Genomic DNA, 144,179 nt, shown 5'->3' with positions numbered 1-144,179 from the left:
AAACGAACGAAAATTTTTTTGGCCGATTTTCGGAAATTCCGCTGTTTTAATTTCCATTTCTATTTCATGCTAGAAGCGTTAACTCAACTCGTACACTCATTTTTCAAGCTTTTCAAGCTGTAGAGCCCACAGACAATTGATTTTATTAAAAAAAAATAACCTCATATCCTACAAATTATTTTTTTGCCCCCCGATTTTTCAAGCCAATTTCCAAGGGGGGGTGACAAAAACTTTTAATATGATTTGCAATGGCCTGATTTGACTAAACTAAGCAAAGCATTTTGCTGTCCGGGATTGGGGGACGGCTCGGTGTCCGGTACTGGGTGTCGGGAATCACTGAGTGCAATCTATATTTTTTACTGAATTGAATAGCTTTGTGGAAAAATGAACTATGGAGCTTTAATGAAAGCTTTAATATTTATACATGAAAAACGAAATTTTATTCGACCGAATAATGCTGTAAAGTTGATCGGAAAATCAGGCGAAACATAACAATTCGATCGGCGATAGATAAAAACAAAAATATCTCTGTTTTCATCAATGTTGCTGACCTATAAAATCACACATGATTTATTGATTTAATCATAATCATTTGAACTAGGAAAGTCAGAAGTGTCCGGTATTGGGAGCTGTTCGGCGCTAGAAGACTTCCCCTTAAGCGTGTAGAAATTGTTAATGAAATTTAAAGTTAGATATTTCAAATCGGTGCAAAACTTTATCTTAATTTATCTTTGTTAATCTTTGTTTACCCATGTAGACATGATGATGATGATAGCCCACCACTTACCCCCGTACATGGGAATATAGTTGGACTGATTTATCTTAAGATAATTGTGTATATTTAATCCTGAAATGTCGTTCATCCTTGCATTGCGTTTTGATTCTCGTGTACGTCCATCAAATCCTTTTTATTTTTCCTTTTTTATGCTATTACTTGCCATTTTAGAACAGGGACCAATCTGGGTACTGGGATCATTTCGGGAAAAACTCTCAGCCCCACACATAAGAGTCCATTCTTGGAATCTACCGCGCCCAGGATCGTGTTGCTTTGGAAACTGTGTCTTATGCGCCCCAGAAACGTTTGTTCGTTTTTGGCTTCATCATCATCTAACATGACTAAAACTGTTCACAACAAATAATATTCACAGACAACCACTAATTCACAGTCACATGAGTTTTAACGAGGTCTACACATTTTCGTTTAAAGTCATTTACTTTCTTATAAAATAGGATCAATATAGGTAATAGGACTAATAGTGGCGCCACTAATAGTGGAATCCAACGTTGAATAGAAGTGTGTAATAGAAGAATATATTATAGAATAGAAGATATTGCCCTCAATAAATCTAAAATGAATCTGAGTGATCCTGAAAACATATATTTCATAGTATACGCAAATAAGTTTAAGGGGGAACCCTACTCTGGAAAGTCGGAAAAATCAAATTTTATTTTTTTGAACATATAAATTATTACGTAGCTGTTTTATAATATCTCAATTTTTCAATTTTTTATGAGCTCTCAATTGGCGATTTTTGCTTAAAAAATGCGTTTCTTTTGAAGAAACGACCGCCATTTTGCTAATTTTTCTACCGCTTCGTAACAATTTAGGTATTGATCTAAAGCTTGAAATCCGTTCTGCGATACTCCGTTGATTCCCGGCACATATTGCCAGCAAGGGACTATTTTCTAAGGAGCATCCACGCGCCCAGCTGCCACCAGTATAATAATCACTATTTTGGCATCCAAAACATGCAAAATACATCTTCAAATTTACCTTAACCAATAACAAGAATATCTCAAATTTTGGATTTGAACACTTCAATAGTGTAGAATCACAGTAAAAATATAACGGAGAGTCGAAATGAGCATTCATTTTTTGGCTGATTGCTAATGATTCCCCACTGTGCGATAAGGTGCAGTAACTGTAGTATACGCCTAAGTTAATTAGCATTTCCTCTTACCAACGCTAATATGCAGAGATATAGTGCCGTACACGCTTCCATGTGATTTTGATTACTTTCCTTTTAGAAAAAAAAATGACAAAGTCTCGTCGTCCAAACCGCAGATTTGTTACGTTCGAGCTAGTGATGTTCGATTACTTCTCGATTAATCGAACTAATCGATTATCCGCTAAAATAATCGATTAATTTTTAATCGATTGCTTTATGTTCCAATTATTAGATAATCGATTAACTGGCCGATCGATTATGCCGGCTTATTTAAAATTTTATTGTTTGACAATTTCTAACCAATTTAATTATTACAGTGGCAGGCGCTTACCTTCTAAATTAACCACACGCAATCAGCCAGTTCGTTGGTTTCGAGGTACGATGCTGATCTAAGAAACTAGTAGTCGTATGTTCAAATCTCAGCTAGGCGGTGCTCCTAGATAGAGTCAGTAGGATTGTTGCAATAGCCCCGTAACTGTCTTGTACTTTAATAGCTGTGAAGTCTGTCGATAAAGATGGGTCAAATCTTAGGATGTTTAACCCCAAGGCTTTGCTTTTAATCATCCAGTTTGCACGCAGTAGGCCGGTTTAAATACCACGCTGAAGCCTAAAAACCAAACTAAACTTTATCTAGATATTAACCGTGCCAACGTCAAAAGATAATTCGAAATTTGTCAGTCTGTCAGACACGGAATTTTGAGAAAACTGGGTAATACCCTTCGTCTTTTTCTATACAAAAACCAAAAACTGCGGTCTCCTCGATTTCTACGTAACTAGCCTAAGTCGGACTGCACATTCCAAAACACTCGTGGACAGTACTACGGGACGCAAAGCTATTTTTTGGTGTCGGGGACTGTAATGAGGTTACAAAATAAATAAGGTAACAAACCCTACGGTCCAATCCCACACACAACCTTCACTAAAAGCCTGTTCGCGTTACCTGCCGTTATCCCCGAAAAAAGGTTAGGGTACCGCGACAGTAAACAAACCCTGCTAATGCCCATCGGATGGAACCTGGCGAAACTAGCCGAAGCTGAATCGTCGTTCCCGTCGTAAAGTCCTGTGCTTGAAAGGCAAATCAGTCTGGGGAATGAGCGATTTTAAAGACAACCACCTAAGAGACGACACGCAAGATTGGAAAGAGCTAGAAGTTAGTAGACGCAAAGTGATACATGAGAAGACGAAAAGTGAAGTAAACTAGTATTCGGATAGATATACAATACAATAAGTAGAAGTAAAATGGAAAAAACACGGGTTGAAAATATAGGCGCTAAAGCAAAGTTAGGAACGAAGCAAAAGCCACCAGTACCCTCCTTCAAACGGAGGTCTTCCCTTAGGGCTTGAGAGCGCGGCCGTCGTCAGTCGGCCTCAACACGTGTCGACCATGAGTGCGTGATCCGATTCTCCGAGCAAGCAGCCAGTTGCTACCATCCGTGGCCCTATACACCATCGATCGTAGGAACCGATCGCCGAAGAGCCAGCCGTATGCTATACCCCCCACATAAGCAATCGTTACTAAAACATTCGATTCACCATTTGTCACCCACCCCGTATCTAGCACGGGCTATCTGTAAGCGGTCTACGAAACCGCTAGTCTATCACAGTCACCTGTTCATTGGAACATCAGAGACCTTTCGTCGATAAGAAGCAGCAAGCCGTAAGAAAAACTGAAGAAAACTAACCACTAGATTAAACCAAACGTGTAAATGAAGATCTGTTAACCCTCGAAATGGTGTTTGCTACGGTATGTGTCCTCGGAAAGTGTTAGTCCCCGAATGTTCTCCCCCCCCCCCCCAGATCGGTTCGCGAGTTAACCCCCGGTAGGTTAGTGTAGGACGTCTAGGGGACACTGCACTAGCCGATGGTTGCTCTTGCCCCCTGTTGAGTCGGGCGAACGGATTCAACCGATGTTAGGTTCGTCGGCATTTCGTTCGTTAGTTGAGCGTTTGCTGGACCTGCCTTGAGTTATTCTAGCCGGACCGGGATTGTATTGTTAAACACGCTCATTCACGGCAAGTTAATCCTTGCCTGGCGCTTAAGTGAAGGTTGTCACTGCTCCCTGCCCCAAAACCCATCCCGCCTCGTTACAGGACGTAAAGGTTATAATTAATCGATTATTTCGATTAATCGATTATGCAGCGCCGACTAATCGATGACGATTATTGGCCGCTTAAAAAGTAATCGATTATTAACTAATGGATTAACTGAAAAAATCGGACAACACGGTTCGACTATTGAACCTAAATCAATTTGATATCTGTGTTTGGGAAGTGTGCCATAAAGAGTGCCAAAATCGCCTTATCCCAACAGGTTGCAGATTCTTTACGATTATGATGATTAAATCTAGACCAATTTGATATCTGTGTTGGGGAAATGTGCTATAGCTGTATAATTGGGCTTAATATGATTCTATATATTCATATCTATGTATGCATGCGCTTGTTTGCCATTTCATTGGAGAAGTTGTAAAAAAACAGGATGTATTGTGTTACGGCAAGGATGTGCTATTGAGGAAGAGGGGTCAAATTGGTGAGATATCTTCAACGTGGGGGAGATGGGAATAAAACGTAATCTGTAAGGTAATAGGCCAGCAATAGTTTTGTTCTTGATTTTGTTAAATTGTTTCTAAATGGATCACTGAAAAACCCGATTTAATAGATAGAATAAACCTATGGTGAACCTTTGTTATACCAGTTAATTTATTATTTGAACTGGCAATCGACACGTCTTCGTAACGTAATTTACCTGTTAGTTAACGCTATGCTGTTTGGCTGTTATCTCTTTTACTGACAGATAATAAATATAAAGTAATATTTTTCACTTGGTATCAAAATCGTGAAAATCAGTTCAGTCGTTCAAAAGTTATGATTAAAACCCGTTTGGCAAGACGATTTTCGGGCCCACCTTATATCAGAAACAGGCACCCAAAACACCATATATAAATATGCAGGGCTAAAATTTTCTGAAAGTGGATAGGATTAAAAAATTTGAGCAAAATCGGGGCATTTTTCACTTTTGATGAATACTTCATAAAATCACCGATAAAGATACTGAGATACTTGCCGTGGTTGTTAACTTTCTAACGGGCAACATCGTGAAAATGATGCGTTCTAGCCAATGACTATTTTTTCGCGAAAGTACACTCAAAAGAAGCCCCTAGTTTTGATTTTCATGCAAAAACAATTATCCAGAGGATCGCCTGGTAAGAAATAGTTCAATTTCCCTTTTTCGTTTTTCATGTCTAATTAAAGCGTTAGACATTTTAATAGATAGATATTTTTTCAATTCAGATATTCTTAATATGTTACAGGATTGAAATAAAGCGTGTAAATTATTGACAAAAAACGTTTTGGGTCAATCATTTTATTTTATGTCCTTTTTCTTCAAAAGTAAAAAAAGGAATATTCGCGCGATCATTTTTTTTTATTTTCCAGAATTCTTGATTTTGAAAGATGATAACTTTTGAACGCATGGTCAGAATGTTGTGATATTAATATCAAAATGTCATGCAATTTGTTTTGAACACATTTTTCATATTGTCAATTCTAAACAATTTCATATGCGACTCGGAAGCTTCAGAAGCGAAAGCCGTCTACAGACGATCTTACCCGTTGGAGGGTTAATAACAACTAAGTAAGTTGTTATTGATTTCAGTAAATACAAGTAAGTTGTTAGAAGAAATATTAACTCTTACCATATTTACACACAAGCTTTGCGGTCTAGTTTAAAAGTCTATTTTATTCATAACAATAAAGTTTTCTTGGATAAATTTTGTCAATTATTTTCAAATATCTTTTCCTAAGAAATTTCAACGATACATTCTCAATATTGAAAACTGAAGTGTCAGTTTATGAAATAGAGAAACTGGTGCTTGCATACTGAGTATCGTTTCGTATGACAATTTAGCATTGTTTGCTTTCGTGCCACGCTCGCGCGCGCTTTCGAACGGATCAAATAGGTTAATTTTTTGTGTAAAATTGCCATATTTTTAGTTTTCAAATAAATAATTTGAATATTTAAGTACGCTCTCAACTATATGTATATAACAACTCTAAACGTTTAAACGTTTTAAATACGAGGTTTGAAAGTCCAATCATCAGAAAACTTGAGATTTTTCACTTTTTACATAAAACGTACAATCTGCCCAAATTTAGTTCAAACTTTTTCTCGGTTGTTTCGCGTTTCGACAGCCTGTATATTTTTATACTTTTTCCGATTTTTTTTATTGCCATTACTTGGATTTACTACTTAATTGCAAAATATTGAAAATTGAGTGAATGGCAGTGAATCTATATACAGCTGTACCGAAAATTTTTCGGAACTTATGTTCGTGCTAGAACCATTAACTCGGTATACTTATTTTTCGAGTTCATCAGACTATATTGAGCCTACAGACTATTGATTTTAAACAAAAGAATATTGACTCATATCCCATAATTTTTTTGCCCCCCGATTTTTCAAGCCAATTTCAAACAAAAACTTTAAAAATAATTTGCAATGGCCTTATTTTTTATTTTTCAACTAGGGTAGACACTCCATTAGCCGCACAGCTAAGCACAATGTTATTTCTTTTTTCTTGTTCATTGCCGTATTTGCTTCAATTAATGTTTGTGGGATAATAATTTATATAATAATAATGTCACAAGGCAAGACAATTGCATTCGTCGTAAGAGGAGCTTTATGAAGAAAAACATGATTTATCTGATTCTACTAGATTGCATCAATAGTTGCGCTAATGTTCCTTTAATTGTTGCACTTTAATGCACCATTTCACTATTTTTATATACCATTGCTATTAGGAACAGTGAGTCAAACAGAAATGGGTGACCCTGAGCCAATGCTCAGGCCGTGCATTTTTTAAAAAAAAATTTTTGTGTTAAATTGTAAATCATTCTATATGTAATGACTGTAAATGAATTCTGAAGTGTAAGTTAAAAGTCAGATGACCAGGATTAGTACTTTATATGAATATTTATGTAGATGTAAAAATAATGGGAATCGTACCCAACAGTAATGTATCCTTTATTCATACAATAAACAGCACGGCCTCTAAACCATTCTTTATAACCAAGAAATATGGTTTAAATTGAATTTAAATAGGTGTCACAGTATTCAATACTCGTTGTTTCACTCTTCCCACCTATTGGGGAACAGTGAGACAAAAAGACACCGTCACATTTGAGGTTGTAATGAATTTTGTTTATAACCAAAACGACTGATCATTTTTTTCAGACAACTAAAAGACGCTATCATTAAATTTCATTTTAAATTTTTGGAAAAAAAAGTATCTCAATGTAGTCGTTTCTCCCCTACATGTAAAGATTAAGGGAACAGGTTTCTCGTATCGTGATCAAGATATTTTATAGGTACACATTCTTAAAATATTCGCGTAACTTCTATTAGGAAGCGTAGACTAATGATTAGTACAGGTAGGTACTGAATTTCATTTGTCCAACTTAAATAAGATTTAAATCACTGTTATTATGAAATATTTAACAACTCAATCAAATCTTTGATAGTAACTCGTCCGGTTTTACACTGAAAGTTTGATAGAGTACTTTCAAATATTTCAATTTGACAAAGGAATTACGACATAAAATTTTTATTCTACTGCTCACGTGAATACAGTGAGTACGGTTAGTGCAAATGTTGTTCGAATTTGAAAAGGCCTTGTTAGTAGGGCATTAATTAGCAATTAGATAGAATAACATGTTTTAGGGACGATATACTTCTGGACAACCGTTTTACGGGGGAAAATAACTACGAAATAAAAAGATAATTGGTCTAGCAGCAGTAAGCGAATATATAAAGTTTACTAAAATTAGATTTTGTGGTGTTTTAGCTAGAATTATACATCATCTAATGTAATAAAATGCTCGTGGATCGTCTGGAATTGCGGTATTTGAAGGAATTCGCATGAAATTGGCAGCCGTAATATGAATAGCAATATGCATTCATTGATGTGTGTTGTCACAGGTCACTTTCCTGTGTTAAATTCTTATCTTTAGTTTTATAAATTGATGCAGAAAACTCCTACAACAAGACTCGTGTTTCAAATTCTTTCAATCATTGCAATGGACCTGTTTTTGCGAACAATAAAACGATCAAATGAAACTAACATGTTTATACAAAATTATATTTTGAATTAGGATGGTCCCAAAACTTATAATTTTTGCTGATTTTCGACTTGAGACTTTTTTTTAATATTTCGTAACTTTTGAAACACTGAACCGATTGTAATGATTTTGATATTAAATGAAGGACACTTTAATTAGGAGATGTCAGGAGAAAGTTGATTTTTCATAGTAGCAAAAACGTTAAAATATTTGTTTTTATTCGTTTTCGTGGTTGGAGAACTAATTTTATACGTGTATAAAGATAGTTTTTTTCAAATAAACGAAGGAAATGGTAGTCTGTTAGAAAAGACTATTAGTTAGAATGTTAAATCACCGCAATATTATGATTTGAGATTGCTTGATTCTTTTCGGTGAAATGATACTTACTATTTTTGTTTTATGCGTGACGCGTTTCAGCCTACTGCATTCTTTCGGCCGAATTGGAAAATCGTCATTGGATTTGTCCATCCATCCTTAACATCTCAAGCAGCAATGTGAGTTTTATTTTACTCTCATGGCGGTTTTCATGACCAATTTTCACCTTAAATGCCATCATAAGAGCGCAATAAAATCCAAATTGTTACTTGGGATGTCAGCCACTGTTTTGAGTATATAATATCTTATTGAAATATAGCGAACATTTGTTATAGTTTCTCCCTAGCTAACATTTTCTTATGTTAAAAATCAACACTACGTACAGATATACATGCTAATAAATCGCATTTGATGCGGCAAAGCGGCATATCCGCATGTCGTGATATACGTGATGAGGAATATGTAATTATACGCGTTTCATCGATACAAGTAATTATAGACGATGATATCCGATTAAGCGCGACTTGTTCCGTACTGCTATACAATTCTGTGCTGAAAATCGCATGTGTGTCAGTTATTATCATTATATACGATTGAAAATCAACTTGGGCGCACTTTATTTCACTTTAGTTACGATTCTGCATTCGTTAAGCATTATTTATGATAGTTTTCGTACATTGATGTACGATTTGGTGCTAGCTGGGTCATAAGCCAAAGCACTACCAAAAGAAGTCATCAGTGTGAAATAAAATGATGCATACGAAAGTATTTCTTTCCGAATAATTTGCTGTAATAACTTCACCTCACCGGTCAGCATGATTCCACGAATGCACTCTTCATACAAAAATATTTCCATCGCAAAGAGGTTTGCAGTTCACAGTTTTTTTTCTGTCAAATTAAAATACCCGTATCGTTCAGTACTCATTACGGTCATCAGATCAGACGGTCAAAATCGAGCCTTTCCGGTATTCGCCGGGGAATCCTCGCGGGGCTGCAGAGCTGCGTGTGTTTAATTTCAAGCAATACCTGAATCAACAGCGAACCGTGGAGTGGAACTTTCTGCTCCCCTGATGGTTTGCAGACGCAGAGTAAGAAGTAAATTCAATTAGAACATATTTCTGATATGTCACATTTTTAATTCTCGGTGGCGCGCCGAGAGAGCATCTTTATTCCTCGGGCCGTGGTGATGGCTTGCGGATGAACAGGCCTGACTTCACATCCATTTCGCATGGCTCATTTCGTCTTAAATTATAATTAATTAATGAGATTTTTTGTTTCTCGCCTCTGCTGCTGGTCTTCTTACGCCGCGGTGGTCGCAAGCGGAAGAGGCAGGCCAGAATGGGCGACGACACATTTGAAATGGTACGCATTACCGTCTGTTCTACGTGTTATGTCCCGCGAATCCATACCTAACCATACGCTGCACAGAAGGAATGGCAACATATGACACACAATGACGATGATGTTGTGCTTGCTCGTCGTCCGCGGAACTTTCCTGGATGCTGATGATGATGTTACGCGCCAAGATTCTTTAATGTCGAAGCTGTTATGGTTGTCATCATTGCCTGAGTAAGTCAGAAATTGGGTGCAAAGATGTGTGATGCGAATAATTTCACAGTTTGTGGAAAGGCTGATTTTTTGTTGCCCGCTGCTGCTGCTGCTGTTGTATGTTGTTACCTTCTAAGGATATAGAATACGGAATGGAAAGAAGTGATGAAGTTGCAGAACGAAAGGTGAACGGAAGCGCCTGTGAGAATTAGTCAAACAAGCTGCCGAATTGGAACATGCGAGCAATACTCGACGGAACACGACGGCATATCGTAATAACGGATCGAATGGAGTAAAAATTCCCTGGGGAAATGTTTAACGTTTGTGATTGTGATTGAAACTTGAATGGATATGGACTATGAATGAGCAACCAATACCAGGAACACTGAAGTGATAATGTGCTTCAACGGATGCATGCAAACTTAGTCAAGATGTTAACTGAGATTAGAGATATTTTCTTCTAAGTGATTTGCTTCTCGTTTCATCGCACAAAGTATAATATCAACCGTCAGTTCAACCGTATGCTTTATAAATCATTGCAACATGAGTTTGGAAACTGTCATAAAAAGTGCCAGACCACTCGAAGTGCCGTATTACTTTTTAAATCAGCTGCACCAAATTTTGTTTTAGAATCTCAATAAATTCATCAGTCTCTCAATGCTTGACCAGCTCAAAAGAATAAAAACCTCTTAAACTTCACTTTTCACTCAAATGAAATTCTCCCCTGAAATCATAATTCCCGTGAGTAAGTATTTGAAATTTCCGAAATGATTTATTATGTTTCTGTTTGCACTTCTTCTTGGCTGCTCTTCTGCACGTTCCGCGTTGGTGCGAGCCCATGACACTGTGAGCTCGCAGCCTCCGACAACACGACGCACAGGGATGAACTTTTCAACCTTCCAATGTGCGCAGAGTGCAAAACGACGCTTGTCCTAACTGCCGCCTGTCCTCTCGTTATCACAAATTCATATTTTTCGGGACTCGTCATCAATATTATCGCCGTGAGGCCCGCTCCCAAGGCGCACTGGCTGTTTTCAATGGAAATACACCAACTATTTCTTCCTGTCCGCACATTATTCGCCCTTGTAAATATTTCGGGGAGCTCCCCGAATGCATTATTGAATAAGTGGCAGCCAGTTGTCTCAAACGCTTTTCAAGAAGTACATAAATTTCATATCCAGGCAGGCAGTCCGGTCCTTGAAATGCAAGCAATGCCAAGGTTTTTTTGCGTTCTTCTCCGCTGAAGAAGAGTGTGCTTGAGACAAGATAGATGGCACTGCGACGCATCACAGCAGCAGTCTATGCAGCAAGATTCAGAATAGGACCAAACATCATGCCTTCCTGGAACGTCTCAAAAAAGTAGCGAAGAAATTTGTGAAACCATTTAGGTATGTTCCTCGGAAACTGAACAGAAATTATAAATTCATAATTTCAAATCGTGACGCGTTGCTGGTAATTTTTACAACCCTATTAAGGCTGCATACTGTTAGAGCGACAATTCCGAGGAGTCCGCAGTAAGATAAACGGTAAGAAAGTCGCATTCAGAAGAGACTGGAAGTGACGTGCAGAAGGATCCTTATGAATCTTTGGACAAAATCGATGGCTATTGAACATAAGCGTGACTGGTGTCTGACCATGGCAAAAAAACGTAAAAGATGATAACAAACTACGAGAACGAGACGAGCTGGAAAATATGAATAAAACAAATATGAATTCGCTTCATGAATTAATAATTCATAACGTTATAAAAATGTTGAAGTGGATGTCAATAATTTATAAAGTAACATTTTTTTCTTTATTGCGTGATGTTCAGATCTGCTTGTAGGAGAACTTTTATTGTTGGACTTAATGATTTTATATCCTTACCATGTTTGGATTTGCTGTGCCAGTACCTTACAGTGAGGGAAAAAAGTGGTATCATTCTCATAGGAATGTCGTGATTATGCTTAGTACAAACAGAGTTCAGCGCCACGCCAGAAGCGCCAAAAGTGTTGTTCGCTGCTCACGTATCACGTGAGAATTGAATTTTCCTACATCTATAGACGAGTCTAAGAAAACATAGTTCAAGATGGACTTTTCGCAACGTAAATGTGTCAATTAATCTTTTTTAGACTATCACTATAATCACAGTGTATTATCAATGGTTTCGTAGGCAAGCTTTGTGACCTGGATTTTTCGTCGGGTCATCGTTCTAAATCACACTTTCCAGCGATACACGTGTAAGGAGGAAATAAATGTATTGTTTATTTATATTCCTTTTTTCGGTTATTCATCGGTCTCCGGAGAACACCGACCGACGCGCCGCAATTGACGTGAAAGCAGAGCAGCAAATGGTGCTCAAAATGTCATTACGTGCGGATGAGATATCGGTCTCGTCAGATTGGAAATTGATTTTGCACAGAGATTTTACGCTTTCCCTTGTGACCACTCACAAGGTGGTGCATATGTGATTGTCGGTTTTGCGAAGGCTAAGCAAACAGCGAAACAGAAAGAAGGAAACTTTTCTGGCAAGAACGGGACCAGCAGTGATTTAAGCATTTGAATCGTAATAAAGACGTGAATTGACTCAGTGGGAAATAATGCTATTTATGTCGAAATTTCTCAAAATAAATTCAATTGTGGCTGTCTCGTTTACTTAATATTAATTTTAAATAAATACAGGTGTTGTGGAAATTGACTTTCCGGCTATTTAGTCCGTCCGCTGTAACTCCAGCACAATGTGCAATTTTAGCGCACCGTGTAGAGCGGCTACACATTCGCCCTAAAGGGCTGTTCGTTTCGAAAAGGTGCTACTCATCTTGCTAGCAATGATTCTTAGCAGGCCGGTTCTCTTTCATTCAAAGGATCAAAAGCCGAGGCGCCTTTGATTTAGCTTGTAATATACCACACGCATACTCTTAAAGGAGGAAATCCATTCATACCAAGGGAGATCGAGCGAGCAGTGCCTGCAAAATGATGAATTATCCATTTGTCGATAGTAATATTTATATCTCAATTAATGTAATTTATTATTTATTATGATTTATCCACGACACCGATGGAGAGTGCCAGGCAGGCGATGAGAAGAGGCTAAGGTGAGAAAACAACTGACAAGACTGGGCCTGAACGAGGATACTGGACTGGAAAGAGGCCCAGCAAGCGTTGGCTACTTTGCTTCTAGTCGAAAGGGTTTCGCGAACAGATTGATCGAAACTAGCCTCAGGACCGAGAAGCTTTCTGATCGGTGCCCATAAATTCAGTCGCAGTTAGCAAGATTCGCTTACTGTAATGGCCCACTCGCTTGAGAAAACGTCGACGGCGAGCGAAAATCGCCGCCGGGTGCGATGGTGGTAATAATAATATTCGCCGAAATTTATTGTTGTTATTATGTACGGTTTCAGTCAAAAATATTATTATGGACGACGACGGCAGCGAAAAATTATGTAAATATTTATGGAAATATTATTTAAATTTTTTAGTTGCAGAGGCACATGTTATTCAGGTGCCAGTCATTCTTTTAAAGTCCAAAACGATTTTGAGCTTTAATCGATCAAATCTGATCTGAAGTATATGTGCCCTAAATAAGGTATGAATAGGATAAATTTAGCAGGAACCGATTAGAGGTAAATTTTTTGACCCTTATTAATTAAATTTGACGACTAAAAATGAAGGTGTAGAGCGGTTGATAGACGGCCGAAAAATAGACGTCTTGCGAAGTTTATCGCTCCAAGAATTCATGAAACTGAAGCGGACCCTCGAAACGGTAACGATTCAACCGGTGTGTGGACAGAGTTAATATGTATAGTTCAGCGATAATGTGGAGTTTGGCAGCAAAAACGGTCTGTTTTCGAAAACTGAGAAGGACCTAAAGAGAAAAATAAGAAGAGACCGCAAGGGGGCTACACGGCAGATGATGATAAATCATTCCCTTGTCCTCCGGAACCTGTCTGCGAATCCCGGGCATAAAGTCGCAGTGCGTTCATGAACGCAAACCTAAAGATGAAGAAAAACATTAATATATCGCTCGAATGTGAGATGAAAAATATTTATAAAACTTTCATCACATCAAAAAATGATATCATTATCGTTGAATGTTATCAAAATATTTCAATAAATTGTCAATAAATCGATTTATCTCAACAAATTTATCTTACATTTATAATGTATGACAGTAAGTTGGAGTCGTTCTGATTTATTTCCTCCTGTCCGCGGTCCGTCCGTGCCGGGTGCCGGGCGGAGAGGGTTTCTTCTTTCCTACGTACGTTCATTTTAGGCTAACTCGATGCGTGAAGTTGACGATCCGATGTATCCGCAGCGATCGTCACACGCACCGTGCGCCGTCAATGGCCGGTCACCCGATGGACCGGAGTGATATGCTGTCGCATCGATCACGGTGAGCCAGTGAGAGAGAAAAAAAAACATTGCAAAACTGGACCAGAAAATGATATGTGTTCTAGACATCTTTGGTCGGAGTATATAATAGCCGTACTTCCACATCTCATGGAGATATGAACTGATAACATAGCCGTACCGTGCTTCGCAGAAAGTGCATTTTTATTCATAAAAGTGATTTCTTGCTTGATGGCTATGCTATGGCGTGGAATCCTACTACTGGTTTGTTACTGAATCATTTCTGATCCTGATCGAAAAAAGGGCGGTAAAGGCCTAGAGCGCGCTTTGAAGGTTCAATGAGAGTTTTTCTTGGCTTCCAATCAAACGATTACTTCGCGTACACTTTTGCACCCAACTGGTACATTATTCGATTAAATCAACCCATATAAATTATTTAAAAAATATATTTTTCCAAGTTCTTTAAAAGTTACAGCCAATCTACATCATTTCAATTAATTGCAATTTTTGGCTTACCATATTTTAATAAAAAATAATGTCGATAATATCGATGCACATCCAAATTGTGTTTGAACGAATTTTTCCGTAGCTACTTGAATTGAGATGCAGTTGTTGTTTTTTTGGCAGGTTTCAGACCAACACAAAGTTGATACTTTTTGCTTTTTTGGAGATGAACGATTTCACGTTTCCAGCAAAGTATGAAATACGCAAAGGACTGCGGAAAGTAGCCTCGGGGCGCAAATACATATGCGATAGGTATTATCATCATCGTTATGTTTATGATGATATTATGAAACTCTTTAGCTGTGAACGATTACTGTTATTCTTGCGATTTTATTGCCAAGTTGGAAAGAGCAGTGCGAGGTGAAAATTTGCGATGCAAATTACCGTCAATTTTGGATGCCGAGGATTATGTTCTTTAAAAAATATGTGGTTTTAAAATTTGGTTGGTTAGTGATGGCCGGTAAAATTTTGTAAATGTTCAAAATTAAGCACCGATTCGCTTCTGGAAGTGATTCCGGTTAAAATGTTTTCGCCCTAAATTCCGACCACATTTCATCCTGGGGGTGAAGTTGGACGCAGTCTGCCAACGGCAATGATTGATTGTGGCACAACTCTGAAGAAACATAAGAGCACGGACTTCCCACGAAAGGGCAGACGTGATGCTTCGAAGCCAAAAGAACAAAAAAAAAAAAAGAAATATCAAGGGGTGTTTTTGACATGTTGTCACCATACCGTGTGGCATTTAGCGCTTATTTCCAGCTTTCTTCGCTCGCACTCAAAGCTAATTACTAGCCGAATTGTGAAGCGCGGAAACAAACTCCGCCTGCTGGCAGGAATGACTACGACAGCGAAAACGAAGTTTCGTGGGCGACTATCTAAATTATTTATGATGGAAGGTGCCTTCGAGAGTGCGGAGGAATGCCCCGACAAACACCGTTCGCTTTGATTTAGCGCATTAGTTTGCTCCCGAACTCACAGAAGGCGGAAAAGTGACTCGGGTTATAAAGATAAAACCTATAATTGTGCGGTAATTTTGTCCATGCATTACAAGAACGAATAAACGGTAGAAGCAATTAAAGAGTACGTCAATATGTGTACCGATGAAGGGACATATTTACTGAGTGGCTCATTAGGAGACAGTAATGATCATTACTCTAGTTTCAATAATAGCCATTTCACATGCCTACGACAAAGTGAATGTGGATCGGAACTAGTACTTGAGACTAGCTCAATGATGATGAGCTATTAAACGTACTAAACAGTTTCAAAGTGGATATGACCGATCTTTCTGTTTGTTTTGGCCTTGTCGGCAATAAATCATAAAACGCAATCATATAAATGCAGTAAAAGCTGAGGTTCATTAAACATAACTATAACAATAGCCGTCGTCGTTAAGGGTGATGAGGGAAAAGTAAATATTTAGAATTCGTTTATTTAATTAAACCAAACAAAGATATTAAATGCAAATAGCAGCTGGCAACTCCATTGAAAGCAAACAATGGAATAATTTTCGGGTGATAATTTATAGTGTGCCGTCGCTCTCGTCGCCCGATCGGTACCAAAACAGACCATTTAATAGTGTTGAATTTCCTTTGCCTTGCGGTACGCTTCACCGAGACCGAATAGTACCTACCGAATTATGGTGACCGTTATGGTTTTATGATATTCAATCTGCTGCGGTAAAAACCGCATTTGGGCCATATTAACCATCTGAGGATGGAGATAATGATTACCCTAGTTGAGATATCTTTAGATGACTTTTGATTACATATTTATAAATGAAGTGCCATTGCAAGGTTATAGTATTGAACACCTAATAGTGTGACCACCCTCAACAGGTGAAAATATTTCTATATATATCAGCAATTTTAAGTAATATACAATCAACATCGAAAATTGCTCTGATTTTGTTAAAGTAATGTGCACTTGTTATATTTTGAAAATTTTAAACCCGTATTATTCATTACCCCTTAGCTCCTTTCTGAGTTGAGGTGTTCCGAAATATTATCGTTTTTTCCAACCTTTCTTTCTTTAAAAGTACATAACTTTTGAACCACTTATCCAAGTTTAATAATCTGCGTACTAAATGAAACGTTTTTCAACGAGCTTTTTAAAAGTATAAGAAACTGAAACTCAAAGTATCTCATGATTGACAAACCCTTGAAATTACTTGCTTTTTCGTGCTTCCAAGGCGTGCAGACCGAAGGGATCAATATTCTTTATATTTATTTTGCAAAGCCAAACATTTTCTGCATTACATTTCAGAAATTGAGAAATGTGTAACCTTTGTTGTATCAATTATATGATCTAAAGAAATAAAGTTACGAGAATGTAATGGAGACGCATGTTGTTTTGTTTTCAGCTACAATGAAGCGGATACTTCTGGTAATAAAACGTGTAATGGGTTGTCTTTGGTAGAAATATTCGTTTCATTGAAGGTAATAACAAATCACTATGCGTCTCCGTTGTATTCGCGTTTTTTTAATTATATCCGGAAATTTTAAAATTTTTGTTACATTTGTACAAGCTTATCAGTATTCCAAAAAATACAAAATGTGAATGTTTTCTTTATTTAATTTTTTTTCATTCGATATATAGACCAAAACTATATCGGGTTGTTCAATGGTAGGTGAGAACCGAACCCACGTCTCTCGATTGTCGGTCGTCGTGTGATACCTCTACAACACCGCCGCACCCTTCTACTAGATAGTCTAACATCTAGTTTTGTTGCGCGCTTCCAATTTTACCATTCCGCACACACACCACCCATTTGCTCAACGACCGGTAATCGAGAGACGTGAGACGCGGTCCGATTCCCACCTGCCATAGAACAACCCGATAAATTTTTGATCTATATCGAAGTTTTCCAGTTGATCCATTCAATCATTTAATCGTATGTTTGAAGTTAGCTGATTAGAGAATCACACCAATTTACAATCCTTCAACATCAAGCGAACTAGGGCGTAATACAGTAGGCATCCTCAAAATTTCGTTTAAAGATAGGAGTAAATCCCGGTTTAGTGGTTAGCATTCACGCCCAGGACCTGGGTTGAAATCCCAAACCAAACTGTTCAAGTGACTATAATAAAAAAAACACTAATAATTAATCTAAGCTGCCGAGATGCTTTGAGATAATTAACTCGCGACGTAGTTAAGATAATTAACTCGCGACCACAAAACGTCGGTTTTGTGTCCAGCAAAGACACCAAGGTCACCAACTTGGGCCACTCTGCGTAACTCATTTCCATCGATAGTGTAGCAGGCGTAAATCGTGTTTTTAATGCTATGTCAACTCATCGCACACTCTAGTTCAGTGAGCACCAAATAAAGTTTGCAGATCAAATAAAGCTTGCAAGTGACGGCAGTCATCTATATATCCTGTTGGAGCAAACCATTGTTGTCAGGTTGCCAGTGTACGTACATTAACGTTGCTTTAGCTGCAAGTTCAAGAACAACTAGAAAAGAACAGGTTCCACGTTACTGCCTTGGGGAACTTATCGGTAAACACTGGTTCCGAATATAAACACGAAGTACTCTATCACTGAGATGTAAATACAGCCATTCGACTACTTTTGTTCATTTTCAGTACCTGCCATAATTTTTGAATGGTGACCGAACGATAGCCATAAATACGATTACTTTACGAACGTTTGCTATATGTACGAATGCCATAATGTATGCTTGCCATAATGACAAAACCGATTTCTGCTTTTTTAACTAAGTCTATTAGGCCTATTGTAAGCCAGCTGAAAGGTCATGCTAGTTCTTCAATCTTTGAATTGGTCGAAGTGTTGTTCTGGGTCATCATGCCAAAAAATCGAACTATGGCAAACATACATTATGGGTTTCGTCTATTATGACTATCGTATTTTATAGCTCTCATCGATTATGGCAAACATACACTGAGAAAAAAAATTGTCCGTACAGTATGGCTACCAAAAAACAAGCCATACTGTACGGAGAATTTTTTTATTCAGTGTACATTATGATATTCATCTTTATAACATGCGTACGCATGGCAACCCGGACAAGTTGATCACCTGCTTGTATCTATTGATTGTCAAGATTTGGAAGGAGTGGAAAGACGGTGTATTTGCCATATCTACAAGAAGGGCGATAAGCTGCATTGTGAGAACTACTGAACGATCACTATCCTGAATGTCGCTATACAAAGTGCTGTCCCAAGTCATCTTCCATCGACTATCGCCAATAGCCAATAGATTCGTCGGAAGTTATCAGGCCGACTTCATGGAGGGTCGATCTACAACGAACCACCCGGCGGCAGATCCTTTAGAAGTGCCGCGAATTCCGAGTCCCCCGTGTGCCGCATATGATAGTGTAAACCGACAAGAGCTATGAAAAATTCTGGACGAAAACGGCTTTCTGGGTAAGCTTACTAGACTTATCATGGTTATGATGGAGAAGATTCAGTGCTGTGTGAGAATCTCGGGTGGATTGTCGGACCCATTCGAACCTCGTAGGGGACTCCGACAAGGAGGTGGTGTTTTTTGCCTGCTATTCAACATTGCGCATTAAGGTGTTATAAGACGAGCGGCGATCGAAATGCGGGGCACGATTTTCAAAAAATCTAGTCAATTTATCTGCTTTATTGACGGTGTCGACGCTATGCCGGCAGTACATTTGAGGTGGTGGAAGATCAGTACACCAGACTAAAACGCGAAGCAGAGAAGATTGGGTTGAAGATAAATAAGTCTGGCGAATTATAAGCTGGCAGGCGAGACCGAGCGCGATAGGATCCTCTATGGGCATGAAACGTGGACATTGCTAGAAAATGACCTACGAGAACTTTCGAACGGCGTATGCAGGCGAAAAATGAATCACGAGCTCGCGCGTCTCTACGGTGAATCTAGTATTCAGAAAGTGGTTAAATCTGGACGGATACATTGGGCAGGACATGGTGCAAGATGCCGCATCGAATCCGGTAGGAACAAGACGAAGAGGGGTACAGTGAGCGAGGTGGCAAGACCAGGCGGAGCGAGATCTGTCAAGCACTGGGTGCTCGCGGAACTGGAGACCAGCTGCCATGAACCGAATTAGATGGAGGAGTTATGTTACGCAGGTCTTGTCATTAGACGTAAGGCCAACTAAGTAAGTAAGTAACTGCAGCCAAAGTAACACAGTTAAAGAACAGCAAGAAAAGCAAAGGTTCCATGTTGCTGCCTTAAGGAACTCTAAACTTATTAGTGAACACCGTTGAAATACTGGATCCGAGTTTTAAATTAAGTACTCTACCACTGAGATATGAGTTCAGCCATTCGACCATTTGTTGAGAAGTACCAAGCTGAGATAGAATACTCCGTAGGAGTATTGTATGGTCAATTCGATCGTAAGCTGCTTTCAAGTCAGTATAGACAAAATCAACTTGTTTGTTACCTTTCATTTACCTTCATTTACCTTACCGGTATGAAACCTTATCGAGTCGTTGAAATGTAGGTAGTTCTTAATGCATATCACACCATTAAGCAAAGCAAAGCCTAGGACATGCTTCGAAGGAGTTGAAAACCCTGATACAAACAAGCACGCATAAAAATATAAAATAATAAGCTTATCACTTACTCAAAAACGATACAGCACAGAAATGCAATGCAGAATACAGCATTTATCAGGGTAATATCACAAAAGTACTGGTCGCGTTGATGAGCCATCACAAGAAAAAAATGTTGGCCGTTCGCTTGGGGTTTTTTTTTGTGGTTGTTTCTGTTTTTTACAATCTTTCTTTGTCACGATTGTCATTGGACTTCATTTTTTCCAGATTTTTCTCTTCATCACGACCTGAGATCCATCGTTATTAGCAACGCGGGTTTTATTGCAGACTTATAGTGGTTGCTTTGACCAAAATTGGTTGTAAAAACCTCCATAAACTGGAATAAATCTGTTTTGGGATTTCTTTCTAGAAGAGGTTTGCTTAATTTTGTTGTCCGCAGTTGGATTCATTCAAATTTTCCTCGTACTTTTTGATGATGGAAATCCTTTCTATGTCTGTCTAAATGTCTAATAATGAAAATCTGATCGAACGAAAATATGTGTCAACTAATCAAATCTTCTTTTAACAACATGAAATTACTCTTCCTTTTAGAATAAATACAGAAAAAATATTCAATTAGAGTTCCAGTTGATGGAATCCCCATTTTCGGACTTTTCGTTCAGCTCGGATTCTGTACAGCATTGAATTGTTTCTTGTTTCCAATGGTTTTTAGGTCTGCTCTCGAGTTTTACTATTTTTCGATTGGGTGAGACTCTGGTGTGTAGCAAGGGTACTTATCCTGGGGTACCACATGCACATTGTTGCAGTCCTACCACTTTATGACCTTTGCCAAATTCGGCCAAAATAGTAAGGAACAAACATATTAGTTCTGGAAATGCAGAGGACATTTTCCAGGCAGTCGTGCACGTAAATTTCCTAGTTGATTGTTTCGTTTTTGCAAGAAATATATCCCTTTTCAAGCCAAAGAAGCCTACCAAATCAGAATCTTCTTAGCGTAATTTGATAGCATCATATGCTTGAAAATCCGCCTGGCAGTTGGCGTATAAAACTCTTGCCAGGAAGCTGTTTGAAGTAGATTTCGTCGTTCACCACCACGCAATAAAACTTTACCAGCAGCATTGTGTACAGCTTCCGGGATTGTGTTTATTCTGGCATGTTATTTAGTGATATACGGTTGTGGATATCTTGTGGGTTGTGGGTTTGAAACAGCGTTTCCCAGTTCCACTTGAAAGCATTGTCCAATCTCCATTTGTCGTCGTCGATTCGATGTCGTTCGATTTTCGTCTGAACCAGCCTTCCTGGTTATGCACGTTCCCTGAACACTGATGTTTTGTCGGTGACAATTGATGTCGGGAGTAATTCGGATTTTCGTGATGCACGGCCAACATTTTGTTAACAAGAGAGTAAAACTGAAATTTTTTAGTCTCGTTTTAAGACTGACAAAACAAATAAAAAAATGAATTTTATTGATCATTATTGTGGCTTGATTGCTTGCAGAGTAGAATGAAATTCATTAAATGAAATGGGAAAGCTCGAAACTATTTTTTTATTAACCATGAAATGCTGTGAAATATTCACTAAAAAAACCTTCAGAGCAGCGTTTCCCAAATGGGGGTTCGCCAAACCTTTAATTCCGCCAGTGGGTCAAAGAGGCCGCGAATCAAAAAAATTTGGGTGCCACTACATTAGAGATTATATAGGTATCTATAGCTCGATTAAAATCAAAAGGTGTTTCTCTTTTTTCACTAATTTGACCACCAGCCAAATGAAATTGGCCCTATATTATACCTCACAAACAAACCTCACAGAAAATCATTGGAAGTTAAACAGTAGTTACACAATGAAAACGCGGCTCCTTACAAAAAGTCCCTGAAGATGCTGAATCGAAAAACACAGCACCATCTTGGGAGGGTTTCTTCTAAACGGTTTGCTTCGGTCGTTTTACTTTTGTTTGTTTGTTTGTTGTTCGGTAAAATTCTAATTACAAATTTTAACTAATTGTCCCGCGCCGCAGCAGTGGTCATGCTTGGTGTGTGTTCCGCCGCACCAAATTGATTTGCATTTTAATTAGCACTTTTTTCGCCTACTTCATGAAGCGTGAGGATTTGGCGACGGTCCTGCTGCTTTGTTGGTTCGTTCCGCGTGATTTACCGGCGTGTCTTTCATCCGAATCGGTACAACCGTGGACCGTGGTTTGGCGCGAGAGGAAAACTGTTTCGTAGTACAGAAGCTTTACGTTTTACGGCCAGAACAACAGCCACCCGTGCAATCTTCTGATATTCGACTGCTGCTATTCGAATGATTTGCCCAGTCGGAACAAATACTTTAATGTGCGGTGAAATAACATTCCGTTTGCTATTTTCATGGTGGCAGCGGATTGTATACTGATGCAAGAATATTTTATTGTAACAAGAGAAGCGAGGAACGAGCGAGGCCCAAGGTTGCAAATGTGGGCTAACATAACTATTCCATTTTCAATAATCGCGCACAGGAATCATGCTCCTCTCACTTTCGACCGTTTTCTAGTTTCAGCTTTGCTACTCTCGGTGTGAGGTTTAAGTGGAAACGAATCCAAGCTTAATTAGCACTAAAATAAGTAACAATAATTTGCCGTTCTATTGGCGTTAATTTATTGCATAATGTGGCAAATGGCGAGAGCTTCTCTATCTCCTCGAATCGCATAGCAGAAACAGGTGTGGATTTAGGTCGAATCCTTCTGGGACCGTTACTTTATGTTCGTCTCAACTCTGTCGATTGCCGCTGTTTTCTTCTCGACCGTATATCGTATAGAATAAAACAAATAAGCTGAAGAGGTGTGGTGCAATTACGATCCTTTTTTGCGCGATCGATTTCCTGACACGAGCAAAATTGGAATGAATTTATACACTTCTATAAGTGGGTTTCTATGTAGCGGTATGCTACGATGTTGAATCTATAGCAGGGCTATAGGATGCAATTATGCACTCGAAACTAACTCGCTGTACGTTCTGCTGGGTACAATGCTTAGAAGATTATTTTGTCTAGGCCCCAAAAACTCGCCGAACATTTATTGAGTAATACAGAAGGACAGTTTTGGTAATTCTCAACTTTAATCCTCTTGTTTGCCCCTTTGTGGCAGTGGTCATATTGTGAATCATTTGTTCATATTTTCATCCTCAAATCATAATCTTCTATACCCTACGATCATGGCTGTATTTTTTACCAGCGCGCTGACGGTTGTCTTTATACCTACATATTTTTTGTTAGTGCGGATAATATGTTTGCTTATTAAAGACGACATTTTTGAACATAATTAAAAGCTATAGAGCATCCGAGTTGACACATACAAGAATAGAATTAAATGTTAATCTCATCATTTGTGCTTCCTCTTATGTTCACTAAATGGATCTTGAGAGAAAGAATTATAGAGCGTAATAAGGAGCTTGTTGTTGGTCGTGATTTTCATATTATGCGATACATAAGTAGCTTTATCAGCTGCTTAAAAATTAGGTAGGAGGCATATATCAATGCTTGCCCCTCGGAGCTTGTGTGGCTGTTATGACAGAGAGTTACGGCATTTTTCAGTCACAGTGCCCGTACGCTCATCTTACTAATCGTCAAATCGAAAATCCTTTAATCTCATTTAACTGTAAATTAACATATTATATGACAAATATTAAAATCAAATTGACTATACGTTCTATCATCGGGTAATTTGATACCTTTGTACATTGTCATCTCTGCCGAGAACCGAGAAGGGGGAACGTTCTGCTTCGGTTGTCCCATGGCTGTCGGTTTGCTGTCATTGCCTTTCAAGTCTCTGTCCCACTCACTCGTTCTTGCCCATTTTTTCGGGTTTGTCGATTGTATCCATCGACCGCTTTTTCCGGGGGATAGAAGAAGAAACGTAAATAATGAACACCGAGTCTCTTCGGTGCGCGCAGTGTTTGTATCTGAGATTACGGGGAAGGTGGCGGACAGGCACGGGAGTCCAAGAAGGTCAAACCCCGGAGATGCCGGTTGACTCTTCAAAAAATCGACCATTAGATTCATTATTTATTTAGCCTGTTGCGGCGGTTGTCAGTTGCTTTTTTTTCTTTCTTTTGTTTTTTCCTCGTTTATTCGGTGTTTTGGGGGAATAGAGAAGGTTCGATAGTAATTTGGATGAGTGGAGCCAACTTGTCAATGCTTGGGATGATGATGACGATGACGACTATTATGGTGGTGTTGAAAGATGAAAAGACAATATTTGAGGATATATTAACACTTGAAATGATTGTTACGGCTCAATGAGCAGAGTAGTGAAGAAATGGCAAGCGCGGGATCACGAAGGCGGGCTTAACAAGTGGCATAATGTGATTCGTGGACATGAAGACGATAAATTATTTAATTTGAAACTGTGGGTTCGCTCGTGAACGGGCTACAATCGTGATGCTAAACTGTTTATTAAAACACTTTCTCTCTTCTTTTCAGTTGTTGGTTGGTGGTGGACAGACGACAACAGCCAGTTCACAATCGCCTATCTCGGCCACAAACGCTCCGTCACTGAGCCCGGGAGGGTCGGCAACAGGCGCGCCATCAGGTGCCTTAAGCCCCGGGGCTGTCTCACAAACCTCAAACAATGCGCCACCGGCAACTTCCTGCTGTGAAAATGGCAGACCCATTATGACCGATCCTGTATCAGGACAAACCGTATGCTCCTGCCAATATGATTCAGCGAGGCTAGCGCTGTCCAGTTACTCCCGAATACCGACTGGCAGTGTTGGGGTCTACGGTACACCTTATCCCTCAACCGAGCAAAACCCGTACCCAAGCATCGGCGTAGATAGTTCAGCATTTTATTCACCTCTTGTAAGTATTATTTCGACTCTGTTGTTAAACTGTAAAAAAATATTCGCTGCGGATGCATAAATACAACAATTTCTGCCTGGAATACAAATTACGCATGTGGAAAATTCCGCATATAACATCTGCCCAATGCACAATTCAAAACTAGCATCTATTCAATAGTACAGCACGTAAATGTGAAGGCCATGTATGATGGTGTGTACTTAATTAATTAATGCCACTATACTGATCGTACTTTTCCTTTGTCATCCCGTGTGAAAAAATCCGTTATATATGAAGAAATGTGCAGTATGGCAATCCACATTTGACAGATGAGAAATGTGGGAAGCGAAGATACGCTGAAAGCGTATTCTTGGATCATTGGAACAATTGACGTGGTGTCAAACCAAAAGCATTTAGATGTAATTTTTTCATAAGTAAAAGGCAAATGATTCCTATTTCGTCCAGCGGTAGTGGTTCAAGAGCTATAAACGCATTACGTCGCGCTTTTTAGCGAAAGAAAGATCTTAAAGATTGAACGCTTTTTGAAATATTGTTTGGTTTAGTTTAGTTTGTTAATGTATTGAAATAAATGAAAGTGGCTACACTCAGCGCTAATAATACACCGTGAGCTGAGTGTGAAAATCAAGTCCGAGTTTTCTAACGCGTTCAGCAACATCTATGGTGTACCACAGGGGAGCAACCTTGGACCACTGATTTTTTTCTCTTTTTATGAGTGAACTGTTAGCTCTCTTGCCACCTGATTGTCGGTCTTTTTATGCTGACGACGAAAAAATCTTCAAGGTAATTGAAACGCACTCCGACTATACATATTGAACTGCACCGCTTTGCGGACAAATCTGAAAATTGATGCTCGAGTAACATGCTTACCGTCAGCATCTCAAAGTGCTTCGCCGTCTCCTTTCACCGTAAAAATAAGCATATAGCTTGTAGCTACAACATAGCAGGACATGGTTCTGGCCACTAACGGAGTAGATCGAAATGCATATATGTATTTGATACAGATTCTCAAATTGTATAACCATTTTTCGTGTGTAATTAATTACGTTTACGTACTATCAGAAAAATATGTACTTTTACTAATGCCTGCGATCAAAACGTCCAACTTACAACGCAAATTGAAAATTACGTTAATTTTCAATGTTCGTTTATAGCCTATAATTTAAATGTATGCGTTGTAGTTGTAGGTTTTATTACTAGAAAGCTTCAGTTGAAGAAATTGAGATTGAAGCGAGTTACGTGCTCTCGTGCTCTGTGTATTCCCACTTGCCCCTGGATACCATATAAATGACAAGTAGGTTCACCATTTCATTATATTGTTTGGCAAAATAAATAATTTTCTAATGGTTTTTTCAAGAGTGAAAGTCATGAAAAAATCATTGGCAAGGTATAAAGATTCAATTTGTAACGCATTTTACCTGCCAAATGGTTCCCAAATTTTACTACGCCTTAAAACCAAATTTCTTTACCAAAATGGTTTCTGAAATGATCCAACATCTAAACTCAATTCAACTTTTTGCAAACACCGCAAGTGATAGTTACACAACTGCAAAGCGTAACTCGGTCGCCATTATTATCCTGTTGAACGACGCACAACGTGTTGAATTCTTCGCGTCTTTACGGTCATCGGAAAAAAGTGCTCATAGAATTTCGATTTTGTATGCAGTGCACGGATTCGCGCTGCGAACACGAATGCCGGAGGGAAATGGCCTGATCCGTTTTCCTTTAATCAAAGTGGTTGAGGAACGATACTGATGATGGGAATTAAAGTGACTGGGCAAGTTAATTCCGGCTTCTACACACACAGCCTCTTCTCTCTTCAGTTTCATGATGTCTTTCCGAACGTCGTTCTACAGCTTTCATTAGGCCGCACAAGATAAAACGTGTTGCAAAATAGAAGAAACTGTATTAAACCACTCACTGCCCGCTCTACCGTTCCATTAATTTATCACACACAGCATCATCATCATGATTCATTTGGGATACGCACTCTCCTTACGGTGTATTGCGGTTATTTTCGCCGCAAATCCGGTTCAACACCGGCGGATGGGTGGATAAAAATCGATACTGGCTTCGGTGAGTGGATGCAAGTTGAAATGGCCGACGAATTTGTTGAACATGAATGGTGCGAATACATATTGCTCAAGAAGAAGGCATTAGTATTTGACAAATATTATCCATTTTCCTCTAGCAGAGTGTCACCGCCTTATGGGAGCGGGAACGGGATTGCGGCGGGAGTACACTTATGTAAATAATTTTCTGCCGTTTTGAGATTGGTATTATCGTACCCATCACAAACATGTTTTGAAGTCAAATGAATGATAAAGTTCAACTTGGTTACCATTTTATGCGGATCATTCGCTAGAGAATTTTATGTAAAAATAGGATTTTCTCATTTAGATTGTTTCTAGGTATTAGAGAATAATTTGAGATGTTAAATTTTTTTTGGCTTGGTTGGAAAAGTTCTAAAGACGTTGTTAATGGTTATGAGTTTTACCCAATTAATGTCTCGATGCGTATTCTGTTTGGTAATCTGATTTTATTCTCTGTTATGCATTTAATATCAATATTTCAATACTTCCGAACCGGACGAATATCGAATTTTACGCATCAAAGATTGGTTGTTAGATGGTACGTTGCGTCAACTTATTTAAACACTTGTTTATTATTTTTATTTGATTTGCCTGTAATATAAATAAAGCGCTCTGACCTCCACTATTTGGTGATGTCCGATAGGATTCCACTTGCATCACCTGTGTTAATGTGATGTACTCAGTCCATGACTGTCTGCCTATCAGTGCCTTGAATATTCCGCACTTTCTAGATCTTCTTCCGCATGGTTAACTACAAAATGCAGTTCAAAGAAGGACAGTACTTGCAAGCCCTCGTTAAGTTTTTTCGTCTCGTTCCCGTAGGATCTGTTGCGGTACTCTTCTGGTGTACAGATATAGGATGTTATGCTTGAAATAGGTACTTGGTATGGTCATATTTTTGGAGGTGACGGAGTCGTAAGTCGGTGTGCGTAGAACTTTTCAATAACCGGTTCGAATTTCTTGTCCTGATAAATTTGGGCGCTATGATTCAAGAAGTGAGCAACTTATTTCGAAAGGTTGGAAATAAGTCTTCAATATTTTCCAACCCTATTTATGAGGACACCTTTGTCATATATCATTTGCATCAAATAAACTTAATCATTTCTTATAGACTTGTTTGTCATTGTGCCAAACATGTAATCATTAGGCGTGGTTGATTCGTTTGGGCAGCAACTCTGAATTTCAAGCAATTTCCTCTCGCAGGCGATGCTTTCCATTTATAAGCCATTTTTATCATCTCAAAACAATAACGGTATGATCTATCGACCAACTTTCGATGTATCCCGGACTAACTAACTAATTAATCGCACCAATTCAGATCATAAACATGCTCTATGCGAAACGCAACTTAACCGTGACACTTGATTGCTTTGAACATCTGTTAAAGCGGATAGTTTCTGCTAAAAATTGAAAACCATTGTATAATTAGCGGGTTTAGTAAAACGGATTGTTTCTGCTGAAAATTGAAAAACATTGTACAATCGGATAATCTGGAACATGATCTGCGGATCGCATGCGTAATACACGCATCTGTAAATTTGTTTCACCATCCACTGCCGTAGGACTATTTTCCATCTCTATACTCTGATTTGTTTACGATCGACGATAGCCAACTCTTTCCTCCGCCGTAAGGAGGGGCTGGAATTATCTTTTAAGATTGCGTTAGCAGTGCAAAATGTATATAACTGTTGCATTATATAGATCACATTAGAGCACCCGGCTTGATTCGTTACTGCGTAACATTAACTCAAACTGAGCGAAATAGATTATTTCGTTTTAGTAGGTACTTACAGTTCGTCAAAAAAAGTATTTGGACAGCATTGAATAAATTTTCCTTTTAATAATATTGCTCAAAACTTTCGCAAGGAACACTTATGAGACTTATTTTTTAGAACAGTTTAACTAAAGGATATTTGTATGTATGGCAATAATTACGGATAAAGTATTCCGTTGTGACTTGTGAAGAAGGAGTCCATATGGTTTGAATTTCCCAAAAACGCAGTCAAAAAAGTGTTTGAATAGGTTACTGTTAGTTAAATTAATTGTACTTTTTGGAATAAAGTTAATCAAGCTCATGGTTCATACGCCTGCGCCACTCTCCGCTTTCGTTTGAACTGCGATAAAACAGTCTGCAACACCTGGAATGTAAGGTACGGCAAATGCACGAATGTCTTCCGCAGACAAAGTTACACTCTCAAGCCCGTAGAGGACTACCTGCAAAATTAGTATATTGTACATCGTCAGCTTCGTGTGGTGGCGTATGCTCCTTGATTGAAGCGTCTTGAGGAGAGGACAAGTAGGCACGATTTTCTGGTTAAATGCGTCAGAGCCGGCGTTTAACCCGGCAAACCCGTGCGGTCGCACGGAGCCTCGCGCTTCAGGGCAGCCTCGCGCTTGGCGATGACTAGAGAAAAATTTTAAAAATTCTAGTGGACAATCCCTGACTATATGAAACGCAATTGTCTGTTCAGAAAAATTTGTATGATTTCCATTGTATCCTTTCCTATTTTATTTAAATTCAAAGTGTAAAGTGTTAAGAATAAATCGATGGAATTAGGCTTCGCTGTTTTAGAAAGTGTCGTTAGATAATGTGTCAAACGACTCGACTCTGCTTGCAGTCGACTTTTTACGGAGCCTTCAATCAAATGGGTACTTGGCTCTTTTGAACCAATGAAATCTTCAGATCAGAATGGTATTCTACGCTTTTTCTTTATTTCACTTTGGGACACATTTCGGAGAATTGTGGGAAAGTAGGCAGATACCTAAAGGCATACCTAAGGCAGATAAGAAAAAGAAAATCATGCATAAGTCTTTCAGACCAATAAGTCTGACATCAACGCCTCTCAAGTTGATGGAGAAAATCACGGATAACTATATCCGCAATGAGTTTTTAAAACTCTCCGTTGCGTTGAAATCAACATGCATACCAACACGTAGTGACGTATGCGTAGTGACGTTAATTGAGAAACCGCTCAAATATCCTTGTCTTCCTTGATATTGAAGGCGCTTTTGATAACACGCCCTTCGCTTTAAGTATTACGGCTGTAGTGTGGCTCTCTTTCAAAATGGAAGTGAGCACGCTATAATGAGCTAAATTAAAGCAATGCTTTCTAGCAGAGAAATCACAGCATCATCGGCAGAGACGCCGGTCAATATTTTGGCGATGAAAAGAAGTCCACATGCAGTCCACATTCTCTGTTCCTTGCTTTGGTCACAACGCATTCCTTCACAAGTTATCGTAGCTTGGTTATGAGATTATTGCTTTTGCCGCCAACATAGTACTTATCGTCAAAGGAAAGTCTAACGCAGTGAAACTGGGAGCTATAAACATCACCATGTTATGATGTTTATAAGAATGGCTTAATATAAACCCCACAAAAATAGTCGTTATACCATTCACTAGGCGAAGAAAACATATTGTTACTATGTTACTATGTACCCCCTATACTGATGTCTTACTGTCAGGCTGAGCTTCAGTAATGTAGTCAAGCTCCTCGCAATAATTCTGGATATAAATTTAACTGGGCTCCACACCTAGATTACGCTGTTAAGAATGCATCTGGTTGGAATCAAATACAGGGTTGTTAAACAGTTAAACAGTGAACTGCGCACAATCAGAGAACTTCTAACTGGACACAGTCCCGCTTTTTATCATTTAAAGGCTATTGGATGACACCGACACCTGCCGCTTGTGTAACTCTGAACTTGAAAGGTCAGGGCATCTACTCTGCAATGGCGGGGCTCTTGTTCTATCTAGGCATAACTTCTTCGGAAGTTTCCTTCTCACTTCATATAGTTTTGTCCCTACCAGTCCAAGCAGTGTATGTGTGCGAAAGATGGAATGCTTGGACTAGTAGGGACAAAACTAGATCTGAGACTAATTAATACATGGGTGTGGTATAGTTTAAATGCATAAAGCACTCGAGTACTAATCGTACAAACTAAACCCAATATATTTTTTGCCGCAGATCGAAACTTGCCCAGTATTCAGTCTAACATTTTTCGCACCAAACGCTCCTCTGCTTCAATCAAAATATACAAAAAAGCCTCACTCCTTAATCTGCACAGGGCCTCGTGCGCTGTAACGCCGACTCTGACGTCGTTTAATTCCTTACTCATTCTTTGAAATCATTACCGAATTATTGTCGGTGGAGAAACTACCTACGGATTGGTTGGATGGTCTCATATGCCCTATTTACAAAACAGTCCATCGACTCGCATGCAGCAATTTTCGAGGCATAACTTTCATCAATTCTGCATACACAATTCTCTCTCGTAGCCTGTTTCTCAGACTGAGGCCATTGCAGGAAACCTATGGTGGCGAATACAAGTGGGGTTTTTGAGAGGGACGCTCCACGACGGACCAAATGTTCACTTTGCGACAATTCCGTGATATATTTCACTTGCAGACGCACCATTTGTTTATAGATTTCAAAGCGGCGTACGATTCAGTGACGAATGTAACGATTCAGTAACGAAATGAGCTGTGGTAGATTATGCTTGAACATGGTTTTCCAACAAAACTGGTTAGGCTGATACGTATTACTCTTGATGGTTCAAAATCAAGCGTCAGAATAGCGGGTGAGACATCGGATTCGTTTGTGACGTTAGGTGGTTTGAATTTGCTGTTCAGCGTTGCATTGGAAGGTGCTATTCGAAGGGCAGGCGTGCAGAGAAGCAGCATCTTCATCATCATGAAATCTCATATATTTCCAAGGGCTTGCGGATGACATCGATATCATCGGTGTTAACCGTAGCGCTGTGGAAAAAGTGTACACGCTCCTTAAGGTGAAAGCTGCGAGGATACGCTTATCGTAAATTCTACCTAAAAAGGATATGGTGGCTGCTAGAGAGCGTGCTAGTCTGTTGGAAGTGCGGTGGTGATAGCTGGATATACTTTTGAAGTGGTCGATGAATTTGTTCACCTTGGTACGTTAGCGACATGTGGCAACGACGTGAGTTGTGAGATAAATTGGCGGACAGCTGCTGCCAACAGGGCTTTCTACGGATTACGTAGCCAGCTGAGGTCTTGTAGCCTGCAACTCCGTACAAAACTCGCGCTCTATAAGACGCTAATTCTTCCGGTGGTACTCTACGGCCACGTAGCGTGGACGTTGGAAGAGAGCGACCGACGAGCTCTTGGCGTTTTTTAGCGTGAGATCCTGCGATCAATTCTTGGCTCCATATTAGACGAAGGAGTGTGACGCTGTCGCATGAATCATGAAATATACCAAGTATACAAACATGCGGATATTGTGAGGCGACTAAAACACGGCAAACTGCAATGGGCTGGCCACGTAGCAAGGATGCTGGATGAGAGATCAGCGAAAACAATATTTAGCGACGATTTTGAGGTAAACCCCGTACCAGTTGGATGAGCGCTGTTGAGGTGGGTACTAGAGCAGCGGGTGTTAGGGACGACTGGAGAGCGACAGCCCAAGACCGAGAAGCGTGGAGACGTCTCCCGAATTCGGTACGGATTTGATGAGCGGATTGTCGTCGAAAAAGCAAAGTAAATATTATTGTCGGCGGTGACTAGAGATCCCAAATGTATGGCCTTCCAGTTCATTGCCATCAATAGTCACTGTCCGTGGGAGGCGAACGTTTTGTCTGGAGCCTCTTTCTACCACATAGTTAGTTTCCGACGGATTGATTTGTAATCAGGGATGCCACATATAATTCTGTGTTTTTTGTTGGAAAAATCTGACAATCTGTACGGCGAGGAAAAATATCTGCGCAAAAATCTGTCCAATGCAAAACAATGAGAGTGAAAGAGATAGAGAGTCATTTTGCTGACTATTTCCGTCTCTCATGTAAAAGCTCAAAAATCTGTTTAATCTGTGTAATTTGGCGAAAATCTGTATTCTATGCATACAGATTCTGTACAGGCGATTTCTTTCAAATATCTGTTAAACACAGAATAATCTGCGCATATGGCAACCCTGTTTGTAATCCAATCCTCCTAGCCTCCGTGTTTCGTCTGGCAGAGTATGCCCCCGCCGTTCGGTCCCAAGGTTTCTAGTACCGATGTCGGTGTCGCTTGCGAAGGCAAGCAGTCGCGAAGGCGAGAGTGAGAGTAGCACATCACTTACTTCAGAGCAGTTTTGATCGGCCGCGTAAGTTTGTCTGGAAAACCGTTCTCGTGCATTATCTGCCGTAGCTGTTCTCGCTCGATTGTATCGTCCACGCACTGAAATCCACGAAAATAAGACCTTACTAGCACGCTTGTTGGAAAACAGTTAATTAGTTGATATCACAAAAAGTATTATAAGTGTGTAAGTAAAGGATGCGTAGGCACGTTGTACTCCCGACATTTCTGGAGGAATTGTCGGAGAGGGAAGATTTGATCCGTTGTAGAACGGGCCCCCATTAGGCTTACTTGATAAAGCCCTTCAAATTCTTTTACTATTGGGGATAGATGACGTAATTAAATCTAGGAGAGCCCTTAAGCGGTGTTTGTCAAATTAATGCCTCGGTAATTACAGCAATCAACCCGATCACCCTTTTTACAGGTGGGACAAACCACCTTCCATTCGCTCCTCCGGTAGTTTCTCCTCCCCCCAAATTTTTTAAATTATCTAATGAAGTACCGTTCCTAGCGATTCTTGGTTATTTTTGTAGAGTTCTTCTGGGAGTCGGCCCTTTCTGGCGGCACTATTATTCTTCAGCTGTTATCGTTTGTAGGCATTCCCAGGTTAACTTCTTTTCCATCTCCTTCTATGCATAACGTGTGAATCAAATCATTTTTGTTTTTCTCAATCAACGGTGCCAACTTTCTTTTAGGACCGGAGCACATGAATCAATTTTGAATATTTTTTCCAACCACATTCCGTCTTGTAGGTACTCGATTTGGTGTCAGTGATAGCAAATGTAAAACCGGAAAAAGTAACATTTTTGTGGGCATTTTCCTTCTAGAACAGGCTACGCTCGCTGTTTAGCAGTCGTCGACGTTAAACTGCATTTGATCCCCGGTGTCTAACTTGATTGTACTCCGTACGTGTAGGAGTTTTGTACGGTTCCGAAAAAAAGTAAACACTGAAGGATTACACGTGTAAGTTGAAATGCTGAAAATGTATTTGTAGAATGCTCGACGGCAAATTTAACTGTGCTTTCTCATTTGCTGTGGCAGTTACTATTCTTTGCTTTGCGGCAGCAGGAAGGACATTATTCTGTACAACACTTTGTCGTGAGTTTCGAGTTTCTTGTTAGATTGCTTATCAGCATGAAATTTCTCCATGGCCATCAATGTCCTTTATTGTCCTTAACACAACGTCCGGCCTTTTTTTCAGCATGCTCTATTATACTATCGGCTAAATCAATTCGTTAGCGAACGATTGGGGAGTGTAGCTAAAATAAATGAATAACAAGATGTAAATTAAACCCTTCCTAACGAACAAAATTATCCATTACTCAAACGACTAGTGCTTTGATGAGGGGGGTGCTTGGAAGTCCCGGCCCGGTTGCCGGTGTCGTGTGTGATTGGCCGGCTGCACGTACGTACACCGAATCTGATCGATGTAATCTATGTTATAATGTTCCTTGTAGCTATGTTTTGACTTGTTTCGGTCGCATCGATTTTATTTTCCTACTAAGTATCCCTTTGGCCGTTTTTGAGCTCAGAAGAAAGTCGCCATAAGCTGATTACTAGTATCGGGTTTCAGTTCGCTTTTTGCATTAACTATTACTGAAACTGAAATCCACTTTAAATTCCACCAAAAATCCATAATAACAAAGGTTAGTGATGGTGGTGTGAAGGTGTGAAACAACAGCTATTGTAGAAATTAATCCCCACAGGAATATTAGTTCGATGTATGTATTGTTTTTGTCTTGGAGTCATAAAACAATTAGAAAAGTTACCACAGAACAACGCTTCTCATGCTGTGGGTTGAAAATACTTTTAGGGTTTATGCCGTAAATCGGCTTTGTATGCAACCCCCTGAACTCTGGCTAAGAACAGTAATAAGCTAGAATTTCCTCGTCACATGCGTTCAGGCTGCTGTCAACCGCGCGTATAATTGCCCCGATTTACGGCTATGCGCGTTTTTAGTTTTTGTTTTCGTGGACAATTTCATAACATCTATGACTGTTAGAGACTATTCACGTTATCATAGGATTACATCACGCTGCGTGGGTGTTTTTTTCATTTTTCTTTGAAAAGTCAACGTTTGTTGACAGATGCTCCAAATTGCTTTTGTTGAGGGAAAGTGGCATGATTGATCAACCGAAAGTACGTGATGTCAGATAAGCCATTAACTTATTATTTTGATATATTTAGGGCTGTCACCAGCGGCAAGCGAAAATGTCAATCCGGCCAAAACTACCCACACGATACCGATCTATCCAAGTGTGTTCCGTTGAAATCCAATTACCGTTTATTATAATAATATTAGGACATGCTTCACCGAGATAGCATCGGTTCGTTGTTGAGGTGACTTCTTATCACCTATTGACAATCGTCGCGAGACCTCGTCTTGATGTGCGTTATACTTCCGTCATAGGGCGGTAAATCGGTCGGTTCGGTTCAAACAAACCCTACGTCAGGACAGAGGAAAGCAATCAATTTCTCAACCCGTTCGCCGTGATTTGCTTTATATTGTGCCGGTTCGGTTTTTTTTCGGGGAGGCTATGCTGTTATCTATAATAAATATAGGCGAACAGTGTCAGCAGGCAAAACAAACGATAGTGGGCTCAATTTTCGTCAGGTGACAAGCACTAGTAATGGGAAATAGATCAAAGTAGCTGTTTAGTTTGCTCAATTTTATGCTTTAGGGCAGATGTTATACGTCAATTTGGTTTATGCGATGAAAATATACAAACAGATCAAATTTATTTTTTTTTGTAAATTTTCGCGCACATTCACAATAATTTATGATAACTTAAACAAACTTTGAGATAGAAAATTTGGTGTTTAACACAATATAGCAAAATTTTACCGGTAAAAAGAAGTAAAATTACTTCGAAAAGTAGTTAACACAACCTCTAGTTTTTTTTACAATTTTTCGTAAATGATAGTTTTATACTAGAAGTGCATAGCATTCCGGTGCGATGCGGGTTCACGTGCGGTAAACTATCGGCTATCTATTATTTATTCGCTTTAACTGTCTGATGTCAGCTTAAGATCCCAAATCGGACAGTTTCAGTGGTATAAATTCCCAAGACGATTGCCATATAGCGCCCAAACATGACCGGTTCTCCGATCGGAGTGAGCTAACTGGCCACGGAATAGTAATTTATTGCCGCATGATTTCACGCATCTTCAGTAGATAAAAAATCGCGCGAGGAAAAGGAAGCTTCCCGAAGCACCTGGTAACACACCGCACCACCTTCGGCCAGGTGCTCCACAGCCGCTGACGACGACGGAGACGACGACGACGACGACGACGCCTTTAGCGACGGATGACGGCCGTCTCGTCGTTTCATCATCATTTTGCTGTTGGTTTGTTGAGGCAAACGACGACCCGAACTTCGAAGAGCCTTTATCATTGCAGGAAAATCATCAACGTAATTTTTCTCTTCGTTTCTGCAGTGATGTTCTGCTAACAAGCACACTCCCGCTGTTGGCTGTTGGAATTCGCTGACTGCAGTTACGGATGGAAATGCTGCAGAACATGAAGAAAATCAATGACCAGTCCATTCATAAATAAAAATCGACGCTGATTCCGATAGTACAGCTACAACTGTGTACGGGTTGAATGGAGCGCCCAGCTCACATTTCACGAGTTCAGCACCACCCTAGTTATCATATTAAATCTTGGGACAACCTTGGTTAGTACAATGAAAACCGTCCAGAATGTCTTATTCTTGATCCCGGTGGTAATCCGCGGGATCAACTCGTTTTCCGGAGCGCAGACCAATTGCCATAGGCTGTAAAACGAAAAGTGCAAAAAGGAGAAGCTTCATCCCACGTATTTTTTCCTTCGTTCGTTTGTTTGTTCGTTTGCCTATGATCCCTGCTCGGAAAAAAATTTCGCTTCTTTGTTTTTTCAAGTTCCAACACTTCAACTGTTCTGGGAGACCCGATTTAGGTGGTACGATTGTTTTTCATAAAATATTCAAATTTAATTTCTTCTCACTTTTTCCTTTAGATTCGGATGCTGGCATTTTGCGATCCCTTTTCACAGCTGGTTACATAGCTGGTCGTTTTGGTGTTTAAGGTTCACAAGGTAGTTTTTTGCGATTTTAATATTGATACGGTATTGGATTTGGACTCCTCATTCAGTGGCTAGTGGCTAAACGGAAAGAAGCTTTTGGTCTGGTTTGCCCTATGCATGCATGCGAGCTCGTCAGTTCCTGTTGTCGAGATTACAAATGCGATTTATACATATTATTGCCGGTTTCACACAATCGGTGTGAACTATCTGGATTGGCGCGGGTCGATTGGCGCGTCGAAAGGTGCTGGGCTGGGGCTGGCGAAGTTTGTGGACATTGAAACAAGGAAAGGGCATTTGCGGATGGTCGGACTGGTCGTGAGCACGAAACAATGGCATTGTCTAGGAATTTTCGGTCGAATTCTGGGAAGCGAAATCGAGTGGAATAATTTCTTATTTTCGTGGCTCCCGTTTCGAAGCGTTGTGTTATTTACCTTTTATTGTCAGGTTTTCTTGTTTTGCTGGGATGCCGATTTCACGGGTTGAATACGAAATGAAGTAATCTAATTTCAAAATTTGTTAGATGCCACGATAACTTTACAGCAGCGCCGTGACTGCAGCGGGCTAATTTGATTTTTGATTTTGCACTTTGCAGTTCCTATAGTTCTGCTGTTATAAAAGAATATGCTAAATTGAAAAACGGTTTTCCCCAAAAGAATTAATTTATTTAGATCAGGTTCATCAAGAAACACTTTCAAATTTTTATGCTAGTATATTATGTTGTGCAGTTCCGTTTAATGGAATAAAATATGACTTTACGGTTTTAAAACTCATTTTGTATCAAAAGATTGAAAAGAAAACTTGTTTAAAACAAGGAAGCAGACGATTTTTTATGCTTCTCCCAAACTGCTAACGGTTCACGTGGGTGGCCCCGGATTTAAGCACATTTGTAACCGCAGAAATAAGTGTGCGGCCTTTCAGTACGGGTGATAAAAGTGGTCTTCTCGAGAGTCGTTCGGCACGTTGCACATTTAATTGGTTATCCCATGGGTGAGCTAATCGGGGGGAGACAAAACCGCCGAAGAAGAAAAGCGCAGTTCGGAAGCGTTGGGTGGCATATTCAAATTTGGAAATTAAATTTTTCAAACCATTATTACACCTTTTTAGTATCTTTTCTTCCGTTTGCTTGGCGTACGTGTGTCAGTATCTTTCTCTTTCGTACACGGCTTTTTTGGCTGTTTCCTTTCGATGACATTCCACAAAAAAAAAATCTTTAATGATTTCTTTTCCATTGATTCCACTCGTTCATTCGTCCGGGTGTTTCGTGCGGTGTTGTTCGATTGTTTCAAAGAGATCGTTTCAACACTTTAAAAAAGGGATCCACCAACTGTTTGACTCTATAAATATCCGGAAATACTCTGCCCTATGACAGCGCTGTGGTGCAACGGTCGGAAGAAAAGCAAACACCGCGGTCGCAGAATGAACGACTGAATTTAAATGAGGCGTACCTTGAGGTCTCAGCTAAGTTGGCGGTGCCTCCGCAAGGCCTTAAGTAAACTCGAAATTAGATAAAATGAAACTGTCAATTAATTTTATTCTCAGCAAATAAATTTCGCTTCGAAGCTCGGAGGTTTGAATTCCTTACCTTCTGCTGTTGGTTGTATTTTGAACCGAATAATGCTAAGAAGATTCTTTGCTGACCTTTTCTCGGCCCTGGCAAGCCTTATAATTCTTCCTCCCTTCAAGCGAACACGATTTGGTGGTCCAAGGATAATTAAGAGAATGTGTTCCGAACTTCTTTTTTTCTCACTTGGCTGCTCGCATAACCTCACGAGTGGCTGTTGGAACGCCGCGAACGGTCTTGAGTGCATAACAGGCGACAACGACAGATGCGTGGTGGCTGTGGCTACATAGTCCTGCTCCTGCAGCAGGTGTGCGGGTGGCTTGGCGCGGGGCACGACTCTACGAAAACATACTCTCCAGCACAGCTCAAAGGACTGATGAGATTAGATCGCTGCAATCAGTGCAAATTGTGGTTTTCTTTAAGGGCTCTGCGGGAACAATGAATGAGATGTCTTTCGTGACTCGTAAATTGCGCAATAAAAATTAAACGATAATAAAATGCCAATGATCAACGCTATCAGTTCGCTGCTGATGAGATAAATGTGCGATGGAATCGTTTTAGGGTTGTTCTCGATACGATGCAGTGTCATATTCTGTCTGCTATAGGTCAGTCAACCTTTACACGCTACACGCTTAATAATGATTATTATTAGTGTTTCAAGCTATACGGTTTACTGCAACGATCCCTTTAGATAAGATCGCTAACAGCAGCAACAGTAACAGCAAACAAAGGATAACAAAGCAACCGTTCGGAAACAAAAAGATGTTGATTGAAACTTCCGATAATTTGTAATACTAGGCTGGAGGGACTCGGCAGAGACGAGTGAACAATTAACTCAACATTGTACGAATGAAGCATAATGGAAAATTTGTATTTTAATTTAGCGAAATTGTTTCGGTGACGTGAGTATGCGCCGAGCATAATGCTGTCGACCGGTGTGGGCCATCACGGTGGGGCAGCGGTGCTGCAGTACCAGCGTGCATTCTGAAAATACTGCCGCAGAGTGCAAAACCGTTACTATTTCGGTCATGCAAATTTTTATTTTCATATAAGTAGCATGCTTTTCAATTACATCCTATACTTCCTTTTCGTGATTTGCGCATTTAATACTTTTAATGTTCGATCATCGAAATATGTTAACGCCACCACATATGATGGCGATGTCATTATCCCAAATAATTTCTCTAAAAGGAACCATTTCATTTTAAGAAAAATAATCGATAAAATTTCCCGGTGCTTTGCGATCTATGATTATCTATTATTGCTAATTAAAAGATGTGGCTTTTCGGTCTCGAGTTTCTTACGAAAACTTTATTTTACGTTCAGCTGACGTTTCGAAGAACTATGCCTTCGTTGTATGATAATTATAATAGACCGTTGAATTTTTATTAAAAGATGTGGCTTTTCGGTCTCGAGTTTCTTACGAAAACTTTATTTTACGTTCTCACGTCTCGTAAGAAACTCGAGACCGAAAAGCCACATCTTTTAATAAAAATTCAACGGTCTATTATAATTATCATTATTGCTAATGTTGCGAGAAAAAAACTCACCGAAACGAAACACTCCGCTACGGAACAACGGGTCCGATTATGTCCTTGCGCACTCGATCGGTTATGGACTCTACCAGAAAGCTTCCCGAGGCCAGGAAAAGCGCTCACGTATGATTTGCGCAAGTGCACATGTTTCTTTTGGTACAGCCCATTTCTCATCCTAGTCACCTGCGCGTCGCCGTCGTCACCAACAATTCATTCGAAAACGGCTGGCTACGGCGCGGCGGCAGCGCGGTGCGATCATCAGCGTGTATTTATTTGCCCTGTCTGGCCCAGCAATGGCAGGCAGGTATAGGTATAGGTAGGTCTGGCTTAACAGTAGTGCTCTTCATTCGCTTGATTATGCGCACTGCGTCCAAGGCAGCAAAATACAGCGGAATTTGCGCCACGCAGAATATGCGAAAAAGGGTGAATTTAATTTGCTCAAAGTATTCATTATGTAACTTTCGTTTGAGCTACTGGTATTTTCCGTTTGGTTAGCAAAACTTGCTGCAAACCGCAAACATTGCGACAGGTTTGACAGCTCTTATAGAAAGTTATTAAGACTTTGAAGGTTGCAATTATGGAAGGACATCCCAATAATAAGTTGATCTGCATATTGCCTAGTAAATGTAATATCAAAATCGGCACTTTTTATGTCTGCTGTGTCTGCTTCATAATGTAATTATGCAGTTTAATTTGTTTAAATGTATTCCCATGGGTAATTTTGGCCGTGGCGGATATTTTCAAGAAATGTTCTTATGCAACTTAATTTAAACTCCGTTGGCGCCCGGAAAACCTTGAACATTATATTGAATTTTCCTTTGAGTAATAACGTTGCTACAGACAAATTAATGACATGCCTTACTTAAAAGTCTGTTTTCCTATCGATTTACTGAATTGTATTTGCGTCTATACTTTAACTCGAATGCATAGGATAATGAGAGAAACCAATAAAGCTGTTGTTCAAAAGTATTTACTTTTTTGCTTGTATTATTTTTTACGACCTCCTCTATATAGAACTAATAAATTATCGGCGTGTTGACATGTAAATCTTTTTTTTAGTTCTATGCGAAATGGTCCTTTTTGACATTTTTTACTATGTTTTGCTTTGAACAGTGATGCATAGTTATTACTTCACTGTTCAATGGCTGAAGCTTTAACTGTCATTTCACTTTTCACTTGTCCACTGCCGCTGATGTCATTTTTCGATACTTTAGCTTTTTGTGTAGTGGAACTACTTTTATCGTACACGATGGTGGCTCACGATTGCAATTTGGCTTCCTGTCGGGGTCGCTCTGTGGCCACAGTAAAGCACGACGTGGGCTGGCTGGCACTTGGCGTTATTTTATGAAATATGCAACGCAATGAATGTAGAGTAGGATTATAATGGTAATATTAAAAGGATTAAGCGCAAAATTTACAATTCTGTTTCACTAGCTGATTTATGCATAAAGTTCAGTTTAATGAAAAATATTCGGTTCTGCCGCTGCTGTGGGCGGTTTGGGTGGTGCCGCTTTTTGGGATTTTGGCCCGTGTACTATAGTTTTCTGAGTCAGAGAGTGTACCAAACAGTGTTATATTGCATAAAGCATTGGAACTTACCTAAGCTATTAACTAATATTAACATCTTCTTAGCTTACATTGTATCGTACAGGTTTTACTAACATTATTCGCAACTCTCGTTTTCGCATGCAATCGATATAGAGATTATGTTAGCATAATAGTTTTAAATTGTTGCTATCATAGTTAAGCGATAATTTTCTAATTGATAAAAAAATTCACCGTCAGTGTTACCGCTTGTGGCTGGAGCTTACTTAAAAAATATCTTTTTGAAGGTGCGACATACTCAGATAGTATTCTTGGTAGGAATTTGCTAGTCTGGAATTAATCTAAACTGAATGAAGTTAGGGTTTTTTTTTAATTCCCGTCGTAATAGGTAAAGCCATTCTAATTTTCATCATTTGTTGGATGGATTTAATGAATACTCCAAAAGTTCTTGTGCTGATTTGACTAAAACACACTTACCTTCCGATCCGTGAACTTTGAAATCACTGATAAGCGACTATTAAAGCATATTAGGCCATTACAAATATTTTATAATGTTTTTGTCCTTCCGGTGTTCGGCCACTGAAGGGGGGCAAAAAAAAACAAAGTGAATTTTTTAATCAAGCAAAAAGAACATGGATTTCAAGAATTTTTATTTAAGGTTTAAACGTGAAAACCGAATCTATTCTTGCTTATAATATATACGTTATTATTTTCTATGCAAAAATATACAAAAAGAGACAAAAACGAAGGAAATTTTTTTTGGACGATTTTCGGAAATTCCATTGTTTGAATTTTCATTTCTGTTTCGTGCTAGGGTTTTTTTCTAATTCCCGTCGTAGTAAGGAAAGCCACTCTAATTTTCATCATTTGTTGGATGAATTTAAGGAATACTCCAAAAGTTCTTGTGCTGATTTGACTAAAACACATTTATCTTCCGATTCGTGAACATTGAAATCACTGAAAAGCGACTATTAAAGCATATTATTGAAATTACGCAACTGACTTTATTTCTAAAATACGTCGTACCGTTTTAAAATCCGTCCATCAAAATTTTTCATCGTCCGAACTAAAAATCACAACAATGTTTACGAATCTAACGCGCATGTATTTGTGTAGGACGGCATGACAAATGTTATTCTACAAAATTTCTGCAGGTCAGGGAAGTCTGTAGAATAACGGCAATGCCTTGCGTGAGTTATTTTCATTTATGAATGACGGAAATTAAAACGATTTGTCGACATTGTCTTCTTCGTCGCACGAAAAACGTAGGAAATTTGGCTGGTAGGACTTATTTAATGATAAAAAGCATTTAAATAGATCTCAGCTCACTTTGATTGATCGCATGTGATAGACAACAAACTAAAATATTAGGGAATAACTAGTTTGGCATTGTGCGTCATAAAAATGCTGATATTTTTTAATAATTTGTGTTGGATAGGACGGGAATAGGCAATTACGACGATGTAGCAACATACCCTACAAGCGTTAATTCAACTCGGAGACTCATTTTTCGAGTTTTTCAGACTGTAGGGACCACAGACAATTGTTTTTTTTTTTTAAATTGACTCATATCCTACAAATTATTTTTTTGCCCCCCGATTTTTCAATCCAATTTCCAAGCGGGGGGTGGCAAAAACTTTAAATATGATTTGCAATGGCCTTATTGAAATTACGCAACTGACTTTATTTCTAAAATTCGTCGTACCGTTTCAAAATCCATCCATCATCATTTTTCATCGTCCGAATTAAAAATAACAACAATGTTTACGAAGCTAGCACGCATGTATTTGTGTAGCACGGCATGACAAGTGTTATTCTACAAAATTTCTGCAGGTCAGGCAAGTTTTCCTGGTTGTAGAATAACGACAATGCCTTGCGTGGGTTATTTCCATTTATGAATGACGGAAATTAAAACGATTAGTCGACATTGTAGGAAAATTGGCTGGTGGGACTTCTTTAATGATAAAAAGCATTTAAATAGATCTCAGCTTACTTTGATTGATCGCGTATGATAGACAACAAACAAAAATATTAGCGAATAACTAGTTTTGCATTGTGTGTCATAAAAATGCTGATATTGTTAATAATTTATGTTGGATAGGACGGGAATAGGCAATTACGACGATGTAGCAACATACTCTAAATAAAAATTGTTTGTGCAGTTACACTGAGAACATATTTTCGTATTTTTTTAGAAAAAACTATGTCTGTTGCTGATAAAAGAATAGTACCATTTAAAAACATTCGTAGCCTAATCTTCTACCGCAAAAGTTGTTATTACGAATTGGTCGTATTTGGTATGAAAGTACATTCGTAGAACATTTCGCGTTAGAACGTATTTGATGCACGATTATTGGTTGGCATCGTTATAGATGACATCGGGCTGCGAAGATCGTCTCTAAGGGAAAATAGACAAGGACAATAGGTGCAATTGTTTAACTAAACTTGTTTAACAAGCAGTCGTCGTTGTTCTGTGGTTTGCGGTATCATCGGCTTTTCTTACGGTAATATGAATGACAAACTAACTTCGATTCCCGAACATGTCAGCCTTTTTTTTCACTATTTTCCGATAGGTGTCGGTATTATTCAATTTATATCATGCGCTTTTATAACATTCGTGACATAAGAATTCATAAAACAAAAGTGCGTTTTCGTGCTATAAATCGTGTTTTATTCTTAGTGTTATACATTTACAACTAACACTGTGACACTTGGGTTTTCATTACAGATGTTGGACTCTCATCCAACATTTTTGCTACGTGGCTAGCCTGTCGCAGCCTACCTTGTTTTAGTCCCCTCATCCGCATCTTCAGTTGGCCTCGAAGTATGATTTTGGCCTAATAAGCCAGTCGTTCAATGTTCAAATCTCGGCTGGGTGAGGTTGTTAGAGTCAATAGGACCGTAGCAACTGGTCCTGCAATTGTCCTGTGCTCTAACAACTGGACGAAATGCAGCACCTAGGCTTTGCTTTGCTTGTATACTTGGTATATTTCTTGGTTCGAGCACCTGCGCCACACTCCTTCTTCTAATATGCCGTTAAGAATTGATCGCAGGATCTTACGGTCAAAAACACCAAGAGCTCGTCAGTTGTTCTCTTTCAACGTCCACGCTTTGCGAACGTAGAGTACCGCCGGGAGAATTAGCATCTTATAGAGCATGAGTTTTGTGCGGGGTGGCAGGCTATGGAACTTCAGCTGGCTAAGTAATCCGTACAAAGCCCTGTTGGCAGCCGCTATCTGACTTTTTACTTCACGGCTGACATCGTTGTCACGTGTCATTAACGTGCTCCAAACCCCTTAACGCCAGCTGAACGTGTACCGTTCTCTACAGTGGACATCCATCGGTTGCGGGGTCTGCCCTGGAGTCATGATCTGTTCCTGGTTCTCTACTGAAGATAGTTAAGGCTACTCTTTCATTCTCACTCGCTATTCTGACGTATGATTCTAACTTATCCAGCTTCGCACGTATCAGTCTAACTACTTTCGTTGAAAACCCATGTTCTAGCATTGTCTGCCACAGCTCATATCGTTTGACTGAATCGTACGGCGCTTTAAAGTTCACAAATGGATTATGAGTCTGCCAGTTGTACTCCTGAATTTTGTCTAGTAACTGACGGGTGAACTTTTGATCCAGGTGGTGTTGGCCAACGAAGGACTCAAGTAATTGTCTCGGTCCGCAGAACAGGGTATTGGAGAATACCTTATAAGCGGAATTGAGCAATGTTATACCACAGAGAACAGCCTACCAAGTAATTGACGAGAAGTGTGTAAAAAGTTGTTATGTAATCAACGAGTAATCCTACGATGAAGCACCCCTCGAGCTGTAAGTAGCAAACTAAAACTTGTTGTCGCTGCCTTCACTACTATGTAACTCCAGCACAAAGTAATATTGGTAAAGGTGCATGCAAATTTTTTTATGCGTTTGGCAAACTATTTCTGGAGGGCGCCACCGGCAGATTTTACACACAAAAAATCGATTACTTTAATCTGTTCTCTGTGGTTAAACCTCGATAATTTTTATACTTGAGTCGATGTCCTACTTTAAAAATAGAACGGATGAGGCCGTCCAACCACTCCTCCGGCATTTGTTCTTCCGTTCATATCCTGCTGGCGAATGCTTCTTTACCCCTGTGAGCACTACTACTCGTACTCGCATTGTTTTAGATGATGAGTTTTGTTTTAGATTATGAGTTAGTTCCGCATCTCTAATCTCTCTATACCTTTCTCTGTTATGACTGCGGCTACCTGCGAGCATGTCACTCGCGGCCTAGTTCTTGTGAATTTAAGTGAACAACGTACCTTTTACTATAGTAAACATTAACATATACAAAAAAATTTTTCCGGTATGGACTCATCACTGCGACCAATTTCGTTGATCTATTGTGATATCAATCGGATGTTTGCTGTATAACCTGCACTGCCTTTGTTTTGCTATAATCGCTATTGAATGAGCGACTATACTTCATGCGTGCTTGTGTGCAGTGGGGTTTACCATTCCTTCAATGCTAGTTCTACTTTACCAACCTTGCTCATCAATGCCAGTACTGTCTCCAATTACAGCCATCCCTGCCGAGGCTTACCAGTACATTTCGCTATAAGAGTGACTTTTTGCCCTGTCAAGAGTGCTGTATGGGGATCATATAAAACTCCGCATAAAGGAAGGGTAATGAGCGGCCTGAGGGTACACCCATGCTAAAGTTGCTTGACATCGAATTGCCTGATACTACTAAGATTTGAACCCCCGACCACTCGCTTGTCAAAACAGACTCGGTAACCTTGCGGCTACGGAGCCCCCCGATATGTACAAGCTAGTTCGATTTCATTCAAGTATTTTACTGAACCGAACTTGAACACAACATTGAGTTACACCTGGCGGCGGATCGTTGAAACTATAGTTCAATTGATAGTTGCCCCTGTTGCGTTGGGGTTTTCGTTACTGACCAATTAAGGTTCTTATATATTAAGAAATGTCACACTGTTCTGAATGCTATCCTGTTGACTTTGTTGACGTTGTTGTCGTCTTGACTTTATGTTACTAATCAACAAGAGGGTCGTGCTTTATGCTCTATGGAATAAGAATGCTAGTATTTTAAAAGGCAGTATTTTAACGTGAGGTGACCGAAAGGTGGAAGCAGAGGTGCCAGCCCCAACGATAGGCGAATTAAAAGAGGCTATCATGCATCTTCCAAATAGGCCGTGAGTACAGAATTCCCACTTCGAAGCTGCGTGTGATAACATGGGGGAACTCAGAGCCAAACGCCGCCTGGGCAGCAGTCTGAGTAACAATCGACGGGGTTCGGAGACATATTATCTGCGGAAGACGTGCTTACTATGGGTTTCACAAGTAATTGCGGTCGAGCTCTGTCCCCGTATAAACTGTACCCTGTGCAAGACGCTAATTAGACCGCTTGTTCTGAACGAGCATGAAACGTGGACAATGTTCGAGGAGGACTTACGAGTGCCTGGAGTTATCGAGGGATGAGTGCAAAGAACGGAATACAGGAGAATGGAGTATGGAGGCAAAGTATGAACCATGAACTCGCACAGCTCTTTGGCGAATTATTCAGAAGGTGGCTTAATGGATACTAAACGGATACGATGGGTAGGACTTTCTAGTAAAATGTCGAATAACGAACCCGGATAACTTCAAATCCGGTAGGAACAAGACGACCAGGAAAGCAACGAGGAAGATGATCAGACCAGGAGAAGCTAGATCTGACGGAGAGTACACGGAGTCCAAGGAATTGAAGACCAGTAGTCCAAAACAGAATGAATTGTAGAATTTTTGTTTCATCGGGTTATCTTAGGCATGCCAAGTTAGAGACGGTAAGCCTACCACATAAGTAAGTAAGTAAACCTTGTCGGTTACTGCTCAGAAAACAGTACAAAACATGTTCCGAAGAAACAGAAGAACGTTAGATAGTCGGAATGGAGTTTTCTGTTTTTGCTCTTTGTAAGTGCCTGCAGCTGAACTCACCTTTCTAGTTTTTGGAATTCTAGTTGAAACCTTTGGCGCGATTTTCTCAACGAGTTCTTAACCTTTCATGCACAGACGATACAACTTTTATTTTAGAGATTAGAATTTTCTAGAAATACCATTTATTATGCAATGGAACAAATTTTAAATTAAAAATTAAAACTAATGCTACCTGTGTTAGGTTGATTTCAATCGCTAAACAACAACAAAATTGTGTGTATTTAGTTGAAAATATAACAATAATTGACTTGAAGCGATGTCGACCTAACTTATTGCCATCATAAAAGTGAATTTAACAGCAAACCTAGAAATGTAATGTAATTTTATCAGTTACTCTTTTCTTCTATTTATTCTTACTGAGATTCGCTGTTTGAAATAGCGGCACGGCCAGGTGAGATCATTAAACATAGAAGCAATTTTTACTAAACTAGATGCAATTTACGTTCAAGTTCAACATTGCTGGTAATGTTTTTAAATGAATTAGTTTATCAACATGAGAGTAATATTATAGTTTCGATGAGGAAACCTTCTAGATGTATAATCAAACTAGGGTTGAATATATAGGTCATACAGGTAAAAACCAAATGAAACTTAGCAGCTGCTACTAATTAATCTTTATTTTTCAATTGTAGCAAATAACAAGCTGAACCCGGTTTGTCCGGTTTTTTCCGAGATCCGTTTATGAATAAAAGCCTACAAAGAGCAAAAAATTGTTTGGTGAATGGAACAAAAGTTTCTCATTAATTAATCTTGATGAAATATCATAAGAATTTCGAAATAATTTAGCTTATCAACATAGGCAACTGTGAATTTTGAATTGCAAAATCTAACGTGTGTGTCCTGTTCCCGTTAAAGTTCGAAATTTTTCGATCAATTTTTAGAATTCAAAATGCTATTTACACCGAAAGTAAACCACCATGACCACTAAATACGTAGAGGAAACAACCAAATGTAAGGAAATTATTTCCACATATCTATTTTTATTGTTACTTCAACTTCACATGTTGTCATTCATTAATATACATAAGATATTACCGCGCTGTCTAAACGAATGTCAAGCATCGCTTGTGATTCACTGTACTCATTACAATTTTTCATTCCTCCCTGATAGCGCCTTAAGAGTTGTGTGTATATTTTTGCGTCTTCCGCTCAAGGAGCAATTTGCCCAAAACAAATGGTCACTAAATGCGGTTCAGTTTATTTTCCCCTCGTAAACCCTAGAAGTCCGCGGCAACATGCGATGCGGACAGCTTAGACGGGGCAGTTTCTGTTCTCGATGTTTGACCGAAGATAAATAAAACGTCACCAATGCGGGTAGCACACAATTGGTAGCCTACTCGGAAAGGAACAAGGCCTTGAACTCATTAACGTTGTCAGGAATGGGCCCGCAGACTGGTGGAATTCCTTTTGGCCTGCCTGATGCCGTTGTTGTTGTTGTTTCTGTTCCCATGGGGTTTCCGATCGCCTTGGTTCACTTTACACTGGGCTATTAACACCTGCGCGCTCTCGGGCACTTGTTAGTGCCTTAACAAAGTCGAAGGAAATAGTTCAACGCCAGGCTAGCATGCCGTAAATGCACTTAAAACATATTTTTTTTCTCTTCTTACGAATTTTCACATTTTTTTTTCTACTTTTGGATTCCACAAGACCAGTTCAGACCCCAGCCGGTTGAACAGCTAACATATTCAGGAAAATAATAACTTAATTCTTATCGATGAAATTCCTCACGCTACTCTACCGTCTCTTTATAACTTATTCGATTATTAAATTTCATAAATGATAAACTTATTAAAATGGAAGCATCTTTGGTGGAATATGAACCGGTACTTTTCTGGTTTTCGTGGTGTTGAGAATTTCGTTAATTATTGCCCCTCAGTCGCAGTTAAGGCCTTTGTGAATCAATAAAGAACATTTAGTAGCGACGCAGGTTCGTCGCTTGATTCCTTGACTCTGTTTGCCGAATTATTCTAGCTGATTGTGTAATGTTTGAGCAACGGAATGGCCCTATCATACCTATCATTATACCGTGTGCTTTTCGGATCGCTGCGACTTTCCGCAACACCATGCCACAATCATAACGAAACATGATATGAAACGAAACATTAACATTGACCGCGGACCTGCTGCAGGCGATGGCAGCGAAAAGTGGAGACACGCAGATGTACGCGATGTTCTCATCAGAGCTAAAGAATGGTAATTTATATCTCTCACGTTTTGCTACTCTCCAGAGATAAATGGATTGCTTTCTGCTACCGACCACTTCCAAGGCGAAAAAGTAGATGTATTGTCAGTAATCATAATAATGTGTGATATAGATAATAAAAAGAAAATAAATAAATGCAGAACTTCCACAAATGCTGAAACTCGTTTTTAGCTTTGCGCCTGGTTGGATTGACACTATAAATGCAACTGTGCAGTTACCGTAGGTCCTCGGCCTAGCGCAAGCTGGATCGAGTATATCTGTATGACAAAGTGTTGCCTTTATCTGAATTGTTCCGAACTCTTATTCCAGAAAAGCGTGTTTGAGTGACGAGTTTTTCGCTCTATGACGCCATTCTTTTTAGTGCCATTTTATTACAAATCGCTTTTATGGCTTGTTACAGGATACCTGTATCACCTCGTTACCGGGCAGGCTATAATTGAATCGTAAAACGGTGAACCGAACCGCAACCGTACGCGTCGATGGACTCCACCCTATTCAGCGGAGACGACAAATTGCATGTTGATTAGAAATTTGTAAACAAACCTAAACGGTGTGAAGCATGGTGAGTGTCATCTGGTCGGCAGAATTAGCATAGAACTGCCTGACAAGATAATAGAATCATGTCGGTGGCTGCTGGGATGTTACACTCGCTAGACCAACATAATTCTTTTCGGAAACACCGACATTGTTAATTCCAATAACGGTTTGTCTTGTTACGTGGTAAAGGTAACAAAGCTGTTGGTGTTATTCAAAAAGAGCGTGTAGCACGCTATTGCTCACGCTAGCTTAATATCGAAAAGCGATAATGTAAAAGTTTCCATTAAATTTAAATTTACAAAAAGAACAAGTATATTTAACCCATTTCTTCCCTTCTTTCGATTCGGTCGGCTACATTTGCAAGGGTCTTCCGCATCCATTCGAGTCAGGCTAGTTTAATCCGAGTTATAATTTCATGTACGAAGCAAATTTCGTTGAATAGAATGCTATAATTAAGTGCTGTATTTTTATCTTTATGTGCACACTAAAATACATTTTGTTAAAAGTTTCTTCTGCCTCGTTCGGCCTTTTTCATCGCGACTACCACCATGGTCATCATCATTATCAGTATTATCATCACTGATACGCCGCTTACCTCGATGGTTAACTTCTATATGCTGTTTCGCTACAACGCTGCTCATTTTTACATACATAATTAGTAAACTGACTTGATTAGAGCTAGAAAATGTTTTTCATTTTCTGTTGTTTCGCAAATGTGACTACAGAGACAAATGTGACTAAGGTTTTCAACATACAATGCTTCTCTAATAATGTTAGTAAACAAATTGTTCCACAATAGTTTAGCTCTATAAAGCAAGTTAGCAAGTAATGAATGATTATTTGTTTTAAATATTGTCTGCAAATACTGGGCGTGTTTTTACTACCGGCTATCAAGAGACGGAGTAACGTTTCAATTTTAATAATTAATTATATGCGTTAACGTTTTTAGAATTTGACGAACCAATGCGACCATTTATTTCGCAAAGCTCCAGATAGTCAAACAAGCTTCCATCATTTGGAAATTTCAAAAGAGTTACTGCAAATGGTGAAAAAATGAAATCAATGTTAAAATTTAACCATTAGGACAATTTCTTACTGATTTTTGTTAATCAGTGTGTACCGTGAACGCTGGTAATTACGATCAGCTCCTAATTTCAGCTCCTAATCCTAATTCGGAGCAAGCCACGATAATAAGCACTCTCATTGTCTGCAGTTTTTTACAGTTGAGTGATCGTAACTCGGAGCTGATCGGAGTTACCTGCGTTCACGGTGTGGGACGTCCCATTTGGATGCGCAGATCAACTCCCCAAGGTGTTTAAAAAGCAAACAATCCAGAAAATCCCCGAGACCTGTCCAGAGAGCGATTAACCAGTCAGTGCAGCAAATTGAACCTACCCGTCTGCAGTAATGATACTTTGTAGTTTGGTGTGAGATGCCAACCACAGCCAGTGCCGCAGTAAAGAGGCGGTACGAAATGGAAAAGTAAACACCGAAAGTATTTGTTAATCATAAAAAGGTTGAATATTGCTGAAGTGCGCTGAGAGAAAATGAGTGGAAGAAAAACAACTGTTTGTAGCGAATTGCAAGTAGACGTAATAGACGGACAGCGCCGGCTCGGGAAAATCACTCAGGTCAGACAGGTTTCACCGGTAGCAGCGGGTGTGGGGGAGAGAAGACAGGTACAATGCCATCGGGCGTGCTGGAGCAGTGGCAATCGGCAAAGCAAGTTGCGTATGATGGCAGACAAAACAATAAAAAATAAAGTGTTAATTGTTTTGTTTTGTTCAACTTAGCTCGTGAACACAATGGTACACACCATTGCTATCAAGATGAGAACGTTCCGTTCTGTGGTTTCAGTTTCAATTAAATCGTTATTTCTTTTCTCCCATTCAATATTTACAGAGCAACCCATATGCTTTAAAAGAAAGTGGACCAACTAGTGATATGACGGCGTGGACATCGGCGGGCCTGCAGCCAACGACCGGATATTACCCGTACGATCCTACCCTGGCCGCCTATGGGTAAGCAATACCTTTCCTCACACCCTTTCTTTCAGTATTCCAGCATGACCAGAATCATTCCTACCGGATGTGATTCCACCTCGAAACTGCGGAAAGTCACGACGCCGTTCCGGATCTGCTGAAATCCTCCTACATCCGTGTCCGTCTCTTAAATTGAATAACCCTCGAAAATTGACTTCGAAACACGCTACGAAGTAGTTACTTCCTTCCTATTCTTTATTGCTCTCTCTCTCTGCTTTTGTATTTTTATCGCGTTTCATTGCGAAAGCCGTTTCTACGCTGCCATTGTCGTCTATACGCACTGCATGGACGAGGCACTAGAAAAGAGGGAAATCTGTGGCCTATAATTCATAAAAAAGTAAGTGATTGCGGTGCTTGGACTGCTTCCGTTCACATTCCTCAGTTTGGCATGTAGCGAGGCGCGGTTATTTGCAGTCCTGTGCCGTTGTCGGTTGGCAGGCAATGTGCAGGAAACGTTTGGCCCTAGCGTGACCTAGAACAATTGATCGAATATTGACGCCTTTCGGTGGTTATCAACAATTCGAGCATTTGATGTTTTGGATACAGTAATATTATATGAGAGTTTTTATGAAGGTTAATTCAAATTAAAAACCCTAGTATTGATCGACTTTTATTTGCCAGAACGTTTACGTGAATACTGTGGCTCGTTAGATCAGCACTAAAAATTGAAGCCAATTAGGAGGATAATAAATAAGGTAAACAATCTCTTGGGATAGTCGTTGAATATATCATTTAAGTTAGTTAATTTTTAAGCAAAGTTTCTAATTTGTAAATGCTTTACAAAAGAAAAGGAAATACACACTGTTATATTCTTGCGCGACTAACTTACCCTCTATTTTTGTGGAAAGCGGTCAGCCAAACTTCTGTCACTTTCTCTGTTCCAGGTACACACTACCGGCAACTACCCATGTAATGGGTAAACCCCACACATTAAACATTCCAGGCCAATCTTCTAATATGGTATAAGTACCAGGATGCCACATCTTCCCCCTGCGTAAAATTAAGAATTCAAGAACGCTTTGCAGCCATGGGTATAAACGTCCTTCAAAACTTGATCTTCTTTATCGACAGACTTCGCAGCTGGTACAGGAACCGTACACACCATGGGTGGCTGATATAGTTAATTTACAGTGTTGGTGCAATCGTCAAATTATTCTTGTTTGTTATATTGAAATTCATTAATCCTCATACGTAACCTGTAGAGAAATCGCTCTCCGTTTTGTAATGTGACGACCTAAAAATTATTACTTATCATCATCATCATTATTTTGTTAGGTCACGCGTATTTACCCAAGCTACATCTTCACCTTTAGAGACGTCCGTTGATCGCTCAAATAACGCTATAACCCATTGAATAACATATGGAATAACGAAATGACTCTTACACACTAAAAAAAGCACCGAATCCGGTTACATTTTATCGAAATCTAAACATCTGAACGTTCGGTTAGAACTTCAGAAGAGGAAGAAGTCCTCCAAAAGCGACTCCAAAAGACACTCTTTCAAACGCACCTGTTTTTTCATGATATCTGTGATCACGAAAGCTGTACCCCAATGAACAAATTACTTGTCAAGTCAAGAACTTATTGGCAAACATCGACATCTTCTAGTTTCGGAGGTTCTCTGGAACATCAATCTTATTCTTAGCAGTGAAATACTGGTTCCCCGGACTCTGGGTTGAAGTCCGCTTCAACTCGTCGTCCATAACGCAGCAGTGTGGTTTCGTCTGCTTTTGACCGTATAATTCCCGGGCCCGGTTTTTCGTGACCGTATTCTGTTGGGTTTTTGCCACATCTCGAACGAAGGAGTTTGGTTTCCCGTCGAAGACCTCAACTAAATGTGATCCTTATCCATATATGGACGCCATTTTTCTCCGCATCTTGTAGAATCATTAGCTAACGTGAAAACTATGACATTTGTCTTTGAAATAAATTATTTTAAAAAAAAATGTTTTTTTTTTCACCCGGATAATCGAGTCTAAAAACCCGGATAATCGAGCCCTTGGTTAATCGAATTCCCGGATAATCGAGTCCGAACTATAATGGTCACCTGGTTAACCCAGTTAATCGTATGCTCGTACACGTCGAATGACGGACAGTGCCATCATGCTGTCAACCGATATTGACCTGCGTGAAATGTCAAACTGGCATGAATTCCACCTGCATAAAATGTCAAAGTGGACTGACTGCATACTGACAGTGTCCGCATTCTCGTTCATGGAAAGCTCAATACGTTCTCACCTCAGGTCATGTCTAAATGGCCGAATTGTAGAATAAAATCCACCCAACGGATGATGTTATGGCAGCCAGTTTCGTATGGTTCTTCATACCTCTGTTCCAACTAAATATCTTCTAGTGTTCAAAGCTATTCTTACGGGCAATAATCAATTGTCATTCAATCAATGTGAGACGGAAAATGGCGATAAAGTAAAATACGAAACTGATTTGAAACCGTAAAAAATCGGAAACGTGTACTTGCTCATTTCTCCAAAAAGCGCCGGGATTTTTTTGTGTGACGCAGATCGTTCAATGGAAGCAACCGGTGAAGTTTACCGTACGAATGGTGTCGGAAGCAGATTCCAATATAAACCGGAATAGATGCTATCAATATAGCTTTTCTGAAAATGCCTTTTTCCTGGACTGAATCAATCCGCCATTCAAGAGTGAGTGATACTCAGCAACGATGTCATCGCGGATGCACGCTTCGTGCAAAAAAAAATCAAACAGTACCTAAGGAAAATGATAGGGTTTTTTTTCTCGTCAAAGGGTGTTGTCGTTACCGGGAAATGGGGTTTCAGTCAAGTGCAACTAGACCTGCTGCTTGCTGAATCAAGTGCGCTCAGAAAAGGAGCGCTTATATGGAAATCTTTTCGAATAAATGTCGGAAAATCTCACTGCAAGAACGTTCCCATTTAACAAATTGGTACTGTCAAAAATATAGATGGAATGGTGGTTACATGGTTATAGAAAAATGAATGTGAATCGTTTCATTGTTGACACACAAATGAAATTTGTCAAATTTTTGGTTTCTCCGTAACTCCATACAGTATTGCATACTATTCACGCTAATATACATTTGTCACGGTAGAAATAAGAAGTAGGGGAAATAGAATCGCTTTATTACCTTTGCTCCAGCCGTCTGATCAATATTCTTTTGCTAACTTTACACACTCACTAGATTTTTCCGAAAACGTTATTTTTATATGCGTATTTATTCACGTAGAAAAAGTATCCAGCTTTTCACCTTTCGACGAACGAGCATGGCGAACAGTGCCAGCATGCTGTCAGCTGATTTTGACATTTCGCGCAGGTGAAATTGGCCAATGAGTTGAAGGTTTGCTAATCGCTAACAAAGAGTGATGTAGTGATGATAAATTTATCATTTTTCTATTAAAAACCGGATAAGTTTCACTATACCTTCCGGTAATATCTACGTTTATTTTGCTGCTGAATGTTTAAGTAATACGTTTTTCCTTACCATCTTTTTCACACTTTTTATATTTTCCACCGGTTTGAAATTGCAAAGTCAGCCTGATGGCACTGTCTTTCATGCCCGTTTATAGAAAGCTTTTGTGAAAAGATTTGCTGGCTCAACGATTGCCTTCGATATAGTAAATGTATATCTTTCTAACAAGTAACACTACATTGTTTGATTTTTATATAGCATATATAAAACTTTTATAAGTTAAAAGAGTCAAACAGTACAGCGTTTTGATGATTAATTTTGTAAAGGAAGCGGAAAGGGATACAATTAATGGAAAAATAATTGTAGAAAGTTGGTAACTAGACATATAATTACAAGAAAGAAAATAAGGTGCAACAATGCTATCACTGTAATCAAAGTGCCGTTCGTAACTACGTCAGTTTTCATTCCACTGCCAACAGCAACTCGTGTGGCATTTTTATTCCTGCATACATATGAAAAATCAAACCAATCGACATTGACGTTTCAATTGATTTTCCATTAAGCCTTCGAGCCTTCTGCGTTAAAACGTTTTCCCCGTCCGAAACTGACAGCATTTCACATGACGTGCACATATATCTACTGCTTCGTATTTTTTATTCATGGGTAGAAGGCCACTGATCGCAGATCGTTTACTGTTTCACTGCAAATGAAAAGCGGATTTTGGGTCATTATCACTACATAGCAAAGTGAGCCCACATTGTACTCGCATTTAACACTTCTAATGCAAGATTGCAAGATTACGATGGCTAATAATTGTAATTAAAAATGGAACGCTGCCCAATTTATAACAGTGTAGTGCTGCCTGATGGATGATAGAAAGTTTCTGCCGATAGCAGAGGTAATAGGCCGTATGAATAAAAGCGTTTGCTTTACTTCTCCTCTAAGATTTATACGGGAAAAGCAAAGCAAACTGTTTTATTCATACGGCCTAATGTCTCTTCTTATTACATAAACATAAACTCCTTTCAAACTAGCCTTCGACTCATTCCAGCGTTACGGGACACAATTAGAACCCATTGTTACCCTAGGAATCGCTTCCTGTTTCACCAATTTTTTGGCAAATACCTTGTAAAATAGTTGTTTAAAGAGTAGGGGAATTGTGTATAACGTGCCCCCCTGGCGAATGTGCCCTCTCTTCGTTTTTTCCTAATCAAGCGAAATTAAAATGCAAAACCACCCAGAAACCATAGTATTTGACGGAACTAGCCTACTATGCAAGTATGACAGTTGCCACATACTGTAAAAACAAAACAAAAATAAATTTGTTTTTGAGCAGCTTCCGATGTAACTTTTGGCGTCGTTTCCATAAGCTATTTTTTGTCAAAATCTGTAAATAACCGGTTGTTGCGATTTGGTTGCGTAAAGTGAACTTCAAAAAGACATCCCTGCCAAAAATAACGGTTTGAAACGCTTAATTTGCTTTAGTATTTATTATTTTTTCAAATAAGTAAAAGCAGGCCAATATGCCCCACTTGCGGTGGTACAATTTGCCCCCTTTGCAAATGTGGTAATAAACATAGGTAAACAGATCTCAGTTGAAGTCAATTGCCATTATTTACTCAAAAAATAAATACTCAAATTACCGCATTGGGCATATTATACCGCAGGTGGGGCATTTTACCCCGCGCAGACGAGAAACACAAGATTTAGGTGCTTTTATTAAATAATTCCTAGCATATTTATTCCACAACCCTAAATGAAATAAACCATTGCAATTGGTTGTCAGCTTAAATACCAACATATACTCGTAGTTGTCACGTTAATTTGGGGAAGCATAACAGAGATATATCCATTTATTCTTTGGGGGGGCACATTATACACAATTCCCCTATACTTCATTTTCCACTAGAATGCCAGGGATTTGATGAAACAGGAACCAATCTGCATAGTAGGGATAGTGTCCCGTAACGCTAGAATGTGTCCTTTACTTATTACTAAGTGCAGATAAAATTACCAAACAAAATTCACATTTTCATTTACGCGCAAATACATATTTGCGCATACTGGTTAGTGATCAATTTAGTCGAACCTGTACGTTTAATGAAATGTTAAAACATTTAAGTATAAGACGCTATCGTTTAGCAGCATAATTACTTGCACATTAATCAGTCACTGGAGTAGAAAAATATTAAACAAAGTCAACAATATTTACTGCATGTTCATCGAAGTGCGAAAGATGAAAAGCCCCCTGCGCCTTACTTCTGACAACTTCTAACGGATTAATTGGCATACGCTGCTGTACAGCAACAACAATGCACTTAAAAGCAAGAGAGTGTAAAACAGTGTGAAAGTGAAATGCCTTTTTGTTTGATAAGCGGCATCAGGAGGCAGAGGTGAACCGTAGTAGCAAAAATTTCGCACCTGCTCACAATTCATTAGACGAGCGGTAGGTTGGTAGGTACTTCGTCGAAAAATGGGACTCCTGCTTGCTTGAGTAAGCAACCAACTGACGCTTCGTAGAAAGTGCGCAGACCATTTACATGTACTTTGCAAATATTTGATTAACGTGTTCTCCAATGCGTTAATTAATTGCATTTTATTTACAAGTGGCGGTAAGACGCAGCAGTTGATCCGATTATAATTTGAACCGAGTGAGACAGCTATACCGCACTATGATTATTGCACTTGATACTGACCTGCGCTGATTTTCTCTCTGCACCGTGAAATGGCGCAACATTGAACATTTTTGTTTTGTTTTTATTTTTATTTATGCTACAAAATATTTAACATTTTCGAAACAAGTTTTGATATTTTGTAGATAAATTTGCTTCCTAGATGACTTACACAACAGAATAATTGTCTAATTTGCTTTTCAATAATATGTCAACAAAAAATAGTGATTTGAATTGATTAGTAGAAGTTAAATGAGCAGTGTTGCTCCGGTGATGAATGGTGTCCCGTTTACGGTACTTCTTCTTTTTCTATTGATACAAGAAATAGGTATAAAAAAATCAACAAAATGTTCAAACATTGCATTGAGAAAAAAAACAATGGCAGTGATGAAAAGAGCATATAATTAAAGATTACTATTAATTGCATTGCGTGAACATGAATATCTCATGTTTCGATTATTAGCATATAAATACAAACATTCTGCTTATTGTGCTTGGGGTCGCTGCGTCGCCGTAAGCAGTTGCGGGCAGCAGTTTGCTTTTCATGACTGGTATGAATATTGACAGGCATGTGGAGCCATTTGAGTATGGTACAGTGAAGACAGGGAACCATAATCAGTAAAATTATGTATAAAACACAGGACACCGAACGATCTGCGACACGATAAACAAAGCATAGAGCTAGCGGGGGAGGTTAGAGCAATAAAGAGCTGATTGTATGCACTTTCAGTATTTAATTATAGGATGAAAATGATCTGTGCATTTTGCACTCTATCCAATGGCAAAATGGAACCGAACGTATGTATGTTACTTTGTGTAAATAGTAAACGAATCAATTATAGGGATGAAGCTGAAATAGGGAGTCTTCATACTCCAGCTCCAGTTTAAAATTGGTTAGCTAACGAAGGCTAGCGTTAAGTTCACTAAATTTTGACATCATTATCTAGATAGAATTAACAAAAGGGCGAATGTCGCAAATGTAAACGTTTGAGAGTTATTTTTTGCAAACGGGTGAGAGTTATTTTTTGCTGGACCAGCATAAGAAAATCAACCCTCACTCGGTTTGTTTACGCTTACGATATTCACCCTTTTGTTAATTCTATCTTCATATGTGCATCACATGAAAATTTATATATTTGAAAAATAAATTTTGTCGATACAATTTAAAAAATGTAATTTTTCGACACCGCAAACTTTATAACATATTTAACATAACTTTTTAAACATATTTAATCCAAAGAGTGTTCCAATCAAAATTTGGTCAAACAAAAATGCACACAAACTGACTACTCTTCTTTTTAAAAATAAATTTTTTAGTGGCGACGGTCTGTTATTGATCCTGCATCGAAGGAGTTATGGTCCTGAAAAGAGTTTTCGTAACCTTTTCGTCGGGCATTTTGGTTACGTTCCCACCCGAAAAAAAATTACATTAAATTTTGTAGCAGAAACAATGCATCTACAACAGTTTTTGTTGTGAACACTGAAACTGATGGTAAATTTATTGTAAAAGTGCCTCAAATTCAAATTTTTTTCATATTTTTGTTTCTTATTTTATGCAATAGAATTGGCTTTTTTCATCACAAATTTACTGCCTTTTTTAATTATACTTTGTTTTTTCGCCTCAAAAAATTTCCATAAAAGAACGATAACTTTTACTGTTAATGAAAACTTTTGTTCGTGAAAAACTAATTTTTTTTATTGTTGAGATACTTAAGGCCAAAGCAGTGCAAGCATCAACAGCATTGGGGCGATCGAGAAAGATAGCATTTTGAAAATCTTAAATATTTCTTAAATAACGTTACAACATAGTTTTTCGAATACACCATTGTATGTAAACCCCGTACCTGATATGATATGTCACTACAGTTGACTATTCAACGCCATTTAATAAAAGCGCACTCTCATTGAAAAATTGACTTCGTCTTTTTTCTCTCTCTAGTGCGCTGGCTTGGCCTTAACAACCCGTCATTTCTATGGTAGAATCACTCAAAAGCTTGAAAGTTATGGTAAACAACAATAAGTTTGATGGTTTGGTTATCTTTTGTCACGTAAATTTTATTGTTTTTACTGTATTGTATCCCAGCGTTACTATAATTTTTATCTTCGTTATGGCTATTTTTGCCTGGCAGCCCCCCGCAGCCTGCCACATTGTACTACCTTCATTGTATCACCTTCAGGGCCACCAGGAAGAGTAGAGCCACAGAGAACAGACATCCATTCTGGAACAAATTTTTCGGGAATTCTTGGATAAAATTTCAAATTAAAATCACCTAATATGCTAGCGTCACCACCACTATAGTTTCCCAACTAAATGATTCTTTTGATTTGCACACTGACAACCTTTGGCTCCTCTGGCGCTAGTATATATGGACTGTAAGCGTTATGCTAGCGCCAGAAGCTAGCTGTTGTGAGTTTAGTGTAGAATGTTATGCGCCTTTAGCGACATCATCACTATAGTTTCCCAACTAATTTGACATAAGTTTTATCCAAGTGGGGACCTTTCGCTTGGATGTCTGTTCTCTGTGGTAGAGCTGCGAATTTGCAAACTACGAGACTTCAACTGGCTACGTAATCGGTAGAAAGCGTACAATTCATCGTTTTACTTCTCGCCTTCCATCGTTGTCACATATCATGATCGTACCAAGCTGTATGAATTCCTCCACTACTTTATATTATTCCCTATCCAGCTTCACCTCGGTACCAATACCATTTGGACTCTCACGTTTCTTGCCAGTAACCATGTACTTCATTTTGGCGGCGCTAATGGGAAGTTCCAATTTCGCTGTACTACATTTAAAAGGCCTAACGGCCTTTTTCATTGCTTTACGATTCATTCCGATGATCCGCCAAACACTTAGTCTCGTTCCTTTTCACGTTGCTCTTCCTATTGTTCTTTCCAAGGCAATGTTGAATTGTAGGTTACAGGGTGCATCCCCTTGCTTCAGTCCATCTAACGTCATAAAAGTGGCTGAGATCTTACTCACTATTCTGACGCATTATTTTGACCCATCCGACGTCGCACAAATCAACGTAACTAGTTTCGCCAGAATACCATGATCTAACATTATCTGCAACGACTCATTTCGTTTGACTGAATCGTACACGGTCTACAGAGTCTACAAACAAATGATAAGTCTACAAGTTGCACTCCCGGAACTTGTCTAGTAACTGACGCAGGGAGCGACCATCACGAAAACCAGCTTAATAGTCGCCGACGAAGGACCCCGTTAACGGTCCCAGTCAAGATACGGGAGAGCACCTTATGGGCAGAATTGAGCAATGCTGCCTCGCTAGCCACTCGACTTGTTGTTCTTTTGAAAGAAAAGGGCAATTGAGGCCATCCAATCATTCCTTCGGCATTTGTTGTTTCTCGCAGATTCTAACAATGATCCGGTGGATTACTTCACACAGCCGCTTGCACATCCCGCTTTTACAAATTTAGCCGGAATACCGTCCTTCCCAGTAGCTTTAGCTTTTTCAGTTCACTGATTGCCTTCCCAGCTAGCACCAACTCGTATATCAATGTACGTAACTTATCGCAAATATCTCTACGAAATCGTAATTAAAGCTTGATAAAGTGGGCCCAAGTTGATCATATTTAATGATAATAAAACTGACATACATACGGTTTTCAACGCAAAATCGTATAGCATGATGAAGCGAGTCGCGCTTAATCGGATATTACTGTATATAATTACTTATATAGTCGTAACGCTTATAATTATTCCTGATCACGTATATCGCCAATTTTGCGCATCAAATACGATTTATCAGCATGTATATCTGTACGTAATGCTGTTTTATATCTTTTATGTGTATATAAAAGTGCTAGCTGGGTTCTTAACCTCCTTTGGTGTTGGTGGTTCACCGCTTGACCATCACTCACAATTCTTATCCATTCTCTGTGTTCAACAGCGTGATAGTGCTCCCCCCCACATGGCTGCTAGCGCCGTTTTGTCAATAAACAGATTGCCAGCACTATCATTGCACATCACAGGCATGGCAAAATTCCTACATCTCACCGTTTTATAGAAACTCCGTGTGTCGTAGCTGGCGAATCCCTTTTCTCCGTCGGCGAGCAAGTGTTCCTCGTACTCGCGTTTTTTTAGACGGTGGGTTCTTTTTTTCTAGTCTCTCTATATCTTTCTCTGCATGCAACTCCTGGCCTAGTTCTTCTCATTTGTCACTCTCTGGCATTCGGCATCAAACCAGTTGTTGCGCTCTCTTCCACGCGTCGTTCCTACCACTTCTCTCGCATTTGTTTCAATGACACCAATGACTCCATAGCCTACTTATATATTCTGCTTGAATATGTGGCTCTAGCTTTTTCATCAGTTTTCTGTTTTGAATACAAGTAGTATAAGATACAGGAAAATAATTCAAGTAAGCTACTGGTTGACCGAATCTAAATTGCCGGGCCTCTCATTTCATTCGTACCATCTAATTCGGTACATCCACCTCGTCCACATCGGCCGGGCGGAACGCCAGTTTGTGGTTGAATGCTTAACGCTTCGAACTGTTATTTAAATCTACTTTAGCTTCCGCTTGACGATGGCCCAAAACTTCTCGATTGGGCAGAGAGCTGGAGTGTTGGAAGGATTCTTGTTCTTGAGCACTTGATTCTAGTTTACGGCATACCACTTCTTGGCTATCCGCAATCCGTAATGGCACGATACAAAATCCGGCCAAAGCAGCACGGAACGATCATGTTGCTCGGTCATGTACTGCTCCTAGGTACAAATAGCCTGCCACATCTTGTTCGCGCGGTTGGGTTGGGGTTCCGTTTGACAGCGCTGGTCACTCTTTTTGCCATGGCTGCGACTTCGACTCTCGCTGGTGACAAATGTTCCCTGAACACTTTTATTCCATAGATGACAGTTGATTTGGCCGCTTCTAACGCTATTTTCGCTAACTCAACATGCTTGGATTTTCGTGATGCGCGAATATTTAAAATTTTCATTCAACCTCTTGCTTCGGCGTAATTTTCATACCTGAAGAGAAATCATAAAATGTACTATTGGGCTGTCAGTTATCAATTTTTCTTGTAGCAATCAGTTTATACAAACTATAATCTCTTTCTGTTTTGACTTATAACTGCTTATTTAATAGTTTTTAACTGTTGCTAGGTACTAATCTGAAAATATTTTCAATTCTGCTTTAACACAACCGGCAACAGAAAAAAAGCAAAAAGCTTATCTGTTCACGAAAATCAATTTATCTCCAGCGTTACATCTCGACTTTCCGCCACTAACAGCGGCTCGGGTGAAAAACTGTTATTTACCAGTCACCATGCCGAACCCTGTAAGCAGGGCCCATTTCTATTATTCGATGCGACTGGACTAAACAATATGACGCGATAACATGGAACAACCTGCCGTACCACTGCGCTGCAGTGGGCAGGCTAGCTACTCAGAGGTGCTAATTAGTCAAGTGAAGCAACTCTATGATTAGTAGTATATCATTCGCGAATCACAGCAACCGCGCTCGTACCATGGTTTCTATGCCTAATTGCGACGATTACTTTGATACGATGTGTGGGCTAGCGCATTCGGCGGCGCCGGAAGTCACCCACCGCAAACTAGAATTTTAAGCTGTCAGCGGTTGATGGCGTAAATTTAAACCCCCCACTGTGACCGCCACGAAGGAGTGGTTGAGTCATAAAATAAACTATGATAAATCAGTGACATCGCAGCCTACTGGTGTTTAGTTTTAACGAACCGACGATCAGCCGCCAGTAGTGGCTGACAAAGATTTTTTTCACGCATCTCATTCCAGTTGCTTTGGCTGGCATGCAACCGCTCGTGATGCGTTGCTATCAATTATTATGGCTCTACAGTATTCGTAGGGACTACGCGATGGAAATTGCCACCACAAATCATACAGTAGTAAAGTTTTATTGGTGGAAAACAGTTGTTCATCGTTGGGTACATGATATGAATATTTTAGCACTAACAATTCAATAAATCAAGAAACAGAAATCCGATTTTCCACGATTTTACCACCGGATAGTTTGAATTTTACCGTTATCGCCATGGAAGATCGATTTTCTTCGAACGAAGGCATAACGACGAGTGGGAATAACGACCAATCAATGCAAATGGCCTCCCAGGTGCATGTTCGGTACGCATGGAGCGATTCAAAACGGCCATTAATCCCTACAACCGGCAGGATAATGGAAGGACGCAGGAAAGAAAAACCATAACCATAGCACAAGGTCGTTTCAAATCTTGCTTTACGCAAATCAAAGAAATAAAAAAAAAATGCAAAACACTTGCGAGGTGTACCAAAAAGCCGCTTAGCGCCACCATCCATTTAGATTTATTACATTACCCAGATCGTCAATTTATTTCTCGTTTTTCTTCATCACAAGCGAGAGGTGAAGCATTGCTGCACCACTTGCCTCGCTGCGCATGTGTTTGACTTCTTCGGAACGCGCAAAAACGCAACTCTTAAACAAGATTAATTGATTTTTGATTTGTGCTTAACTCTGCCAGGTAGAAACAAATTTATGTAAAAAAACTTTTCGTTTTTTTTACTTCTGTCAAGCCTAGGGTCGTGTTCATAGATTAATCTGGTGCGATTACATTTTCACCTCACCCTCCACTAGCGAACCATTCAGTCACTGCCGTACCCAGGGAAACCAGTTTTTGTTCATTCTTGAACGACTCCTCGGAATAAGCAGTACTGGAAAATCAACTGTGATGGTATTGCATGAGTCAATGCGGTATGTAGTTACGATTATTCGATAAGTTTGCGTTTCACTCGTGCTGCTCCTTACTTTCATGTTCTCTCCGACGACATTTAAATTGTATCCTTTCTTTCGATCCCGCGCGCCGCTGGTAATTTATTCCTGATGGGACGATTCGCCGACCGTCGGAAATGGCCAGTTTGGCGCGCCAGCGATATCGATAACGACATCGATGGCGACACTGTTGCTCCGTTACGATGTGGCCGAAACTAGGACCGCGCACACGGCTTTGCATTTCTGTGTGTTACTGAATTTTCCCGCGCTTCTCTTTTGCGCCAAACTCCCAGACGAGCGACGCATTTATCATTTTCCTTCCAGCATGAGTGAATATAATGTTATTCAGTATTATCATTAAATTTAATCGATTAGGCGCCGCCATTTTGTTTCACGTGCATAAATTGAATAAATTTAAAGTGATGCCTGGCGAAACGACAACAACGGTGATGGTTTTAGTGAGCAGCATGAATGCAGAGGGCAGCAGGCAGGCAAAGGTTGCATAGACAAGCATGTAATGAAGCAAACGAGAGGAAACAGCATAGGCCATAGAGATGAAATTGTGCTGATGAAAATACTCCATGTGTGCTTCAATATGTGTTGTGTTCGGTGAATGTATCATTCCCCTAATATTGAAGCAATAGCACTATACGAGCAGAGCAGGAGACATGCAAAACCCAAACACACACACATACACTGTTTTAGGTGCAATGCATTACCCAAGAAAGCTGGCTGTAGAGTGAAAATTCCATCGTCGCACTCCGTCGCACGAGAGGGGAGCCGAGATTGAGTGGCTGAAACCGCGCGGAGTGAGGACGCCGGGTGAAAATTCTGTTAAGCAGAAATTTAAATTTTTTTATGTTTTATCACGTCTTACGATATGCTTTTCGGTTTTGTACTACACCCATTCCCTTCTATTGTCCTCAATTTTTCCTCTGGAATCGCCCGTTTAGACTTCACTGGTTAGTATGGAGAGGATAAGATAGTACGAAAATTGCCGCTTGACTCGAATAGCTCGTTCGGAATTCCGAATCATGCAATACATAAATGCGCATGACTATTTCATAACAAGTTTCCCGAAGCCTCCGTTTCACTCACTCGCATGGCCCAGTTCGCTCCCCGGTGGCCAATTTGGCAGAAAGTAGCATAGGTACGGTGTCACTCACTCCTTCGTCCTGGTCATTCACCGTCGCCACACTTTTCACCTTCCAATTTCGGGGTTCGACAATAAGCTGTTGGACAGTGAGGTTTGCACCACTTCACCACTATGAACGGCCTGTTTTGGTCTGTAAACAGAGGCTCGAACGACAACACCGACGTTTTATCGTGTGTGCATGAACCCGTTGTTGGGTGGCTGGAAGCCCCGGTAGTAAAGTGTATGCTGAAAAATACATATTTTCAGACTCGCAAAAAAGACGCTTCGCACACACAAAAAAAAGAACTGCACTGGAAAAGAATAAGCAGAGTGTAAACGAGATAAACATCATTGTTAGCAACGTAAAATGGCACAGATAAAACTATATTGCTCGGAAACAGTGATATCATTTGTCCCGGGGTGTTGTCACCGGGTGATTCGTGAATGCTTTTTTTCAGTACAATAGCGAAGGATTAGGAATGTACTTTTTAGGTTGGTTTAGTAGTTTGTCTCGTCTATTTGTGAGGTGTTTTAGTGTGCAAGGAGCATGCTATCGAAGATTGCAAGCTTTCGCGACGAACTCCACGGCTTTTGCGCGTCAATTCAAATAGCTAACTTTAAGGTTCTAGCGCAAATCATTGATTTCTGAGATTTCAAAAGCAGTTTATATGCTCAAAACAATAGTAATGTTCATAAAATTGTTCTCACTTCATTCTTTCCCTTTATCAGAACACATGAAATATATTTTTGTGAATATTTTTGAGCTTAAATCAATGATTCGTGCTTGACCCTATAAATTCATTGATATTAACTGTATTAGTAACTAACTATACTCTGATCTTGTTTATTTCGAATTTCGGTGAATATTTGTCTATATCTACTTGTATAAAATATTGAGTGATGCAAACAACTTCAGGTAATTTGAAGTTTTGCTACACTCTGAGAACTTTTTTGAATGCTAAAAATGCAGAAAGTATGTTCCGCTAGTCAGATTTTTCGATGCATTTTTGCATTCTGTTTACAGAAACTAATTACCGATGCTTCATTTTTATATTCATTTAAGCTGCGGAAATTATAAAGTTTATTGCTATAGAAAACATAAAAACTGAAATGGAAAAATTTTCAATTAAAGCTACTCTAGATTGAATTCGTGTTTATATGTGTCGCACTGCAGAAAACAACTTTACTGTCCTTGTAACTACAGAATTGTGATTTTCTGTGCCGCCATTGCGAATACTAAAAAGAATCGAGAAACGAAGAGTGTCTGCAAAATTTTGTGTACCTTAAGAAAACAATCTTGTATCCTAGTTATTACTACTGATCTGTGACGATGTGTACTGCTCTCACCACAGACTATAGACGGACAGGCGTAACTATTGCAAGAGAAATCAGCCAAAATTATTGTCATGCACATATTAGCACCATCTATGATCGACTTTCCCAAATATTAGATTACAACCGGAGTATCCCTCGGACAAGCAAGCAATTTTTATGGGCCTTTCGTTTAAAAGCGCCACTTTGACGAATACAGACATTCCCAACTAACAATAAAGTTGATATGCATGTTACAGCGTGCGAAGAATGGGAGAGTGTCTGCTAAGTCTGTTTGTCTGTGCTTAAACTCTGCAGTATATTGCTCAAACTTTATTTTCAATTTATAGATTTCATACAGACATCAAATTGTCTTCACACCAAACTTGTGTAGCTTTCGTCTGGTGAGACGGTGCAGAATCTTGCTGGAAGCAGTATGGTGCATTCTTGTAGTGTTTTCCAACGATGGGAAGCAAATGGTTCTTCAAAACATTATCGATGTAATATTTAGTGTTGATTTCAACATCAGATTCAATGAACAGCAATAGAACCTTCAAATTTTTGTAGAAACATTCCTATACCATCAGCCTGGAAACATTCTGGAACCTGATCCAAAATGTGATCCTGTAGCAGGAAAACTTTTTCGTCCGAAACAGAATTTTTCAATCACTGTGCCGCTTGAGCAGCTGCCCACATCTTTCAACTTTCGTTGTTCAATAAATTTACCAAAAATCTAGTGATGGAAATGATGGAAATAAAAAATAAATTTAAAAAATCAGGCAAAACCAATCACGTGACAACCCTACCGTTGTTTTTTTGTATGAAATCAATCGAAGATCATCTTTCAAAATATTCTTCATGGTTGACTGTGAAATTCCCAGTTCCTTGGTCATCTTACGTCCAGACTGATCTGGTTTCCGTCGAATTCGCTGTTTTATTCGTTTGTTAGCTTCCGGTGTCCTTACTGTTCGTTTACGGCCAGCTTTAGGGAGTATTTTCCAAGAGTCGATTTCCTTATATTGCTTGATGGTACGAAAGATGAATCTTTCGTTTAGTCCGAATGGCTGCAGCTTCTTTAAAATCTCACACGGTCGAAACTTTTCGAAAACAGACTTATCACAAGTTTCTTTTTTGCGTTCATGATTATCACGACTCAAACGAATGAAAATTTCAAACAAACTTACAAGTTGTGTTGAAATTTGAATACACTCTAAACGAAAAGTATGCAAATACATCTGTGATTAACTCAATTTTAATTTAACACGTTCAAAAGTACTGACAGTTATTACTACTCACTCTGTAGACCTGTCGAATATTTGCAGTTTAGCCGTTTTTAACTATATTTGGTAACTTCAATTACGTAATCGTGCTAACGTAAGAACTAGAATGAATCTTCAACACCCGAAACCAGTCGGCACGAAGGTAATTTTATACTATAATTGTAAGAACTGTAAGAATTGTAAGTAAAGTGTCCAAAGGTATTTAAGATATATTTGGTAACGCAAAAAAAAGATCCTTTTACAAGCAAAAAACATTAAGCAATTTCAGCTTTACTTAAATTTTAATCGTGAAAACTAAATCGATTGTTGCTTTTCATAAACACGTTAGCCCATTACAAAAATTTTAAAAAGTTTTTGTCCCTCCGGTGTTGGGCCACTAAAAGTGGGGGGGCGAAAAAAACAAAGAAAAAGACTGTAGAGCCTACAGATAATTGATAATTGAAAAAATTAACTCAGATCCTTTAAATTATTAACCCCCACCCCCCCGATTTTTCAAACCAATTTCCGAGGGAAGGGGGGGGGGGGGTTTAAAAGACTTTAAAAATAATGTATTGCAGATTTCCGGCTTTCCAGTCGTTTTATATTGAAAACGGCTTTTTTATACTGCCTGACGGCATGACGGCAATCAACGATTAGATTTGAAAAGGGCCAAAACCAAAGGCCGAAACGTCAGGCAGTATAAAAAAACCGTTTTCAATATAAAACTGACTGGAAAGCCGAAAATCCGCAATAGAATATATGTACCTCAGTCGATCTTAACAGTTTAAAAATAATTTGCTATGGCCTTATTATTTTTCATGCAAAAACCAAACCAACCAAAAAAGAGACAAAATCGAAAGAAAATTTTTTCACCGCTTTTTGGTCAGTAAATTGTTGAATCTCCCTCTTTTGGTTAGTGTCGGAAGCGTTGACACTCATTTTTCGAGTTTTTTGTGCTGTAAAGCCCCAAAACCAATTGTTTTTATACAAATACAAATGTTTTACTCATATCCAACAAATTTTTTTTTTGCCGCCCGATTTTTAAAGCCAATTTAAAAGGGAAGGATGACAAAAACTTTAAAAACAATTTGCAATGGCCTAAACATAATTTTTAATAAACTTTAATGAACAAGTAAATCTGGAAGCGACTGCATTAAGTGTGCAATAATTGGTGAATAATCATTACAAGTGATGCTTGACAAAATTCGCAAAATTCTTAATAACTTGTGGAAAAATGCCAGAAAAATCCCCTATCGCATGGCTAAAACGTGCTAATAATATAGAAACATTTTAAATTCCTTTTGAGTATGATTGCACATTTCGTGCATTGCAAACACCCGATGACATGTTCTACTGCAGTAAAACTCTAATCATGAATTGCTTTATAAGGACAAGTTTATCTTGACCTAGCAAGTTAATCATAGCATTCCATTGTATTGCAATCCATAAAACTTAACTACTTGCTTTTCTGCTTATGTTTACAATTAGTAGCTGGAAAATGCAATTATATTCTGGAAGAAAGTACATAGTTTTACGGAATACATACGGAACATGTTCTGTAACTATCACATAAAACCATTTTGTAATTATAGGCATTCATGCATGCCATTATAGAACTACAAAAAGTAACCATAAATTCTTTAAACATTCTGATTGTTATCCAGGTTGTTAGTGGAACTCATCTAATTTATGGCCGCAGTTTGTCATCAATGTTGATGTCATTTGAGTATTGCTCTAGTAAAACTCAACTTAAATGAGGTCTCAGTCGTCGCTACTCAGACCGTTTACGTTAGGGCACACGGGCCAGAATTGTTTACTCAGTTGTTTTCATAACGAAATTTGCAATTTTACGTGATTCTGTGCTACTCGAAAAGATCATAAGATTGCTTAATGTAATAATGCTTGATGATTTTATTCCTTATACTTTATCGTATCTTTATTGCATGATGGCTGCTATATCGGTATCTGCGATGAGTATTTAGACTACTGTGATAATCATTTAATGCAACATACTGCATTTTTGCACTGTTAATTTGACACTAGAGTGGCTTTTAGTTTATTCAACTTATGAGTTTGACTTCTTTTTCCTTTTTGCCCTTCTTTTTTACTTCATTTTCCTTGAGCGAGATCGTGTGCGAGATTCGACTGTGAAAATCGTGTAAATCGGGGTATTCTAAATAGAGGCAAATGTCGCAATATCAAACACATGCTAATGTTCATATGTTGGGTCTGTTGCTGTTTCGTCGTAATTGCCTATTCTCGTTCTGTCCAATAGATATTATCACAGATATATAAAATTAGTTATTTCTTAATATTTTAGGTAGTTGTCTGTTTTGCGCGACTAATAAAAATAAGCCGATATCTATTTAAATGCTTTTTTTCATCAAAGAATTCCGAGCAGCCAATTTCCTACCGTTTTTAGTGCGACGAAGAAGAAAAATGTCGATTGTCTTCACAGCAGAGGCAAAAATTTCACTTGAGCAACATTACAAAAAAAACACCTGAAATCACCATTTGGTAACCACCTTCTGACCTGATGAAACACAAGTTTTTCCGTAATCTCACATCACTGTTTAGCCCAAAATAGTGGACCCGCTCTCTATAGTGGACCCTCGGGTACAATTTCAGCGTTTATTAGTTTGTACTTCTTATTTCTGAGGATAAATTACAAGGAACAGGAAGAATTAAACATAGTACACATTTTAGTTAATAACATTTAGTTGCATTCGTTTACTTAAGCCATAGTTTTGACATTTTTAATAAGCAAGTGTCCATTATAAGGCTACCAACGCAAAAAATCTCACCATTAGTGGACCATCTCTACAAAAAACACAGATGAATTCTTATAATGGACCCGGTAGTTATCTTGTTGTAAACCCCAAAGGGTCCATTAAAGGAAAATGGACATTCCAATCTGTTTTTGGAAAATATGGAAAATATAGTGATTTGCAACGTAAGTTAATATTTTTGTTAGCTTAATCGAATGCTACTGATATTGTAAGTACTATTGCTATTGGTATTCTGTAATGTCAGTTTAAAATAATTCATAGAAGAAGTCAACTTGAGCACTAAAAGTGTCTACTACTGGTAGTTATACTCTAATTATCCTTCGTTCTCACTTGTTTCTTCGATCAAAACTGTTATGTCGTCACCCTTGCTGCTAGTTTGGCTATCAGCAAATTATGCGAAATAAATTTTCCACTTGATTTACAGAATTATTGGCGATTTGAAAATCAAAACAGAATTATTTTGCTGCAATTAATTGTTTGTATCATGTTTATACATAAATGCACGTTTATACCTAAAAATAGAAGATATTATTTAACAGAAATTATTTCAAGGGTGTAATAGCCCAAGTAACAATTAGGGTTTTATTGCATTTCTATGATGGCATTTAAGACCAAAATTGGTCTTGAAGATCAACAGAAGAGTTGCTTGGGAGGTAACCATGAGGTTATCTATTTGGTATCTGGCATCACTTTCCGTGTGTCACATGCCAAGGGGCTTCCAACAGCGACGATTACAATGCATCTTTGAAAAAAGTTACCTTTGATTGCTCATTACTTCTGATTAGGCCACTGCAAATTAGATTTAAATTTTTTGTCAAACCCCCCCTCCCCCACACTTTGAAAATGGCTTAAGAAATCGGGAGGCAAAAAAATGATTTGTGGGATTTTTTTTATAAAATCAGTTGTATGTGGGATCTACTGCCTAAAGAACACAAAAAATGAGTGGACGGAACACCTGTAGCACAAAACAGAAATGGAAATTCAAATAATGGAACGCATATTTTTTGGTCGAATAAAAAATTGTTTCTCCCCTTCAGAACAAACTTTATTTCTCCCCGGAAGAACAAAAATTTTATAAAACATTTGTAATGGCCTTACAAGCTATTTTTTATAATCGTGCTCTTGTGATTACGAAAAATTATTAATGATTACCAATGGTTACTTAAGATTACCATGAATTATTTTATTGATTACCATCTATTACATAATTGAGACATAAAGATTACAAAAATAATCTATGGCTAATACGCACTTATATGTCTAACTGGAAACCCCTTGGTGTTTGCATTGTTGTGATTTTTGGTTCGGTCAATGAAAAACTTTGAAGAACGGATTTCAAAACTGTACGACGAATTTAAAAAATTTAACTCAGTTGCGTAATTTCAATAAAATGTATGCTTTTTAGTGAAAATAAAGTGCACGAATCGGAAGGTAAGTGTGTTTGAGTCAACTCAGCACAAGAGCTTTTGGATTATTCGTGTAAATCCATCCAAGAAATGATGCAAATTGAAGTAGCTTTCCTTACTATGACCCTTAACCCTTAGCAACAATAAACCCTTAACAACAGTTGCATACTTAATCAAGGAATACTTTGACTGAAATTTTTGGAGCGTCTTAGTAGAATACGAAACCTGAAATTAAATAAAAAAGGAAACTTTCGAATTAAATTCTGCTATTTATATTTATTTGCGACAGATACGAATAAATATAAATAATAGAAGTTAATTGGAAAAGTTTTCTTTTTATTTAATTTCAGGAATACATTACCAATTTAGAGTAACATGAACGATTGTATAAAAGTTTGAGCTTAGTACTAACAATTTAGTTATAAAATTATAAAAGACAATTTCATTTATCGTAGGGTACGGTTTTTTTTCTTTTAAAACGATACGAAATAAATTAAAAGAAATTAGTCAATTAGTAAGGCCCCGGGGCAAGTGGGAATACAGGGTAAGTGGGAACGACGCTCATAACTTTCTTCAACCTCATTTTCTCCAACTGAACCTTTCTAGAAATTGAAGATACAACTCCAACGCGTACATTAAAATTAAAGTTTAATTGTAACTGATTTTCAAAACTCCAAAATTGACATTTTAATTTGGGTGTTATTTTCAATTTGCATTGCAAGTTGGACGCACCTTTCTATAAATGATAGTTTGGTCGCAGGCTTTCGTAAAAGTACATATTTTTCAGACAGTAGGTAAACGTAATGAAACGTGGTACAATACTACATTACTGCGTAATTGCTCACGAATTGTGTTTCATGTTGATAATGAAGTCTCCCGTTGTGCTTTGATAGTGATCTGATCTTGTTACGGTATTTTTGGATGAACCATTAGTGGAAACATTGTCTTTGGTTACTTTTTTCAATGCCTACACATTTTTCTGTTATATTAAGCTTTTTAATCAAATTTGAATGTAGGTCCCACTTGCCCCATTTACCGCCATGATTTTGGAAAATTCTCTTCAGATTCATTTTATGTAAATCGAAGGTCCTTCTTTGTAATTAAACTTTCGAAGTGATACCACTGAAGAGTTTCTGTGCCGCTAGAATTTTAAAATTATCACAGGTGTTGATTACACAGTCGAGTAAATTCTAACTATGCAATGTTTAGGTCCCACTTGCCCCGGGGTACCTTATATAAATTGATATCCTCAATTTATGCTGCAATACATTTGTTGATCCACGTAGTTTTTCTACTTTAATGGAAAATTGACAGTAAAACTTTGCAAAGAATTGCAAAAATGTTTCAATATGAAACTTTACTATGAGAAAGTTTAAGCAATATTCTAAGCAAAGTTTGTGGAAAAATCGACGTGAAACAAAGCGCAATTAAAACGAAATTGAGCCTATCGAAGCGAATTATATTTATATAACGCAACCCTGTTGTAAAAACTATGAAAGTAGACTGAAGCGAAACAAAACCAATACCAAATTTAGATCAAAAATTTTGAAACAAAAATATAATATGTCATTTTAAGGGTATTTTCTTATTATGTTTGTCATTTTTGTATTATTTTTGTGCAATTTCGGTATCATTTTTGTACTTATTATGTATTTGAGGCACAGCTGAAGGTAAAGAATCGGGTTTGAAACCCACTGATTCATCATGCTGATCATTTCTAACGTTTCATAAGGCTTTTCTTTCAAACTTTGCGTAATAAGCCACTGTCGAAATAACGGAAATAACGTGACACAAGCATGGCACTTTTGAACTCGCATGCAAGCAATTACTTGCTTAAAAGCGGGTGATCGCTTATGTCAAACAATAGAGATGAAAAAAGTACGGAAATCAGATTTATGCATAGTTCAATTCGTTTTTCTGAAAACATGATATGAATATCGAAAATAACCCGGGATTTCTGTCAATATTTCACAGATAGATGGAGATATAGTCCATATATTTTCGTCAGTGTGCTGTAATACTCACCTTATTTCTTGGGTATGGAACTTTACCAATTCTTGCTAATGATCGCGACTACCTTATTCACGGCTTATTTTCTATTGATTATGTCACAAGTATTATGTTTCAAATTGTCGTATGTAGGATGATTATTACGATTGTGATGTGTTTTTTTTCAATTGGTCGATACCTTGCAATAATTGTCCATCGGATTATCAGGTGAGACGCAACCTGATCTTTTGCTTGACTTGATCCCATGACTGACCAACAAATTTTTATTGACTAACTAATTCCATTTCCATAAACGCAATAAACTAGCTCTAATACCAATTTGAGCACTTCTCCCAGCGCCAACCTGATAGAGCCGAGCGCACTGGCCACTAATGTGATTATCAACATTGCCAAACAAGCAACCGTTGTTGACTTCCTGTTTGCATTCATCCAACATGTGAACATCAGTTTTCACGATCTGTGTGACTGTGGGTGTGTTTATGTATCTGCATGTACGACAACACAAAGGTGAAAAATTTAGCTTGTTTAGAAGTGCAGTTTAACCGAAACAGCATACCATGCCGATCGATGTGGCAACGATATTTTGTCGGTCGTCGGCTAGAACCAATATTATGCCAAATTACCCGTGGCAACGGGCGCATGCCAAAAAATGCATGACATAGTTAAAAGTTAAAATTAAACCAATCTGTCTCTGTGGTGCCGTATTTGCAAACGCAGGACATCCACTTTTCCCGATTGCTTCTTGCGCAAATAAAATCAAACCGTTCGGTCGCAGCGTATCGGATTCAGGCTACGTAGCGCTATTCCCGATGATCACGTTGAACGGTTTGCTGTGATGGCATGCTGATTTTTTACTGGCCCTGGTGGAGTTGTTTAACACGAGAACCGATATGTGATATGAGCCATGTTGGAATCCAAAGTGCGCGCGTGCGAACTCCAGCTTAACTGCCTTTCGTGGCGGCAAGAGCAAGACGGAGCTATTCCACCGCCATGCAAGGATGATACATGTGTTGAGCTTAATTGAAATTTATAGAAAATGTCAAAAGCTTTCCAACGTCGTCACGCTACTAGCTCGCCAAGGACGACGGAGAAAGTTTTTCTTGTAGTAGTAGCTGTAGAACTACTATTAAATCTATTGTTTCACATTCATTTTTATGGCCCGTGAGTATGCTCTTGCTCTCTTCGTCAGGAATCGTACGGAAACTGGCAGCGAAACGACGAAGGAATTTATTAAGGAAAACATCTGGGGGATCACTTTGCGAGGACCGGCGGTGACTTTCCTGTGCGAAAGGAAAACTTTTACTCCACCGGAAAATGAATTTAGTTTCACGTTCATTCCGGCCCTTGTTTTAAAATGTTTCTCTCCGCTTGAATGCTACCATCCCGGTCTACCACGCATGCAGAGCGTGTAAGGTAAGAAGGTAAGGACGTCTGAGAACACAATCGTTGGCGGTTGTTCGTCCTTTGCTCGGGGTATACTTACGTAGACAGATGCTACTGCGACACAGGGGAAGGATTTTAGTTCCGTCTGTAGGGAAAATCGGTTCAGCAAGAAACTTTAAGATGAAATTCTTGTTCCTTCTGTTCTCACCGTCATCTCTTTCACTGTGTGCTTTTCTGTTTGCTTGAATAACTTGAATAATCAATAGCATTAAACAGAGGGACTTAGTTTGGTAAATTGTATGTGTGTGGTTTAAAGACGAACTTTTTGAACTTTGAGGAATCTCTACGGTTAACAATACATAAGTTTAACGAGTAAGTTTTGATTAGCATTGTTCGGAGTTTCCATAAAGTTTCACAAAATAAATATGAGATAAATTGAATTCCTTTGTACAAATAATTCAATTGAGCGATTTTTTCGTTGCAGTTCTATTGTTTGTAAAGTGATTCTATTGTCAATATTTGTTCAGTTGTTGTCTAGGGATAAATTTATTTAAATAGGAACATTTTGCAATAAAAACCGGCAGGCTAGTTAAAAGTTGCTCCGTTTAATTTATAATGAAATGCAATGCTTGTGGGGAACGCGTTAAACAACCTGCTGGGGAGTGCAATGAAATTCATTTGTGATTCTAATTCTGTCATAAACATGCATGTTAATGATGAGTGCGCGCGATACGTGTTTTTATGACATTTTTTATACGCTTTTCTGACCACTGCTGGCACCTCTACAATGAATCAACAGCAGCCTTGAATATGTGTATATCACACGAATGCACTATCTCTCGAACATGAACCACCTCCGGCACCGTATCCAGCGTTGTCTAATATCGCCTTATTATTGTTGAAATTACTCATAACTGAGTGACGACCATTATCTATTAGGTATATTAGCGCCGTTAATTAGCAATTTCGATAATTACATAATTGTTAGGTGGCAAATATCTGCTGTAAAATAGCAGCTATATAAACCTGTTCTGAGAAAAACGGGTTGTTAAATTTTATAAAGTGCATGCGCTATTCGTGAAAATAATTACTAACTTTTTTAGGCACGGTTTGTTGCAGAAATATTAGAGGCGGGTTATTTTCTTGTTTCTTCTCCTAATTTCGCAACGACAAAAAATGAACTTGTAAATATTGTACATCGTGGCTTGAATGGTTCGCTCAATAGGCCGATTCAATAACCTAACCTAAATAGTCTAAGCTTGCGAAAAAAAAATTCACAAAGCACGAATTTAGATAACGAAATTCAATGATTTGTAAGCGTTGTACAAGTGTCTTTCCGTGGTGAAATGGCAATTCAAACTGAAAATTTTTGTACTTTGACATATGACACAAATCACGCACGATAAATAAGTGTTTGAAAAATAGATCTGCAAAAAAAATCCTTTTTGATAGTTGAATAGTGTTGGTTGAGACTTATTACAGTCAATAGGTATTATGGGACAGTATTGTTGACTTGACACACCTGATACAAAAACGATTGAATGAAAATATTTTCACACATCGCAATTTTCGTGTAGTAAAAGTATTTCATTTCAATAGCGGTAAATGCAGTATTAAGCTACGAAGCTGCACTGGTTCTTTCGGAATTTTGTATTCCTTTAGTACTAAGAATCATTCAAATTTTTATTACGAGCATGAAAAAATGACTTCTTGATTGGGTCAGTAAAAATTCAAACTTTTTTTTCCCTTAAAACAAATGCCTATTAAAAATGTAACAAAAAAAATCTTATTTGCACAACATTATTGTTTCTATTACGGACACCAACTATAACTCACGTAGGCATTCAGTTTCATTTTCAAACGACGATTTCTTATCGCTACCATAAATGGGATAAAACCCATTATTAGAATTTGAATTTCCCAACTTAAATGTCACACTAAACCGACAAACCCGGTTACCAATGTCAAATTAGGCTAAAGTAATCTAAGGCAACAGCGAAGCAGCACCATTCTTAGAGGCTAGTCGTAAAAAGCAGAAAGCCTAAGCACAGCCAGGCAGCAGCAGGTTATGGCCACGTCGCGCCGGTTTGGGTTTAATTAATTGTGTCTCATTATTGTTATTAATCTGGGCTTTGTATAATCGACACACGAATTGTGAACCTGATGCTTCTTAACGGACCACGCGGCTTCGTGGTGGGTTGATCTCGGTCGCCGTTGTCGTCTTCATCGTCTTCACCAACAAACTACGTGTCTTCGCCGTCCGTCCGTTTAGGCCAGTGCAAAATTTGTGGCGTCAATGTGGTTTGCCGGAGGAAACAGAATCCCGAGCAGCACTTTTTTGCTGTATTTTACTCTTATCTCAGATGAAGCTACCGTGCGGACCCTACAGTGGCATCTACAACAGCGCAAAGCAACGAGATTTCATGAATACAATTCAGATAACATCTGTATTTAGTCATGAATTGATAGTCGTTTAGTTAATCATACGAATATAATGCTACAGATCCACAGACTGAAAGCGCAGCGTGAGCCAGGCTCGAGAAGATAGAAAGAGAAAAGTCTCCCATGGTGGTCTGAATGGTAAGAGAGCAAATTTTCACTTCCAAATCACCGGTCTTTATAAAACTGGCTACTGCACTGTTAATCAATTTTGAGCGAACCAAGTCAGGGCGAGGAGGCAGAATACATTTTTCATTGCGACTGCTAGACTGCTCGAAATCCGATACCCCCGGTCGGTAAGCCACCGATAATATCCTCTAAGCGATGTGTTCGAATAAACTATGATTGAGTAATCTTTTCCATCTGCTGCATTCACAAGATTAATGCATAGTTTTTTGGTAAATGTAGCAAATCTAAGAAAAGGTGCTATTAGTTACACCGAATTTATTTATTCAATTTGGTTTATAACTGAAGGAACGAATGGTCTTCATTTAATCATTATCGACTCATGCAAAACTGGTTAAAGTTCTCTATCGATGCACTAAATTTGCGTAATTTTGGTATTTACGACGGGTTATAATTTCAATCAAACTTTAAGAGTTCTCGATTACACAGTAATACAATCCATTCCGTACTTCTGTAACTGTATGTACAGCTGGAGATGGTTGGTTACCATAAAGCCCTATAGTATAAAAAATGGCAATGAAAAATTCCGTAGCTTCAGCAACACTGCCACGCAATAACTAAACCAGCAGCCCGGAGATTTTTGCAAGTATACATTGACCACAAGTTATGTTTTTATTTTAACCTTTTAAGTTGAGTGATGAGAAGTTGAATTCCATCTCCAACGCTGCCAAAATCTATGCAGAATTCTATAAAACCCAGTAAGTTATCCAGACAAAATATCGTAGAAGCCATTTTGTTCGATTGGTTTAAAATAAATACTTTCAGTTTGACTGAGAAAAATTCTCGGTTGATTTATGAACGCTTTGATAGTATTTAGGTTAAACAGAGGGCTGTTATGTACTGGACTTTATCGTAAACCTCTTTAACAAGAAGACTAACATCTCTGTTATTTTTCATGAAAACGTCAAGCATCACTACGGACTAATGTTAGTAAGTTCTTCGAAGTTCTGTATTAGTGTTTGGACGATTAAGTTGGTATAATGGTATGAATGGTACTTAACCGGAAGAAAGCAATATGTTAGTGTAGAATGTGCGTGTTCCGAACCATATACTGTAACGTCAGGGGTACCGCAAGGTAGTCATTTGGGACCACTTCTGTTCATCATACTAATGAATGAGCGGCCTACCGTAATCAACAATTTTTTTTCTTCCTGTATGGACTCATCACTGCGACCAGTATGGTTTGATCTATTGTGATATCGCCCGGGTGTTTGCTGTATAACCCGCACTGCATTTATTTTGGCTATAGTCGCTATTGAGTGAGCGATATGCTTATTACATTTTATGTGTGCTTGTGTGTAATTTTTGAGTACCCTTCCTTCAATGCATTTTCTCTACTTTACCCAACTCGTTCCACATGACAGCGCTGTCCCCAATTATAGCCATCCCTGGAACAGCTAACCAGTGCATTGAACTATAAGGGTCTCATTTTTGCACTGTCAATAGGCCATATCGGGATAACATAGAATTCAGCACGAAAGAAGGGTGGTGAGGGGCCTGGGAATAAACCCATGATAAAGTCACTTTGCCATCGAATGGCCTGATTCTACTAAGATTCGAACCCATGACCCTTCGCTTGTCAAAGCAGACTCGGTAACCTTGCGGCTACAGAGCCAACAGAGCTCAACAATCAACAATGCTTTTATATTAATTTACGCGGACGATGTTAATCCAGTTAGAAAAAGGGTGGATTACTTAATGCTCCAAAGTGACCTGCAAGTTTTTTGGCACTTCTGTTGTAGATGTAAACTACAAATCAATCACGGAAAATGTGTTACAATAACGTTTTCCCGTTATTTGAAAATGTGATAAAGAGGATGAGCAAGGTTAAGCATTCAGGAGTTAACCTAGATACAGGTCTAACTTACAACGACCACCGCTGGTTTCGGAGTGTCTTGCAGGTTTTGCTGTATTGAGGAGATTTGCAACAGAACTACATGATCTTTACACAATTAAATCCATCTATGTAAGTCTGCTTCGGTCAAAGCTAGAATTTGCAAGCGTTGTGTGGAGGCCAATGTACGCTACATACATGATTAAGCTTGGGTCCGTACAGAAAAAGTTTATTAAATTTGCTGTGAGAAATTTAGGATGGAGAAGGCATCTTCCAGTATATAGAGACTTGTGCGCCCTCCTAGACATAGACACATTGGAAAGTAGCAATCGACGAGCTAATTATGCCCGTAATGAACCAGCTTATCGATACATGATGCTCATGAATAACTTTAGGAATGTAATTAATCGTAACATGTCATTGGACACTATAAAGCAAAAACTTAGGCTATTTTTAAGATGCCAATTATATTAATTTTTAATTAGATGACGGGCAAGCCCATATATCTGGACAAATAAATAAATAAATAAATGATACCATTGGTATAATAGTACCACACACTCACACAGATGCATGAGGGACCACCTTGCCCAGCAGAGCGAGCAATCGTCGATGTTTCCTGAATATTGGCAGAGCTGCAAGTCTTCCTGTTAAAGGGGTCTTCGATTTCATGTTTTATGTTTTTGAAACCATAAAACAATGTGAACTTCCAGCACAGACAAAAGGTTGCGACACTTACATGAATCCCAACGTCCATACCAAAAAATTTTCATTCAACAAACATGTTTCGCAGCATGATCGCATCACAGACATACAGACATGACACTCATTGTTCAACTCTTCGCTCACTGTAACAATCATTTCAAAGCTAGTTTTGGTTGGCAATGTCTCCATATTCACTAAAGTGGCGCTTTTCAACGAAAGGCGGAGAATGCCATCTGCAAATCGCGTGCTTACTCGAGCGATATTCCTGTTGTGAGTGGATATTTGGAATCACAGTCGATCACAGATGGTGCTAGTATGCAACCAAAATGTGCGAGACGATGTTTTTTGTAGGATTTTCTTTAAAGAGTTATACCTGCTTGTCTGTGTTCGCGTGGCTGCTTTCGAATATTGCTGCTCTGAGTTCGAATTGCAAAAGATTGCTTCGTAACATGTATAACAGAGGGTACTAGTGTGCAAGAAAAATATGCCTGATGACGATGTCTTTGAAAGGGTTTTCTTCTGTGAGTCTTGTTAGTTTGTTCATGCTTCAAGGCAATATTTTTCCTGAAAAACTCATCTCAAATGTCCCATTGTCAGATCAGAGGTTTCTTAACAAATTTATCAGCAAAAACAAATAAATTTGCTAGAGACATCTCTTCGAGCCGAGGCCATATATAATTTTTGCTCGGTAAGCTGCCCAAAATCCATCTGCTCTGCACATCTTCCATATACATTGGAAGCTATATATGTGCTGAGAAATAGTCGTAAGTGATTTACCTATATAAGTTCATATATACGATTAAGCGCGACTGGCGCCGTACAGATATACAATTTTGTACTGGAAACCGCATGTCTGCCAGTTATTATGATTTAGGACGATTGAATATCAGTTTGCGCGCACTTGTATTTACGATTCCGAATTTTTCAGCTGCAAAAAGCAAAGTCTTGGTCTTAACCCGTTTTTAGACATTACCTTTCTTTATCGACAGACTTCGCAGTTGACTGCTAGAGTACATTTACGGGGCCTAAGCTTAAAGCTGGTCAAGCCATCTAGCACATTAGGCTCTGATGCCGGTGGGCTTCTTGAAGAGAACAGATTTTACTGCACAATCGTACTGCTTTCTTGCAACGCGGGCTGGCGCACCGTAGTCTCTAGACTTTTACCAGACTTTTTACTGCGTCGTTGAATCTCCTTACCAAACTTACTTATGTGTCCATGTCCGCCAATCCGGCAGAACAAAGGGATGAAATCAAAGATCTCTACTGTCATCGGCTACCGGTATGGCTTTTACTTACCACCGGGACAGGTTCTCGTCTGCAGCCCGGATGTCGTTAGCTAGTTCTGCGGCAGATGCTGCAGAAGTGCAGCGAATTCCGAGTCCCCAAGCATCATCTATTCATTGATTTCAAAGCGGCATATGATAGTAGTAACCCACAAGAGCCATAGAAAATTCTGGACGAAAGCGGCTATCCGGGTAAGCTTACTAGACTTATTATGGCTACGATGGATGGGATCCAGTACTGTCTGAGAATCTTAGCTGGATTGTCGGACCCATTAGAATCTCGCAGCGGATTTCGACAAGGAGATGGTCTCTTCTGGCTGCTATTCAACATTGTGGTTGAAGGTGTTATAAGACGAGTGGCGATAGAAATGTGGGACACGATTTTTTATAATTCCAGTCAACTTATTTTCATTGCTGACAGCGTGGATGCTGATTGGGTTGAAGATAAATTCGCCTAAAACTAAGTACATTCTGACGGATGAGATCGAGCGCTACAGGGTCCGCTTAGGCAGTACCGTGGTAATCGACGGGGATGAGTTTGACCAGTCGTGATATTAAAAGGCGTATTATCAGCGGAAGTCGGGCCTACTACGGACTCCACAAACATTTACGGTTGAACGCTATAAAACATATAAAACGCTAATTAGACCGGTTGTCCTCTACGGCTATGAAACGTGGACAATGCTAGAAGAGCAATGCAATAATAATATTTCGCATCAAATCCGAAAGGTACAAGGCAAGGATAGGCACAGCACAGTGAGTGCCTCTGAAACACGTACGTAACACATCACTCGCTCCAGGGTAGCTTTGATCAGCCGCGGCCGTTTGTCGGGAAAATCTTTCTCGTTCATTTTATGTTCGCGCTCAACTATATCGTACGCTGCCCTGAAATCCACGAACATACGATGTTTGGGCACATTGTACTCCCCACATTTCTGAAAGATTTGTCGGAAAACTAACCTTGCATCCATTCGGTGGTTTTTTGTCCTCCCAAGTCCTTGAAATTAGCCAGTAAAGTGCCGTCGGCATGCCGAATTGATCTTCTTCTTTCGGTTTCCATCTATTACAACTCTTTTGAAACGAAAGAATTGTAAACAAACAAACAAACTGCTGTTAAAAGATTCCAAATTTGTTCACTAAGAGTGCAGTTGTAAAATGGGCAGTACATTCAAATATTAAGTGAATTGAACTTTATTGACTCGTACCTTTTGACAGATTTGTCAGTCATCTTCGTGGACTGCTTTTGATTGAAGTATGCGTGCTTCCGTAAATCGATATAATTGACGTTTATTAGTTCCACTTGGTGTTTACGAAATAGCGTTGCTGTGGCTTGGCGATTTTCGATAGTGTTCAATCATCTAGAGATATGTTTTTTGGTTTACGATTAATATTGAGCTAGATAAAATTTCTGGGTTTTAACTAGCGATCAAAACTATTTATTTGTTTTTTAATGGGGCTTTCAACCAAGTAAAATCGTAACAAACATTCATTCTAAGAGCAGTTTTGCTTTTTTTAACACGAATCGCCTCTTTGCACGATGCTATTATAGAATGCTGCGTTCATTTCAGAATGCTTACCGCTGGCTGGAGACTGAAACCAGCAAACATCAACGAAAATATGTGAATAGAGAGAGATTATCGCTCAGCAAGCAGCAGCCAACGGCAGATCTAGTACCTAAACTGTGCCGTTGGGCAAAATGAAATGAAAGGAGACAGAAATATTGTAATCATTTGTTAAATGATGATGAATTTATTAGTCACGAGTTGACCTAAAAGAAATATTTCAAATACAATAAATTACTCAGTTCTGGTTATAATTCATTCCGAGTAGCGAATAAAGCCACTACAAAGGCATTCGTGTATATCAAGAGGCAAAACAGTGCCCGTCGTGAAGAGAGCAAACAAATAAATAATTATTGTTGTTGTTATTTATGGGGTCTCCCAGTGTCGCCCCAACTCCCGAAAGTTTCGCCTCGGGTTGAGACGATCTCCGAAGGCTCGCGTTTTAGCTACAAGCGGCGAGGAGACATATTACTCTTATGATTTATTACAATGAATATTCGAAAAAAAAGGATAGTAAGAAGAATATAAAGCACTTATTCCGTCGTCTCTACGAGTTTACTCTATAGAGAGGGCAGCTTCTTAGTACACAGGAATAATTTGTCATTTTAATGATATTTACACTTCTCGTGTCCTCTTCCAGGTATGGCGCTGGATATGATTTAGCGGCCCGCAGAAAGAATGCAACCCGTGAGTCGACCGCAACGTTAAAGGCGTGGCTCAACGAGCACAAAAAGAACCCTTACCCGACCAAGGGCGAAAAAATTATGCTTGCAATCATTACCAAGATGACACTGACGCAGGTGTCCACCTGGTTCGCGAACGCACGCCGGCGGCTGAAAAAAGAGAACAAAATGACGTGGGAGCCCAAGAACAAGACGGATGACGACGACGATGCGATGGTGTCAGACGACGAGAAGGATAAGGACGAAATGGATCCGGACAAGAGTCGGGATCATAAAGGTAAGATGATCAATGTTCTTCAGTTCCGAACACACTCAGCAGGACATCGGTTCGCTAGGTTTGCATTAGAACACGAAGTTGCAAACGATCGTTTAATTCCTTTCCTAGTCACTTGATCTATTACCAAAGTTACTAGTTTCTCTAGTTTCTCACGGGAAAACTCCGACCCACCCTCATCGTAACCACGCGTCGCATGGTTTGTTGTGTTTACATTTCTTCTTATAACGGCATTTCCTTCCGTTTCTCCTCCGCATCACCGCAGAATCTTGTTCGCTCCAGCCAAAGCACAGTGCTGTCCCCTATTCCAAAATATATCAATGGCACAGAGCCGTGAAATGATTGCAATAATCATGAGCATCCTTATCATCATCAGAAGCATCGACTTGATGACGTTTGGCCGTGAGATCCTTTCCGCGTTTTCTTTTCCCCTTATATGCCAGCCTGTATCTGAAAATGAAACATCAAACAATCAACTTTCACGCTGTCGTTCCAGCTTGTTTGCACTGTGGATAAAGATGCACACTCACATATAAGATACGGATCCTGTTTTCCCGTAAGCAAGCAGTCGAAGGGGCAAAATAATTTATGAGCCTGGCAGGCATACGTTCCATATCCAAAAATCATTTATTACAATCATTCAAGGTGATCTGTTGTGACACGTAGATAGGCGCCGGTGGGCTACGATGTGACAATTAGTTTCATAAAACACAGTGGGTATGCATTAAAAATATTGTATTGTAACAATCCTCGAAAACATACTCAGTTAGCGTGTATGCGCATATTTTTATAATTCAAGCAATGTTACACACCATTGCGAAATGTAAATTGCCGGGATTCGAAAGTGTCGCCCCAACAGACATGCTATAAATATAACATTTTATTCCAGCGCTCTTCCCGTACCTTCCTCAAAGTCTCTGGTTCTGTTGTCATTCTAGAAACTGAGCAGATTCTACGCGAATGTAGCGTTGTAGCTGTTGCGATTCGCTTTCAGCTGAGCAAACATTTCAGTAACCTCCCAGCAGCAGTGACGTCTCGGCGGATAGTGAGTTAATTTGGGCTGTTTTCATGACCAGAAAGCTGGTCATTAATAACCAATTACCAAAGTAAAGCAAGCAATTGATTGTGAATTGTGACAACTTGCACTATCTCTTGTTGTTGTTTTTCTTGATCGGAATTTGTTTGAACATTAATTTGGCCATCACTTGCTCACTATCTAAAAGTAATGTGTGGATTGTATATCAGCTGAACAGCAGCCGCCACGTATTGTACAGATTTCCTTCGTCTCTTGGGCTAGAAATACCCAGGGACTCTCCGCACTTTGAAGTGGGACCAGAAGTGGATTCGGTAACAATAATAACAACAACAACAACGCCAACGACAATGTATACGACGACGTCTCACTTAATATATCGACTTTATCACTTTCTCCTGCTCTGCTCTTGGGGCTGACACAGGTTTCATGTACATGCACGGAGACAGGGTCGAAGGGATTTCGCGCTGAATGGGAGGGTCATTTTTCTTCCGTCTACGCGCTCGGGAGTTACTTCGGCCTTTTCCGGTCCACTTTTGCGGCTTTCCATGTGTAAACATGGGAATGAGAGTTTTATTCGATTTCAGAAAGGGTAGTCCATGTGCAAGACTGATACTTATCCTAGTAAGCCGCGTTTTCACACGTATTCTACCGAACTGAAATGGAATATCGGGCGTGGAAAACGGGCCATTTTGAAGAAGATAAAGCGGTTTTGTGTAATCTTCTTCTCGTTTACGGTAAGATTGATTTGTTATCGATTTTCCTTTTTGGTGAGAGACAACGCAAACGATTCTTTCTTGACTTCCTTCCAGACCGATGGGTAATTTATCAAATATGTTTCGGTTGCATCCGCCCCTTAATGGTTTGCCGCTAGGTCTTGTTGATTGAATTCAAAAATTTCCCCTATTCTGTAAACTCACGATCAAATTGACTAGAAGGGCAATGATGATGCTTAGAGCTTTATTTAAATTAAATTATAATAAAGTTCAATTTTCTCTTTAACTGTCTCTTTCATGGCGGGCTGGTTTTGTGTGTTCTTAATTTAATTTAAATATCACAGATATTGTCCGACTCGAACTCAACCGTAGGTCGCATATTTCCCGTAAGAGCTTTGGCATTTAATAGTCTACCATGTTATCGTCAGACGCAAAATTAGGAGCAACCATCAAGAATATATAATTAATTGATGAAATCAGTCTGATTTTAATTAGTGATGAGTTTCAAATTGAGATGAATGTCCCACCACTCGAAAGGACAGACGATGGAGAGGTTCGATGTCCCTTTTTGCCGAGCTGAACGACTTCGGCGAGATTGAATTTTGAAGGAAACAGCTGCTAATAGCGAGACTAATCCCTTGACGGTTTGAAGGACGAGGGACCTGCCCATCAAAAATGTCAATCCCGGATCCATTCGAGACTGATGGAAAATTTAGCAAATTGAAAGCGAAAACTATACCTCCCCTGAGGTGTCAAAACGTTTCACTCATCTTGACACTTTGCCATCCCTACTTTCTGTTGTTGTGTGACGTGACTGAGGGGTGAGCTGAATGTCGAAATTAAAAATTTTCGACTACCCGCTTCATACTAGCTTGGAAAATAGACCACTCTTCGGTGAAATTAAATCATTAGGCAATGTATAAATATATAAATGCGATAATAGAGCAAGAACCAGAGTGCTGAGAAGAGGGAATCAGGATATCTGTGTCATCTGTTCGTTTTTCCATCCCGACTGTTCCGTTTCTGCCGCCGCTGCCTCGGATGACGGTGATCCTGTCTAAAGTGGCAAAATCGTTTTCCCTTCGCTCTCCTGCTCAGTGAGGGGTGAGACTTTGTGAAAAATAGCGCCAGCAGGGCCTCCTGTTTTGCAGTTCAGAAAACTTGACTGACTCCTTGGCTTCACTGTTTGGCAAAACTGGCTAGAGGGTATCCGATTGAGCCAACTGTAAATGCACAGATTCCCTGCGGGCTTATGAAAGCCTCTTTATCAGGTTTACTGCTTCAGTTCAACCCCTGCCTATCTGAAAGGCATCTACAGCGCAAGAATATAGCGTAGCTATGAATGTCTAAATAACAAGTGGCATTTTCACTTAACTTAATCGGATAATGGATATATTATCACACACAGTCATCAGGTTCGAGCTTACACAATGGAGGGATGAGAGAATTTGCGGATCAGTGAAACAGTCCTCCTCACGCGGGCTACTGTGCTGCACATTTTTCAGCCTAGATGTTTTGTTAAAACTTTTTTTGATTAGTAATAGGTAGGTATGAGGAATTAAAAAATTAAAAGAAAGCTGACCTTGTTTATCAATTAGTATACACTATATCTTGAAATATCTATTTGAAAATGTTTGAAAATTCATTTTAAATTTACAATTATTTCTTTTCGGGTTGCTGTAATATATTTGTCTGATTTTCCACTATCACATGAAATGAACTCTGTCAATTTATTGCCTCGCTGTAATTCCTGCAATGTTGAATTTGCACTTTTTTAACCCTCAAGTTGAGTATATTTTACATCAAAGTAAATCAGACGAAGTCTAAGCACAGTCTTCGTCCACCCCTTTATTATTCGAAAACCTCGCCGTTCACGAAGCGTCGTCCTCGTGCATGTTGCTTGCCACAGCAGAGCTGAATATGAGCAATTTCCCTGCTGAGCAGCGAACAGAAAGGGTCACGGCATGGGTCGAACTCAACCGACGACCGAGAATTGCAGCACGCAAAAATGACTAGGGCAGAAAGTGCTATGTTTTCAATTGAATGAAAATCACATAATATCACTTATTAAGACTCAATTCATTTTCTCACCCTCTTCTTTTTGTGCGTGAAAATGTATTGGCCGGAAAAAGGCTCTGTTTGGATCGAAACGACAAACACGCAGGGCATTTGGGTGGCAGCATCATTGATTCTGTAACGGGGAAAGAACGGGACGATGAAACCACTTTGACTGTTGTGGCAGCCGTCCCGCTGTTGTTGTGTGGCCAGCGTCGAAGCATAACGAGGCCATTTCACGTACTGTTCAGTTGCGACGACGTTCGACGCCGTTGTTGGTGGTGTCTTGCTCGAAAGCGTGAGGGTGCGGATGGTGCGCCACAACCGACAATACTCGACAGTGCCGGCGAGGGTAAGCCTAAGTGATGGTTCTCGATTTCAAAGCCAAACTTGCACCGTGCTGACTGACTGACTATACGGAACATAGGGTTCAGGATGTTTGGGAGGCTGCGAGTGTTTACTGTTATTAGATTTAATTCACCATATCAAATTGTTGAAATAAGTTTATTCAGGGTCGATGATTTTTATTGGACTTAATGGAAGCATATTTTCGCTCGGGTGTCTAAATTTGATTACACGAGTATTTGCCGGGAAAATAGGGACTGATACATAGATTTGGTAACAAACGATCTAACCGCAGAATTTGTTCTGTTTTGGTTTGAAATTTTTTCGGTAAAAAACAGTTCTTACATTGCATGAATAAAATATCATGAGAAAATTTATAACAACATTAGTTGCGCCCACTGTGCCCCAAGTTGTACCAGATAGCGCTTTACGGTATGAACCACCCATAATGATTTGTGTCTTCTGTTCATCGCTTGTGTTGACCAGAATATATCCGCAACCAACACACTTACAACCATACCAGCGCCGAAGAAGCTTGTTTCCTTGATGTTGTACAATGTATTTATAAAGGATAGACGATCTAATCCTTTCGCCCTACAGTGGTCGCCTTGTGGAAGCTTCATACAGCGATAAACGATGCGGGAGACACTTGTTCGTGACAGGACCAACATTACATAGTAGCATCTCCCACGTTGCGCCAAAAAGAAGCCAAGTGATACAAATTTATCTGCACATCTATAAATATTCTCATGCCACTTCCAGCGCTCATCTGAGCATACTCAGAAACCACTTGATTGTATGCGTGTTTCTAGGTATGACACTCGATTGCACTAGTTGACAATTGACCCTTGTGGATGGCACAATGCAATGCTGGAAACCGAAATCCATCTTCTTCATTCGTTATGAAAATCGACCATTCATGTCGAAAGACTAGGCAATACACGCGCAAGAGAAAATTTGATAAACTATGCATACCCAGACAAATCAGATCAGTCAGGAATCAATCCATCAAACCAATTGAGAAAATGAAATCACAGGAGAATCGAAAGTGCAATTGACTGCAACCGGCAATGCAACGATAACTTGTCGGCTTCAAGCTATACGGAAGCCGCAGCGATGCAGTGTTCAGTCAATCAAGGCGAGACAACGCCAATTTTGTTTCTATCTTTTTTCTCTCTCGTTTTCTTTGTCTCTCTCCGCCTCTGTCTCTATCTATCTTGCGGCACAACCCTTTTCGAATATAAATCGCGCTGGCTGGTAAAAACGGCTCTCGATGAAAGGCACTTTGAAATTGAAATATTTCCCGCGTTCCGCAAGCCCGCGTGTGAGGTTCACGGAGGGAATGGGATGGGTTAATGTGCGGCACCACGTGGCTGATGTGCCAAAGAGTGGCGCTAATGGAGACGGATGGATGGCTGGATGGATGGATGGATGGATGAATGAATTGGCCCAAGGTACGAAACAGGCCTCTCCTTGTTCCAGTGGCCAAACCAACAACGTCAACGGGGACGTTTACGTGAAAAAGGAGAAGGAAACGGAATCCATTAAATTCGGGCTGACAATCGGTGGCCGCATATTGCAAACCACCACGAGCTGACTGACAAATCGGTTTTCCATATCGATCGATCTTCCTTTCGCGGGGTCTGTGATGGAAGGCTCCTGGTGGAAGCACTTTGAAACTGCGATTTTTTGTCTGCAAATGGGGTTCTACAATGCGTTCTCATGAGCGGAATATAAAATAGACTTCTGGAAGTGAATGAACATTTTAAGTGGAATGTACAATTGAATTGATTCAGACGTGATTCAGACTAGAAAATCTGTGGTAATTTGTGTCTCACGATATAACAATTAACATCAGTTTTTTATTTTTAGATATGCATCATCACGTGAAAGCGGAGCACGATAAGGACGATGACGACGACGATCTCACAGACGACGAAAGGAAGCCGGAAAACTTAATGGGGCATCCGAGTCATTTGGGGCAGCACCATCCGTACTACCACCATACGATGCTCGGGGGACACCACCACCATTCAGGACTCAAATCAGAATTGGACCATCCAAAAAACCAAACGAGCAGCGACTGTGGAGTGCCGATTCCAGCCTCAAAGCCGAAAATCTGGAGTCTAGCAGACACAGCCGCTTGCAAAACTCCACCACCACAGGCACTTCACAGCTCTTGGATGACCGGCGGCTATCACCCAGGGCAACATCATCAACAACAGCCTCCGCAGCAGCATCAGCAGCAGCAGCAGCAGCAGCATCATCTGCAGCAGCAGCACCTGCAGCAACAACAGCATCACAACCAGCAGCAACACCCGGGCAGTGGGATGATGATGGGCGACGCAAGTTCCCCTATGAATATGAATATAGCAAATACACCTCACAATCAAGGTATGGGGACTATGGGCAGTGGTATGATGAGCAATTTCGCGAATACCCCATATTCCCGTTATGGGGGGTTTCTAACAGGAGCTCAACATTACAATACTACCCACAACAACAACAACAGCAGCAGCAACAACAACAACATCAGTCACAATATCAACAGCAATACGACTACGGGTCCGGTGACGGTTGCTACAACTCCCACTTTGCAGCAACAGCAGCATCAACAGGCCGGGATGCACCAGCAACAGCAGCAGCAGCAGCTTCCGCAGCAGCAATCCCAACAGCCTATGAACAGCAACAACAGCAATTCCCAATCGATGGGGTTTCCAGAGGTCCAGACCGACACTCCGCCTCAAACACCACCGAATATGAAGCTACCCAGCGTAGCGGGGAATCTGCTTACAACCTCAGCAACCCCTACGACCGGTACCTGCTATAATGGTGGCAACACTGGTAGCAACCTTAGTAGCGGAAGCAATAACAATAATAACAACAACAACAACAACAACAACCTCACTGCAAACAACAACCTAAATGGCACAAATGGTTACGCATCATCCCCGGAATCAATGGGACAAGCTGGCAATCATCAAGGGCAATCGCAAAACAACTACTATCGAATGCAAACTAATTCACCGCAAAAAGCGCAGCAAGATTTTTCCCAACAAATGCTTCATCAACCGGATGGTTTTAAGCCATTTTATAAAAAGTGAGTGATTAATATGATGTCAATTGAATTTTTTCGAACTAACTTTTCTCTATTTTGTTCATTTTAGTTCACCGCAAATCGGCAACGGGTTCGTGTCTCCGGTCTAGACGACGTTAGACGATGTGCAGTTATTCGTAACGGACTATGTTAGTTGCAAAACTGCCGATTGAAATCTAACTTTTTCCTTATGCTTGCCAGCGCTCTTCGATTACACGTGAAGTACTACATACTTTTCAACCGCACAATAAAGTTCGAGGTAATTTTCAAATTTCCATAGAGCCCTTTGGTCATGTATGTCAAGAATCTTACCTCTCCCTTGAATGTTGACACTAGCCGAGCCGAGCCGGGTCAGGCGACAGTCGGCAGGCCGTTGCCAGAAGAGCACTTGCCGGTGCGTGCTGCGATGCGAATTTGATAAATGATATTGTCGAGCAAAAACTAAGCCCCGTCATCTCTCATCCCACGCGACGTGTTTCTAGAATAGCTTTCAGCGCCGCAACGATGTCGTCGCTAACGTTTCTCCTTTATATAAATGTTTAGATAAGGTCATCGCTCATCCACGTGACAAAATTAATGTTTGAAACTTTTCGCTCGGGATTAGCGCGATTGGTGTGCACAGCCCTTCGTGAAAGTCATCCCGTGGGGAATCACGTGTGTACGATGCTTTTGCTTCAGTGTAGGTAAGGATACCGCTCGTCTGCAGCGACCACGATGGATCTAATCTGCCTCCTCTATTGCTCTCACGCAGATCCTTTGCGACGTGTGCTGGAAAAATATTACGAGGGGTGGAAAAGTCAAAACCATCCAAGTCGTTTTGCATTTGTTTATTCTTTGAAGCGTGGCGCTGGTCAAATACACTTGTTTCCAATTCGGTTTCGGAGGTTTCATTTAATATTCATTGCACCAGAAGACGGGTCTTTCTGATTGCGTACGACTGCAGGCCGTTTGGTAGGAGTTTGGTTTTATATCAGACAAACCGTCTGGTGGCTAGATAGTGCATTTCAAGCTCAGGTTATTCTAATTAAAGAGTAGATCAATTTCCTCTTCTAATCTCGATACAAGAAATAAATAACAGCAAAAGGGATCGCTGAAGAATTCAGAATATCATTGAGATTTATGATATTGTTCAAAAATTCATACATTAATCTTGGCGGCTACGCAGAACTTTGTCAAAAGACACACGGAATGTAAATAAGTTTCTCTTTCTATTGCTATCTCTCTGCACATTCTCGTATCATCTGTCCTTGCCTCCCGATTTTCAATCGCAGGTGATCGCTCGTCGCTTGACCACAACCCGTTCGTAATATGAATGAATTATCAATTTCACTTTGCTGCTAGGTATAGGAATGTTTCCGTTCTCCTGCTTAGAGTGAAGATCAAACCCGAAATGATCGTCCTCAGCGATACTGTCTCATTAAACGATGATAAAGCCACGCGGACTAGGTCGGACCGCTTCTACATCCAGTATAAGGAGAGTTAAAACAAAAGCCACAGCAAGCCGGCTTCAGCCGGGACATTTTTCTTTGACTTCATTTTTCTTAGGTGAATAAATAAAACCCACGCGGTCTGCGTACTCAACTTTGTTCGCGTCCGATCTCGCCGGCAACGAACGAACGGCCTGAACCGGCCGAGACAGTTCGGCTGGATCGATTCTTTTTGCTTTGTTTTTATTTTGGGAGCGGCTCATGATATGTGAGCGATCAAGAAATTTATTCTCAACCATCTATAAATCAGAAAATATAGCACCGGGTTTCTCAGGCAAACCGAAGCCCAAGATCAAAGTTGTCAACCGGCAAGCCAAAAACTCTGGCTCTGGATGGTTCTTACGAGGAATGCAGCAGCGGTCGATCGGCCTCGAAAGCGTGTAGCCCGAACAGTGTGCCAAACGGTTTTGTATCCAATGTTTTTCTGGCACAATAACCATTCATCCTAGAAACCTGCTCCCATCGTAGCGGATGTTTTATAGATGATTAAGATAAAAACTCAAACTTTGTGAGAAAATTTTCGAGACAGCTCGTTCAGTAGGAAATTGTTTCGCGTACTGGTAATCCATCTACTCGTAGCGTGAATGGATGGAAATCACTAACAATAATAAATCGGGAAGATAACACCCTCAAATATTCTCATCACACAGCGCTGATTATGCGTGTCAAATGAAATTTCACACTAGGTGCGTAGAAATTTCGCGTTGAATAAAACAAGGGGATTTGAATGTAGTTGGGAAACAATTTACCCCTAGCTGCTGGATTCGGGACTGGCAGCGTAGCATAAGCTGTCGTTGATTTATGTAAGGAATGTTTCCGACGACTAAATTATACCGCACTCTGCACTGCTCTGCTCTGGTTGTGCCGCTTTCCGGTTCAAATGTGAAGAGCAAAGGATTTATGAACACTCTTTTTGTCAACGAATTACTTAGAAGAGTTTCATTCATTTGCCTACCAGCAACCAGCAAACGTTGAATGCTCAACGTTTTGTGTTCAAAATATTTAGTCAACAAATTTCGATCTCGTGTCTTAGCACTTAAAAGAAAGTCAACATGCATACTGCAGTGCAGTAATAAACCGTTTTTGTCACATTTTTCCTTGTTTTTGGTTTCCTAACTAATTGTGACATTTAATTGCTTTTTTTTCTAGTTCATATTGCTGTATATTCTATAGAAAAAAGCACTATCAAAATTTAAAAATTCTTCGATTACAGTTAAATTTTGTATAACGATTCCTTGTAGAAAAATGTTCGAGCTTTTATTTTTTAATTTGGGTCGCAGGGTGCCCTTTTTTAAGTCACGGTGGTCACGAAAATCATCATTTTCGCAACATTTCTCTTTTGAAAAAATATTGCTTGAACTACTAAATAAACTCAATAGTTTTGGAACCAAATGAAAGGCCACATAAACTTGTTCACATGTTCTCATGGTGTGCAGATCAAAGAGACCCCTACTATTTTTTATGGAAAGCTGAAAATTTCTTTTCAAAAACATCGAAAATTTAAAATTGTATGTAATTTTTAGTTTGTGACAAGCAATTTTTTTAAGTGATAAAGTTGTGTGATTGCAGAGGAGTCACATTGCGATTCGTTTTTCCCTGCGAATTGATTTAGAATGGATATTTTTTGCCGTTTCTCCGCCCGACATATTGGTACATTGGCAATAAAAAGAAAACACCATGCGTCTCCATCGCGTTCTTGCAACTTTTCAACTTTTTTTTTAATCGGAACACTTTTAAATTTTGGTATGCCTTTTCCAGATACAACCATAATAAAAATTTTTCAAATCAACCTCAATGTGCTTTGGCCATGGACATTTCCTCTCGCAATTCTAATTTGCGTTGGCTCTGGCCTTTTCCCTGTTCACCTTTAATACGCTTTGACTGCGGCGTATTGCCGGCTCAACCTCAATATACATTGACAATGTGCTATTCCCGGTTCAATCTAAATGGACGTTGGCCACACTTTTCCCTTCATTTGAAGGCCCTATCCGTTTTCTTCACAGAACCGTGCAGTTTGTTATTTGTTTCATAGCAAATTATGAAAATATCACAATGATTATGTAAAAATTGTGAACCTTGCTACAGATAATTGATTGTTTCATTTAGTTAATGACACCTAAATTGAAAAATGCATTTCATAGCATTTTTTCCAGCTTTCCACTGGTGGCCTTAAAATGAAAATCGGTTCGGCAGCTCGTGACGAAAACGGCGATTTTCTGATAAAATCCAATATGGCGACCAAATCCAAGATGGCCGCCAATCAAATTGTTACTCCATTTGAAAGACCTGTTGTTCTCCTTTACAGAACCATGCCCCATTTGCTAGTGGTTTCATTGCAAATTTTGGAAATATTTCATGATCTACATTCCATCTCAAGGTTTACTAAAAATTCAACTTTTTTTTAAACTGTTGGGCCTCTTGGCGAACGACGGGTCTACTGTTTCGAGGTATTAAAAGTGTAATTTTCATTTTTAACCGTTTTCAACCAATCAAGTATAAGAGTTCCAGTATTTGAAGACCTCGTGTCAGTAGGGCCCCTATTTCAACGAGAATTACTCCGTGTCTAACAAAAACTTACAGTGCGAACAACTTTATAAAATGAATACCAGCCGGAGTTGCTAATTTACTGGAATGCCCACAATAGTAGAGATAGCTAATCAAACTTTGATAGCTCACTGATACGACATGACACTCCATGACCATTGATCCGCAAAGGCAAGATACCAAATTCGGCTAAAACAGAACGGAACCATCGTATTTCTTAAAATAATTGTAGAGTGGTATCTTCTGTCTAGGCCAACGTTCGCGTAAATATGGTGTCAGTCTCGGTATGGCAGTAACAAAAGTATCGCTTTTGAAACTATAAGTAAAGGTATCATGCCAAACCAGATTATTCTTAGAGAACATTGACAGTTTCATATGTTTGAAAATGTCTGCCGCCTTTTCTGTTTCGTTCGTCTTGACGGTTGGTTTCATCAGGTAAACCAAGAAATATATACAGGATGCCACTGTTGCCTGTAGTTCATATAGCAATCATCACACATTACATTCTGAGCACATAACGGTGAGTTATATGTGTGTGAGTGAAGCTTTAACACTGCTACCAGATATTTTAACATGATAATCACTAAAAATAGGGCATATTTGGAAATAAATGTTCAGATCTGGCATGCCTGGTGGCAGCTGCTACGACTGCACAAAGGGCAAATTTGACAGTATGGTTCCCGCATCCAAGACATGAACCAACAACATTTTCCTGCACATATCTCCATGGAAAACTGGCGAAGCTGGCATTTTATATATTCTACTGTCGTCCATCACCAATCCATCTATCTTCGTCAGCATTGTCGTATACACTGTGTGGGATCCTTTTTAACCGCTCACTTCAACCCGTTTTAATCAGTTTTATGTCATTCATGACTTCTGCCGGGTTGGGATTTGAACCCGAGTCCTCGGCGTGAGAGGCGTGAATGCTAACCACTACGCCGGGACTGACCCCTTCTGGGATCCTATTTTGGCCGTCTAGATGTGTTTATCATCCCGATTGGGACTTACTATCTTTGTATAAGTCGAAAGTCCGGTTCGTTTGTAGCTTTTAGTTCACAGCATGTTACATATCTATTCCAACATCTGTTGATTAGGTGCTTGGGGTAGTCATTCAGTCTTAGATGAGATTTTATGACGGAGTACTTCTGAGCGCTACCAACCAACCAGCATACCAATATCATCCCATCAATAACCAACCACGCAAATACAGTTAACCTTACCAAACCGAGCAGTACCATCACCAAAGGATCGAGAAAATCAACTACAACCGACACAATCCACACAGCTTTATCGATCGATTCCGTACATTCCAGATCTATCACCACACATAGCCAAAGTCTTAGAAAAGAATTCAGTAATATTAAAATTACGTACACTAACGCCAATAACATAGGTACCCTCCTCCCTCCCGTAAAAGACAGTCTTTCCACCCAAATGCAACACAACGTAATATATAGTACTAAGTGCAGAGAATCAGCTCCATACTTGCTTCCAAGTATGGAAATAATTCGAACGTTCAACAGGTTTTTATTAACAAATAATGACGTTAACTTTCCCATAAATATGTACCTCTTGTAGACGACAGATATGCAACAAAACCCAACAGAAGACATTTAATTCCTTAACACTAAAAACAAACGACAAAGAACGGACAACATTGTATGTAGAATCTAAAATAATAATTTATATTTAACTAACAAGACGCAATACAGTGGTAACCCGATTTTGTCACTCCCCGATTTTGTCACGTTTTTGACTCGATTTTGTCACCCCCGATTTTGTCACGTTTTTTACCCGATTTTGTCACGCTTTTGATTTATCAAAAGCTTAGTTTGAAAATCATTTTCAAACATGTCAAATGTGTTAAAACACTGTGAAAAGAACTGTGTTGATTTTCGTGGAGTTTCCACAAAAGTTGTTTCTTATCTCCACAACTATAATAGCTAGAAGGTCACTTTCTTTGGCAAAGTTCTTTATAATAATCTTCTCAAAAATTTTGTAGAACATTGTTTTGCTCTACCTCTTACTGCTTGAAAAATAAATTTTCTATCTTACTTTTAGGGGGGTTAATCAAAGAATCGTTCATACCATAAGAAAGAGCTTTTTACGCTGTGACATTTCCCTGAACATAGTCAACCAGTATAATCAACCATTTCGGCGCCATATGTTTTCATACCTGTGGGACCTCACAGCACAGGTGACAAATGTCCACACAGAGGTAGAAGGAAGTGCGAAAGGTCCTAAAAGTGATCAGAATGAAATATATGTAGTTCGTTCTAAGTTATCTGCAAAAAATATAAAATTGAAAAAATACCCGATTTTGTCACTGTCCCGTTTTTGTCACCCCTAAATTCATCATGGGGTGACAAAATCGGGTCATTACTGTATAGCAATCCATGAAAAAGCCTTAAATACAAAGCCGAAACGTCGGAAAGAATTAAAAATCTGTTCTGATTTCTACAAAAGATTGAAAAGCCGGAAAAAAGTGAAAATTAACGTTAAAAATTTATGTTTTCCTATTCAGAGTGATCTGGCACCCCTGGTCTTTCTGATCCGTGTTGTTATATCAGTCTTGGTACCAACATCGGGCGTCGTCTGGCGACCAAAATATTGAAAGGCGTGCACCGGCTCAACTCGTTGTCCCGCTACTGTGAAGTTGGTGGGATTGTCAGTGTTCACTACCATAGATTTAGTTTTTGCTACATTAACTGTGAGATCTGCTGCCTGGGAGCTCTTCCTATCGGCGTCGTGCGAGCAAGACAATGTCGTCGACTAGGTCGAGTTCGTTCAGCTGCTCCATGATTAGAGGATTCCAAGGCAAGCCTCGATTTGGTCTACTGTCAATTGCTCCAACTAATATCTCATCCATAATGATGAGAAACAGAAGCGTCAATAAAATGCAGCCCTGTCTCACGCCAGCAGTAACTCTGATAGGGTCGGACAAGACGCCATTGTGCAAAACCTTGCACGAGAACGTCTCGTACTGAGCCTCGATGAGATGGACTGGCTTATCTGGAACTCCTCTACGCCTAAATGCGCCCCAGATGTTTTCGAGGTTGAGACGGTCGAACGCCTTTTCAAAGTCAACGAACACCAGCAGATGAGAGACCTGGAATTCGTTGATCTGCTCCAATATAATTGCAGCGCTCAGTAAGCTTCTTTGGTACGATGCTGGTCTAACAAGTCAGTCGTCGTATGTTTGAATCTCGGCTTGGCGGTGCTTGCTAGGTAGAGTCAAGTAGGATCGTTGCACTGGCCTCGTAATTTTTCTGTACTCTAACAGCCGGTTGCGAAGTCTGTCGATAAAGAAGGGTAATGTCTAAAGACGGTATAAACCCAAGGCTTTGCTTTTATTTGCTCCAACATAATGCGGAGCGTTGTGATATGGTCTACATACGCACGAAATCCAGCTTGCTGCCACCGAAGAGTAGCATCGATCTTCTCCTGGATCCAGTAGACAATTAGCATTCAGTCGGGTTCGGTTTTTGTGGATTTTGACCAATATGCCCTCCATCCAGTCCGCCGGAGAAGTTGCGGTTTCGCATAAATTGCTGAATATTTGATGCATCATCTGGGCTGACAGAGATGGGTCAGCTTTGAGTATCTCGGCTGTAATACATTCTATCCCTGGCGCTCTAATGGATTTCAATATCTTGATGTCTGCTAGGGTTGCCAAGTCTGAAAATTACAAAAACCGGCCGGTTGATCCTGACTTAAAAAGAACAGATCGCCACCTCAACGAACATTGAATGGTTTATTGAACCCAGGTTTTATTACGCTCTTATTACGGCATTTATGTCCAAAATTGGTCATGAAAACCGCAATGAGAGTGTAATAAAACATTGACATTGTTATTTTTTTGAAACGATGGTTCTACAATTGATGAAGGGACGGTAGGGGAAAGAAATGAAAATTTTTTGGTGAAGGAGGGGGAAGAGCGGAAAGGAAGGGGGGGGGGTATTGGTAGCTATGCTTGACAAGTAGTCATTTTGACTCCTACCTTTTGTCCAATGCTGGAAGGTGCATGAGTCGAACCAAGCTGTAATCTGAGATTATAACCGGATTCGAACCCACAACACCCTCCAGGGCATGTGGTTCGCTGGTACTTGTACCTTTGAACCATAGAGGCGCTGGACAAAAGGAGACCGCAAAATCCACTTCTCAAGGATAGCTACGCGTGTTGGTTGTGTTATCGACACATATTGTGCCGCTTCCTGCATCAATTGTAGATTACCACCGAGCGAGAAGTTTTAATCTAACTACTATTTGCTTTCAGGACGACGACACTGTGCCGGCCCTTACGACTTGCAAGGTACTGGCACGTGACGCTGTTCGTCCGTCAGCGTATGTTAGCCGCGTTTCTCGGCGCGGGTTTTCGAGGGAAGGCCCCGTTCCTATGTAATAGACTAATCTCAAGATTTTAGTCTTGACCTTGGAATGAGGTCATACATATATTAATATTTAATATCGTTTCAAAAAAAATATTAATATATGTATGACCTCATTCCAAGGTCAAGACTAAAATCTTGAGATTAGTCTATTACATAGGAACGGGGCCTTCCCTCGAAAACCCGCGCCGAGAAACGCGGCTAACATACGCTGACGGACGAACAGTGTCACGTGCCAGTACCTTGCAAGTCGTAAGGGCCGGCACAGTGTCGTCGTCCTGAAAGCAAATAGTAGTTAGATTAAAACTTCTCGCTCGGTGGTAATCTACAATTGATGCAGGAAGCGGCACAATATGTGTCGATAACACAACCAACACGCGTAGCTATCCTTGAGAAGTGGATTTTGCGGTCTCCTTTTGTCCAGCGCCTCTATGGTTCAAAGGTACAAGTACCAGCGAACCACATGCCCTGGAGGGTGTTGTGGGTTCGAATCCGGTTATAATCTCAGATTACAGCTTGGTTCGACTCATGCACCTTCCAGCATTGGACAAAAGGTAGGAGTCAAAATGACTACTTGTCAAGCATAGCTACCAATATCCCCCCCCCCCTTCCTTTCCGCTCTTCCCCCTCCGTCACCAAAAAATTTTCATTTCTTTCCCCTACCGTCCCTTCATCAATTGTAGAACCATCGTTTCAAAAAAATATTAATATATGTATGACCTCATTCCAAGGTCAAGACTAAAATCTTGAGATTAGTCTATTGACATTGTTACTTGGGAAGATTAGTTTTGAAATGACAATTACTTGCTTCGGGCGCTAATCGACAATTTAATGTACATTAGCGCCAGAAGCAAGATGTGGTCACTGCAAAACAGTAGGATCTTCAATGATCCTCTGATCAGGATTGCTAATGAATTCATTAAAAAAATTTAATTTTTCGCCGGATTGACCGGCCACCGGCTTTGAAAGTGAAAAAGCGACCGGGCCGACCAAAAACCGGTCACTTGGCAACCCTAATGTCTGGTTCAATTTTATGCAGCGATGGCGCTAACGCTCGTTGATGCACGATTAAAATAAATGCGTCAATTTCAAGTCGAGCAAATTGTGATCGTAACACCCTCTAAATAATCAAAGTACAACTTTATTTGAACACGAGTCTATAGCTATTATTATACATTAGCTTTACATGTTATTAAGTTAGCTTGAAAGAGATTGAAAGCGAACTGAATAATTCTACAAAATTTTCTTTCTATTTCAGGTTTTCTATAGTCAACAAAACTACAGCCAACCGCCAACGAAATCGGAAAGTCATGATACGAACTCGAAGCAAACGATAGGGGACCTAGATAATCGCCACACATATCGCTTTGCAACACAATTGCCATCGCGCAACCAATAATGTTTCGATGTTTCGCGTCACCTGCGACACAGTCACCATCACGCGCGCGCGAAATCCCTCCCACACGAGTTCACTCGCCAACGCGGGCGGCACTTCATTCGTCAGCAAGCACTATTACACTACTACAGCAACTGCTACTATCTAGTATAATGAAAAGAATAACACTAACCCGAACGATAGGAGATACGCAAATGAGTATCCAGTATACGACGCCTCGAGACAAAGCAGATCATAGACAAATTGGAAGAGTCGAAAACTCTAGAGCTAGAGCTAAACATAGGGCTTTCTACATCACGAAAACTGGGCTATGTGCAAACAGCTGAATGAAAATGAAAACACATTGATTTTGATAATTGAAAACTCTTTTGCTAGTAGTCTAATTTTTCGATTGGGAAGCATTATGAGAATCATTTCTCTTAAAATAAAAAATACGTTTTCTCGTGTAAAGCTGTACGTGCAATTTTCTTCCCTTTCTACCTTATCTAATCAACTCCAGTATAATGCACTGTTATCGCAACTCCATTAGGGAAAACGATGAAAATCAATTCATTTATTTTATTTTTGGCCTTGTATTATATATTTCACGTAAAATAAAATCGAAAAAGTGTTGAGAAACGCATTTGTAATCTGTGATAACGAAAAAAGTATATAAAATATTGAACATATTTAATACTAACTTAAGGCACGCAATTCTTTTTTTTCCTATTCTCGTAGAAACAAGTTTTCTTCGCGTTTCATTGTTTTTTGGGTTACAACCCGTCAGGGTGATGTTACTTTCTGCAAATCAGCTGAAGAAAAACGATTCCTTCCTGAAGGAATTTCTTTTATGTCATGTATAGATGAATGTTAACAATGATGAGAGAATGTTGACGAATTTGATTGATAGATCTATTACTTCTGCAGTGTACTACTATTTCATAGAGGATAATTTACGGCACCTACAGTGGAATGTATGGCAAACCAAAACCCGAACGATAGATGCACTACTTCTGTATTATAAATTCGAAGGTTTGATTGGAGGATTAAGAATAAAAAATTGTAAATACATTGTTTCAAATACTTTTATTATCGTCACACGAAAATCTTTAGATACATCCAGTAAACGACGAAAACAAGCTTTCGAGGGAATAAAAATGTACATATTGTCTTATATAGCATACTATTATTATCATCATCAAAACCAATATCAAAAATAAGATTATGAATTCACAAACCAATTACAGTGCAAATCTGTGAAATTGAAGAACCAGGATTCAATTGCAGTCGTCTATAGTCAAACAATTGATAAGACATTTTTACTACACACACACAGTCCAATTATCTTAGCAGACATAAAATATGGTTATCATATAAATTCACGTACAATTGAAATACAAATGCAATGCAGAAAACTAATTGAAATCGAATTGGCAATTTGGCGTTTCGTAATAATAATTTAATTTCCTTCAAAAATAATCAGATCGACATTCAGACACCGCGCATGAATTAGTGAAAAGTGAGAGTCAAATCACACTAACATGTACATTTCTATCTTCTACCCGTAATGGAAAATACAAGTTGGATTAGGAGGATCGTACACATATTATAATAGTTATTATTATAATTAACACTGAACAAAGCAAACAAAGCATATATAGTGAAGTAATGCGTACAGAAAACCAGAAAACAATATAAATTATATATATTTAAACGAACATTACTAGACAAATAGAAATAATAAAAACCAAATAACAGCTGCTTATCTTTGAAGTCGTGAGAATCACATTCATAGGAGTTGGCTTAGTTCATTAAAAACGAGCGGGAGGGAGGGTTTCAATGAGTGAAAATGCATTGATACAAATGTTTCCTATATCAAATCTCGCGTAACTTTTCAAAAGGACCTAAGTAACATTAAGGGACTCTGTTTAGTATCCCTCTCTTCCGAATAATACGGGGACATCAATAAATTTCAACGAAAGTTTTCTTAACAATTAGCTAGCCTGTGACGCGAGCAACCAATTGGTGCAAAGCGGATTTGTATCGCCATAATATTTAAGCGAAAGAGAAGAGAGCTGAGGGAGAATGCCTCATTGTTACTGAGGTCCTTTTGAAAAGTTACGCGCGATATTCGATTTGGTCTCTGAACTCTGGACACGATCAGCTGTAAAGGATTTTCCATAGAATTAAGTGCATTAGTCGACTAAATCTAAAACAAAATATTGACAGAGAAATCACTTCAGATTATATGATAGTTAACTCCTTCAAATCTTGTTTTTAAAAACACCACATTTAAGTTGATGACAAAAAAAATGTATATTTATGCAAATAGGAAGTAGTAACAGGTCAGGTTGTCAGGTTGTCAGGTTGACAACGACAAACTTTGTTGCAAATCATGAAAAGTATCGCCCTTTTCCTGTTTTTGGTAGCACCTGAGGGAATTATTCTGGTGACTGGTGTTTTGCATTGCACATTTTTTGTAATTCGAATAACCAGATAACCTATTTTTATCCATTTCAATAAGTAGTAATTCATTTCGTAATACCACAAATCAGCCAATGAACAGTTATTGCTCTTGTAATTCAGCTTCTATTGGTATTTGGTCCTTAACAAACGGGATTCAAATGTTTGCAAGTTGAATTAAAGCTTTTATATCTAATAACAAAACCACTGACGAACTGCCATGACACCTAGCAGAAATCCCTCAAAAAACATAGTCATAGAGTGAGGGCGTCATTATTAGTCCTATTGCCTATATTGGTTCTATCCTTACTACGATCATCTAGATCTGCAATGATAAACAATTAGTTCGGAGTTTTTCTAACCTAAGTGTAAGATTCAATCATTCATTGCAGATATGGATAACTGTAGTGAAAATAGGACCACAAGAGGATTGATGTCTCTACGCCAGGGATGGTTCGATCACTTTGACTCAATTTTGTTCATTTGACAGTAGCGTCCTAACCGAGCAAAATTTTACAAATTGATGTATGGGACATTTGTAGATAATAACTAGATCTACAATTTTGCTGGATAAAGTGTTGCTGTATCAGATACAGTGTATCTTTTGTAGTTACGGTGCTACAATGCTAGTACCACATTAGTAACTAAATGAACGTTCATTTAGTTACTAAAGAGGTACTAGCCTTGTAGCGCCGTAACTGCAAAAGTTACAGCAACACTTTATTCTGCAAAATTGTAAATAATAACGAGTTCTACGAATGTCTCATACATAACTTTGTCAAATTTTGCTCAGCTGAGACGGTAGTGTCAAATGAATCAAAATTGAGTCAAAGTGATTGAACCATCCCTGCCCTAGGCCAACGCTAACGCTAACATCCCCTCTTATGCACATTGCGAAACAACTTATATTTATAAGCTTTTATGCTCAACACTTGAAGCAATACTCGAGCGATGCCGTGTTGCTTAACTTTTTTTTAAATGAGCGGCTTTTGCATGGATGATGGAATTAATGCAAGAGTCCCGTCTGTTTGTCAGTGACAAACATTTGCTCAGATAAAGTGAATAAAATCAACAATCAAAAAGTTTATATTCAATATGCTTTGATTAATTCAAATCCGTTAATACCCAGCCATTGATCTTGCAATGTCATTGTTGCTTAAGTTACCGTTTAATTTTTTTTTTCAAATTGAAATTCGACTCCCTTTGTGCCAAACCTTATAAACCAAACCTATATGGTGGTTAAATCCAATGTTGATATTCTGTTCATGCTATAAAAATCTTTTGTACTAAGACTCAAGCTTTTGCTTTTATTGAAAATATTAAGATCCTTTATTGAACTCTCTATGTTGACTCTACCCGAAATTTTCCAGTTCAATCATTCATTAATCATTTTTCGCATTAGACACCTTCTCTTTTTCTTAAACTAGTTTACGTCATGATCGCGTTTAAAGTCATATACGAGTAAATAAAAAGAAAAAACACACCCGGTGTTGGTTAATCGCGAGACTTGCTGGAGCGACTGTTAGCCACAAAGGTAGAAACAAAGGATAATGACACAAACATAATATCGACCCATAGGAGTGTGAGTTGCGTATATGGAATGATAAAATTGAGAGAATAAAACAAAACTGGGTACATTAGTTTTAGACTACATCATATAACGGGCGGCAGTAGTTTAGTGAGTAAAACATTCGAGCACCAACCGAAAGAACGTGGATGCGAGCCTCGCCTGCCATTGCAGAGCCCAATATATTTTTGGTCTGTATTGAAATTTTCCAGTTCATCAAATTAATCATTCTTCGCATCAGACAGTTCCTCCCTTTCCAAAAATTTGTTGAAATTTATGAGCGCATGTTGACAAACGTAATAACAAACAGGGTGACAAACGTAATATTGAACAATATTGTGGGATTTCCTGTTTGTGCACCTGCTCGAAAGTGTTCGAAGCTATTATTTACAACCATTTGATGTACTCCGTAAAAAAACTATAACTCTACGGCACAACATGGATTCTTCCCTGCTAGATCCGGCCCTAGATAAGGTCAGTAGGATTGTTGAACTGACTCCGTAACTGTCTTGTACTCTAATAACCGACTGTGAAGTCTGTCGATACAGAAGGGTCAAGTCTTAGAAAGACGTTTAAGCCCAAGACTTTGCTTTAGATTCTTCCCTGGCAGGTCTGTAGCTTCTAATTTATTATAATTCGGCTCATTTTGCCAGCGTAGTATGGACCTGAGTATCCAAAAAGATGCTAACTATACTGACTCAAAAGCTGCATTCAATCGTGTCGATCATCGGATACTGTTCGTGATCGTCGTTAGGGTAGGCCGGTTACTAACCGGACTGGCTTCTTCAAAATAAAACACGGGATTGTTTGACGGCAACCATCCGTCAGCGGCGGTGGCTGCTCCTACTAGTGCACTGATTAATGATTGCTATTTATTGATGGCCTTTTCTACACTTGTACTGCCCATGGATGCATAGGTGACGTAACAACCATCGCCATCGTTGTTGGGAAAACGCGTTTATATTGTTTTAAGATAAACAACCGTATCGGTTAACATTTTCAACTAAATAATCTCTCATTTCAATGAAGATTATTCATAAGAAATGGGCCGACAAGGTTTTGTAATTTAATGCCAGTTTATTTTATCTGAAAACGCCTAGGGGCGGTAAAGACGGACTCCTTAAGGTTAAGACACAACATCTATTCAAATATAACTGTATTGATCGCAAATTTCATACAAACTGAACCTTTAAGTCTCTGTCTAATATAGTTATAACGTGTTGAAAATTTCTTCCAAAATTTATACTTTCTTAAACATTATAAACATTATGTATAAATCAGAGTTTCCGTGAATGGTCGGGAAAGATGGACACTTGATATGGGAAAGACGGACATTCGCAAAAAAGTATCACGCGTAGTCGAATTATCAGTATTAAGAAAGATTAACATATTTCAACATGTATTGAGGAAAGAATTGATTTGGGAAAACCCCCTTCCCGATCCCCCTTTGAGCGAGGAAATAAAATGGTTCCCTTCAATATTTTAATTGGTGACAAATTAATCGTTTCTAAAAGTTACCCTATTCCAACTGTTATATGACTTCTGGTTGCTTTTACATATATGAAATGTAAGTAAGTATTTGCAATGTTAAATCGTTGTAGGGCAACATCAGTTCTAAATCTTTGTGTCCGTCTTTCCCTACTTTTGGGTATCCGTCTTTCCCGACCTGGAAACCATTTTTCCAAACTTCAATAACTTTTTACTGAATATTCAGAAATTCACCAAACTTCCAACGGATATTTAGTGAAGGATCAAACTAACGCAATGTCGTCGATATAGCATGAATGCATTGGTTTTTAACGATTTACCAGCTATTTTCTTCACACACAACATTACATCGGTTTGTTTATCTATGCATTTTTTCTTTGTTTTGTTTATAAATTTCACAGCTGCGCTGCTAAAAGTCAGCAGTTTAATTCAAAAGAGTTCATTCAGTCTATAGAAGCATTTCCTATTATTGATTTGCTTTAAAAAATTATTGTTTATGAAATATGACAAGTGTCCATCATTCCCACAGTGTCCGTCTTTACCGCCCTTCCCCTACGCCAGTTTTTGCGAATAATCAGTCGTTTTGATGCACATTTATTCGCATAGTTTGGCGTAAAAACTAGGCTGCTACGTTCGTAGCTCATATCAGCTGTATTCCTGTAACAGTAGCACTCAATACGTTAGTTTTTCTCTGCCACTATATTATATTATAGAAGGGCGGTAAGGACGAACACTGCGGGAAAGACACTTGTTATATTTCATAAACAATATTTTTTTGAAGCAAATCAATGATGGGAAATGTTTCTATACACTGAATTAACGCTTTTGGACTAAACTGCCGATTTTTAGCAGCGCAGCTGTCAAATTTATAAGCAAAACAAAGAAAAATGCGTATATACGCTAACTGATGTAATTTTGTGTGTGAAGAAAATAGCTGGTAAATCGTTAAAAAACAACATATTCATGCTAAACCGACGACATTACGTTAGTTTGATCTTTCACTGAATATCCATTGGAAACCTAGTGAATTTTCGAATATTCAGTAAAAAGTTATTGAAGTTTGAAAAAAATGGAATCCAAGTCGGGAAAGACGGAAACCCAACGGTAGGGAAAGGCGGACACACAGATTTTGAACCTATTTTGCCCAACAACGATTTAATATTGCAAATACTTACATATTATATATGTAAAAGTAACCATAAGTCATATAACAGTTGGAATAAGCCAACTTTTGGTAACGATTAATTCGTCACCAATTAAAATATTGAAGGGAACCATTCTATTTTCACGCTCAAAGAGGGGATCGGGAAGGGGGCTTTCCCAAACCAATTCTTACCTAAATACATGATGAAATATGTTAATCTTTCTTAATACTAATAATTCGACGACGCGTGACGCCTTTTTGCGAGTGTCCGTCTTTCCCGCCCATGCGCAGAAACTCTTATTTATACATGGTGTTTATAATATTTAAAAAAGCATAAATTTTGGAAGAAATTTTCCAGCACACGTTGTAACTTTATTAGACAGAGACTTAAAGGTTCGGTTTGTACGAAAATTGCGATCAATACAGTTATATTTGAGTAGATATGGGGTCTTGTCCTTCAGGTGTCCGTCTTTACCGCCCTTCCCCTATGTTGAACAAATGAATCGTTTGTTTGAGAAACCCCACATGTGCTTTTGACACAATTGTAGGAAAACAACAAAAAACTAATTTTCTCGAAATATTTTCAACCCCAACTGAAATGAAATTTTTCAGAATTTAAGACGAGATGTAAAAATCTCCGAGGCTTCAAAACTGTCGAAAACTCATGAAAATTGACTCAAGTCAAATGGCGCTTGTGGGATTTCTCAAACAAACGATTCAAATAGTTTCTGTCTTTTATCCTAATTTGTAGAAAATAATAAAAACTTGAATAACAATAAAATTTTAAAATGGAATATACCAGTACTTAGATTGTTGAATCTTCATAAGTATTCCATCCATTTGTTTACGTCGATATGAGGCATAAAACAGACAAGTGTTAATATAATAAACTTTTGACAGAAAATCTTATTATTGAATGTATAGTTCAATTTAAGTTTGTTAATTTATAAAAAACATAATAATAAAAGATACCTACACTTAAATTCGTTCACCGTGTTTGAAATTTCGTTTGATCATTTCCCATTTAGTCTCATTCACGACAAATTGAGATGCAGGAACTAATCGGGGTTCAAATGCCATACGTTTAATTGAAGTGGTTTAGTTGACATCAGACCTCTTTTGAAAGACCACGAACTTTGTAAGAAACGGTTTAGTGATGGCGAGTTTGACAAACAACATCATTTTTAGCATCCGAAAATTTACTAAAATGGGCGTAACTTTTTAAGCTTTCAATATTTTTTCACCAAATTTGAGAATGTTCCTGAAAATCTTTTTTATTTTCATAATATCTAAAAATCATGGCCATATGTCACATGATTTCGGAGTTATTCCTGCGTTCCTTGGGGGACATCGTCATAGCTTTTTAAGATAATGTTGCTAAATATTTGAAATTTATTGGAAACATGCTGATTTTTTTTAACAAATCATCGACATGCTGAAATGTTTCTCTGTGAGAACTAGTTCCGGATTCCCAGTGTCCTTCCGGATCCGCATGACGCGCACATGGCTTGTAACTGCAGCAAAGTAACTGATATGACCACAGTCGATCAGCATGTTTCCAACAAATTTCAAATATTTAGCAACATTATCTAAAAAAAACCTATGTCGCGGTCCCCCAAGGAGCACTGAAACAAATCCGGAACCATGTGACATATGGATATGATTTGTAGATATTATGAAAGTAGAAAAGATTTTCGGGAAGATTCCCAAATTTTGTGAAAAATATTGAAAGGTAAAAAAGTTACGACCATTTTAGCAAATTTTCGGATGTTAAAAATTATGTAGACCTTAGAAGGGTTAGGGGTACGGGGGGTAAGCCCGGCACCCTAAGGGAAATGATCATTTTGTCAGATCTAAGATCAAATATTGCTAATTTTTCTTCACAGAATCAGTGTTTATTCTGTTTTCAATAAGTTGTTAGTGCTTTTGATCTGCTATTTTACAGAATACAGTAAATTTTTGAAACAGTCAAAAAAATGGTGTTCATCAAGTAGTGCGGGTGAGACCTAATTTTGTCAATCAATCTACTCGACAGCTACTGAACCGATTTATAAGCGGTCACTACCAAATGAAAAGTGATAATGTTACTGAATTTGGTTAAAATCGGTTAACGAGCCTCGAAGATATGGGCAGAATACGGAATACGAAACCGTGAACACGAATATGAGAATGGAAGCAATTTAAATGACAAGCACAATTAAGGTCAAGTCATGGACCTAGAAATATAATGTTCAAATCCCAATAAGTACCGTAAATCTCCGGGAAAGCGGCCAGTTTTCTGATTTGTTAATCAGACGATAACCAAAAATACGGTATATGTACGGCAGCCATCATGAGGGTTTACCACAACAATGGATAACATCTTTTTCTCTATGACTTTAAATGACTTTAAATAAGTTCAAGGTGATTCTGTGAGAGACAAACGCAAAATGAGCGTTGTCAGCGACCTGCAAGTAGTCTGTCTTACCCAGTTCGAAGGGTGCCGGTCTTACCCCAACAACCCATTTCTTTTTAATAAGACGCTTTTCATACATTTACTATTCTAATTTATTTCTACTGAAATCTTTCTGATGACAAACAATGCTAGGAAGAATATGAGAATCATGAAACTTAGTTTGAAACTTCTTCTTAGAATTAAAGCTTAAAAACTACTTGCGAAAAGTTACATCGAGCTGCGCATTGGTGACACTCGCGTTTTGTTTATTATTTTGACATTTGACGATTCATGATAAGCTCAAACTGTTTTAAAATATCTGAAAGAATGAATACTAACATGTTCAGTGTTTAATAACACAATTAATTAATGCTGTCTAGTGAAACTCCAGGGGTGCCGGTCTTACCCCTAGTGCCGGTCTTACCCGCACTACCCCTAATTAATTTAGCCATTTGCACTCGGTCTTAATAAAAACGCGATCAAAATGGCATTTTTCGCTCCTCACCAAAAAGATTATTTATTTTGCTAATGAGCTTTTATGAATATAGTGGAAATTTATGTTTAATTCGTATCATTAAACATACAAAATTATTGTTTGTCAATAGTTTTTAAAATAATGATGGTATTGGACTATGTTTTTCGGTGCCCTGAGTACAGTTTGGCCTTCAGCGATAGATTCAGAAAAAGCATTTTCTGTGTCTGAGAATTTTGTTAGTAAAATGCGTTTCCGCATGGTGGATGGTATATTGAATATTCTGTGCATCTTAAGGTAATTTTTTTCAAGCTCCTTCTGTAGCAGCAAACAACCGGGGAGTTTTCAGTGCACAGTCATCCATCGTTCTTGCGACGTGGCCGACCCATCGTAGCCTCCCGACTTCCGCCAGGTGTACGTTGGGAATCTCTACAATTTTTGCAACCTCTAACACTATTGATTAAGAAAATCCATTTTCACAAGGGCCCTATTCTCATAGACCTTACCTAAAATTTTTAAATGAGAAAACAATTAGCGGTTCTGAAAGTCACCTGGGCGACTCCGGATATCTGAGTGACAGTACAAATGAAATGGAGACTGCAAGGTGAGGTGAGTTGACTTAAGAATAGGGCCTCAAATAAATAAGTATTAGCACGTTTTTCTTAGAACAAGGATTTTCTTTTTAGAAACTTCGGGTAGCGGTATTACCGGTACTGATACTTCCAGTACAGAAATACCGGTTCTCAAAAATGCTGTCGGTACTCCCAACCCTACCCGTAACTATTCTGTACTCTAACAGCCGACCGCGAAGTTTGTCGATAAAGAAGGGTCAAGTCTTAGGAAGATGTTTAAGCCCAAGGCTTTGATTTTTTGTTGAAAAGGTGCTCAAAATACTGGATTTTGTCTAAAAACGTGATCATTTTAAACCGTGTTTTGAAGCATCCCAATTAGGGCCTAGGGCACCATAAGGAACGGCGGCGATAAGAGACGACAAGATTTGTTTTTTTTCGTTAGAATTAATGGAATTTTCATGATAAGTTCAAGTGGCAGTTAATATATCAATTAATACTTAATATCAATATGTACTAATTTTTAGTAATATAAGTAATTTTTTTTAATTTTTCATTAGTGACTTTATTTCTTAAAGTAAAATAAAACAAAGTCTAGGTGCTAAATTTCGATTTCAAAACGTGACCGTCTATTTTTATACGACAGACTTCGCAGCCGGCTGTAAGAGCACAAGACAATTGCTGAGCTAGTGCTATGAACCCATGAAAATATAGGTAGTAAATAGCATAGCTGCATACAAGCATACGCAAAAATATGAAATTTTTATTTCGGTAATGTTGGCCTCTGCTTTATATGGGCCCTTTTGTGCGTCGCGTCGCCATGTACGTAAATAGTTGAAAAAAATTGCTCAACATTTGGTACGTCCGTATGCTACTAATTGTATCTTTGAAATTTTTTATTCGATTCAGACCTGTTAACTTTTAAGAACGGCTGCGCAACCAAAAAAATCTTTTCACTTCGTTGTTCACTTTTAATCAATTAATATTCGACAAGTCATATGTCTAAACGCCTTTCTGCCAAATGCATTCTTTCTATCCAAAATAGCTGATAATCTGGAAGGGTTCGAACGTTACTGTTATGGGTTTGACTTTTTACATCCTCATCCAATTCATATTAAGCCAGCGGAAAATAGTTTACCGGCAAGATGGTTTGAATTCGTCTCATCACTTCAGCAGCACATGTCGCCGCGCCACGGCAGAGGGCAACGATTTTTATAAATTTTCTCATAATTACCCAGCCTGTTTAACAACCCGATACACATATAGTCAACCGGAGTCCATGCCAGAGGCGGTTGACAACAGGCGAATTAAGAGGGCAAAAGGATGATGACAGCCCTCCGGTAAAAGTTTGTGCTCGTTAACCCACTCGGTTGTGCGCGGCTGGGTGGATTTTCCGTATATTTCCTGATGTAATTAGATTGTAATTTATCATTTTACATGTAAAAATTGGCTGACACTTTGCATATGATTCATCTTCATAGCAGAGATAATGCTTTCTCATGCGTCAGCTGTTGATCGATTCTTTTCCGATTAGAGCACAATTTTAGGGGATTCTCTACGTATGTATGCAGTGTCGTTTTTCTTTTCACATTTTAATAGCTGTTGAGTAAAGTAAGCCTTGTCTCGAATCTTATTTTTTTTATTTCAGCTGTCTGATTAGACAAACTGAGTAACTATTTATGGAAAATATTCTTGATAAACAGATTGATTGGATACGTAGAAACTTTTCTGATCGATCGGCAAAAATATTTGAAATTCGATCTGCAAATCGCTGACTTAGTAGCGCTCAGAACGAAATCACTTTTCGTGACGCTCGCAATTTGATTTTTTTTTTTGCTGTTACACCTTACCTTTCCGTAGATGAAATTCCAAAAAATTGGACAAAATCAGAAAAAACTACAAGGTATACAGCCCTACGGGTTGTACGAAAGGGTGACGTAGGACTATGTCAGATCATTAGATCAAAGACTAATGTAAACTGCATTTCTGGCATATGCATGTTTATAAGAATCTGTGAGTGCCATTGTTTAAGTGAATGTTTAAAAGAGAAGAGCGAAATATTCAGATTAAATTCTTCATTGAATGCAATGGTGGCTTTGAAAATACGTGAACGGGGATTCATAAGTACAACACCTGCAACCATCGAGACATAGACATTTCTTTTAAAAAATCACTTGAGTGCATCATAAAGGTTGAAATAGTGATGAATGACCAGCCGACAGTTTATTGTATTAAATATGATTATGCGTAGCTTGACATGTTCCAATAATTTTACTTTAACGCTTGTTGCCTTTAAAAGGGCCATTGGTTACAAATATTATTAAAGCCAAAGCACGTTCATCGCAAATATGACGTGCCAATCGAATGGGCTTCTCATTTGACATGAATGGCAACAGGCACGTAGGTTAGCGGTGTCGTTTTACTGTCTTTTGCCACGAGAAGGTTTTACTAGTTTACTTTCACATCTTACCGCTTGTTACATAGCAGAAAATATGGCACATACGCAAAAATTTCTGTTTTATTTGTATGAGAGTCCTTATCTTCTTACCACAGGGTGAGAGGTCTCAAACCATCATAAAATAAATTCATGCCTCCAAAAAAACCCAAATTTGGTTCCATTTGCTTGATTAGTTCTCGAGTTTTGAAGAAATTTGTGTTTCATTTGTATAGGAGCCCCCCCTCTTACGCCCTCCATAAAATTGGTCTCTTACCCCCCTATAAAATTGCTGGTCTATCCAACGACATATAAATTGTTCAGTTTCGTTCAGTAGTTTAGCAGTTATTAGCATTTGAAATTTGTCATTCAAACGTTACACAAAGACGTAGTCCTACGTCAAAATATAATCAGAATGAAGAAGGAACTTAGACAAGTTACGGCAAACTAAATTCAAATTCAAAGGAACCGAGTAAAAGTGCAAATTGTAACTAAACTGACGTAATATTGATGCAACCTGCATTAATATTGACTGTGACGAAGTCCAATAAAAATCAAAACTTATATTTCCCAATTTATCCATGAAAAAGTATAACAAAAGGTTTACAATTTTTTACGGGGCTTTGAAATAATACCTATTCACTTACATCAATTTCCTTTTGCCACGTCTACAATCTAGTTCTTCAATTGCTACACGTGCCTGATGTGTGTCCGTGGATACTTTTTCCATTGTCAATACATAATGAATCAATTACTTGTCAAGGCACTTGAAACCAAACGATACCATCTGGATGGAGCAGGGCGGATCACTTTTAATGGCTAAATCTTGTCGAAATTAACCAAACGTTAAAGCGGCAGCTCATCGTTTAGGGAATGAGTTAGCGAACGAACCACGTGCTTTCGTCTTTTTGTACGTTACTGCAAGCAAAACATTGATGAATTGTCTCCCTTCCGTTTTACACTGTAGGAAAGGACATTCGATTGAATTTGTACATACCTTTATACATACATATGTACGTAGTATCTACAGACCATGTAATGATAAAACGCTGGTTTATTGGCGGGGTTTATTGAATAGTCGAATCCTAATTTTTGCAGTACAAAAGTAGGATTGCTGCCTTTTTAATTTGGCGCATCTGGTGCCTAGCTAAACCATTATCTCACCATGAAACTGAAGATCTTTCAAATTGGTTACACAATCCTGACGTGAATATTTTACTGACTGTTAAGTTCCCACAATACGTTGCGAAGGCAACTAAAATCCGGTTGGCGTCATCCTCTAGATAACCAATCGAATAACAAGCGGAACCGTCTGCTCAAGCTTTCCAAAAAAGTCTCATGCAGCCAATATATCTAATTAAGAGAAGTGTTCACACTCTCCACTTGGCTGATCCTTGTTCAGTTTCGAATCACGACGGCATTTATATTGAACCGTTGCTATTACCAAACAAGACGGCAGTCAGAACAGCAGAACAGTCAACAGTTGGGAAAGGATATATTTTATCATTTCAAGTCTAGACGCGCTTATCTAGGACGGACGGCAGTACGACTGTCTCGTGTCCGATGTTGCTATGTGCTCATCCGTTTACATTATTATCTGTGAGAAAGATCATGTTACAAGTAGAATGCAAGGATGTTTTGATGCGGATATACCTGGGATAAGTATTTTTAGGTTTGTTTTGTTTGTAAGTGATATTTTTAATCAACTTTGCCGATTCACTTCGAAAACATAGGTCTAGAAAATATGAAAATAATTATTAACTATTGTATTCCGGTTCTTCAAAGCAAGTGCCTTTCTGGAGGGGTCAATAAATTTTTGAAGTTTTGAATTTTTAAAACTCTTTTATATAATATTATTTAAGTTTTCTTGACTCTAGCGAGTCATACACATCCTCATACAACAGACCTTGAGCACTACAGGGGATGTCTTTCTTATTTCATAAAGCACAGCTTTGTTTCATTAATAAACAACTGATTTATATTAGATGCTCAATTTGATGTTGCTCCTATTTTATTTTCTAACATAGCATAGCATGAGTGGTCATGTGTTGTTTTCAAATAGCAGTGCTGCCAATAATTTGAAGATTAGATCATTTGAAGTTATGCAAATGCAATTCTATACGAATATAAGTATACTTTCTTACGCTAGTTCGGCTCAAAGCTATAATATTTACATTAGATAACTTACACACCATGTTGCGCTTTGTGTAGCAAATGTGAGTGTTTCTTGATAAATTAATGAAGGTGTCCGGATTTTGGTACCGTCCGGATTTTGATGCAGAATGGTATTAGATTTAAAAATTTTAAATAGGTTATAAAACCTATCCTGAAGATAGGCATATGATGCCTGAAACCGGCCGTCGTGTAAATTGAAAATAATTTGTTTTATATATTTTAACATATTGTAAGAGTTAGAAGTGTCTTGTCCGCAATTGTGTCTAGTGATTGTGCTGCTCTTACGTTGGCACGAAAAATTTATTCACTATTAACAAAATTCACTTTCAAATTTCATTTAAATTCGCTTTGTTTATGGATCGGTTACATTTCGAAACTTTTCAGAAAGCTGACCCACTGCGAGTTGTGACCGAGCCAAAACATCGCAAGCAACATACTCAGCTTGTAGCATAAATACAAGGGGAAGAATGGCACAACGCGCATGCTTTCTTCACTCAAATGATACGTGTGCTGCATACATTTTGGCGATTTCCCTCGCCGCTTTCGATGTTTTCCATCGGATTGGAACCTCTACTGGTGCCTTAGAAGCATGACGTACTTTTAAGAAGTTTTATGAATACAATTTTAATATGTACTAAAGTATTGGTTTTCACGTCCGAGCCCACCAACTGTGATGTTTGGTTCGTGACATTTCCGTCTTTTGCGTGCATTGAAAAACAAATATTTCAATTCAAAAATAAAGCTAGTACACGAAACTCGTGCCCGGCGCATAGCGCTGGATCGATTGTTTCAGCTAGTTATGGTGTTGTTACCTGAATTATTAATTAACCACGGAAGTAATTGTGGCATCGATGCCGGAAATACCGCTAGATCACTAACTTTTCGATGCCGACTTTAAAGAATCTACGACATTCAGTTATGGACATTTTCTTCATCAGCCACAAAACCGTCAACATGAATACAGATAACAATCGAATAGACCACCAAAGCAGCAATCACTCAACACCTTCCATACAATAGATATTGTTGCTTTTCTAATTTGTATTAAAACGTGTTTCAAGTTCATTGAAAAGTTACTGCATTGTGATGACGAAGGAGACACGTATCAATGAAATCTTTAAAAACAAACGGAAAAGGCGCATGTTTGAAAATCCCGTCGTCGTTCATGATTTATGTATCGTGCCGCAGGTCGACACACGGTAGATTCGGCTTAAACGTTTGGTCTCCCTCGAGCGCATCAAATTTAATTCAACACCATATAACAGCAGAGGAAACGAGTGCTGGCCTGGGCAGAGCGGCAACGGCCGCGGCAGTTGAATGGCAATAATAATTCGGCTCTCTGTTATTGGCCAGCACTTTCGACAACATGCCCTTCCTTCAGTTGGCGGCGTTATGGTTGCGGTTAGCGGCTGCAGCTCCAAATGCACTCAACAACAGGAAGAGAAAGAGACTGACCTATACGGCGCCCACGTATAGATTTATGATTATAATTTTATCGTCGCAATCGCTATAAATTTATTGTACGTACTGCGTGTTACTTTTGTTCGTTAATAGTTCCAATTTAAGTGATTGTATTTTGAATTTCTTTTCAAAATTTATGATTTATGATAAATTCGACGGGAACGTTTAAGCGATTTTATAATTTGGTATGATTAGGGATTAAATTTAAATGAATATAAATTAAAAGTAATCATTCATATCGAAAACACTCAGATTCTTTTTGGAGTTCTTAATCGTCACAGCCTCATATCCCGACTGTGACCTACCGGGAATAGGTGTACCCACTTACAAATTTCAAGATAACAAGTGCTCCGAATTTGTTCAAGCATTGTTTCTCTTCAGAAAATCTTAGATCCGCATTTTTTAATTTTATGCTTATCGTACCCACTAGGCGGTCCTAAAAATAATCGAAATTATTTTAAAGACAAAGTATTTCTAATACAAATACATTAACATTTCTAAATTTTTAATATCATGTAAAAAGTCTCAGATTTTTTAGAAAAAAAAATCGATGGTAACACCATCGATAATTTTGAAGTACTGCAAAAGTTTGAGTTTCAATATAAGATTTTTCATATAAAGCCCGTTTAGGTTACAAATTTTATGAACAGCTTATTGACATACTATTCATTTGCTATGAAGTGAAGTCGAGTAATTCAAAAGTTATGAATTTTTAAATAAAAGGTCTCTAAAATTAAAAAGAAGCGTACAAAGTTCAAGCAAAATCGGAGCAGTTTTTTTCATGGAATTCCCAAGTGGGTGCAAGATGTCGGGCGTTACGGAGATCCGGATTCGCTGCCTTGAACTTCAGGCAGAATAGATTCTAGATAATAGATACTTATACTTATACTTATACTTATACTTATACTTATACTTATACTTATACTTATACTTATACTTATACTTATACTTATACTTATACTTATACTTATACTTATACTTATACTTATACTTATACTTATACTTATACTTATACTTATACTTATACTTATACTTATACTTATACTTATACTTATACTTATACTTATACTTATACTTATACTTATACTTATACTTATACTTATACTTATACTTATACTTATACTTATACTTATACTTATACTTATACTTATACTTATACTTATACTTATACTTATACTTATACTTATACTTATACTTATACTTATACTTATACTTATACTTATACTTATACTTATACTTATACTTATACTTATACTTATACTTATACTTATACTTATACTTATACTTATACTTATACTTATACTTATACTTATACTTATACTTATACTTATACTTATACTTATACTTATACTTATACTTATACTTATACTTATACTTATACTTATACTTATACTTATACTTATACTTATACTTATACTTATACTTATACTTATACTTATACTTATACTTATACTTATACTTATACTTATACTTATACTTATACTTATACTTATACTTATACTTATACTTATACTTATACTATACTTATACTGCAAATGACGGATCTCGGTAGAGGCATGTTCGATGAACCTGAAAATACTGAGAACCTGAGCAGAGGGTCCAAAGCCCCCAAAGGAGGATGGTTTTAATAGCTGTTATCCATGGCTAAAAGTAAAAACAAGAATGGATAAACCCCTAATCCAAGGTGTCATGCGACCCGTGCCGAGGGATGAATGGTGGGGGGGGTTTCATAAATACTCAGCCTCAAACGGAGCCTGTGGAGTACCAGAGCGCCCTCCACAGTAAACAGCCCTTACCGCATCATGAGGGGCTCTGATGCGGCGGACTCTTCTTTCCCCTCAACTCGTGGGATTCTATATGAGCAATCAAAATAAAATAATAACTTCAGTGAGCGCGGACGGATTAGACAATCCGTTCGCAAGAAGTGGTATCCAGAGGTCTCCGCCGATGGATACCAGTAGAAGCGCCAGCGTAAGCGGAAAAGGAAACGGCACACCTGTCGCTCCAACTGCATCTACGCCGGACGCAGCAATGAACGGCCCGTCGCTAATAAAAGCAGTGGCAGGCAAGAGAGACATGCTACCAAGAGTGGTAGCGGCGTCTCATCAACTCGATGCCATTATCGAGTTCGTGGCAGGTCGCAGCACCTTAGCGAAGGACCTGAAACAAAGTCTGCTCATGCTTCGGAGCACCATGCGTGCTGCGACGAAGGAGCACAGCGAACTCGAAGCGCGAGTAAAAGTTGCAGAGAAAGAGAAGACGCTTGTATCAAGGTCTGCACAAACAGATGCCTGCCCGTCAATGACTGACCATTCCGTGGCACTCGCGACTACGGAGCAGTCTAACGACAAGGCATCCGCCAAACGCGCAAGGCAGTCCCCAGGGGAAGAAACCCCCACGGGTCCAAAGAAGCGCATGATAGCAGAGGGTCGTAAGCCAACTGAAGAACCTACTGAGGGTAACAAGACGCTGTTAGCGTCCGACAACCAGTGGGAGTTGGTCAAAAAGAAGAAGGCCAGGAAGAAAGAGGAGGATCGAGCTCCACCGAAAGTGGCTAGGAAAAAAAGGAGCAAAGGCGATGCCCTTATCCTCAAAACTGAGGGGCCGAAATATGCGGAAGTTTTAAAGGCCATGAGAGGGCATGATCAGTTGAAGGGTCTTGGCGCGGATGTGCGGAGTATCCGCCGCTCTCGCACAGGCGACATGATTCTTGAACTCAAAAAGAACGCCACTGAAAAGGGTTCCGCTTACAAAGTGCTGGCAGAAAAGGTCCTTGGCGATAGCGTGCAGATCCGCGCACTAACGCCCGAGATGACTCTCCAGCTTAAAAACCTGGACGAGATCACCCAAGCGGGCGAACTAGCACGAGCTCTCAACGAGCAATGCAAAGTGGTGGTGACTACCGAGGCAGTTCGTCTGCGTAAGGGACCGGCGGGAACCCAGGTAGCAACTATAAGACTTCCACTGGAAGACGGAAATGCAGCCCTGAAAGTGGCTAAGCTGAAGGTGGGATGGTCCGTGTGCCCACTGAGCGTGTTCCAGCAGCCGGAGGCCTGCTTCCGGTGCTTTGAGAGAGGGCACAGGTCCTGGAGCTGTAAGGGGCCAGACCGAAGCCACTTGTGTAGGAGATGTGGCGGTACGGGTCATATAGCGAGGGACTGTACTGCGCCACCCAAGTGCCTGATATGTACCGGCCAACGGGACGCTAAGCACACAACAGGAGGCCCGAAGTGCCCGGCAGGCGCGCTGGCGACTAAAACCCGGGCGTAGTGCAGGTAACGCAACTGAACTTGAACCACTGCCACGCGGCTCAGCAGCTGTTGTACCAAGCAGTTACTGAGTCGTTGACGGACATTGCAATCATCTCGGACCCATACCGCATCCCTGCCGGAAACGGTAACTGGGTGTCGGATAGGTCCGGGACGGCGGCTATATGGACGACAAGCAGGTTCCCGGTTCAAGATGTTGTGTCAACTGCAGACGAGGGATTCGTGGTTGCCAAAGTGGGTGGAGTGTTCTACTGCAGCTGCTATGCTCCGCCGAGTTGGTCTATCGAGCAGTTCACGCGGATGGTAGACCGAGTATCAGTTGTGCTGACTGGTCTAAGGCCGTTGGTTGTGGCGGGCGACTTTAACGCTTGGGCGGTAGAGTGGGGAAGTCGTCGCACGAACCACAGGGGCCGGATTCTGCTTGAAGCTCTGGCAAAGCTCAACGTAGATCTGGTCAACGTCGGCACCACAAGTACCTTCAGTAGGAGCGGTGCGGAGTCTATCATCGACGTGACATTCGGCAGTCCTGGTCTGATAGGAGACTGGAGGGTAGACAATGGCTACACTCACAGCGACCATCAGGCGGTCCGCTATGGTGTCGGTTAGATAACGAGACGGCAGGCGGCGAGTAGAGCCGACACTCCAACCACCCGTGGATGGAAGACTTCATATTTCGATCCCGAAGTATTTGTGGAAGCAATCCGAAGAGAGTGCGGTGATCGTGGTATGCCCGATCCGAACGCTGATCATTTGGTTGAGGTACTGTCGCGAGCATGTGACGCTACCATGCCTAGGAAAGGTCGACATAGGTATGGCAGGTCACCGGCTTACTGGTGGACAGATGAAATTGCGGAACTCCGCGGAGCCTGCTTTCGTGCGAGGAGAATTATGCAAAGAGCTCGTTCGGACGAAGGCAGGGCTGAATGTCGAGTAGCACTTGCTGCTGCACGCGCAGCGCTTAAGAGTGGGATAAAAGCTAGTAAACGAGCCTGCTTTGAAAGGTTATGTGCTAGTGCCAATGCGAACCCGTGGGGTGATGCCTACAGGGTCGTAATGGCAAAGACCAAGGGAGTGATGGCGCCCTCAGAGCAATCGCCAGAGATGCTGGAGCGGATCATCGAGGGCCTCTTTCCGCGCCACGAGCCAAGGCCCTGGCCCCAGGCCGCTGAGTCGTCCCACGGCCGACGTTCCAGTATCTCAGACCATAGCGTAGGATGGTCGGCCTCCCAGCCGAACATCCAAAGTAACGTGGGCGACGGCGGTTTGGCGGTCGGGGACGAAGTGACGGTTACGAATGAGGAGCTCATTGAGATCGCTAAATCCCTAAAGGTGAGCAAGGCACCGGGGCCAGACGGAATCCCGAATATGGCCATTAAAGCGGCTATGTTAGAGGCTCCCGAGTTATTTGGAGCAGTAATGAGGAGATGCCTGGAAGCTGGCCACTTCCCGGACAGATGGAAGCGACAGAACCTCGTGCTGTTGCCGAAGCCGGGAAAACCTCCGGGTGTTCCCTCGTCATATAGGCCGATCTGTCTGCTCGATACTGCCGGTAAGGTGCTGGAGAAGGTTATCCTTAACAGACTCGTACAGTACACGGAGGGTACAAACGGTCTGTCAAGGAATCAATTCGGCTTCCGAAAAGGCAAATCTACGGTGGATGCAATCTTGTCTGTCACTAAAACAGCCGAGGTGGCAATCCAGCGCAAGAGGACAGGTATCCGCTATTGCGCAGTTGTCACGCTTGACGTGAGAAATGCGTTTAATAGCGCTAGCTGGGACTCCATAGCCAACTCGCTTCGGAACGTCCAAGTGCCGGTGTCGCTGTACAGGATCCTGGAAAATTATTTCCAGAATCGTGTGCTATGCTATAACACGGAGGAGGGTCAGAAGTGCGTTCCAATCACCGCAGGGGTTCCGCAAGGTTCCATACTGGGCCCGGTGTTGTGGAACGTCATGTATGACGAGGTGTTGAAGCTAAAGTTCCCGGTAGGGGTGGTGATTGTCGGCTTTGCGGATGATATCACCCTGGAAGTCTATGGTGAATCTATCAGAGAGGTTGAGTTGACGGCTGCCCACTCTATAAGCATTGTTGAAGATTGGATGCGATCCAGGAAACTGGAGCTAGCGCATCATAAAACGGAGGTTATCGTGGTGAACAACCGCAAGTCGGTACAGCAAGCAAAGATCAGCGTCGGGGATTGCACTATTTCGTCAACGCGGTCCTTAAAACTTCTGGGAGTCATGGTCGACGACAAGCTCAAGTTCGGGAGCCACGTCGACTATGCCTGCAAGAAGGCTTCCACAGCTATTTCGGCATTGTCTCGTATGATGTCTAATAGCTCTGCGGTATATGGCAGCAAACGAAGGCTATTAGCCAACGTGGTCCAGTCTATACTTAGGTATGGCGGACCGGTGTGGTCATCGGCGTTAGGTACCAAAAGCTATCTAGCCAAGCTGGAAAGCACCTATCGTCTCATGTGCTTGAGAGTGGCGAGTGCGTATCGCACAGTTTCACATGACGCAATCTGCGTCTTAGCAGGTATGATGCCTATTGGCATTATCATCAGCGAAGACGTAGAGTGCTTCAACCAACGTGGAACTAGAGGCATACGGAGTACCACAAGATCGGCCTCGATGACCACATGGCAGCGGGCATGGTCTAATTCCACAAAAGGTCGGTGGACACATCGACTTATCCCGGAACTATCTGGGTGGGTCAACAGGCGCCACGGCGAAGTCAACTTCCACCTGACACAGATTCTGTCAGGGCATGGTTGCTTCAGACAGTATCTGCATAAGTTTGGGCATGCGGAGTCCCCCGCGTGTCCCGAATGCGTGGATGTTGAGGAAACGGCAGAACATGCTTTCTTCATATGCCCTCGTTTCGCGGGCGCGAGAAGCAGCATGATGGCAGTGAGCGGACAGGACACTACCCCGGATAACTTAGTCCAAAAGATGTGTTCCAGCTCGGACATCTGGGGAGCGGTCAATGCGGCTGCTACCCAGATTGTACTCGAGCTACAAAACCACTGGAGAGCCGATCAACGGCGAATAAACAGCCTAACTACCATAGTCCAGTAGTTATCTAAGCGAGTGCATTAAGCACAATAGCCCCTCCCTGAAGTAATACCGATAAGGTGGTGGCAGGGGGGATTGAGGCTGGAGACTCGAGTAGGGTTTTAGTGGGTCGGGATCCTCACGCCCCATTAGGGGGGTCGGGATACCTAAACCCCACTCCCTGAGTTATCTTTTCAGGTGTCTGATAGTACTGTATCTTCTAAGGTGCTCAGCAGATTTCCCAACTCGTAAAAAAAAAAAAAAAAAAAAAAAAAAAAAAATACTTATACTTATACTTATACTTATACTTATACTTATACTTATACTTATACTTATACTTATACTTATACTTATACTTATACTCATAAGTATACTTATACTTATACTTATACGCGTAAATTCCGAAATTCGCGTGAATAAAACCGCGTAAAAAAACCACGTAAATTCCGAAATTCGCGTAAAAAAACTGCGTAAATACCAAAATTCGCGTAAAAACCCTGATTTAATCCAGTGGTGAAAGGAACCTTTGTTATACGGACTTACTTGCTATTTGAGATAGAAATCGGCACGTCTTCGGAAAATAATTCATCTATTGGCAGCACTTATAAATTTTGATAGTTCCTTTTCTCATGAAATTGCTGAGTAAGTTGTTACTAATGTGGGGAAGTGCAAGTAAAATTAAGTTGTAAGAAGAAATATTAGTCTTTAACATATACATTGCGTAGTAAAGGTCTAATTTATAGGTTTTTGAACTATGTATAATTTCCTGTAATGCCATTCTATTTGGTTCACATCAATAAAGTTTTCTTGAATAAATTTCATCAATTTTTGTTAACCTTCGGTTACTCACGCTGCTGTATTTTGTACAACATGTGTAGGGTTTTGAATGCCATATTGTTATATAGTTACAAATCATTATTTAACTAACGTATATTCTTCAATAAACTTGTTACGAGCAAAATGTCAGAATTATTCGGTGCATTAATACTTTAAATTGTTAGGAAAACAGATCAGCATAAACCGACAGAAAATCACAGAAACGAAGCAAGCAGCATGTGAGGTGTACCGCAATTGGCCCCAACTGGCATTTAATCTCGTTTCTTCATGTATAAAAATGGTGTCTGTATGCAGCAAAACTATCAGCAAATGTAAAATGTTTAAAAAGTAGCCGTCTGTTGATAGTCGAATAATTTGGAGTCAAAATTAGGGTGTTTTTTATAATCAAAGTTCTACAGATCCTTAACAAGCAGACATAGAGGTGTACTACATTCAGTAAAGTTGTGTATTTTTACTATTTGTACAACTTTGTAATACATGAAAAAGTCATATAACAATTACAAAAAGAGCCGAAATAGAAAAACTGATTTTACAAGTGCATTTACAATAAATAAGATTTCTCTATCTTCGCTGAAGAGACAGAAGGTTACTGTCTTCAGCAAAATTTCTTGTAATAATATGCCCAAAACTTTGCAGAACACATCAATATATATATATATATTATATTGAAACTGAAGAAAAATATTTTTACCTTTGTTATACTATATAACAAAGGTTTAGAAATTGGTCGAAAAACGCGAAATAGAACCAAGGCCCGTAGGGCCAAGTGTCATATACCAATCGATAGGGTTCGACGAATTGAGCAATGTCTGTATGTGTGTGTGTGTGTGTATGTATGTGTGTGCAGCTCATTTTCTATCGTCTGTTTCTCGGAGATGGCTGAACCGATTCATCCGCTATTACTTTTGTTTGAAAGGTATTTATACCTAGTATATCACCATTCAGTTGTTTCGTGATACGACGTTTCGTTTAAAAGTTATAAGCAAAAATGTGAAAACTACGTGACACGGTTTTTTTCCGGAACTACACAACCAATTTTAATGATCTTAGTACCAAATAAAAGCTCTTGCTATGGCTAAACTTTTTACCAAGTTTCATCGAAAACAAATATGCAGTTTAAAAGTTACGCTTAAAAAACCAGTTTTGACAAGGTCCAAATGATCGCCTGTTTCTCAGAGATGGCCAAACCGATTTTTGCGCTATTAGTTTCATTTGAAAGGTAATAAAGCCGGATAGATCACTATTGAATGGTTTTTTGATTGGACGTTTAGTTTGAAAGTTATGAGCAACTGTATACACCACACCAAAATTAACTATAATTTATAATGTTTTTAACCAAGTTAATTTGCCTAATTTCAATTATTTTAATGTCAAACGAGAGGTTTTGACACTACAAATATATATGCAAAATTTCATAAGAATTGGTTTTTCCGGTCAAAAGATATTAACCCTCGAACACTCGCGCTAACTTTTGTAACACAGTTACCCGCGCGCACAATAGCCCAAAACCAAAGAAATCGTGCGCGCTAGATTTTTGACTAGGAAAACTTGGTTTTAAGTTTATCAAACCTTTGGAAGAGTTTTTTGAAATTGAATGCTCTATCGTCTGGTAGCATTTAAATTTCGACAAATCCCCGTAAAAGTAAAATAAAAAAAATATTTTTCTTCAGTTTCAATATAACACATTGATGTGTTCTGTAAAGTTTTAGAGCATATTATTACAAGAAATTTTGCTGAAGACAGTAACCTTCTATCTCTTCAGCGAAGATACAGAAATCTTATTTATTGTAAATGCACTTGTAAAATGAGTTTTTCTATTTCGGCTCTTTTTGTAATTGTTGTATGACTTTTTCATTTATTGCAAAGTTGTACAAATAGTAAAAATACACAACTTTACTGAATGTAGTATACCTCTATGTCTGCTTGTTTAGGATCTGTAGAACTTTGATTATAAAAAACACCCTAATTTTGACTCCGAATTATTCGACTACCAACAGACGGCTACATTTTAAACATTTTACATTTGCTGATAGTTTTGCTGCATACCGACACGATTTTTCTATATGAAGAAACGGAATAAAATGCCAGTTAGGGCCAATTGCGGTACACCTCACAAGCTGCTTGCTTCGTTTCTGTGATTTTCTGTCGGTTTATGCTGATCAGTTTTCCTAACAATTTAAAATATTAATACATCGAATACTTCTGATATTTTGCTCATAACAAGTTTATTGAAGAATATACGTTAGTTAAACAATGATTTATAACTATATAACAATATGGCATTCAAAAACCTACACATGTTGTAAAAAATACAGCAGCTTGAGTAACCGAAGGTTAATAAAAATTGATGAAATTTATTCAAGAAAACCTTATTGATGTGAACCAAATAGAATGGCATTACAGGAAATTATACATAGTTCAAAAACCTATAAACTAGGCCTTTACTACGCAATGTATATGTTAAAGAATAATATTTCATCTTACAACTTAATTTTACTTGCACTTACCCACATTAGTAACAACTTACTTAGCAATTTCATGAGAAAAGGAACTATCAAAATTTATAAGTGCTGCCAATGGATGAATTATTTTCTGAAGACGTGTCGATTTCTATCTCAAATAGCAAGTAAGACCGTATAATAAAGGTTCCTTTCACCACTAGGTGGATTAAATCAGGTTTTTTTTATTTTACTTTAGTCAAAATTTAAATGCTACCAGACGATAAAGCATTCAATTTCAAAAAACTCTTCCAAAGGTTTGATAAACTTAAAACCAAGTTTTCCTAGTAAAAAATCTAGCGCGCACGTTTTCTTTGGTTTTCGGCTATTGTGCGCGCGAGTAACTGTGTTACTAAAGTTAGCGCGAGTGTTCGAGGGTTAATATCTTTTGACCGGAAAAACCAATTCTTGTGAAATTTTGCATATATATTCGTAGTGTCAAAACCGCTCATTTGACATTTAAGTAATTGAAATTAGGCAAATTAACTTGGTTAAAATCATTATAAATTATTGTTAATTTTGGTGTGGTGTATACGGTTGCTCATAACTTTCAAACTAAACGTCCAATCAAAAAACCATTCAATAATGATCTATCTGGCTATATTACCTTTCAAATGAAACTAATAGCGCATAAATCGGTTTGGCCATCTCTGAGAAACAGGCGATCATTTGGACCTTGTCAAAACTGGTTTTTTAAACGTAACTTTTAAACTGCATATTTGTTTTCGATGAAACTTGGTAGAAAGTTTGGCGATGGCAATAGCTTTCATTTGGTACTAAGCTCATTAAAATTGGTTGTGTAGTTCCGGAAAAAAACCGTGTCACGTAGTTTTCACATTTTTGCCTATAACTTTTAAACGAAACGTCGTACCACGAAACAACTGAATGATGATATACTAGGTATAAATACCTTTCAAACAAAAGTAATAGCGGATGAATCGGTTTAGCCATCTCCGAGAAACAGGCGATAGAAAATGATCTGCACACACATACATACACACACACACACAGACATTGCTCAATTCGTCGAACCCTATCGATTGGTATATGACACTTGGCCCTCCGAGCCTTGGTTCTATTTCACGTTTTTCGACCAATTTCTAAACTTTTGTTATATAGTATAACAAAGGTAAAAACCAAAATTTTGCGAAAAAAAAAACTTTGTGAATTTCAACACTACGCGAAAAAATAGACGTTTTGAGCACCTCCGCGTGAATTCCGAAATTCGCGTAAAAAACCGCGTGAATTCCGAAATTCGCGTAAAAAACCGCGTTAATTCCAAAATTCGCGGAAAAATACCAAAATTGCGCGTAAAAAACTTTGGATTTCAACACTTCACGAAAAAATACACGTTTTGAGCACATCCGCGTAAATTCCAAAAATCGCGTAAAAAACCGCGTAAAAAACCCGCGTAATTTCCCAAATTCGCGTAAAAAACCGCGTAGATTCCGAAATTCGCGTGAAAATAATCGCGTAAAAAACCGCGTAAAAAGCGACTTCAGTGTACTTAGACTTTGACTTTGACTTTGACTTTGACTTTGACTTTGACTTTGATTTTGACTTTGACTTTGACTTTGACTTTGACTTTGACTTTGACTTTGACTTTGACTTTGACTTTGACTTTGACTTTGACTTTGACTTTGACTTTGACTTTGACTTTGACTTTGACTTTGACTTTGACTTTGACGTTGACTTTGACTTTGACTTTGACTTTGACTTTGACTTTGACTTTGACTTTGATTTTGACTTTGACTTTGACTTTGACTTTGACTTTGACTTTGACTTTGACTTTGACTTTGACTTTGACTTTGACTTTGACTTTGACTTTGACTTTGACTTTGACTTTGACTTTGACTTTGACTTTGACTTTGACTTTGACTTTGACTTTGACTTTGACTTTGACTTTGACTTTGACTTTGACTTTGACTTTGACTTTGACTTTGACTTTGACTTTGACTTTGACTTTGACTTAAACTTTGATTTTGACTTCAACTGCGACTTAAACTCGTACTTGAAGTTGGCTTAGGCCTGAGTTCGGGCTAATTTTTGAGTTAAGATTTTGAGTTTAACTTTAACTTCAACTTGGATTATGTTTTGGACTTGGTCTTAAACGTTGACATAGCCTACGTTATACGATGGCTGCTACCTCCATCGCATCGGATGCCTTTATTTCAGCAAAAATATCCAAGCAGGATTACCGTTGGTGAGGTATAGAAGTAACAGCTAACGACCAGACCTTTTCGGTCTACATCAGGGCCCGGCATCGTCGAAACAAATAAATGAAACTGACTTTCACTTACCTTCGCTTCATACATGAAGTAACTTGCTTCATTTGTTGAACAGAACGTTTCAAGCGAGCTTCAGTTGAAGTTGGTGGCTGTTTCAATTGACGACGCCAGAAAGTCAGGCACGATTTGTCGACATTGACTAGGTTAACTTTAATATGCGTTGCATTGTAGGAAATGTTACTCAAATTCAAATTATTTCCATTCAAAGTTGCTGGCCTTCCTCTGAATATTTGATAGAAAAGTACAAATGAAAAGTTGAAACCGATCGTCATGATGAAGTGAAACCCGTTTCGCTGAGCTGACTGAAGCCAGTATGAAACTGAAGCGATGCTGCTTCTGTTGGAACCGAGGCTTCATTCTTGACTGACGCTATGCAATTGAAGGTGACGTTGTCGGGCCCTGGTCTATATTCACAACCACTCTTACCGGAATGTCCCCTTTATAATTATGATAATTTGTTTCCATATCAACACATACTACGTTTATGATTAAAGATCTGCCTTGAAACTTGGAAATTGTGGGGAAAACGGGAGGTCCCCCAGTACCGGACACCTAAGTATTATGACATATACACATAAAATCAAGACTTAGCAAAACTTCACTTTTTATTCACTGAAACAGCAATTTAGAAGAAAATTTTCCAATTAAAATAGGATACACGTGCTTTCATCACTAGTGAACTATTTTAGAAGCCAAATGAGAAATCAATAAAAATGAAAAAGTGTGTCTCCCACTACCGGGCACTTACCAAAACCAATTCAGGATTTCTATTTCTGGATTATCTATTTCTGTATTTTTATGGAGCATTCTCCTCCTTTCGTTGAAAAGCTCCACTCTGACGAATACGGAGACATTCCCAACCAGCAATAAATTTGAAATGACTGTTACAGCGTGCGACGAATGGGAGAGTGAGTGTTATGTCTGTTTGTCTGTGTTTATGGTAAAATGAACTATGGAGCTTGGAAAATATTTAATGAAAAATATTTTACGCATGGAAAATGAAATTTTATCCGACCGAATATTGCTGTAATGCTGATTCGAAGATTAGCTGAAACATAATAATTCGATCGGCGTTAGACAAAAACAAACAAAAGTCCGCTTTAGTGAAAGATTCTGACAAATAAAATCCCAACATGCTAATTTTTTATATTTTTTGTTGAACTAATTTCATACAGCTACTAAGGTTTGAATTAAGAAAGTCAGAAATATCCGGCGTTGGGGGACTTCCCTCTATGGATATTTTATAACTTAAATTCGTGAACGTGAGTGAAGTTATAAATATGCACGGCGACTAACTCAAACAATAAAACCTATGGATACTTGTCAAATCTAGGTTAACATAAATTTGCACTACATTTATGAATCGAAATGCGATCTTTTTCCATGCGAATCAACTTCTAGAAACATTTCTGATCGATTGATGTAAAAAATTTTGTTATTTCGTTAAGACACAAAACAGTTTTGAATGTTCAAAAACTGACACTTTTAGTTTTTCATTTACACCCTTACCTACCTGTAAGTCGTGGCCCTACGTCAATTTTGAGAATTCGGGTGTGAATTAACGAATGATTGTTGATGAGAGAAGCCTAATGAAAATATTTTTCTCGAATAAAATTGATGATTTTAAAACGAAAATGTAATTAATGAATAAAAATCAGCATATTTCAGATATTTATTCAAATTAGAAAAAGTTACGCAGAAATCAATTGTTTTCAGTCGATTCTGCGTTAAACAGTTGCACAGCTTAAGTTCTCTCAAATGCGAAAAATAAAATTGCTTTTATTTAAATAATTCAAATTTGCACAAAGCGCCACATTTTTTGCATTCATTAAGGATTTATAAACGAAAGTTATGGAAATTAAACGAAAGGGTACTTATTTTTAGAATCATACAACCAAGCAAATAAAGATGAATTGTATGAAATAAGAAAAAAGTAAGTTCGAGATTTTTTTTAATAATAAGTAGGAACACAGAACTGCCAAACTGATAATATTACTTTCAACAAGTGAATGAATCGTATTATTAAAAAACGATTTGTTCGATTTCCTCAAATAGGACGGTCGTTAAAGGTCGGGTTTGATCGAAATCTTACCGGTTTGACTGGATTTAAACATGGGCATCACACTTAATAAAATTGACATGCTTCATGTCCTCTGGTTTCGATCGGCTGAATGATTGAAGAAGCTTTTTATTAGCTCAGCCGTTGTCTATCTCTTTCCTTCGCTCCGCAGTCAGGACTAAATTCGTCGACATACAGGTACAACGAAATCACATCACAGCATCACCGAGTTCAATTTATCTTGTCCGCGTCTAATCTCCGGCTCGGTTCTGCTTTAGTGGAACCCTTTTTAACCCTTCCCCGTGCTGAACCCCTGCCCGACCTGTTGCCGAATTCCTTTTCGGCGTCGTCTTTGTAGTGTCGATAAATGGAGTCCTGTGTTAATGATTTATTTGCTCTGAACGGGGGACAAAAACGCGTTAATGCCTCTTATCGTAGTGCATCCTGATTCGAAAGGAATGAGAAAAATAGCCACTGTCAACCAGAGAATGTTGGTAGGTTGCGTACAGGTGTCACGTCTGCAATTCCTCAATTGCATTAGCTAATCATGATTATATTTTACTCAATACTGGTTTGTATTAGTATGCTTGGCTTAGTATATTAGAATCACATAGAGTTACTGGTGTCGAAGCCATAGAAGCTACGTCAAAAACAAAATATTGTTTGAAAAAAATATTCTCTTTATGAAAATCTATCCTCAAGAAAGCAAGAAGAATGTAGTTAATACATATCTAAAAACAGGAGGAAATAAGCAGTCATTAACTTTTCGAGTTTCGGAAGCAGCTTTTGGTCACAAAACAAAAGCTCTGTTTTTAGGAATGTATTCACTGCATTCTTCTTGCCAATCTGAACACAGAGAATATATTTTCAAGTACCCTGATGGAAATATTTTCAATGTAACAATGTTCAAACGATAACGGCCAACGATGTATAAACTTCGCAGCTTCCCGAGGCCTGGTGATCCGAAGCACCTTTTTCCCGCGCAAGGATATCCACAAAGCCACCTGGAGGTCACCTGACCAACGTACAATGAACCAAATTGACCACGGTCTCATAGAGGGCCGGTTTTTCTCTAACATCACGAACGTACGCTCCCGTCGGGGTGCGGATATTGATTCTAACCATTACCTAGTAGCATTACATGTGCGCTCAAAGCTGTCCACCGTATATCGGACACGTCAAAGCCGCCCTCCTCGGCTGAACATCAGGCAGCTAGATAACCCACAAGCTGCCGAGAACTACGCGCGAGTACTCAATGTGGTACTGCCTTCTTCCGAGGAGTTAGGTGCTTCAAACCTCGAAGACGGTTGGGGCAGAATACGCTCGGCCATCGGAGGCACTAGGTATTGAGCCTCGGAGTACACAAAATGATTGGTTTGATGGGGAATGCCAACAAGCGGTTGAGGAGAAAAAAAGTGCTTGTGAAAATTATCTAAGTATTGCCACTAGAGAGAACCTGGCCAAATACCGACGAGCTAGGAACCAGTTGACCACGATCCTGAGGAGAAAAAGCGCCAAAAGGAGTACAGAGATCGTGAAGAATTAGAGCAACTATTCCGAGCTAATGACACGCACAAGTTTTATGAGAAGGTGAACCAAACTCGGAAGGGTTACACACCGAAACCTGACATGTGTAGGGACGAGGGAGGGAATCTAATTACAAACGAGCGCGAGGTGGTCGACAGGTGGAAGCAGTTCTTCGATGAACACCTCAATGGCAGTCGCAGAAGGAGGCGGAACGGAAATTAACCTAAGAGCGCCCATGGAAAACAGTAATGTCCTAACACCTGATTTCCAAAAAGTCAAACGAGAAATCAGGCTGCTGAAGACCAATAAAGCCGCTGGGAAGGACCGCTCACCGGCAGAGCTTTATAAACATGGCGGAGAAACGCTAGCAAAGGCTCTACACGGGGTTATTTCGAGGATTTGGGAGGAGGGAAAGCTTCCGGAGGAATGGATGGAAGGAGTGGTTTGTCCCATCTACAAAAAGGGTGATCGGCTAGACTGCTGCTGGTATTACGCTGGTAAACGCCGCCTACAAGGTACTCTCCCAGATCCTGTTACGCCGGCTGTCACCGATAGCATAAGGTTTCGTAGGGAATTATCAGGCGGGTTTCATGGGGGCTCGCGCAACCACGGACCAAATTTTTACTATCCGATAGATCTTGCAGAAATGTCGGGAGTACAACGTGCCCACGCATCATATCTTTATTGAATTCAAAGCAGCATACGATACAGTCGATCGAGACAAGCTATGGCAAATAATGCACGAATACAGTTTTCCGGACAAACTGACGCGACTGATCAGAGCTACATTGGATCGAGTGATGTGTTTCGTACGCATCTCTGGGACACTCTCGAGTCCCTTCGAGACGCGACGAGGGTTGAGACAAGGTGACGGTCTATCCTGCATGCTGTTCAACATCGCTCTTGAGGGGGTGATCTGACGAGCGGGCATCGAAACGAGAGGCATGATTTTTTCCAAGAGTAGCCAACTTCTAGGCTTTGCAGATGACTTCGATATCATTGCCAGGAACTTTGCGACGGCGGAGGCAATCTACGCCAGACTGAAAGCGGAGTCTAGGAGAATTGGGCTAAAAATCAATGCGTCGAAGACCAAATACATGAAAGGAAGAGGCTCAAAGGAAACAAACGCGCACCTCCCACGGACGGTAGCCGTTGACGGCGACGAACTAGAAGTGGTAGAAGAGTTCGTGTATTTGGGATCGCTGGTGACCGCGGACAACAACACTAGTAAGTAAGCGGGAAATCGGGCCTACTTTGCCCTTCGTAAAACGCTACGTTCAGGAAGCATACGCCGCCGCACGAAACTAACAATGTACAAAACCATTATTAGATCGGTAGTTCTTTATGGACTTGAAGCCGTGACGCTGCTTTCGGAGGACATACGCGCCGTTGCCGTGTTTGAGCGGAAAGTGCTGGGGACGATATTTGGCGGAGTACAAACTGAAAGCGGAGAGTGGCGGAGGCGTGTGAATCACGAGCTACAGGCACTGCTTGGGGAGCCTCCCATCGTACATCTAGCGAAAGTTAGCAGGCTACGGTGGGCCGGACACGTCGTAAGGATGCCGGACGACAGTGTGACGAAAATAGTCCCCTTCAACAACCCCACCGGCACCAGGAACAGGGGGCCCAACGTGCAGGATGGCTCGACAAGGTCGAAAGCGATTTGCGACTTCTGAGACGACTAGGAAATTGGCGACGAGTGGCCCAAGACCGAGTTGAATGGAGACGAGTGCTTGAAACAGCACGAGCCACCCAGGCTCTATACTGCTGAAGAAGAGGAAGAAGATTTTCAATGTGAGCGCTCTGGTCCATAGGGCCTGTTTTGTTTCATGTACTACTAGACTAGATAGATATTTGTTGCTATACCCGAAAGCCGTCCTGAGACAAACGAATCAATTTGGCAATTACATCGAAAACGTTATCATATAATGGTAATTACGCGCGCGATGTTCCTAGGTAACCGATTTCACGAATCTAATGCTTCGTTTAAAACGTTTCCAGTACGTCCTGGTTTGTAAACACGTAATTGTTAAGTGTGCCCAAGTTAATTCAATGTCCTTCAAAAACGGAAAAATGCAACGAGCGAGGCACGAAAGCGATCGATGCTAAACTGCTATACGAAACGACACTCGGTATGTAATCACCAGTTATATGAGACTAACCTGAATATTCAAAAATTTTCTTATAAAGCCATAACTTCGAAAATTAAGACATATAATATACCTTTATTTTATAAATTGAATATAATGGTATATGACCATAAATTGTTAATTTATATCGAAAAATAATATGCACATGCAAGATTTACGGAACCACCTGACAAATTTGAATTTATTATACCTGGGCATGATGAAACGAGCCAATATGATCCCTAAGTTGATAACCATTTCCTCTTATCTTGCAGAGATATAGCGCCCACACGCTTATCTGCAACCTTGCTTTATAGTACAGCCACAAAAATCCATAAATAGTATCACATGTATTATTATTTGCATTGTTGTTACCTAAAACCTGCCTCTAAAAGTCATGCAGAATTTATCTAACTCAGTCACATACAGCCACGTAAATTAAACGAAATTAAAAATTTTATTGTTTCGCAAATGAAATCAAACATTTTCAAAACAGGGTATTCTATTTGACATTTGAAAATTCCATGTTTTCTGCTATTTTCTTCCTTAATTCACCCCTGAGTATGCAAAGCAGATCAATGGTGTTTCGTAACGAAAGAAATCATACCGAAGAGCGAGTATGCTGCCTCTTTTCTGGGGCTCACTCGATGAATGTATCACATTGAACCCTTTCCCTGCATAAATATTGTTTTTTTTTTTCGCAAAAGAGAAACTTTCAAACAAGCTGCGTGTACAACGGAAACCACTTTATAGTTGCAGCAGAATGAGAAAGAAGAAGCTGGCGTTCGACTCTTCCCAGCTAGCGCTATTCTGAGAAATTGGTTCCGCGTATCTTTTCGGTTACCTGCGCGGCGGGCTGATCTTCTATACCCTCGTACTTTAGGTAGACTGAATGGGTTTTGCAGGGTCGTTTTGCCTCGCGTATATTTTGATACGACTGACGACGCTACAGGTGTTTCCCAAGTGAGCAAGGTATAAGTCATATGTATGATTGTGATCAGTTGCGTGTTTTACAGTCTTTGAACCGCAGGGCTGCGCCGGGTTCTTCCCAGCGAGCTTTGTCAGTGTTCTACTCTTTGGATTAATGGATGCACAAGAAATTTATAGTCGCAAGATAAGTTTGTAATGAATAAAGCAAACATGTGAATGGAAGGAGGCTAATTTTTATCGATTTTTCGTTCTGCTTACACACGTAATATTGTTCTCGTTGTAAAAAAAACACTCAATCCCTCTGATTGTTTTTATTTATTCTTAAACCACTGACCTTCAACGTTCCAGTATGTCTCTCCGTCTGGATCTGTTTGATACCAAACGGAAACGGAAACGGTTACGGAAACCGTTTTCTTTAACAAATGCACAAGAGTTAAAGAGGCATTCTCTATCATTTTTATAGCGCGTTTGGATTGAACAACGCATGGTAAGCTATATTTTGAATGTGTCATAATAGTTTCGCATTTTCTGGTGTTTAATTTTGTTGTTTATTGAGTCTGAAGTTATTTCTGATAAGCTAACTCTTTTAATTTCTTCTATATGTTGATTCCCTAAAGCAATTGAAATTTTCAATGCTGTTCTTTTCCTTCTAAACTAAATAAGAATACTTTTTTATGTTTACGTCTAATGGTCAGCTCTTACGTTATATATGTGCAATTGATATATGTATTAAATACTGAAATACCATACGAGAAAAAAAAACAAATTTATGTATTATAAACGAAAACATAATCTGTGGCGAGGCGCACGACTATTTTGCTGTTTATTGTTAATGAACAATATAATGCTTTAAACCGCAAAATAGTCGTGCTCCTAGCCACACATTATGTTTTTGTTCAAAGTGGCAAAGGCGCAATACAGTCCCCACTTGGACTCTGCCAAAATCCTGATACTTATTTATGTGTCCGCCGGTCCGGCAGAACAAAGGGATGAAATCAGATCATCTCCACTGCTGACAGTTACCCGCCATGGCTTTTACCTGTCGCCAGGACAGCCCGGATGTCATTGGCTAAGCTGCGTCGCCATGAGCCTCTGGGTCTGACTCTTCTACGCTGTCCTTGTGGATTCCAGTCGAGTGCTCCCATGCAGACCTCGTTCGCTCCTTTCCTCAAGATGTGTTCGATCCACTTCAATCTGTGGCTTTCTGTGGCTATCGGCCGTTGATGACACCGACGATGGAGTTCCTCATTGGATATCCAGTTGTCAGGCTACCAGGCACGAATGATATATCGCAGGCACCGGTTAATGAATACCTGCAGTTTTTGCGTTGTCTCCGCTGAGACGCATCACGTTTTGCAGGCATACAGCAGAACGGATTTAACGTTTGAATTAAAGATTCGGGTTTTCGTACGTAGAGTGATCTGGTTTGAGCGCCAAATGTTTCACAGACCTATAAAGGTACCCCTGGCCTTCCTGATCCGTGTGGCTATATCAGTCTTGGTAACACCATCGGGCGTTGTCTGGCTACCAAGATATTGAAAGGCCTGCTCAACTTGTTGTCCCTCTACTGTGAAGTTGGTGGAATTATCAGTGTTCACTACCATAGACTTAGTTTTTGCTACATTGATCGTGAGACCTGCTTCCTGGGAGCTCTCGGAGAGGTCATCTAACTTGCTCTAAATATCGTTTCGGTGTTGTGTGAGCAAGACAATGTCGTCGGCTAGGGCGAGGTCATTTAGCTGCTCCATCATTAGTGGATTCCAAGGCAATCCTCGATTTGGTCTATTGTCAATTGCTCCAACTAATATCTCATCCATAACGATGAAAAACAGAAGCGGTGATAAAATGCCCTGTCGCACGCTAGCACTAACCCTTTTAGGGTCGGACCAGACGCCGTCGTGCAAAACATTGCACGAGAACGCCTCGTACTGAGCCTCGAGTCAACGAACACCAGCAGAAGAGTATCCTGGAATTCGTTGATCTGCTCCAATATAATGCAGAGCGTTGTGATATATTCTACACATGATCGGCCAGCGGAATCCAGCTTGCTGCCGCCGGTGAGCAGCGTCGATTTTCTCCTGGATCCGGTTGAGGTTTACCTTACAGAGTACTTTGAGAGTAATACAGAGCAACGTGATGCCACGCCAGTTATCGTATTCAGTTAGGTCTCCTTTCTTAGGGACTTTGACCAATATGCCCTACATCCAGTCTACCGGAAAAGTTGCGGTTTCCCATATATTTCTGAAAAGCTGATGCATCATCTGGGCTGACAAACATGGGTCAGCTTTGAGCATTTCGGCTGAAAAGTCTATCCCTGGCGCTCTATTGGATTTCATACTCTTGATCGCTGCTACAATTTCATCCAGCGATAGCGTCTCCGAGTTGACGCGATTAATTCGACGAACTGTAGGCGTCATACGCTGCTGGTTTTGTTGATCTCTGACATTTGAAACTCGGAAGAGTAGTTCAAAATGTTCAGTCCATCGCTTAAGCTGTTCTGTACGGTCAGTCAGTAGCTGACCAGCTCTGTCCTTTAGCAGCATCTTTAAATTCATCCTGGCACCACTAAGGCGGCAAGAAATATCGTACAACACACGGATATCACCATTGACGACGGCGGTCCTTGTTCGGCTAGGGAGTTAGTCCAGGCTCTCTTGTCCCGTCTACAAGCACGTTTAACAGCCCTCTCCAGTTCAGTGTATCGTTGACGGGCAGCTGTCTTAGCCGATTTGGTTCGCGCACGCTCAATGCCGACTTTCGCCTCTCTCCGTTCGTCGATCTTGCTCCAAGCTTCATCCGAAATCCACTCTCTCCGCCCGCTGCGTGCTTTGCTGAAGGTTTCATCACTTGTCGTTTCATCACCGGCATCAAGGTCCATTGATCCTGAAATCCTGATAATGCTCTGGACTTAATACAGTACAGGGTGTGGCAGAAAAAAGCGAAAACTTATGGTATTTCTTTCAAATTTCACTTTTTACAGCAATTGTCAACATTTTCCAATTTTTCACTGCACTCACATTGATTCATGTTCACTTTAAAACAAATTTGCTCGATGTGTCCTCCATTTTTATCAATGGCATGCTCAAGACGACATCGGAAGCTAAAACAAGTCTTTCGGACATACGTAGTCCTCCGGCATCGACTGCTATTTGTAATTCTACTTTGGTTCCCGTGAGCCACAGTGGGCGTTGTTAGCCGGCATCATTAAAATCATAAGCAACAAACAACATTACAAACAATTCAAATATTGATTTCAGATAATCACCGCCACCGCAATGTTAGTTCGATTTAATCGACGTTTTTCGACGAAATAAGTATGAAGATTTTTAAATACCAGCTACCAGGAGTAACTGGTCTTTAAAAATCTTCGTACTTATTTCGCCGAAAAACGTTAATCAACGTTCGATCGAACGATCGTACAAACAATTCAAATAGGAATTATCTGCAAAGCTCAGGCGACGATAACGAACTTCGGATTGAAAACTCGGAACACGGAAGTGTTCTTCTGAATTACCTAGAATGTACCCGCGTTCCTACTGAAGAAGTGAAGAGCCGCAAGTTTCACATCGTAGCGGTGCAGGAGGTATGTTGGAAGGAGACGATAATACCTACGTACAGAAAAGGTCATACCATACTATCAGTAGAGCTGCTGCTATGACCGATTCTTCAAGACCAGTAACAACAATGTGACGGCCTCCACTTTAGAAGCACCGATGATGACAAAGACGAACTTTACACACAGTTGGAATGCGAATAAGACCGCTCCCCAAGATATAATGTCAAGGTTATCATTGAGGTCACTATAATGAGCACCTGTACGGTGCGGAGACGGAATACCAAAATAGCAGGGGGAACGACTACATCAGTACGGCGGACGATGGTGATGTGCCGACTTCCATAATAAGTTAAGTGATCGAAGCCATCAAATAGCTCAAGAACAACAAGACAGCTGGTGAAGATGGCATCAGGCGGTGCTTAATGAGATGGGCCCGGATATGTTGGCTACCTGTCTGCACTAGCTGATAGTCAGGATCTGGGAAACAAAGGTAACGGAGGAGTGCAGCAGGGAGTAACATGCCCAATATACAAAAAGGTCGACAAGTTGGAAGTAACAAGTGATCACCATTCTCAACCCCGAAGTTGTGAAACCGGTTTTGTGGACGGGCGATGACAAAAAACAAAGATCCGCTAAAAGTGTTGCGAATACCAAGTCCTTCCGCATTCATGAATTTCAAGACCGCATACGATACTATTGACTACGAAGAGTTATGGAAAATTATGGACGTCCCGCGAACTGACAAGACTGATTAAGGCCACGATGAATGGTGTATACTATTATGTGAGGATAAGGGATGCGTTATCCAACTCGTTTGAGACACCTAGGGGACTTGGATAAGGCGATGTATTCCCAAGAAGGTTTTGTGAAACGTGCGAGTTTAATATGCTAATTTTTTTTGTTTCGCTGATGACATGAACATTGTCGGAGGACGTTCAAGGCGGTTGGTGTGTAGTATGCCAAGCTGAAATGTGAAGCAGTAAAGGTTGGATTAGTGGTGAATACGTCTGAAACCGAGCAATTGCTAGCTGAGGGAACTGAGCGTGATCGAGCTTGCAAGTCAATAGTATGGTAGTCAACGGGGCGCGTACGAGGTGGTTGATAAATTTGTATACCTCGGGTCGTTAATGACGTCGGATAACAAATGTAGCAGAGAAATACGCAGACGTGTTTTTGCCGGAAGTCGTGCTTACTACCGACTCCCCAAGACTCTAAGGTCTGGTGAGCTTCACCCCCGTAGTTCTCTATGGGCACGAAACGTGAAGAATGCTCGACGGGGACTTGAAAGCACTGGCCGTTTCTGAATGTCGAGCACTTAGGACCATCTTTGGTGGTGTATGCAGCTCTTCGGCGAACCCAGTAACCAGAAAGTTGTTAAAGCTGGAAGAATACAGTGGGCGGGACATGGGGGGGCCCTGTACCCGCAAGGTTACCGAGTCTGCCTTGACAAGCGAGTGGTCGTGGGTTCGAATCTTAGTAGAATCAGGCCATTCGATGTTAAGTGACTATAGCATGGGTTTATTCTCAGACCCCACGATATCCTTCCTACTGCATTCCGCATTTACTAACAATGAAGCCTCTAGCTAGAGCAAGTTATAAGAGTAGTACTTGCTGGAGGTGCGAATGAAGCCTCTTGTTCAAGGGCAAGTTATAACTTGTTCCACTACCTGGTTCTAGGAACGAGATTGGTAATGCAAAAGTAGTTAGGAACACATACACATATGCACACACCCTCACTTTATACTAAACTCTGCTTTACCGACCATGTTAAAGCCTCTAGTCGGGGCTGGTTATAAGAATGATACTTGCTCGCGGTGCGAATGAAGCTTCTTGTCCAAGGACAAATTATAACTAGTCTCCGCACTTCCTGGCTCTAGAGCTAGAGTGGTTGAAAAGTAGGACGAAGCGTAGAAGGCAAAAAGGGGTGAAAACACCGACACTTTAAGCACGGCTAATAAGCAATTCGCTCACTCCATAGCGATACTGCAAAAATAACGAAGTGCAGAACAACGCCTGGATGATATCACAATAGATCAAAATGCTGGTCGTAGTGATAATATCCATACAAGAAAAAAATGGGTGGGACATGTTGTAAGAATGCCGGACAACAACCCCGCAAAAATGATGTTCGCCTCGTATCCGGTTGGTGCTAGGCGCAGAGGTGCGCGTGTTCGATAGATGAACCAAGTGGAGCAAGACCTGGAAAGTGTGGGACATTGAGAAATTGGAGTCAGAGAGCCATGGACAGAGCTTGTTGGCGGAACATTGTGATGTAGGTGCAATCCTAGAGTACATCGCACCAGGATAAGATAAGCATCGGGGACTACAATGTTCAATTCAGTCAGAAAGAGCAATCCAAATTGTTGTTGACAGTTTAGCGCAGACCTCCAGCTCTTCCAGCATAACATCCACGATTATTGGTACACCTATAGATCACTCAACCAAATGGAATCACAAATTCCAGCTGCACGGATGGAAGAGGACATGCTATACCCTAGTGAAGTTAAATGTACTGGTCAGCTTCGCCAGGGATGACTGTAATTAGAGACAGTACTGGCATTGAGGAGCAAAATGGGTGAAGTAAAGCTAGAGCCCGGGCGATATCACAATAGATACTGGTCGCAGTGATGAGGCCATACAGAAAAAATACCTTAGGTACAATATGAGTTTTATTGCACTGTTATAACGGTTTCCATGACCAGTTTTGTTCACAAAAACCATCATAAGGGTGTAATAAAATTCTCAATGCTACTTGGATATAAAGCCTCTCCAGTGATAATGGAGAACACTTTAGGCCGATTCGTCGTAGTTTGATGACGAGCGTAGCAGATATTAGATCAAAAGAACATTACACAGGTATTAATGCTTTGCAGAGCCACCTATTAGAATGTAGTGCGATAGAAATAGAAGCGAAGGCCGCAAATCTAACTGTTCCAGGGGAAGTGCGAAGAACTGCTCCATTCT

The 144,179-nt window shown here is 39.6% G+C and overlaps 1 protein-coding gene across 1 annotated transcript; it reads left to right on the top strand.

Annotated features, from left to right (window-relative positions):
• The first annotated feature begins 24,535 nt into the window (after positions 1 to 24,535).
• On the top strand, positions 24,536 to 93,171 carry LOC128736021 (homeobox protein araucan). Its single transcript, XM_053830505.1, has 6 exons — positions 24,536 to 24,649; positions 24,720 to 25,097; positions 52,598 to 52,716; positions 85,499 to 85,818; positions 91,837 to 93,064; positions 93,132 to 93,171. The coding sequence occupies exons 1-6, from the start codon at positions 24,536 to 24,538 to the stop codon at positions 93,169 to 93,171; spliced, it is 2,199 nt and encodes a 732-aa protein (XP_053686480.1).
• The last annotated feature ends 51,008 nt before the right edge of the window (positions 93,172 to 144,179 follow it).

This window comes from Sabethes cyaneus, chromosome 2, assembly GCF_943734655.1.
Source record: "Sabethes cyaneus chromosome 2, idSabCyanKW18_F2, whole genome shotgun sequence".
NCBI lineage: Eukaryota > Metazoa > Arthropoda > Insecta > Diptera > Culicidae > Sabethes > Sabethes cyaneus.
This window is presented reverse-complemented; position numbering and strand designations above follow the sequence as displayed.

Bases quoted from the DNA above. Each gene is read 5' to 3' on its own strand.
- LOC128736021 (XM_053830505.1), top strand. From the start codon at position 24,536: ATGAGCAGAGTAGTGAAGAAATGGCAAGCGCGGGATCACGAAGGCGGG. The intron at 24,650-24,719 runs GTTCGCTCGTGA...TCTTCTTTTCAG, and splicing joins TATTTAATTTGAAACTGTGG to TTGTTGGTTGGTGGTGGACA. The intron at 52,717-85,498 runs GTAAGCAATACC...GTCCTCTTCCAG, and splicing joins CCTACCCTGGCCGCCTATGG to GTATGGCGCTGGATATGATT.